Below are 141,469 nucleotides of genomic sequence, written 5' to 3'. Positions count from 1 at the left end.
TGCATGTATGTTTTTACTAAATCTATGCATTCTACCCAGGGCCTTCCCGTTTCTGCCATACATTTCCTTAGTCTGTTTTTTACTGTGCCATTCGTTCTTTCAACGAGTCCTACGCTCTTGCGGATGATAAGAACAGTGATTTTTTTAGCTGTACCCCTAGGTTTTACGACTAAGCAATACTTATAGGTCTTACTCACTATCCCCCCCTGTTGATACATGTGTAAAAGCATGTATCAATATGGCTGCTGTTTTAAATACTGACCTAGGAAGTTGTTCCACTTCAATTTTGCTTGCTGCTGCATCTCATGGAGCACTTCGGGTCACAAGCGTTCCACAATTGTCGTGTAATTGCGGCCAGCTTTGCTGCTTTGTCAGCATAGCTGTTTCCCAATACTATCAAGTCTGTGCCTGTTTTGTGTGCCGCGCATTTACAAATGGCCAGGGCTGATGGTAGTTTTATGGCTGCTAATAGGTTTTTTTAACAGTTCAGCATGTTTCACTGGCTTTCCTGTAGAGGTCAGCATTCCCCTTCTCGCCCACTGCGCTGCAAACAAATGTAGGGCAGAAAAGGCATACTGGCTGTCGGTGTAAATCGTGACTGCTTTACCTGCATAATGCTTGCATGCTTCGGTTAATGCGATTAACTCGGCTGCTTGAGCAGAGAGGTGTGAGGGCAGTTTCTCTGCTTTGATTATGGTGGTATTGGTGACTATAGCATAGCCCGTTTCTGTTTTGCTTTATCATTTTTCCCGCTTGAGCCATCCACAAACACAACGTGGCCTTTCGCCAGTGGTTCATCTTGCAAGTCTAAGCTGGGCTTGCTGTTTTGTTCCGTCAGCACTTTGCAGTCATGAGGGTCGCCGTCATGTGGCGTTGGTAGCAGAGTGGCTGGGTTTAGAGTGGTGCAGCGCTCTATAGTTATGTGTGGTTGCGATAACAGGAGCGCTATGCAGCTGCGGTGTCTGGCTGGAGATAAGAATGTCATTTTACTCTGTACGAGCAGCACCTCAAGTGTAAGTGAGTGGAAAAGCACCAGTTCTCTGGAGGCCTACATAGCGAGTGCTGCTGCACATACTGCTTGCACGCAAAGGGATCCATGCTCTGCAATAATTACACAGGCCTAAAAAGGCCATCATTTGCTTCTTCGTTTGTGGTTCAGGTGGTTGTGCTAGTGCTGTGTGTGTGTTAGATGCCAGTAATGAGTGGGTGGTGTGTGTGTGTGTGTGTGTGTGTCAAGTCAAGTCAAGTCAAGTTTATTTATAAAGCACATTTAAAACAACGACGTTGACCAAAGTGCTGTACAAGATCTGTAACCCCAAGGACTATACTAAATAAAAATAAAAATATATAAATAAATAAATAAAATAATAAAATAAAAATAAATAAATAAAAATAAATAAAAACATTAAGAACAATAAATAACATAAGAAAATTAAAAATTAAAACGTTTAAAACAAGTACCATAAAATACCATAAAACAATCATCTAAAAGGAGGTAGCACTGCAGCCAAATGCCAAGGAAAAGAAATGTGTTTTTAATAGAGATTTAAATGTGTGTATCGTCTGAGCTGTGCGGATATGGAGAGGTAGATCGTTCCATAGCTTTGGTGCTGCTGCTGCAAAAGCTCGATCACCTCTCTGTTTTAGTCTAGTTTTAGGCCTCTGTAAGAGCAGCTGGTCCGATGACCTCAGAGCTCTTACAGGGGTGTGACAGTGAAGCAGCTCAGACAGATACAAAGGTGCCAGTCCGTTTAAGGCTTTAAAAGTAAGCAATAAAATCTTAAAATCGATTCTAAAACGGACAGGGAGCCAGTGAAGGGATGACAGGACTGGGGTAATGTGTTCATGCTTTTTTAAACCGGTTAAAAGACGAGCTGCCGCATTCTGGACTACCTGCAGGCGGCGCACAGATGATTGATCTATGCCAAAGTACAGAGAATTACAGTAGTCCAGGCGGGAAGTAATAAAAGCATGAATAACTTTTTCCAGGTCCTGCTGTGGGAGATAAGGTTTTACCTTGGCAATGACTCTGAGTTGGTAAAAACTGATTTTGGTAACAGCACTTACTTGCTTCTCCATTTTAAAACTACTATCTAAAATGACACCCAGATTTTTCACAGCATCACGACAGTGAGGAGCCAAATGACTCGGAGTGCCAGAGGAGTAGCTTGAGGGGTCAAATTTACCAAAGCATATGACCTCGGTTTTGCTTTCATTAAGATTTAGGAAATTGTTTCTCATCCAGGACTTGATGTCACTTAGACAGTTCAGCAGGGGTTCCCATGGATCTCTGCTGTTCAGTTTGATGGGCATATACACCTGGATGTCGTCGGCAAAACAGTGGAAACAAATATTATGTTTCCTAAAAATCGACCCTAGAGGCAACATATACAATGAGAAAAGAATTGGGCCCAGAATGGACCCCTGAGGCACTCCACAAGAAAGCTTTGCTGTGGTAGAAAAACAGTCTCCTAGATGGACAGAGAAACTTCTATCAGTAAGATAAGATCTGAACCAAGTCAGAACCGTGCCTTTAATGCCAATTTCATGTTCTAGGCGGGATAGAAGGATCTCGTGGTCCACAGTGTCAAAGGCAGCTGACAGATCTAGAAGTACTAAAACTGCAGGACTACCAGAGTCCACAGTTAAAAGCAGATCGTTAAAAACTCTTAAAAGAGCCGTCTCTGTGCTGTGACGCATTCTAAAACCTGACTGAAACTTTTCCCACATTCCATGTTCACTTAAAAATGCTTGAAGTTGCTTAAAAACAACTTTTTCAAGAACCTTGTGTAGCAAGTTAATTTAGATGAACGTTCTCAAAACTCCACAGTGAAAGTCAGTTCATGTTTATATATATATATATATGTTTTTTTAAGTAAATATATTTCTTTGTATCAAGCCGTTAATGTTGTCTTGGCTTTTTACTATGGTTCCTTATTGTGGTTCCTTATCGCCACCTGTTGCTTGGGGACATTAAATGGCGTGACACACCCCAGCTACATGTGTCACAGCTGCCCTGTCTCGCTCAGAGGAGACAAGCAGCTCGTGATGGTAAGATGTGTTCCTCCACTCACTGCTGGTAAACTAAGCTAGCAGCTGAAAAGACTGTGTTAATAGACTTTGAAAATATGTAATTACTGCAATAAGCATTATAAAGATGATGTTAATAGGGTTGTATCTGTTTCCAGCCTGTGAAATAATAGATTTTAAATCATCTGTGTTTCTTTCATCCACGTCTTACAGAGAGTGTAGCCTGGCTGTGTACACCAAACTAATGCCCCTCGTTCCCCATTTTAAAGGTGCGTTTTGATTATCTGTTTAATTCATTTTATTTTTGTAACATATTTGGTCACTCAGTAATTTTGTGTTGTCAATTCTCTTTGAATGTATATATTTTTATTGGACTACCCATGTTTTGTTTTTCTATGTACACTGTTGGCTGCTGCGTTTCTCGCGCAGAGGAGACAAGCAGCTCGTGATGAGAGTGTAGCCTGGCTGTGTACACCAAACTAATGCCCCTCGTTCCCCATTTTAAAGGGGGGATTCAAATAAAAGCTGTGGTGACCAGAGCAAGTGTCCTCGTCTCATTAGCGACCGATTCAGAGCTGCTACATAAAACTGGTGCCGTGACCCGGATATCCAGATCAGCCGCCGCCGATCGCCGAGGTTCTGCTGTGTGCTTGTGACACCCGGAGTTCAAGTTGGTGGACAAATGGATCCTGTTAGCCTCTGAGTTGGCTGCAAATTGTCATTAATGAGCATAGGACTGTGTATATAACTTTCAATTTGTGATCTGTTTTTTTGTTCATATATTTCTTGATTGATGTAATTTCCTAAAACCATGGCAGACAAAACGTTTAATGTGTTTTCTCCTACTGGTAGAGGGAGGGGCTTATTTAAATTTGTGAGTGACACCCCAGGGCCTATCCCTGAAAAATTGTTTGGGTTAGATGATGTTAATCACAATCCTGAGCACAACCCACCCTGCTCTACACCTACAAATACCCATGAGAATAGCACAGGGCAGTTACGGGAACTTATTGGCGAATTAGGAAGCCAAATTGGTGAGTCCATAGCTGGCCGCCTTTTGGCCTCCCAACCATTTCTCACTGCACAACCCTCTCTTGCTAACCCAACTGCAGCTGAGACATTAAACACAGTTGCTGACCTGTCCAAGGTGAGTTTGATAGTCAGACCTGACATCAAAGATCCACCCATGTACCGTGGTGATGGAGCAGACAAGTACTCCATTCAGGAGTGGATTGACATTATGGACGTGTATTTGAACAAAAGAGGGCTGTCGATTACTGATCAAGTGGAGGAAATCCTGAGTCATCTGCTTGGCAGAGCAAAAAATATTGTCAGAGTGGGACTTAAGAGTAGCTCTTCAGCCAACACTGCTGTAACCCCAGAGACAATTTACCGCATCTTGAGACGCTACTTTAGTGAGACACCTAGCTCTTGCTTACCATTGGCCGATTTCTATGCCACACAGCCAGTAGTTGGGGAAACATCAGTAGACTACTGGGTCAGACTAAACACAGCTGCTGAAGTAGCTGACAGACATTTAAAGCGCCAAGGTGGTAAAATGGACAATATGGACTCAGAGATTGCCATGATGTTCATTAGGAACTGTTCAGATCCCAACCTTAGCTGTGTTTTTAAATGTAAACCCATCAGCAAATGGTCACTAGCTGACGTGCAGGAAGTTATTGATGAGCACCAGAGGGAGCACCAAGCTAAAAAGTCAGCTGCCAACATGACCAAAGCACATCCCCTTCGTGTTGCCACTGCTGCAGCAGTTAGCGAACCCCAACAGTGTGACGCAGAGTACACAAATGTTAACACAGCCGAGCTAACTAATCCTGCTAAGCCAGGTGAGGCAGCAGCTGCTGAATCTAATGCACTGGAGAGAGTGCTTAGCATGTTGGAGAGAGTGCTAGAGCGTACAAACCAGCCTACATTTGCTACCAGTAGACCACAACCCTCATCATTCAGTCGTCAGTCACCGTGCCGAGTCTGTGGACATAGTTCACACTCAACACGAACACACTGTATGAGAGAGAAAAGATGTTTGGACTGTTTGGAGATTGGGCACCAACGAAAGGACTGTCCTAAGCCTCCCACTACTCAGTCAGACAGCACTCCACTGCGTCAGGGAAACTAATGTACTCACACGTGGGAGGGGGCCGTGTGAGTGATAGAGACGAAACCCTCAAAGCCGATGATGATGCACAGTCTGTATACACAGAATACATTAAATCCTCTCCACCTAATGTTGTTGTACTGTTCCAGAACATTGCTAGGCTTGATAAAGCTGACAGCCTATTCTATACTAATGCACAAGTGGAGGATCAGGTCTCGTTACAAGCTTTACTTGATTCTGGCTCAATGGCATGTACAATCAGTGAAGAAGCTGAGCAGATGTTAACCAACATGCACTCGGTACCTATGCCCCATGATACTTGTCCTGACATTGTACTTGTTGGCTGTGGGGGAGTCAAAGTTAGGCCCAAGTGTATCTATGACTTGAAAATGGAAGTCTATGGTCACACATTCAGGGTCCCTGCTTTAGTAGTTCCTGGACAAAGAGACCAGATGATCCTAGGGACTAACGTCATCAAACACCTCCTTAAACAGTTCAAACAGTCCACACAGTTTTGGCAAGTTCTGAGTAAACCTGAGTCGACTGACGCACCTGAGATAGTGCAATTTCTCAACATGTTGTCCGGCATTAACAGGTGGAGGGGTGACAGCATCCCTGATGTCATTGGGGTGGCTAAGTTGACCCAGGCTGTGACCCTCTTGCCAGAACAGGAGCACTTGGTGTGGTGCAAGTTGCCCGCAGCCTCAGCTCTTTCAGAAGGCAGTGCTGTCCTAGTTGAGCCAGCAAAGGTCCTTGCCCACAAAAAGGACGTAATTGTTTGCAGATCTGTGGCAAACATGAATGGTGATAGGTGGATCCCAGTTAGAGTGCTAAACACTTCCAACAAACCTGTCACCTTACGGCGCAACACAAAAATTGCGGAAGTGTCAGCTTGCATTGCTGTTGAGGACCTGGACGAGGTCCCTGAGTTAGGAGTAATTGACTCGGTTGAAATAACCAACCAGACGATGTGCAGCGAACCAGCCAACCAGTCTCAAAACCCTCTCGAGCCCAATCACAAAGACACTTTAACCAAGCTTGGACTTGAAAGTCTAGACATTGATGCTTGCGAAGTATCACATTATTGGAAGGGCCAGCTTCTGCAGCTTATCCAAAAGTACGAGGATGTCTTTTCAAGGACGAAGCTCGACTGCGGGTCAGCGAAAGATTTTGTTCATCGGATCCATCTGTCTGACACGCGGCCCTTCAGACTCCCATACCGCCGCGTTCCACCAGGCCAGTACCACAAACTCAGACAAGTACTTTCAGAAATGGAAGAACTTGAGATCATCCGCAAGTCAAATAGTGAGTGGGCGTCACCACTAGTTCTGGTGTGGAAAAAGAATGGAGACTTGAGAATCTGCGTGGATTACCGCTGGTTAAATGCTCGCACAATCAAAGATGCTCATCCGCTGCCACACCAAGCAGATTGCCTCGCAGCTCTGGGAAAAAGTGCCATATTCAGCGCAATGGATCTCACTTCTGGCTTTTACAATGTTGCTGTGGCAGAAGAGGACAAGAGGTTGACAGCCTTTACAACACCTATGGGACTCTACGAGTTCAATCGACTTCCGCAGGGGCTGTGTAATAGCCCAGCCAGTTTCATGCGACTCATGATGAGCATATTCGGCGACCAGAACTTCTTAACTCTCCTCTGCTACTTGGATGATGTTCTGGTCTATGCACCTGATGAGGCTGAAGCTCTGAAAAGACTAGAAATGGTTTTCAGCAGGCTGAGAGTCCATGGATTGAAATTATCCCCTAAAAAATGTCAGCTACTCAGGAGGAGCGTAAAGTTTCTAGGACATGTTGTGGACAGTAGCGGAGTTTCAACTGACCCTGACAAGATCAAAGCCATTGCATCAATGACTGAGACAGATCTTATGATGGAGGATGCCATGACTCCTTCTCAAAAGAAAATCAAGTCATTCTTAGGCATGGTCATGTACTATCAGCAGTTCATCCAAGATTGCTCCAGAATAGCCAAACCCCTCTTTGCACTCACAGCTGCCCCTAAGGGGAGAAAGGGTAATATCCGTGGCGTTGCCGCATTCAAAAAATTACATCCAAGTGACTGGAAACAAGAGCACCGTGACTCATTCAAACAGCTGAAACTTGCCCTTTTGGAGTCTGTTGTCCTGGCGCACCCAAACTTCAGTCGCCCGTTCGTCCTCTCAACAGATGCCTCGACAGATGGACTCGGTGCTGTGTTATCCCAGGTCCAGGAAGGTGAAACCAAAGCACGCCCAGTCGCCTTTGCCAGTAAGGCACTCACTCGTGCTCAGAGCAAATATCCAGCCCATCGTTTAGAGTTTTTGGCACTTAAATGGTCAGTTTGTGACAAGTTCAGCCACTGGCTAAAGGGACACGCATTCACTGTATGGACGGATAACAATCCCCTGACCTACATCCTCACGAAACCCAAACTCGACGCATGTGAGCAAAGGTGGGTGGCAAAGTTGTCCCCATACAATTTTGACATTAAATACATACCTGGCAGTAAGAATGTAGTTGCTGACGCCCTCAGCCGACAGCCATTCATCAAGAGCTGTGTTTTCCAAAGGCTGGTAACAGAGCCCTATGAAAGCTTGCTAAAAGAATCACAACAACTAAGGGAAGATACAGTCCAAGAAGTCTTTAGAGTCAGTGCCAATCATCAGACAGTTGAACAGCTCCAAGCCACACAGGGCTTAGAACACCAGTCATTCAGTGGTGAGGAAGTGTCTGCAGTTCTATCAGGACATCTTGAGTGGGAGTATAGCTCCGAACAGAGAGTAATGGCATGGTTGGCTCATGACCTGGAGGGGCTGGTACAGGCTGGCCAAGTCACCCTACCTTCGTTTTCCATCCAAGAGCTTCAGGAGGCATAGCAAAATGACGCCACAATATCTCAAGCCATTCCATTTATCACACGTGGTAGGCGACCATCAAGGAGGGAGAAATCCAACTTGCCCCCAAGAGTCTTGAAACTCCTGAAGCAGTGGGGGAAACTGAAAATGCTCGATGGCATCCTGTACAGGGTGTGTAGAGACCTCACCACTGGCAAGAAACGATACCAGTATGTAACACCCCTGTCCCTTGTTGGTCAAGTACTCCGTGGAGTACATGATGATGCTGGGCATCAAGGTCAGAGCCGGACACTACATCTCGCACGACAGCGATTTTTCTGGCTCAATATGGAGCACAGTGTCCGTGAATATGTCAAATGCTGCAAACGCTGTGTTGTGAGTAAAACCCCCGAGCCAGAGGGTAGGGCTCCCCTTGAGAGTATTAAGACCACAAGTCCCCTGGAGCTAGTGTGTCTTGACTTCTGGTCCGCAGAAGGCTCTAAGGGTCGAAGCATAGATGTACTAGTAGTGACTGATCATTTCACCAAAATGGCCCATGCTTTCCAGTGCCCAGATCAATCAGCTAAACAAGTAGCCCGCCAGTTGTGGGACAGGTATTTTTGTGTCTATGGCTTCCCACAAAGAATTCACGCAGACCAAGGCGCAAACTTTGAGAGTGAGTTGCTTCAACAATTACTGCAAGTGTCAGGTGTAAAAAAGTCAAGGACTACGCCCTACCACCCCATGGGCAACGGCCAAACTGAAAGGTTTAACAGAACCTTAGGAAACATGATCAGAGCCTTACCACCCCGTGATAAGACTAAGTGGGCCCAAATGCTACAGACACTGACCTTTGCTTACAACTGCACGGTCCATGAATCAACCGGCTATGCACCCTTCTACCTGATGTTCGGTAGAATTCCTAGGCTTCCGGTAGATGTCTTGTTTCACAATGTAGAGAGAGATAATGAAATCACTGACTACAATGATTATGTCAGAAAGGTGAGGGATAACCTCAAGGAGGTCCTTGCTGCTGCTCAGGCCAATGCCAACGCCAGCCAACAGCGTCAGGCCCGCTTGTACAATTTAAAGACCAAAGGCACGGATATTGATGAAGGCGACCAGGTTCTCTTGGCAAATAAGGGCGAACGTGGACGCAGGAAACTTGCAGATAAATGGTGCTCCACCATCTACATGGTTGTATCCAAAGACCCTAAATGTCATACTTACCGCATCAGAAACACGACCAATGGACAGGAGAGAGTCGTCCACCGAAACCTGCTCCTGCCAGCGAACTTCCTGCCGCTCGAGTTGGATCGAGAACAAGGGTCTGTGTCCTCTTTTGATACCAGCCCTGATCCGAGTAGTGTACCCGGTGTTGAGCAGGACCTTTCTGTTGCAGATCCAGAACATGATGTGGTGGATCGTACAGCTGAGTGGGTAGCTAGTACAGTGTCTTCAGGAGAACCCATTTCCCATCCACCATCCTGTCAGGTGACCTGTGACCCAGCCATTGAATCCCATTCTGATTCTGACCTTGAAGCTTCTAATGAGGTTGAGGGCTGTGAAGAGGGTCACAGAGTAGAATTAGGCAGTGTTGGGAGTCTCGTGAAGAACGACAGACACTGTCAAAGGCCCAACCCCAAGTCTCAGTCGTTTTCGTGACCAGCCCATTATCGATGATGTGGCAGCAGCCACGGGGCCTGATGAGCTGCCACCTCACACAGCAAGTGTTGTCAGGACTAGGGCAGGGAGGATAGTGAGACCAGTCAACAGACTGATACATAACATGACACAAAAGAATAGGCAGCTACGCTGTATGGTAACTGATCTCACCAGGAGTTTACTTTTGTAGATAGGAGATTTTAGTCCCTGTGACTGTTTGAGTTTTGACGACTCACTGTAAATTCTGTATGTTGCCAATCGGCACGAGGTTATTGGAGGGAAACAGCCACTGACTTACCTGTGTGAGGTTGTATTTACGGCACTATCTTGTTGCAAGCAAACATTGTCGAGTCTGGCCAACTTTACAGTGTTGCTTTTCCTTTTGTAGAGGAAAACAGTGATGTTGCAATCAATTGAAGGTCATTGTTTGTGGTTAGTGGTGATAATGTTTCTCTAGGTCCAATTTTGATGTGCATTGGTACAGTTTTGAGAAGTTCAGGGGGAAGCATGTAGCAAGTTAATTTAGATGAACGTTCTCAAAACTCCACAGTGAAAGTCAGTTCATGTTTATATATATATATATATGTTTTTTTAAGTAAATATATTTCTTTGTATCAAGCCGTTAATGTTGTCTTGGCTTTTTACTGTGGTTCCTTATTGTGGTTCCTTATCGCCACCTGTTGCTTGGGGACATTAAATGGCGTGACACACCCCAGCTACATGTGTCACAGCTGCCCTGTCTCGCTCAGAGGAGACAAGCAGCTCGTGATGGTAAGATGTGTTCCTCCACTCACTGCTGGTAAACTAAGCTAGCAGCTGAAAAGACTGTGTTAATAGACTTTGAAAATATGTAATTACTGCAATAAGCATTATAAAGATGATGTTAATAGGGTTGTATCTGTTTCCAGCCTGTGAAATAATAGATTTTAAATCATCTGTGTTTCTTTCATCCACGTCTTACAGAGAGTGTAGCCTGGCTGTGTACACCAAACTAATGCCCCTCGTTCCCCATTTTAAAGGTGCGTTTTGATTATCTGTTTAATTCATTTTATTTTTGTAACATATTTGGTCACTCAGTAATTTTGTGTTGTCAATTCTCTTTGAATGTATATATTTTTATTTTACTACCCATGTTTTGTTTTTTTATTTACACTGTTGGCTGCTGCGTTTCTCGCGCAGAGGAGACAAGCAGCTCGTGATGAGAGTGTAGCCTGGCTGTGTACACCAAACTAATGCCCCTCGTTCCCCATTTTAAAGGGGGGATTCAAATAAAAGCTGTGGTGACCAGAGCAAGTGTCCTCGTCTCATTAGCGACCGATTCAGAGCTGCTACACTTGGATAAAAATGGTAATTTAGAAATTGGTCTGTAATTTGAAAGAACATCAGGGTCAAGGTTCTTCTTCTTGATTAGAGGCTGTACAACTGCATGTTTAAAGGCAGCTGGAACACAACCAGATGCAAGCGCACTGTTAATCAGAGCGAGGATAGTTGGTCCCACTGAATCAAAAGCCTCTTTAAAAAGGCGAGACGGAACACAGTCTGTGGGAGAGTTTACAGGTCTCATATTTTGAATCACCTCCTTTAGTGTGGAGAGTGTGACAGGCTCAAACTGCTCAAAGACAGCTCTGCTGGGAGGAGGTGCAGATGAGTCTGTTTCAGGCTGAGGTGATGAAGGCCTGAGGGCAGAAATTTTTTCCACAAAAAATTTCTTAAAGTTTTCGCACAGTGCAGGACAGACCTTGGCTTGGTTCACATTACAGCGAGGATCAGCGAGTGAATTAAAAACACTAAAAAGAAAATGAGGCCTGTGACTGTTACTTGAAACAATGTTAGAGAAATAAGCAGACTTTGCATATTTTACTGCTTTCTGGTATTTCAATAAACAGTTACGCAGGATCTCTAAGGAGACATGGAGCTTATCCTTTTTCCACCTTCTCTCAGCGCGTCTGCACTCACGTCTGAGAGCGCGGGTTGTCTCATCCAGCCAGGGCTGGGAGGAAGGTTTGGTGCGTTTGGTTGTAGAAGGGGCAATACAGTCCAGTACAGCAGTGCAAGCAGATATAAAAGAGTTAGTGAAGTCCTCGGTATTCAGGCTCAAGCAAAAATCCAAATTGCTTAAGTCAGAGTTTTTAAAAGCAGCTGCAAAATCAGCAGCGCATGAAGAGTTAACCAAGCGCACACGACGTGTAGAGGATACTCTATTTATCCCAGAGCTGGGGAGCGCTGCTGTAAATAAAACAGGAAAATGGTCCGATATACCACAGTCACGTATCCCTGTGATGCAGACTCTAAGTCCGTAAGACAGCACCAGATCCAGTGTGTGACCTTTTACATGAGTGGGACCACACACGAGTTGTGTTAAGTTAAAAGAGTCAATAAGCGAGGCAAATTCTTTAACCAGTGGACCACTCTCACAACACACATGAATATTAAAGTCACCAACAATTAAAATACGGTCATATTTTAGTATGAGACCCGTCAGCAAGTCAGCAAAGTCACCGATGAAGTCCTTCGTGCACTTCGGTGGTCGGTAAATCACCGCGCAGAGCACCGAGGGGGAAGAGTTTATCTCCAACAGCTGCAGTTCAAAGCTGGCGTACAGGTCTGCCGAGACCTGACGACAGCGAAAACTGCATTTAAATATTGAAGCAAGTCCTCCACCTTTTCCAGAGATCCGCGGGGAGCTGAAGAAAGAACAGCCGGGAGGTAAAAGTTCGGAAAAAGGTGCAGACTCACCAGCATGAAGCCACGTCTCAGTCACAAACATAAAATCCAACTGCTGTGCGATGAAAAAGTAATTGAGAAGGAAAGTTTTGTTGGCTAACGATCTAGCATTTAGTAGGGCCATTCGGATGTCCAGATCCTTGTTAGCTGAGGCCGGGGCCCGCTTCAACAGGCGAAGGTTAGCATGGTTTACGCCGCCTCCACGATCCCGCATCCTGCGCCAGGACGAGGGACGCCGAGTCTCCAGGATGACAGGTGGGACAATCGGCCTGATCCAGCGATGCCTGAAATCCACAGGCAGCCCAACAGCCTTGAGGCGGCAAAGACCACCATCCAGGGGGTAATGAACAGACAAACCTAGGAGTCTCAGGTAAGTTTTGACCTGCACCGCGATACCTCCCCGCTTTCCGCGTCTCCTCTGGCGTTTGTTGGGGACCGGAGCACTGGGCAGCCGGCGCAAATTCTCAGGTACATCCGATAGGTGTGGAGGAAAAATCGTTGAGTTTTTCTTTACAGTATATGCTGGTACCAAAACAAACTGGAGGTTTAGAAGTGTCTGCCGATCGTAGGTCATCAAAGCGGAGACATCTGGGCAGATGACTACCAGGAACAGAGCGACAGCAAACAATACACAGAACAGCTGACGGCAGGCCGTACACAGTGGCGCCATCTTGGAACTGCTCAGGAAGACTCAGCAAGAGAGCAGTGCACTGTGTGGGTGTTATCTGACTTCCCTTCTCTGCTGATCAAGCAACTTGCCCTCATCTGACTTGTCCGAAGTCCTCCTCTCCGATCAGTGTGACACAGTCTGGTTAGTCCACGTTCCATTCACCAGTTGTGGACATTCAGTTCACCGGTGACCCGTCAGGCTGCAGTTATAACATCTGTCATCTCGATGCACCGACGATCATTCTGGTCCGGACGATGTCTGATCGGAGGGCAGGAGTCCAGATCTGGGTCAGAGATTTTCAGCGCTTATAAATTTGCCTGAAAAAAGGGCATAGAGAGATGAGGTATCACAAGTAACAACAAATGGAGGTGGCCCCAAAACCGCCACTCCATTAATTAGGGCATCAGCTGTTCTGCCGCTCAAAACTCCGCTAAGATCGCGCTCTACGCAGAGTTCTTTAACTATTAATTTTCTACTCCTGCGTTCCCATCTCCATTTTTTTCCAGTGAGACGTCTCTCACAGGTAAGAAAACAGAAAAAAGGACACGTTCAAGGAGGCCTAATCACCTTAGGTTAAACAACACAGTTTGTCTTTAACCTCTTTTACACGCGACCCAGTCTGCGTGCCACCCATTCGCCGATGGGTGTTACCCTTTTAAGCAGACTCCCAATGTCTATTCAGCTCTGACAGTGACAGATGCACTTTTTGATTTAGCTTTTAAATCAAACTTTTTCCCATTTTAAATTATTTGGAATCTTTCTCACTCGATATGTGTTATGGCCGTGCCTCTAAGGCAGGGTCCTTGAATCCAGGCAGCTGTCCAGCAAAGGGTGAAAATTCGAGTTCCTCCGTAATTTGCAAATGCAGGAGGACTGAAGCATTTTTTTTCCTTCAGCTTGGCCAGAGACTCCTCACTTCTTTGTGGAAGAACTTACTGGATCCTACCAACAATCACCAAAATTGTCATGGAAATTTATCAAATGAGAGAGACAAGATTCCTGTCACCCCATCCTTCCTGCTGTTTAACTCCCCCTCCTCCTCAACCTGTGAACCACCAACTGCCTCCTGTAGCTGCGGGGGAGGTGGTTGAGCTGGAAAAGGTGGTTGAGGTGGGGGTTGCTTGGTTCTGCACTTTCAGGAATGCCGCTGTGGGCTTTAAACACTGCTTCCAGGCGACCTTGGTACTCGTACACATCTTCGCCCTTTTTTTTGTCTGCATTGGCTAATTTTGTCATAATTTAGGGGTGGCACTAGGGTCTGTTTTGTTCTCCAAATTACTCCTTCCATCCCTTGCCGTAAGATTTCTGAATTATGCCTTAAAATGTTGCCGCCCTCATCTCTTCCTGTGAAGGTGTCCCTTACTCTTCCCCACTCGTGTTTGAAATGGTTGCGGAACACACCAAACATTTCATCCCCATTCAGGTTAAACGAGGTTTGTAATCCCCTTATATCTGTCGCCCATTGTTCTATGTCAATTTTGTGTGGGGTTAAGCCTCTAACGGCCTCTTGCATTTCAGTTTCAGTCCAAGGTCGGTAAACCAAAATAGTGGGAGGTTGAGGGGCGCTTGCTGTCCCTGTGTTTGGGTTCGGGACTTGGAGCATGGGGAAGATTTGTGCCACTGGTTCCAGTGGAGGTGGGGGCCCTCCACAATTGAAACAATCCCTTTCATGCCCGTACTCTGATAAAACGGGATAACCTGCTGGCTTAGGTGTGGCATGCACATCTATGTGCGCCAGTGTTTTAAGTTCCCCATTTCTGGTGCGGCTCGCAATGGGAGAAAAAGCTGCGGGAGAAACAGCTGTTAAGCCTTCCCTTGCTTGGGTCTCATGTTGTTTTGTCCCACTAGCTCCTCCCCCCTCTAAACATGGCGCGGCTTGTTTTACGCCGTTAGCTCCTCCCCCCTCTAAACATGGCGCGGCTTGTTTTACGCCGTTAGCTCCTCCTCCCTCTAAACATGGCGCGGCTTGTTTTACCCTGTTAGCTCCTCCCCCCTCTAAACATGGCGCGGCTTGTTTTACGCCGTTAGCTCCTCCCCCCTCTAAACATGGTGCGGTTTGTTTTACGCTGTTAGCTCCTCCCCCCTCTAAATATGGTGCGGTTTGTTTTACGCCGTTAGCTCCTCCCGCCTCTAAACATGGCGCGGCTTGTTTTACGCCGTTAGCTCCTCCCCCCTCTAAACATGGCGCAGCTCCGGGTGCCGCAGGGTCAGGCCCACTACGGTCTTGCTGGGATCTACATACAATGTGAGTTTTCTCATCTGCCTTTATTACAGCTGCATGCACGTGTGTGGGTGGTTTTGCTGCTGTGGCTTTTGCCTTCCGCTGTTCCTGTCGGCGTTTAGCCTGTAACAGCCAAAACTTTGCACACTGCAGTTCCAACTGCGCCTTCTTGCAAAATGCTGCTTTTTGTTGCAGCTGTGTTACTAAGTTTTCACATTCTGTCACTACCAACTTTCCCTTAAACCCATATTTTTTCTTCCATTTATTTATATATTGAGTTGAGCCTTGTTTATGCCATTCCATAAATTTTACATCGCCCTCTAATACGGCGGCCTCGCATTTCGAGAGGACTTACCCATTGTTCCCTACGTACAATCGGCCTTTGCTTTGTCTCGTACAGACCACGTGTCTTTATTGAGACCTAAACCCAAATCCGCCCTTCACTGTGTACTTCAACAGACCATGAAGTTGAAAACCGTTAGATTTTCTTCATGCTGCTGCTTCCACTTCAATGGCGGCTTTCACGCTCTCAGTCACTCACTTTCACACACACATGGCACCTATTTTAAATCTTTGTTTAAGGTGAGAACACCAAAATTCCAAATTAAGGCCAAATTAAAATTCCTCCGTTGGGCGGGAGTTACCAATTTACTTTCTCCTGTCGGCGAGAACACCTACAGTACCGTTTTATATTTTATTTGCTTTTCCCTGAAAAGCTAACTTTCCCTGAAAGTTACTTCGGCCGGTGCCCCTCGTGAACCCTGTTCTGAGGGCGCTTTTCCCTGAAAAGCGAACTTTCCCTGAAAGTTACAACGGCCAGTTACCTCACGAACCCGGTTTGGAGGACGTATACTACAGTTTTCCCTGAAAAGCCAACTTTCCCTGAAAGTTATCCTGGCAATCGGACCCGGTCCGACTCAGTAGTGTACGATTTGTTTGTGCTTTTCCCTGAAAAGCTCTGGCCGGTTACCTCACGAACCCGGTTCGGAGGACGTAGACTACAGTTTTCCCTGAAAAGCCAACTTTCCCTTAAAGTTATTGTTATGAGGGCTGTTTAATCTCCTGGTAAGGATTGGGTAGAAGCCACTGTGGGGCATTCGATTAGAAAGGCTCGAGAGGATGTACAGTCCAATAGGGGTTTATTTGGTATAGCACATGATGATACAGGTGTGAGCATAGGGTGTAGGTGTGTGTGTGGTTCTGAAAGATAAACAAATACAAAAGAATTTCAATATACCTACTAACAGTATTTACACTAGTACATAACTACAAAGGACTACAACTACTACAACATTCACAGTTATTAATACAAGGCGATCAGCAACTGGTCCTGTGGTTAGCAGGAGGAAGTGCATTAACATGCACGGCATATGACACAGTAACAGCCATTAGATCATACACACAGTGCATTTCCTATCACCTCAGTACAAATAACCTCTCGCCCTGTCGATACTACTGTACTGATTACAATGCTCACACAGCCTACATAATACAACTAGCAGACATTATATTGCATAGGATATGCAGCCATGTTCCTACCGCGGCCGCTCAGCTGCACCGTTTCTCGATATGCGCACAGGAATATAATGGCCGCTCTTAACATTAACAGATCACTTAACCGCAACTAATAATCATAACAGTCACAGGCAACAACAATATACTCACGGGTATCTGAACGCACACATAATCCCGAAGGCTAACACATAACACCGCTCACGTCTCCCATACACATCCCACTTCTGCTCGCTATTCTGCTCTTCTGGCCACATGCCGCTCACAGTGACAGCATCCCCAGGCTCGCCCTCTGATTATCTGCACGAGTGAACCATCAGGGGTGCACACACTGAGTGCATGATCCAGTGACCACAAGAGGGCTCCTATTCACAGTTTCAATCAACAGTTATAATGGCAATCGGACCCGGTCCGACTCAGTAGTCCACGTTTTGTCCTACCTGGTTTCTGTCGTCTTCACTTGGTGGATCGGGTCTCGAGCAAAGCGTTCCCAGCGACCGCGGAGAAACCTATGAAGCCGGGCCTGGCGACAAACGTCATGCCCCAGGTCTTTTGTGCAGCGCCTCTATTGCAGCTGGCTGTCCGGACAGTCTGCTGGTGTCCCTCCGTAGTCGTTGGGAAAAACCTCCTCACTGCCCGCCCGGCTCTCGAAGGACCAAAAAATGTTAGGTTCGGACCACCGTTAAATAAAGAAAGACACAGAAACCCGTAGTTGATTTTTTACCTGCAGGGAGAGTCTCAGTCAGCTAACACTCACGTGCCTCTGAAAGAGAGTCTGACTTCCTTCTTTCTGCTGGCGCTTTTATTTTAGCATCACGTGGGTGCGTGGGGGGTGTGTGTATGTGTGTGTGACGTCAGGAAACAGGCATTACCTGCTTTCCTCACCTGGAGGGTCCAGGTGTATGAGAGTATGTTTTGTGCTTATAGTCTGATGGTCATGTGCATGTTTATGATGAACACATTGTGATACATAGAAAAACAGTTACATGTTTATCTATTCTAACATCCATGCTCCAAGCTGGGCAGTGGGAGAGGCAAGTGTGTCAAGATGAAGGACATGTTCCTTGCAATTTGCCGGTGTAATCATCCGTACTTTGGGCAGCACTGTGAGAATGACATAAATGACTATGGGGCAGTATTAGAGGAAGAAGCAGGGACACACCAAGAACAGCCACAGTATAACAGGAACAGAGTACAAATACTAAAAGAGAAGAGAACACAGACCTCATGAAGTGATGTGAGCTTCTTCTCTAAAGTGACTCTGAAACATTCAGTAAATCCTCTTTTTCTTCTTTTTCTTCATCTTTTCCTGTGTTTGCACCAATGATTGTCTCCATGTTGCAGCACGATGCTGGAAACCTCCAACAGCCCAAACCAGTGTCAGAGTTCACGTTAGCTTCATTTTGAGCTGTTCATGTTTCTGAGAGCAGCAGCTGATGATGTGTGAACCTCTGAGTAACAGGGAAATATTTCTCTGAGTCCAAATCAGGATCGTTTCTAAATTCACCGGCTGAACGATAAACTCACAGGAATGAAGTCGTTTTTCTCCGCCAAACTAAACGGGAGCAGAACGATGTCACAGCGATCTGAGAAATACTGAATTAGACATTAAAGACATTTAGAAAGAGTCTGCATGGCAGAGAGATGCTGCTCAGCTCTGTGCACTGATGTATCAACATCTGCACAGTGAAGAAGAGGAGGAGTTTCAGGAGCTCAGATCAGTGCAAAGAGCTGAGCACAGTCTCTCACGTGGACACGCCTCCAATAAAAGCTTCATTCACGTTCCTTATAACCAGTGCACACAGTGTGGTATCATCTGCATACAGCTGCACCACGAAACCAGCCAGGAATAACACTGGTTCACACATCATCAGTTGCTAGGCAGATCTAAGCTGAAACGCAAGAAAAGACAGCCTCTTCCCGCAGACAGGAGGGAATCAATTTCTTTAACAACGTCACATAAAAACTTCATTTTTGTGTTAAAATGTCGAAAATAAAGAAAATGATGCTGTGAGTCAAACAGAAACCACTGCAATAATGTGGAGAATGATGTGATTGTGATTAAAGTCACGTTATCCCCTTGATTGGGAAACATCAGCACCATGTGATCACCTGCTGCCTGTCCATGTGATCTGATTGGAAAGAGTTGAAACCAATGAAATGCTTCTGCTCTGAATAAAGCTTCTGTTTCACTGTCACTTGTGTGTCTCTGATCTCAATACTCACCTTACATCCTGTTAGCATGAAGGCTAGCTCGTGCTAGTACCAGAGGTGGCAAAAGTACAGGTATTCTGTACTTAAGAAGAAGTACAGATACTCCAGTAAAAAAAAGAAACTCTGGTAAAAGTTGAAGTACTAGTTAAACTTCTTTACTCAAGTAAAAGTAAAAATGTACAGGCTCTCAAATGTACTCAAAGTAAGGAAGTAAAAGTAGGTCTTTGGAGGACGTTTTGACCAGCTATTTCTTCCTACAGTTAACTGAACCTCATGCTACGTTAATGCAATGATAAAATAATATTATATGAGAATATAAACTTTATTTCAATCTAAATTCTAATTGTAATGAATGCCCTCAGCTTGAACACTGTTATGTAGAACATAAGCAGAGAGAACAGAACAGAATTTTTAGAAAGCTCTATTTGCTGTTCCTTACATTGTAGAGGGTGACGCTGCCTCACCTGAACAGGAAAATGAGAACAGTCAGGGGTTACAGTGGGATTCAGCAGGTGGGAAAACCCTAAGATGGGTTGTAAGGGCTCAGCGTGGGGAAAAGAATGACACACAGTAATTTTCTTTGTGTCAGGCTGTGATCAGCTGCTGCTCTGAGGTTTACTGCTCTGTGTTGATTTACACAACTGAATTCAACAAGATGTAACCAAGTATTTCATGGGCTGTCTTGGCTGATTTCATCCCCTACACCAGGGCTCATCAACTACATTCATCCAGGGGCTGGAATTTTTCTCTGCAGACAGTGTGAGGGCCAGGTTCTCTAATAAAATAAAATATTAATACTGTATCCTAAGTAATAGTCATTTGATATATCAATCCTTTCAAATTTACACTATTTTTAATGATGTGATGTACAAAGTCTTGTATTTACATGTTCTTCTCTTACGTTGAAGGTTGTCATGGAGACACCACAATTTTGTGCAGTTGTTTTCATTATAGCTGTGATGAGCAAGGGAAACAATAAAATGTTACATAAGAGCAACGAGTTTCTCTCTGCATACTTTTCAGAAGTGTTTTTGTTGTTGACTTTTTAAAATGAATGTAGAAATATGAAGAGTTCAGATGCAAAACCTTCTAAATCTGTCTTGATACTTTTCTTTTAAAAGAGCTTTTTTTTAATCTGGATTTTCAGTAATTTCATTTTACAGTCAGTGGTGAGGTGCTTTATTAAAAAAGAAAACGCAAAACATAATAATATTGTGTTTTGTGGTAAAACTAGCAAATTCCTGTCTTTTTTCAAGGTTGTAGATGAAATAAAAGGAAGGTTGCAAGGAAAGTTTTAGTCTCAGGAATGTCTACATAAAAGAGCAGGCCATCCTTGAGAGAGAGAGATGGTGATAGAGACCTCACTTGGTTCTGAAAGAGTGGTTCAGGGAGGAGTCAGAGGTCCAGATTAATTGCAGTCCCTTGAGCTTGAAAGATGTGCTGGTGGAGGATGAGCAGGCAGTCCACTTCTTTGCAGCAGATTGAAGAATGCAGTCTAAGAGGACAAAAAGCACACAAATATAGATTGCATTAGAGGCATGCAGAGCTGAACCTAATTAACACTCTAAGGAAGCAGATAATCTGGCAGAAACTGGATGGTGAAGCTGGTCCTGAAATACCACAGATGATGAGGCTTGATATGGTACAGGTGCTCAGCTGGGTGGAAGAATCCAGGCTCCACCTGGAAGGGTGGAGATCCACTCAACCTCCTGATCCCAGGTGACAGGGAGGCTAGCAACTAACAGACCATGACAGTTTGGAGCTGCGTTTTTTGAAGACATTGAACCAAGACACCATCTCAGTCCCCAGACCTGAATATTATTGAACATCTGTGGTGTGATTTAAAGCAGGCTGTCCATGCTCAGAAATCATCAAACCTGACTGAACTGGAGATGTTTTATAAAGAAGAACGGTCCAAAATACCTTCAACCAGAATCCAGACTCTCACTGGAAGCTACAGGAAGCATTTATTTCTGCAAAAGGAGGATCTACTAAATATTGATGTCATTTTTCTGTTGGGGGGCCCAAACTTATGCACCTGCCTAATTTTTTTAAAATAATTATTGCACACTTTCTGTAAATCCTATAAACTTCATTTTACTTCTCAAATATCACTGTGTTCGTCTGCTATATGATAGATTTAACTGAAACTGCTGATCCGAACAACCAATGATTTATAAAGGAAAATCAGGAAAATTATCAGGGGTGATCAAACTTTTGCATACCACTGTAATAAATGCATGAATTAGTTTTTCAGAATCAGTCTGAGAAAGGATGTTTCTAATTTTAGAAATATTGCACAAATGCAAAAAAGCAGTTCAAACTGTAGAGCAAATTCAGAATAATGTTCCTCACTGTGAATATCTCATCATCTACAGTAACAATATCATCAAAAGACTCTGGAGAACTCTCTGTGTGCAGGGACAAGGCTGGAAACCCATCATCTTCAAGCAGCTCTGCATTTAGAAATATTGCACAAATACAAAAAAGCGGTCCTACATATTTGTTTAATATGTGCATTGAAGGACATATCCTGGTCAAAAATGACTCCAAGATTTCTCACAGTGTTACTGGAGGCCAAAGTAATGCCATCCAGAGTAAGTATCTGGTTAGACACCATGTTTCTAAGATTTGTGGGGCCGAGAACAAGAATTTCAGTTTTATCTGAATTTAGAAGCAGGAAATTAGAGGTCATCCAGGCCTTAATGTCTTTAAGACATTCCTGCAGTTTAATTAATTGATGTGTGTCATCTGGCTTCATTGATAGGTAAAGCTGAGTATCATCTGCATAACAATGAAAATTGATGCAGTGCTTTCTAATAATACTGCCTAAGGGAAGCATGTATAATGTAAATAAAATTGGTCCTAGCACAGAACCCTGTGGAACTCCATAATTAACCTTAGTGTGTGAAGAAGACTCCCCATTTACATGAACAAATTGGAGTCTATGAGATAAATATGATTCGTCTGTGTAGATTCTCAGTCATCCAGGTCATAGTAGTCTCTGGAGCTTGAAAAAGGCGACTGGACTTCTTTTTGTTTCTTGAAGACGTTTCACCTCTCATCCGAAAGGCTTCTTCAGTTCTCAACCAAATGGTGGAGAGACCCAGGTATTTAAACCCCTGTGGGCGTAGTCCCCTGGAGGTGGTTATGACCCTCTATAAATACATACGTTTTACCAGGGAGGACAACAGAGATAACAAGTTACCATTCCTGGACCATTCCTGGACTGTGCGGTGCTTATCGAGGAAGATGGAAGCCTCAACATTGAAGTTTACCAGAAGCCCACACACACAGACCTCTTTGACTCCCACCACCCTCTGGAACACAAACTTGGGGTGATCAGGACCCTACAACACTGTGCGGAAAGTGTTCCCTCTAAGACAGAAGGGAAGCATAAGGAACACACACACATTGAGAAAGCCCTCAAAACATGCGGTTACCCCAACTGGGCCTTCATCAAATCAGCTAAGATGCACAGGAATGAAGGCCAAACACAAACTACAGAGAATAGGAAGGACAAGAGGAACAACATTGTCATCCCATATGTGTCGGGCTTGTCAGAGAAACTCAGAAGAATTTTCTCCAAGCATGACATCCCAGTATACTTCAAACCAAGTCACACCCTAAGACAAAAACTGGTTCATCCCAAGGACAAACCCGCCAAACACAAGATCAGCGATGTAGTGTATGCTGTTCAGTGCAGTGAAGAGTGCTCGGACCTCTACATTGGTGAAACCAAACAGCCTCTTCACAAACGAATGGCACAACATAGAAGAGCCACCTCGACAGGACAAGATTCAGCAGTACATCTGCATCTGAAGGAAAAAGGGCACTCTTTTGAGGATGCCAATGTTCACACTTTGGACAGGGAAAACAGATGGTTTGAAAGAGGAGTGAAAGAAGCCATCTATGTCCACTGTGAACAACCATCATTGAACAGAGGAGGTGGATTACGTCACCAACTTTCCCCCGCTTACAGTGCTGTCCTGAGCTCCCTTCCCAGACGTCTCAACCCCCATTCACACCTTTGTTCCAGTGACCTCAATAGGCCACAGGAAACAATGGAGCGGAGTCCTAAATTGGTTTCAACTGAAACCACTGATTAAATATGACCCACGCCCCCTTCACACCTGGGCACATGTGTTCACGCACATGATCAATAGAGGGTCATAACCACCTCCAGGGGACTACGCCCACAGGGGTTTAAATACCTGGGTCTCTCCACCATTTGGTTGAGAACTGAAGAAGCCTTTCGGATGAGAGGTGAAACGTCTTCAAGAAACAAAAAGAAGTCCAGTCGCCTTTTTCAAGCTCCAGAGAATAAATATGATTCAAACCACTGCAGTGCAGTACCTTTAATACCTATAGTATGCTCTAATCTCTGTAATAAAATGTTATGATCAACAGTATCAAAGCTGCACTGAGGTCCAACAGGACAAGAACAGAGATGAGTCCACTGTCAGAGGCTGTAAGAAGATCATTGGTAACCTTCACTAATGCTGTTTCTGTACTGTGATGAATTCTGAAACCTGACTGAAACTCTTCAAATAAACCGTTCCTCTGCAGATGATCAGTGAGCTGTATTACAACTACTCTTTCAAGAGACTTTGAGAGAAAAGGAAGGTTGGAGATTGGCCTATAATTAGCTAAGACAGCTGGGTCAAGTGATGGCTTTTTAAGTAGAGGTTTAATTACAGCCACCTTGAAGGTCTGTGGTACACAGCCAACTAATAAAGACTGATTGATCATTTTTAAGATTGAAGCATCAATAATTGGAAAGACTTCTTTGAACAGTCTAGTAGGAATGGGATCTAATAAACATGTTGCTGGTTTGGAGGAACTATTGAAGTTAACTCTGAAAGATCAACTGGAGCAAAAGAGTCTAAACAAATACCAGCAGTGCTGAAAGCAGCCGAACATGAAGAATAATCTTTGAGATGGTTATGAATAATTTTTTCTCTAATGTTTAAAATTTTATTTGTAAAGAAATCCATGAAGTCACTACTAGTTAACGTGAAAGGAATACTCGGCTCTACAGAGCTCTGACTCTTTGTCAGCCTGGCTACAGTGCTGAAAACAAACCTGGGGTTGTTCTTATTTTCTTCAATTAATGATGAATAGTAAGATGTCCTAGCTTTACGGAGGGCTTTTTTATAGAGCAACAAACTCTTTTTCCAGGCTAAATGAGCATCTTCTAATTTAGTGAGACGCCATTCCCTCTCCAGCTTTCGGGTTATCTGCTTTAAGCTGTGTGTTTGTGAATTATACCACGGAGTCAGGCACTTCTGATTTGAAGCTTTCCTTTTCAGAGGAGCCAGTAACCAGGTTTCTGTAAGGCAGAATAAATCAATATGTTGATCAATTATTAAGTCATTTACTAATAGGGACTTGGAAGAGAGAGACCTAATGTTTAACAATCCACATTTAATTGTTTTATTCTTTGGTGCAGTTGATGAAGCTATATTATTTATTGTTTTTGAATTTTTATGCTTAAATAGCTTTTTGCTGATTTTAGCTTTGGTTTTTGGTGGTCTGGGAGCAGGCACCGACTCTATGGGGATGGGGTTTTGGGGGGATGGCAGGAGGAGAGAAGCTGCAGAGAGGCGTGTAAGACTGCAACTCTGCTTCCTGGTCTCAACCCTGGGTAGTCAGTTTTTAGGAGGGTTAATAAATTTGGCCAGATTTCTAGAAATGAGAGCCGCTCCATCCAAAGTGGGATGGATGCTGTCTCTCCTAACAAGACCAGGTTTTCCCCAGAAACTTTGCCAATCATTTTTCATCTGACATAAGGTCAATTCTCACACAACCATTCTTTAATGCACAGAAGCTTGCCTCTCCTTTTTAATTGCACTATAGTCATTATAACACATGCACACATACTACTCGATACACATAGGACCTTTGGGGCAGGCATGTTACCCAGAGGTTGATGAGATGGGGCTACTTAGGTGGCCCCATTCAGATCCTCATTACTGTCTGTCCCCAAATTTTATTTGCACTTTAGACATGGAGGGTTTTGGGGGGGCAGTGTGGGCGAGCACTGACGTCCAACAGTTGGTGCTTGTGGCACAACTGCCCCCTCAATTTTAACTGCACCCTATACACCTCATTCATTCACAAACATAAACACACTCACTTACAAGTTGGGCGGGGAGAGGGGGGGTGGGCCATCTCACACCCCGATTTCTTACACCTCGCCCGGGGTGGGGGTTGGGTGGTTCCTTGGGGTCTGGGCTGGTGGCGTCTTGGGGTCACTGTTGGCCCTGGGGTGGTTTCCACTCACCCCATCTTCAGAGGGTGGGTAGCTATGAATGAATGTGTGTCTTTGTATTTGTCATAGTCTTCGTGAGTATGGGTGGGTGAGTGGATGTATATGTATGGTGTATCTATGTTTATATATGTATGAGTGAGTGTGTATGTGCATGTATATGTATTTGTGCTTAAATGTGTACATGGGTGTGCTTGCGGGTGTGCGTGGGGTTGTATGTTTGGCTGGACCTGGGTCTGGGCCTGTGCCTTGCCTCCTGGCTGCTCCTTGCTGGTTGCCTCTTCCCCCCTGCCCCCCTGGGGTGTGGGTACCTCCGGGTTCCTGGGTGGGGCTGGATGTTCTGGCGTGGGTGGTGACCTGCTCCCCTGGGGGCTGCGGCGCGGGGCTGCATTGGCCTCTTCGGTGTGTGTGTGTGTGTGTGTGTGTGTGGGGGGGGGGGGGGGGGGGGGGGGGCTCTGTGGGGGCTCGGGCGGTCCTCGGGTGCCGGGGCCCTGGGGCCCTGCTGCCGGCCCGTGCGGGGGGCTGGCCGCTAGGTGGGGCTGGGTTCTCATTTCCTCGGATTCTCTGGTGCCCTTGCTCCTTGACTGGGGGGGCTCCGTCTGAGACCTCCCTCCCCTGTCTGCTGGGGTGGGTGTACAGTTGTCTTTGGAATGAGTGGCCGCGGGTCTTCGTAGGTCTTGGTGGGCTGCTGGTGGCCTGGGCTTCCTGGGGCTCTCTTTGCCTGCCTCTAGCTTCTGATGGGCGGAGCTGCGGCGTTCTGCCCTCATTGGTAAACACAAATACTCACGTAATCATAATACAAAAGGGTTGGTCTGTGTAATCAAGCATTTTTTGTTTTCCCCACACAATTTTTAATTTTGCAAGTATTGTCAGTATCTTTTATGTTTAACAAGTGACTAATTATTTGGTTTATTCATCCTATTTTTTTCTCTCTATTCTCTTCTTTCCCTTCTCTCTTACTCTCTCTCTTTCTCTCTCCCTTTTTCTTTTCTTCTTTTCTTTTTCCTAAGCCTGTCAGCTCTGGCAAAATTCATCACACAGTATGCTAAAAATAACTCAAATAAAATAAAGGGTCACACACTAACAAGGGAAGCCTACAGAGAACCTATAGAGCTCACCTTGAAATAGCAACAACAACGCTTTCAGATCACAGTTCTGTTTGCAAGATCTGCCAGACATGACAGGCTAAAAAAAAAAAAGAATGATTTCTGTATGAAATTTTCATTCAGCCACTCACACACACTCCATGGTTTTAATAAATAAATTTTCCTTACAACAGCTTGATACTGAGGTGCAGATTTACATTTCAGGTATGTCCTTATCTAGACTTCCTTATATCTTTAATTAATAGTAGTCTCAACGTCCTTTTACTCTTCAGCTCACTCTATGACTCGGGTCCCTCGGTACCCTCTCCCCTTATGCTAAACGTTTAACCTTCTTCTGATGCTTCAATATTGAATATTGATCCTCTAAAATGTATTCTGTCGTAACCTTACCCCCTCCTCACTCATGAAATTTGTTAACACTCAATTCAGTTATTTAAACAACAGGTTTCTGCTTGCTTTATTTATTGTGAGTGTTTGAGGAGTTAAAGTCTCGAGGTGAGTCATGGAGAAAATATTCCCCTTCGTCCTCTCATGCCAATCATTCTCCTTTCCCAAATCACCATCTGTTTAGTGGTGTTGTTTTTTTGTGAAGGAAGACATTTAAATCAGTTTACTTTAAAATTAAAACATTTAAAGTATTAAAGAATCAGAAGATATCACATGTAGATGGGCACTCTCCTTTCAGGAAATCACAGGCCATAAAAACAGCTGGCTGAGACTCCTCTCCTGAGAAGGGCAGCAATCCCAGGCTAAACATCACACTGTATACTCCCACCATCAACACAGCTGGAGTGAGCCGTGGTTCCGCCTTCTCTGACTGGTCCGTCCTGTAGCTGGTTCTGGCCTCATGGTACAGCTTCTTCCAATCAGCAATAAGAGCTCTGTAAAAGAAGCACACACCTTCCTGCCCTCACATGTCCCTAATCATGACAAGGCAGTTTTATTCTACCTAGCAACAGAACGCAGTTACCTGTACTCACCCTCATTAGACACATGTTTTTGCAACACCTTCAAGGATAAGATAAACATGCTTCCCAGAGACCAGGAAGTTAGTCTGGCGACTATTGATTCACTATCTGTCTGTTCTCTCTCTCTAATTTAATTATTTATTTAATTATCTATTATTTGCTTCAGCCAGTACTTATTAATTAATGTCCTGCAATCTATACTTCAGCATTATTATTTTGTTCATAGAGTAAAAACTAAAACCCAGCAGCAGAAACATAATTCAGTGACACACCGTCCACATATTTGATTTAAAGCTGTAAAGTGAAGTATGGCAGTGATGTCACTCAGCATCGTTACTGCTGAACATAATCATTCATTCTCGTTATCACACGTTTCTCTGTCTGTCAGTGTCACACATCGTTAAGTTACATAAAAAAATCATTCAGCTACTTATGTGTGTGATCATGTTGTTGATCTTAGTGTAGTTTGGATGGACTGGTATGAGCTCAGGCCTCAGAGGAGGAGGAGGAGGGAGGTGCTTCAGCCTCCCTGAACCCGTGTGGAAGTTTCTCTGAGCATCACAGCAGAAAGCAGGAAGAGAGGAGAGAGCCGAGCTTCAGGCTGCGAGGTGTTTGAATGCGTTTGGTTTTACCAGTTCTGGTAAATGTGGTTTGAAATGTGCTGAGTTTGGTTTCATTTATACAATTTTCCCTGAATAAATAATTCCTAAACTTTGATTGTGGGGGAAGCTGTTTGGTCTGCTTAAAGGAGTTGGTGCACATGCTTGATTTAATAGTTTAATCCATGCATCCATTTATTTCCACTTAATCCTGTTCAGGGTTGTGGGGGGTGGAGCCTATCCCAGCTGTCATAGAGTGAGTGGCAGGGTACACCTGTACAGGTCAGCAGCCTGTCACAGAGAGACAGCCACTGGAATAAATAGATTCATGATTGATTTCTTTAAAAACTGTATGGATAAAATCAGAGATGTTAAACCTGTTTAAATATTATTTAAATGTATGAAAACATTTTTGAGCTTCTGGTGATGAAACTGCTTTATGTGGTTTATCAGGACAGAATTTGTGTTTCCCTCATTTAATTGTTGAATGCATGTTTGGAACGAGTAAAGAGAGCATAACGAGGAGGCCAGCGTCCTGTGTGGAGTCCGAGCTGGAAACAGGAAACACTGTTTTTCCCTCCCTGTGAGACGCAGTAGCCACACCCACAGCTCACACACACACACATTTGGTGACCCAGTGCACACAAACAGTTTGTGTGTTTGCTGATATTTGTTGAGCTGATAGAAAACTTTGAAATGACCTGCCACTTAAAAAGAAAGCATTACTCTCTTCATGTTCACAGTCGCTTCTCCTCTGCAGCACCAGCTACCTGCTGAAGTACCACACCTGCAGCTTTACATCAGCACCATGAATGCATCACAGGGATGTGATGAGGCAGACTGTCAGTATCTGTGCCATCACTGGAAGCACCACTAGGCTGCAGCACATAAAACAGATTCACTCAACAGTGTGCAGCATCCTCTGCTTTAACATCAGTCTGTAAACATCTGGAACTGAGGAGAGCAGCTGCTGGACTTTGGGAATGTTGACTTTGGGATTCCAGCTGCTCAGCAGTCCTGGGGCTGCTTTGTCCTGTTTTGGGGTTCCTGATGCTCCAGATGTTCTCAGCTGGTCAAAGGTCAGGACTGCAGGCCGGTCCAGCACCCGGACTCTTCTTCTATGAAGCCGTGCTGCTGAAACAGCTGCAGGATGCAGTTCAGCATCGTCCTGCTGAAATATGAAGGCCTTCCTGAAGGAGAGTCTCTGGATGGGAGCACATGCTGCTCTGAAACCTGGAGGGAATCGTTCTGTATTGCTTGACCTCAGTTCTGCATTTGATACCACTGATTAAATATTTTACTTAATAGGCTTTAGTTTTTATCTGCTGTTTGTGGCTCAGTGTTTTCCTCCTCTTTATCTAAAGAATATTCAGTGTTAGTGCGGGCACGTTCTCCCAGGTTAGAGACCAGCTCTCCAATAACTGTTAAACCGAGGCCTGATTAAAGCTCCTCCTGATCTACATTCAGGAATCAGTCAGGTGAGTGCTTCCTTTAGCTCACCTGTGACGTCCAGTGTTTGTAGTGTTGGATTCCTCTTTGGGCTCTGATTACATATAAACTCTATCACATGTTCCTGTTCCTTTCATTTAAGGAACATTTGTAATTTATGAGCTGTAGTCTCCTCTGATCTGGAGAACATTGTTCATGCATTTGTGTCATCGCCTGCATTATTGTAAAGTCCTTTTCACTGGCTTAGACCACTGGGGCCCCCTGGTGGGCCGCGAAGGTACTGCAGGGGGCCACAGTAATAGCAGAAATTCAGTTTGAAATTATTCACAAGTATGCATAGTTACATATTTATACACATGTGTTTATTTATATAAAAAGTGAATTAAATCTTCTAATAGCAGGTGGCTAGTTTGTGACATTACTCATTACTCCGATCTAAATCTAGTGCTCTGGTACTGAAGTTTGTGTCCCAGTGGGTCACAGATTAGCATTAGCACTTTATATATGACTGAGTAGTATTAGCAATTTGTAGCCAACAGCCTGATTTTGTTCAGAGTACTAAACACACAGCTGCTCACTGTCTTCGTTCACAAGCTCAAAATCTTTTAGTTGTCTCCTCGTACAGTTTATCTATTTTAGCTGTCCTTTAAAAACAGTTACAAACTTTTCTGTTTAATCAGGACTTCTCTTGACTTTTTAAAAAAATATATCTATATATATATATATATATATATATGGTAATTCTTGTTGTAACATTGTTCTTTTGATATTCTCTTTTAATTGTTTTAAAGCACTTTGTGACTTTTTGTCTGAAAAGTGCTTTATAAATAAACTTTACCTACTTTTCAAATAAGTAAATAATTTTACTTTGTGACTCTGCCTCTCACAGATGCTGTTTTTAGACCTGTCCCCGTGGGAGACCGAGCGGGAGGCTGGTAAAGTTGAAGACCTGCTTATCGCAGTATGGTGCAGCGACTGTAAGAAGTTTGTTCTGGTGCTCTCGAGAACCTGTCTACACCTGGTTGGTGCCTGTAGCCGGCTCAGAGGATCTGTTGCAGTGGTCGCGGCCTCACCATTTTTCCTTGTGTCGCTCCAAGCAGCAGGGAGTGGATTTGAGGAATCTCCGGGCTCTCCGTCGGGATGTTTGCAGCACTAGCGACCCAGCCCCGCCGGTTCCTGTTAGGATTGGCTTGGTAAATGCTAGATCCCTTTCAAATAAAACTTTTATCCTTCAAATGGATTGGATTTCCTTTGTGTGACGGAGACCTGGGTGAGTGTTGGTGACTTCAGCGTTTTCTCAGAACTGTTACCGTCTGAGTGTGATTATTTAAACTGTCCTCGGACATCAGGCCGTGGAGGAGGGATAGCGACTCTTTTCCGAAACGTGTATAAATGTAAGTCGTTGTCTCCATCGCTTTCTTCCTCCAGCTTTGAACTGAGTCTCTTTGAGCTGGGTCGCTGTCACCCTGTGTTGTGTGCTGTTATTTACAGGCCACCCAGATACAATAAGGACTTTTTAAATGACTTTTCTGAACTGTTGGCAGATATTATGCCCAAATATGATCAAGTCCTTATTGTTGGAGATTTTAACATACATGTGTGCTGTCCTGACAAACCAGTGGTTGCGGACTTTTTAAATTTGATTGATTCTTTTAATTTTACGCAGTGGGTGTCTGGGCCCACACAGGAACGTGGTCATACACTTGACCTCGTTTTATCATATGGGTTGTCTATTTCCAACTTAGTGATTTGTGATGCTGTATTTTCAGATCATAAGCCTGTGCTATTTGACATTGTTCTGCCCTGTAACTTTGCTAAACCTCGTGCTTCTGCACGGCGCTGTCGGATCGTAAACCAGCTCACTGCTACTGGCTTTTCTGCAGTTCTTGATCAGAACGTTCCTGAGTCTGTATCTCTGATACAGAGATGCTCACTTCTTGGTTTTATTCTGTTTGCCAGTCCGTTTTAGATGAAGTGGCCCCACTAAAAACCAGGAAACCTAAGATTAAATTAGAACCCTGGTTAAATGATACGACTCGTGCTGCTCAACGTGAATGCCGAACGAAAGTGGAAAAAAGACAAGTTACAAGTGTCGTTCCAAATATTAAAGGACTGTTGGCATCACTACCAGCTAGTGGTGAAAGATGCCAAACGGGAGCACTTGTCTAGCATCATTCTGCGTAACTGTCACAAGCCTCGTGTATTATTTAATATTATTGATAATGTTTTAAACACCCGTCAGTGTACTGGCATTGAGCCTTCACCGGAGACTTTTTTTGCAGTTTAATTTGTGGATAAAGTGAACAGTGTTAGGGCTCATATATTATCCCCAGCTTTTGACCCCTCAGTCTCTATTCATCACTCTACTGCTCTGTACCAGTCTGAGCCTCTCACTCTGTCCTCCTTATGTGAGACTGTTGGTCACCTGAAGCCCTCAGAGGCTCTCCGACTGACACTATCCCACCTCGACTTTTTAAGGAGGTTATTTCTGTCTGAGGCCCACTGGTCCTGGCTCTCATTAATAGTAGCCTGTCTACTGGTGTGGTTCCTAAATGTGCAACAATTCAATGACTGATCAAAAAACCTGGTCTTGATCCCTTTGTGTTATCCAATTATAGGCCCATTTCTAATTGAAAGCCTTCCTAGATGAAAATAAAATCCTTGAGGTCTTTCAGTCTGGCTTTAAACCTCTTCATAGTACTGAATCTGCATTGCTGAGGGTTTTTAATGATATTCTTTTAGCTACAGATGCAGGAGACTACGTGGTTTTACTTCTCTTAGATTTGACAGCCGCCTTCGACACTGTGGATCATAGTATTTTAATTTCTCGTTTAAAGCAGTATGTGGGTTTCCAAGGCACTGTCTTAGAGTGGCTTAGGTCATATTTGGCTGATAGATCTTTTTATGTTAACCTAGGCGATTTTAGATCATCCCCTGCTCCTTTGTCGTGTGGGGTACCACAGGGTTCGATACTTGGACCTCTGTTGTTTTCTTTATATCTACTCCCCCTCGGCTCCATCCTTAGAAAGCATAAAATTGCTTTCCATTGCTATGCGGATGATACACAGATTTATATGCCCCTAAATCGTAAGGAAGCCAACTCTGTACAGATTTTAATTAAGTGTCTTGATGAAATTAAATCTTGGATGGCTCTAAACTTTCTGAATTTTAATGAAAAACAGACAGAGGTGATTGTTTTTGCCCCTAGTGCCACTGGTGGATTTCCTCCGTGGACCTGGGTCCATTATCTGTCACAAATTTGGGTTTTTTATGATGGATGAGAGTTTTAAGTTGGAGGGTCAGATCAGTGCAGATCTAGTTTCTTTTATTTGAGGCAGCTGGTGAAGATAAAAAATATTTTATCAAAAAAACACTTTGCAGTAGTGATTGATGCCTTTATCACAGCTAGGCTGGATTACTGCAACGCTTTGTCTTCCCTATCTCGTCTACAGCTGGTTCAAAACGCTGCTGCGCGGCTCCTGACGGGATCACGGCAGAGGGAGCGTATTATTCCTGTTTTATCCTCACTGCACTGGCTGCACGTCCATTTTAGAGTCCTTTTTAAAGTTCTTTTATTTGTTTTTAAGTCATTACATGGCCTTGCTCCACCTTATCTTTCCAAGTTGCTGCACTTGCATACTCCTTCCAGGTCACTCAGATCAGCTGAACAATTGTACCTTGATGTGCCGAGGACACAGTGGAGGCTCAGAGCAGACCGAGCCTTTGCTGTGGCAGCTCCTAAACTCTGGAATTCACTGCCATTGAGCATCAAACAGGCCTCCTCATTGGCCAGTTTTAAATCTGCTCTTAAGACATATCTTTTTCATTTGGCCTTTGACTAGTATGAGCTGCTTTTTTATTTTTTTATTTTACTTACTTTTTTTCTTTTTTTTAGGATAAACTGTGTATTTTATTGTTTTTATTTATTAATTTTATTCTATTTATGTATGTATTTATTTATTTAGTTATTTTTAATTACCTTTTTAAATTTTATCTTCCCTTGTCCTGATATGTTTTATGTACAGCACTTTGGTTACTGTTTTTAAAGTGCTTTATAAATAAACTTGGCTTGGCTTATCAGGTCACTGACCTGCTGCTAAATAACCTGATCAGCTGATAAATGTTCCTCCAGCTGTTTCTCTTTAGCACCACTTACTTTTCCAGCTTTTTGTTGACATGTGATGAGCTCAGATTTTTCTTAAAAATTCCTCAGTTTAAACATTTGATGTGTTTTATGTTCTGTTGTGAATAAAATGTGTGTTTATGAGATTTGGAAATCATTGCACTCAGATTGTTTCTTGGTGTGTTGTGTAGGACTATATTTTAATAACATATTAAACAGAGAATTTGTTGCATTTCTCTTTTAAATTTAAAAAACATTAGACTAATTTTCTCTTTTTTAAATCTGAAACTATTTTTCTATTAATAACATGGGAAATACAAAATCTACATAAAAAGAAAAATAAATGAAATAAACAACAGTAAATCTTTTCAGATATTTATTAAACATTTGTTCTTTTAAATTAGATTTTTTTTAAATTTATAATAACATAATAAAACAAATAATAACGACCAAAATGTAGACATTAAAATATCTTTATTTTAAAAAACAAAGACCTCTGCCTACAAATCCCACAATGCCCCTGTGCGGAGAGGAGTGGCGGCTCCACGTGCGCGGAGATTTAAACGAGCGTCTGCGGCACAGGGGGCGGGAAAGTGTGTCACTGGGGCACGAGGCTCTCCCCGCGGTCACATGGTCCCGTTTTCTGCCGCGTGCGGGCACGGCGGCCCCCGCACCTTCATCATTATCACCATCATCAGCGCACCGCTGCGCGCGCGCTGTTTCCCTACTCTTACAGACAGAGGTGCGCGTGCAGCAAGTCGGACTGTTGGGCTCCGCGTGCAGCAGGAATTCTTCTTCTTTGGTGTCCCCTTCTCCCACTGGTGCCTGTGATGCGTGCGCAGCCGCAGGTTTCTGGGACTTTTAAACCAGGCTCGTGTGTGTGACTGTTTTGGATGTAACACAGACCACCGCTGCCATGGACACAAACAACAACAACAACAACAACGCAGGTAAACACCGCAGTCCACCTTTTCTGTTTCATTATAGCTCATTAAACTGACGCTGCGCGCGTGCGATGCCTTTACTTTGATTTTTAAAGCGCCGATTTGTGCGCGTGTGCGTGACGCTGTCCGCGGAGTCCAGCTGGAGCGTGTCCGCTCCCCTGCGGCTGTTTCAGGGCTCCGGGTTTTGAAAACGGTCGGATTTTACATGGAGTTTGGTCAAAGCGCACCTGCGGCTTTTCATTTTAGGACGGACTGAGCGCTAAACAGCGGGCTGTCGCGCGAGGCTGGAGGAGAAAATCAGATCATTGATGAGTAAACTGCCAATCAAAACAAAGTATCGGAAGTCGATGAGAGATCGAACTTATAGAGGAGCGGCGGCTCGCTGCAGGCGCACCTGCGGTCGTCTGAAGCTCCTCCGACGGCGCGCACGGAGCTTGTGTCCGGGAGTTCCTGGCTGCGCTTCATGCTCACTCCGTGTGTCTGCTGTGAGTCACCTGGGCTCAGGACCGAGTTCTGGAACCCGCACTGCCCTCATTAAGCGGCTGCCCTCGGAGACCGTGGCCGTAACCAGGTGACCGCGGCTGGGATCCGCGTTGTTTTGGGAGCTGGAACGGGTGCGGCTGCCGTTCCGGGCACATGTCCGGCGGTCGTCACGGGGACCGTCTGCGTGAATCCGCCTCTGTTTCTGGGAACTGGGTCACGATGACCGCGGTCAGGTCGTGGACCCGCAGGAATGTGTGCGTACGTGCGCGGGCGGCCGTCGCCGGTTCACATGGACCGGCAAACCGAGCCATGTGCGCTTTGTTTTCACGGAGCTCCGCGCGCTGTGATTGGCTGCCGGTGCGCCTGAGCTCATTGCATAATTCCGCCGCTCCTCCTCTTCCTCCTCCTCCGCCTCCTCGTGTGTTCCCAAATATGATCACATTTAAAGATTTGTGCGCATCGTCACGTGCTTTCATGTTTCATCATTTCTGTGTTTGTGGCCCTGCTGATGTCAGGAGCTCTGCTCGTCTTCTGCGGCACACTTAAAGTTTGTATTTGGATGTGATCAGGTTATTGATTATGACCGATTTTGATCGATCAGCTCCGTGTCTGAATCTGCACATCCCACAAACCAATGTCTCAGTAATGAAAACACTCCGGTTCTTACCTGCGCAGGTTTCTTCTGTTTGGTTAAAGCTGCAGTTTGGCTGTTTTTGTCTCCCCCTGCTGGCCATGGCAGGAACAACAGAGACTGAGTTTAATCTACTTCACCCGCTGCAGGCGTTATTTCCACAGACAGTCAAATATAAAATATACATTTAGAAAAAGATTCAGATGCTGCAGAAACTGCACAATGTGACTCTGAGCTGTACACGAATCAAAAGACAGAAACCGCACCGAACACCTCGATGACACCAGGTTTACCTGCAGTGACAGGAAGCTGCTGACCTGAAAACACAGACTGTTAATCTCTGTAAAAATGATTATTGAGACACTTTGGAACTCTGCAGTTTATTCTTACTCAGTAATAATTTTTGAAATGTTGTAATAATATTTCTCAGAACTCAAACACAAAGCCTCACACACTGTTTAAACCAACAAATTAAACATAAAACCTGAACACAGGAAGAACAGGTGAGGTGAAAGATTAACCTGAGCCAGATGATTTACAGGTCGGGGACAAAAGCACACAGGAGCCGACATAAACGACAGCAGATGTTACTCAGGACCATAGACTGTAAGCAAAAGATGGAGGTCTTATGATGCCTTGAGGTTGTTTTTGCTTTTTGAAACCAGATGTCATGAATCTGAGTGAGAAACTGTGCGACACGCCATCAGCCGCAAATCAGCCTGAGCTCCTCCCCTCCTTCCTTAATTTTAGATTCAACTTAATAAAGTTTAATCTAGTCTAATCTAATCTATTGAGCATGAAGGTTTACCCATGATGCACTTTGTGAAGTTTCCTCCAGTGAATGATCACAAACAGATCAAACATCCAGGGTACCAACACTGGTTTCGGGGCCTCCTCCCAGTAAGACATGCTCAGAACACCTGACCCACGAGGTGCACTCACCTGGCTCCTCTCAATGTGGAGGAGCAGCGCCCCGACTCTGAGCCCCTCCCGGATGGGTGCGCTCCTCACCCTATCTCTAAGGGAGAGGCCAGCCACCCTTCAGAGGAAGCTCATTTCTTGTATTCATGAGCTCGTTCTTTCGATCACTACCCAAAGCTCGTGACCATCGGTGAGGGCAGGGACGTAGATCAAACGGTAAAGCAACAGCTTCACTTTCACGCTCAGCTCCCTCTTTACTGCGGGAGAACGGTGCAGCCCCGATCCATCTTCTCCCGTCACTCGTAAACAAGACCCCGAGAAACCCTTCCACCTGGGGAGGAATATCATGAAGAAAAGGAACTTTATTATTCTGATGTGTTTCCAGGTCACTGTTACCTGAACAATGGTTAAATATTGAAAGCCTTCTGATCAAAATCAGCACTTTTTAACTTGTTGGTATCTCGAGGTGGAACTGTAGAAGCCAAGGTTCAGTGAACTGAATCCTGATTGGATCACAGGTTATTGTAGCAAAAATAAACAAAAAATAGATCTAAATACATTTGAGTTAAATTTGAGGTTTTACCCTCTGTAGCCCACAGTGGCTGGCATGTTTCTGCTGTTTGTGTATTATTAAAAACCAACACTATATTTTGACATTTTAATAATAAATATTTATCAATAACTAGTGTTTATGAGAGGAAAGTGTGGTTTTTAGGACACTCAGCCTCACGTTAGCTGGCCTGATGTTAGCTTATAATCAGCTGTTGTTGGTTAGCTGGCTCCTGACAGCTGTGCAGTCACAGGTTTGATATGCAGAAAATCAGGAAGTGCCACAATATTAGGAATAAATAAGCATGAGGTGATCTGTAGATAGTGATAGTGATCTGTTAATGTTCTCGTGAACCTCATTAGAAAAGGATCATTGTGTCTGCTTTATTTTCTGAGGAATATTGTGCAGAGTTTTAGCAGTGAAATATTGTCACACCTGTCAGGTGATCAGCTGATCATCAGTTATTTTTTTGTCTTTTGTGTTCACTCACAGTTGTCTGATGTTTGTGATGAATGAAGCAGTTCTGATTCGTTGGTTTCGGTCACATAAATCATCGTTTGATCCAGAAATAACTGAATGAACTGAACCGTGGCTTCTGCAACGCATGAACACATGAATATTAATCATTTCTATTTTGAAGGCTTATCCTGCTCATGTCCATCTGGCTTCTTATTCTCAGACTCTGAGCAGCTTTGCATGATTCACGGCTCATAATAATCCTTGTGTTTCTGACACTGGGCCTCGGTGCAGCCTCTCAGTTCATCCTCTGTCTGAAACCTTCTTCTAATTGGCTGCTCGTCCCAATTGGAAGGTTTACCCTCTCTGTGACATCATACAGGTCCAAGAGTATGAAAAGCTGTGATAAACTGAGTGTTTGGGGCAGTCTCACAGAGATGTCCTTACACTGAGCTCAGTGTTTTGTTTAATCATCACCATAGGAACAGCAGATATACGACAGGAAGTGAGGAGGAGAATCGGTCACGTTTAGGCTGAAACTGATTTTACTGCAGCAGGAAACGCTGCAGATGTGAACACGCTCTGTGTGTGTGTGTGGGTGTGTGTGTGTGTGTGTGTGTGTGAGATGAATGGCGGGAACGTGAGAGCGTGTGTAGAGGGAGGGAAGGTGTGTGTGTGGGCGGGCCGCTGTCGGTCCAGTCCCGTTGCAGAGCCGTCTGAGTGGAGGAGGCACGTGGCTCGGGGGCGTGATCACAGAGAGCACACGAGCCTCCCGCCAAGGCCGCATGAGGGAGAGGAGGGGGAGGAGGAAGAGTAACGGGGGAGGAGGCTGAACACGGTCTGAGTGTGGAGGGAATCACAGCAGCTCCCTGTAATCAAACCTCTCAGGGTCCATCTGCAGCTTTCATACACGTCACATGATCTTCATCCACACACCTTTGCATTCTTTTCCTCATTTCCTCCACTTTTTTGTCTCCTTGTAGCCTTTTCTCATCTCTTTGTGTGTCTGTGTGGTGGTTTGTGCTCGTTGTCTGCTAATTTTGTGTCTCTTTGCAGTTGTTGAGTCAGTTTGTCTCTCTTTGGAGTTGTAGTCTGAGGTCGTTGAGTTTCATGTGTGAGTCTCTGCAGGGGTTTGTGTCTCAGTGCGCTCCTGTCGGCCTGTTTCTGTCTCGGTGACCCAGTTTGTGAGCTGCCAGCGGGCCTTACAGTGTGTTACGTAACTCAGTCGTCCACAGGTTTACGCCTGTGTGAGAGTATCGGGCCTCAGGCTCACCAGCAGAGCTCCTCAGGACTTCCTGATGAAGGCGACTGAGTTCGGTCTGCAGACAGAATCAGGTTTCACGCTCACCGACCAGCGTGATGAATAAAACGTGAATGATGCTGAGGTTATCAGGCACACTGAGTCACAGTGTGTGTGTGTGTGTGCATGTGTGGAAATGTGTGTCACTCGCACAGGACGAGGCGTCACGTGCAGCTCTGACATGTGCAGACAAACAGCTGCTGCAGCGGCACGAGCGCTCCGCCCCGTAATCCTGCTCTTACAATAAAAACAGGTTCTGTTTTATTCTGTTTCCTCCTCTTTGTGTTGTGGGTCCTCGGTGTGTCACTAATTAATGCTAATGTTTTGTCAGTCGCTGGTGTGTTTGTGGTGGTGTTGGTGAGACGTCCCGTTTTCTCTCAAACCTCCCAGTTATCCTAAACTCAAAGTGCAGAAAATAAACCCTGACAGACTTTTATTTTGTAGGAGGCTGAGACTGTGATCTGTAGAAACTGAAATAAATATTTTTGGGGTGATTAAAGTTAGAAGCTTTACCCCTCACAGCTGTGAATAACCTCTGACCTCCCCTCTGCTCTCCTGTAGGAGGTGTGATCTCCTACGTGGGCTCCTGTGGAGGCTCTCCGACCCGGACCAGCCCCGTCTCCATGTACAGTGAGAACTCCAACTCCCAGCCCTTCTTCACCTCCTCCTCCTCTTTGACCCCCACCTTCCTCAGCAGCAGCTCCAGTTCGGGCTCCGCGGGAGACGACGGCTCCTCCTCGGCCTCCTCCTCATCGGGAGGCTCGCCTCGAGGCCGCGATGACGGCGGCTCTCTGAGGTCATCGCCCAGCAAGTCTGTGGCCAGTCTGACCAGTAAGAGCCCAGTTTGTTTTGGGTGTTTGTGTCTCGTGTTAAACTGGAGCTATGATGTCACTTCCTGCTGTGCGGCTGTGTTTCAGAGCTGAACGGCATGGTGCTGCTCTGTAAGGTCTGCGGTGACGTGGCCTCAGGTTTCCATTACGGAGTTCACGCCTGCGAAGGCTGCAAGGTGAGGTCACACCGTTTGATTTCCTGTGTCCACTTACTTTTGTCCCTGCGGTCTCTGAAAGCTAATCCGCTCAGGCGCTAACGTACCTGAAAAATATGGAGGACCGAACCCACCAAAATCAAAAAAGAAATTTCTGATTCAACAAATAAATGAAAGAATTAAAAATATTTACTATATGTGTGTTACTGTCCACAAACATCTGGTCCAGACTTGAAACACACACAGGAAGGGGATGTAGGCGATGACGTAGGTGATGGGGATGATGTGTTTCATCCTGCAGGGCTTCTTCCGCCGCAGCATCCAGCAGAACATCCAGTACAAGAAGTGCGTGAAGAACGAGAGCTGCACCATCGTGAGGATCAACAGGAACCGCTGCCAGCAGTGTCGCTTCAAGAAGTGTCTCTCTGTGGGCATGAGCCGCGACGGTGAGCGCCCGCACCTGCCCGCTCACCTGCACAGCTACGCGCTCTGAATCCGGCCTAACTCCTCCTCTTCCTCTTCTGTCCACAGCGGTGCGTTTCGGGCGGATCCCGAAGCGCGAGAAACAGAGGATGTTAGCCGAGATGCAGAGCGCCATGAACAACATGATGAACGACCAGCTGCAGAGCGACTTCCAGCTCGCCAGCCTGTCCTCCTCCTCCTCCTCCTCCTCCTCCTCTTCCTCCACCTCCTCCTCGCCGAGCCCGGGGGTGACCATTGCCCCCCAGCCTCAACCCTCAGCCCTGCCTCCAGCCCCCTCCTCGCCTTCCCCACCTGCCTCGGCCTCCTCTTCTTCCCCTCCACCACCGCCTCCCGTCCGACAGAGCACCTCTCCCACGTGCTCCCCACCCCCCAGCCCCGGGATGGACTCCACCATCAGCGCCATTGCCCGCGCTCACCGCGAGACCTTCCTGTACGCTCACGACAAGCTGGCCAATAACCACACCCACCACAATGGAGAGGCAGAGCTCTGGGGTCCCAACCGCTGCCCCAACGGTTATCATGCCAATGGCCTCAACACCATCTACCGCCACAATAACAACCTGGCCACAGAGTGCTACCTGCCAGAGAACGGCCACAGGCATCAGTACCACAGCAACGGGAGGCAGAGCCAGCATAGCGGTAACCCCATCAGAGGTCCTGCTGATCATGTGACTCAGGAGCAGAACTGTCCAATGAAGAAGTGCACAGGGATCGTGCTGGTAAGAGCTCATCCACTGAGGTGGAGGGGGGGATGTTCATCAAGCTCTCACCTGATTGGCTCATGATGCTTTCCTCTCTCTGCAGGCTTGTCCGATGAATATGCAGCCTCACGCCGACCCCTCAAAGACCCCCCAGCAGATCTGGGAGGACTTCTCGCTGTCCTTCACCCCCGCCGTCAGGGAGGTGGTGGAGTTCGCCAGACATATCCCAGGATTCAGCAGTCTGTCCCAAAACGACCAGGTGACCCTGCTGAAGGCTGGCACCTTTGAGGTGAGCCTGCGATGTCACTCGTTTACTGAACAAGGTTCGTGTTGATTGGTTGATTGGTTGATTGGGATTCTTTGGTTGCAGTACCATGAGTGACCACTAAGACAAACTAGGGTGCCACATCCCCTCTGTTGATACTCACCATCGCCTCCATCGGCCGATTACATCACTTTTATCCAATCAGAGCTTTGGACAGGATTTTAATGAAATGACCTTTGACCTTAAAAAAATCAGTCTATCGGAAGAAATTCTCAGCCGGCGTTCCTGAGATATTAAAATAAAAAACGAACTTTAATTGACTAAACCTCAGGTTGCTGTGTTTAGTTGCATTTTTTTAATGCAGACATAGTGATTGTGGTAGTTGCTTGTTGTAACATTTGGTTTAGTTGATGAGTTGCCATGTTTAGTTGCAGTTGTTGCTGTAGTTGCAGCATTTTGTTTAATTGCAAGAATCACTGTCTTTAGTTGCATAAGATGTTGAACTTTTGTTGCTCTAGATGTACTGATTGGTGTAATTACATAATTGCTGTATTTAGTTGCAGTAGTTGTAGGTATAGCAGTTGTAATTGATACAACATTTGGTTTAGTTGGACGAGTGGCAGATGTTGCTGTAGAAATTGCTATATTTAGTTGAAGTGGTTGGTCTTTGCAGATGTAATAGTTTTTATTTTTGCTTGTTGCAGCATTTAGTTAGTTGGAGGATTCGGATGTTTATTTGCAATGGTTGCTATAGTTGCAGGGTTTGGTTTAGCTGTAGGAGTTCACGTGTTTACTTGCCGGTGTTGCTGTAGATGTACGACGTGATGCATTGGCTGAAACTGTTTATTTTAGGTGCAAGAGTTCCTGTGTTTAGTTGTAGGAGATTTAGATGTGGTTGTAAGTTTAATTGCAGAAAATGTTGATTCATTTGTAGGTGTTGCAGGTATGATAATCATTGTAGTTGCAGAAATCTGTTTAGTTGCAGTTGTTTCCTGAATGAGGTGCTTTCAGGTTGCCAGTTGGACCTCAGGCCAGCAGCAGCAGCCTCCTGATTGGCTGATTGAACTCTTGTCAGGTTCAGAATGAATGAATAAAGAAAAAAAATGGCGTAGACGTAAACGTGTCGGCAGCCATCGCTGATCTGCAGCCCAGCAGTGACATCATCAGACACGTTGCATTAATGTTTTACTGATTGCCCGTCCTTGGTCCCTGTCGCAGGTGCTGATGGTGCGATTCGCGTCGCTGTTCAACGTGAAAGAACAGACGGTGACGTTTGTCTCCGGCACCACCTACAGCCTGGAGGAGCTGCGGGCGATGGGGATGACTGGCCTGCTGGGAGCCATGTTTGATTTCAGCCATAAATTGGCGGCGCTGGAGCTGAACAGCGAGGAGCTGGGACTGTTCACCGCCGTGGTGCTCGTATCAGCAGGTGAGCAAAGGTCATCGTAGATCAGCCTGAATTTATCGTAATTATTAAAGCAATGTGTTCATGATGTAAGAAGGAAGTAAAGAAAAGGAGCTTCCTCTTTGTAACTATGCCGCTAATCAGCAAGCAACCTGAAGAAACTTATCACAACTCTGTGTTTACAACAACTACAGCGAGTTCAGGTGTAGGTTTGTTTGGTTTAGTTGCTGAAGCTACTGTTGCAGGTGTTGATGTAGAGGTTGCGGTTTACTTGCATTTAGAAGAAGAAGAAAGGAAGAGCTTTATTTGTCACATACATATACATGCAGTGAAATTCATTCTCTGCATTTAACCCATCACACACATGGAGTATGTAGTACACACAGCACAGCATGGAGCAGGGGGCAGCCAAAGGGCGCCCGGGGAGCAACCTGGGGGGGTGGGCTTGCTCAGGGACCCACAGTGATGCCAGCCCGAGGATTTGAACCAGGGTCCTCTCAGTGATGAACCCTCTTCTTCTCCCCTAGGCCACCACTCCAGTTTCTTTTTTTTTTTTTTTAAGAAAGAGCATTTAGTTGAAGGTCCTGTAAGGTTTGCTGTAGTTGCATCCCTGAAGCTGCAAAAGCTGTGATGTTTGGTTAGGATAGATGCAGTTGTTGGTTTTGTTGCAAGAGACATCTTGTTGCAGCTGTAGCTGTAGATATAGTTGTTGTGGTTGCAGTGATTTATGCAGCAGATTCGTAGATGCTGCTGTATTTGATCCCGTTGGTTGCAAGAGTTCCATATTGAATGCTAGCTGTTGTTGCATCAGTGTGTTTCGTTGCAGACGATTTCTTTACACACTGATTTCTTTGTTGAACTGGTCATAGATGTAGTGTCCTTCAGCTGGACAAGCTTTATCTTAGTGGTTTCTGTTGCTGCTGTAGTTCCTGTAACCTATTTTTAGTTGCAGTTATTGCTGTGGTTGCAGTAGTTAATATTTCTGCTATAGTTGCAGTTGTTACCCGGTTGACCTCAGGCTGTTGCTGTAGATGAAGTGGGTGGGGTAGTTGCAGAGTTTGGTTTAGTTGTTTGTTGCCTGACATCAGGCTTCCAGCAGTCAGGAGTTGTAGCTGATGTTACTGCGCTTACAGGTTTGGTTTAGTTGCAGGAGAAGCAGTTGTTGCAGTTGTAGATGTAGTAGTTGCCTGTCGGTCATTGACTCACCCTCTCCATGTGGTTTCAGACCGCTCCGGCATCGAAGACGTGGCGTCGGTGGAGCAGCTGCAGGAGAATCTGATCCGAGCTCTTCGCTCGTTGGTCAACAACAATGCCCCTGAGAGCAACCAGCACAACGTGGACTCGCCGCGCTTCACCAAACTGCTGCTGAAGTTGCCCGACCTGCGGACACTGAACAACATGCACTCTGAGAAGCTGCTGTCCTTCCGCATCGACGCCTGATGACCTCAATATGATGTCACCGTGACATCGCCACGCTCTCCAACATCAAACGTCATCCAGACCGCATCGTACAGACTGACATGACGATGATGTCATCAGCAGAACTTTTCAGCTCATGTGGCGCCCCGCCAAAATGAAAGTCTGCTCACACAGTCAGTGCTTGAGAACCAGGCCTCCATTTTTACACTGTTTTACCCCAAACTCTTAGCTTAGCTTAGCTCAGCTCATGGACTGGAAGCAGGGGAAACTGTTAGCCTAGCCTAGCCAACCCAAGTCTTTGACCTTACTCCAGTGACCCCAGCAGGAAGTGTGAAATATGAAAGTCAAGAAACGTAACATGAGGACAGCAGTCAAAATATAACGCATTTTAGCAAAGCTAATACTGAGTATGCTAACTAAAGTGCCCTTTAACTGCAGTTTACTTTGAAACTGAGAATTAAGATGTGCTTGTTCATTTTCACTTCCACTTCCTGTTGATGATCTCTGTGATAAACATCCAGGATTAAACTCGAGGAACCACCTGAGAAACCAGAGAAAGCCCCATTAATTCAGCTTCTTTCACTGAGATTTGTCTCAACAAAGAGAGTTTGGCTGCTTTTAATTTGAAAGTTTTACTGAATGGATGCAAATACAGGCTGAAGGTGCCCCTTTAAAAGCTCCTCACCTTTAAACCCTGTTAATGTAGAAGGATCCAGAAGGTTTTTAGAAACTTTGGGATCAGCTTCTTCGGATTTTAGCGGCTGTTACTCTGAAATCTGTCGCTCTGGGGCTGCAGCGGCCTCTCCTTCGACTCTTCCGGTACGAACTAATTCATCCTGAACTTCCAAATGAGCAAACTGTGGAGCGACTGGAAAGGTGACTCCACCCACTGATAAGATGGAGGAGGCGGAGCGTGACGTGGCGCCGCCCCACACAAACCTTATGCAGCTGATGTTCTGTAAAAACAAACTGTAAATAGCCACAAACACAAAGATCCAGTTATACTTGAACTGTTTGCTCTGAGATCTGTTATACACCTATTTTTTGTTAATATGAATATATACCTGTGCAGATATGATGTACGACAGCGTGGAAATGCACCTGATGGAGAGGAGATCTCTGATTTTAATCTGTGGTTTATGTTGTAAAGACAGTATATATAAATATATGCACACATGAATCCTGTTTGTCTGTTTATTCACTCGTTCTGAAGCAGATGAGTCTTAATAAAGTTACTGTAGCTGCAGGGATCAAACAGCTTCCATAAATCCAGCATGGATAATGAGTCTGAGCTGAAAGAAAACCACTTCAGTTTGTCTGTGACGCTGATTTACCCCATAAAACACTAGCATGTGGCTAACGTGTGCTGATTGGTCGGTTCAGGATTCAGGATGGCCTCGATGTCTCCGGGCGATGACTACAGCAGAAACTTCCATGAGTGTAGAAGAAGCTGCAGGCTGTGGTGAAGCTGATGCTAACAGGAGGCAGCTGCTCGCTTCACGCCCCAAATCAAAATGGAGGATGCTGTAAAGCAGCTTGTGGTGCTGTGACGCCCTGAATACTCATGTATTTTACTACAATAGAAAACTGTAAAAAATCTAAAAATGGACTTCTATTGCCTCTACTCCTTGATGCATGTAAAGGTATTTTACTACAATAGAAAACTGTAAAAAATCTAAAAATGGACTTCTATTGCCTCTACTCCTTCTATCAAACACATGATGACACAGGTACCTGCTAATTAGCCTGATTAACTGCACAGCAGTGATATGATTGGTCAGATAATTACATTAAAAAGGCTCCAACAGCACAAACACGTCCAGAGGTCCAGTTCAGGGACTCCAGTTAGCTGAGGTGAAGCCTAGCAGACAGCTAGCAGCTACAGCCGCCTGTGTCGCCATCCACCTGTCAGTCACAGAGGCCACGCCCCTAATAATACAAACTTTATTTAAGCAGGCGAGTTACAGAAACATTCTCCCCCATGCAGCTGTTATGAAGGGGGAAATTATCTTCAGAAACCAAAGCAGTTTCTGTATCAGGCTGTAAACATGGTTATTTAAATGGGACTCTATGGGAGTGACTCACTGCTGCCTCTGCTGGACACTAGAGGAACTGCAGGTTTTGGTGCTTTAGTGTTGACTTCATTTTAGCCCACAAAGCTTCGTCTGTGTTTGTTTGGCTCACCTTGATCAGTGGCACAGAACCTAGTTTACAGTCACACAGCTCGCTGAGCTCAGCAGCACAGACTGCCCTCTGGTGGCGGTTTTATGCTTTGCACTGCAGTCTATTACAAAGGGTTCAGTGAGCAGCTTCTAGTTCTGTGGAGGACAAAATACAAAAACACGCACATACATAAATGTTAGAGTTCGTGTCTTCAGTCTGTTCTTCAGTGTCACATGAACTTCTACTGATTCTATTTTTGCATGTATTTATTTCTGCTTCTATGTGTCTACAACAGGAAAAGGAAACATATTTACTTTCACATTAAATGTGAAATATTTCCTATGAAAAGGAAGACAACATGTCCACAGAACTGAACCAGAACCATTTCTACAGGGGCAGGAACAAGGATGCTCTGTGGCACCTCGTCAGAATAAATCTAAATAGATCACAGTGTGTTTGTAAGTGAAATACAGATTATTATGAGAGCAGTGTTAGCAGCAGAGCGATGAGTTTTCCACAGGTTTCACAGCCTCAGACGTTCAGGTGCTCCTGAGCAGGTGTGAGGATGAAGGCTGCCTGTGATTGGTCTGTTTTAGTGCTTCGTTTCCTGATGGTTTGGAGCGTTCAGCAGTCAGTGGAACAGCAGCAGGAGAAGAAGAAGAAGAAAGTGAGTCACTCTGAGGGGGAAGTAGGTCAAACTGCAGCCTCATAACCAAATTTCCACTTTCTGCGTTCTGATTGGCCGGCTGCGTCTAACCCTCAGCATCCCTGTCTCCCAATGAGAAGGCGGCAGGCAGAGACGAGCGCTGTGTCCCAGTTTCAGGTGGACTCAAACAGCACTCCCTGTTAGAGCTCTGGTTTCTTATATAAGCCGGAGACCTCACCCCAAACTGCCCCCACATGTTTGTGTTTATGGCTGTGCTCATGTTCGTCACCCAAACCTCAAAGCTGCATATTTACCCTGTGATTCTGTCTGGGGCAGTTTTTCCACGAGCCTCCAGTCAAAAATGCTTTTTATATTCTTATCTTTTTTAGTTTTCATTCCTTTATTGACTCCTAAATTCAGCCTGGAGCGCAGATGCAGTTTCTCCTCCGCCTGTTTCAAACCCGCTCACACGCGTGTTTATTTCACGGGTATTATTAGCTGCTGTTATTTAAAGCGCTCCGTTTATCTGAGAGATTAACGATCAGTGATGTTTGGAAGCGGGCAGTCCTCAGACCCAACCCCGCTCAGGTTTTAGTGTCTCAGTTTGGCGGTGATGACCCAGCAGCAGACACGTGGGTGTTCACTCTCGTGGGTCTCTGCAGATTCACTCATGAACCAGCTGAAAGCTGCAGTTTATGATGTGCCGTGTCCTCTCCCCACACTCGTTGATTTTTAACTCGTGGCTGTGACCAAAGTTGCAGATGTTCCTCTGGTTCTACATCAGGTTTGAGTCCCAAACGTCCTCAGAGCGCTTCTCATGCTTTATTTTGAACTGCAGTCATTTTTAATGATTTCCTGCTTCCACACATTTACACCAAACTGCCGTTTTAACCCCGCAGGTTCTGCAAACACGCGCCACGTGACCACAGTGTGTTTCCTGCTCTAACCTTCAGGCTGTGCCACCTTTCCCCTCAGGAAGCCTCTCGGTCTGGTTTCTGACGGCGTGACGTGTTCCTGACAGGTTATCCAATCACATGGACGTGTGTGTGTGTATTATGTCACAGTGTACAGTAGGAGTGCAGCAGTGCATGCTGGGAGGCAGTAGACTACAGCACATAAGGAAACAGCGACTCCTGGTGGCAGCTTTACAAAATAAAAGTCTCAACTAAAGAAGTGCATAAAGCAGTGATGTATTTATGAACAGACCTTTGTTTAATGTTACATGTTTGTTATCCAGGACTTCAGAGGGCAGTTATGGAGGTTTCATTAGTCTGAACCAGGGTTATAATAGTTTTACATTATAGTTTAGTTTGAGTTCAGAGTGATTATTGTTATAAAAACTCGACAAAAGATCCAGTTTAAAGAAATATATTCAACAACCAACAGTTCCAGAGACAGCAGCACTACCTGCATAATGTGTAATATTAAGGACACACATGCACATCAACAGGGAGAAACAGAAAAATATGAACTCCAAAACTCAATAAACTCTACAATAAAGTTCAGCATCAGTGCAGCAGATTAACAACAGCTACATGTGGTGTTTGACAAAAACTCTTTTGAAGAGTCAAAGGTCAAATCCAGCTGCATCCTGATGTTGGAGCTGCTTCTGTTTTGGAGCTAGCTTGGTTAGCTGCTCTAATTAGCCTTCAGGGTCTTTGTACACAACCTACGAAGTGTCCGACCTCATGTTGCATTTCTGCTTGTGTAGCTGGATTGTGTGTGTTATTACCTTGTGGTCGTGCTGGTGTTTTATATGTGGTGCCTGCTGGGACTTCTTTTGGTCCTCGCTCTTTGTGCTCAGTTTTTTGGCTGCAAACATATTTGTCCCTGTTTTTACACTTTCTTCATTCCTTCACGTCCATCCTGACAGTTTCAGCAGGAATTTGCTGACAGTGAGTCCTTATATTGATGATTTGATTATTATTACTGATTGTTATTGTCACAAGGACTAAGCAGGTTAATCACAGCTCTGCAGCTGCCCGACGGCTCTCCCAGCTTAAACTCTGAGAGCGGAAAAATGATTTCATATCAATCCACAAGGATTTTAAATCAAATGACAAACATGAAAACGAAGGTTGGTTTATCTATAATTTCAGTTTTAGTTAGTTATCGTTTTCCTTTTAATTATAGTTTTTATTTATTGCAGGTAATGAAAATGTTTTTCAGTTTTGGTTATTTCGTTAGTTTTCATTAACTATAATAACCCTGATATGAACTGAACGCACAGCACGCTGCAGAAAGTGAAGGTTCAGAAACTGCTGCTTTTAGCAATTCAGAACTTCTTTATCAGAGATTTCATGTTTCACACACTCAGTTTATTTTCATGTGATCACAAACAAACAGAGAAACGAACAGAACAGAACACAAACGTGCCGGAGAGAGAGGACGTCTGTCAGAGGAGAGGACTGCTGCAGAGGAGAACCAGCCACTCGGTCAGACGCAGGTCAGCTTTAGGAGGCTGAAACACACACACACACACACACACACACACACACACACACACACACACACACACACACACACACACACACACACACACACACTTTATAAGTCTGAGACCTCCAAGTACTACGAGCTGATCACAGGCTGATCATGTGACTATACAGTAACTATTTAATGAGAATAAAGTGAACAATAATAAACTAACAATTAAAAATGAGGGGAGGAGGCCCCGTGGTAGACCCAGGACACGCTGGAGGGATTATATCTCTGGGCTGGCCTGGGAACACCTTGGGGTCCCTCCGGATGAGCTGGAGGAGGTGGCTGGGGAGAGGGAAGCCTGGGCTTCTTTGCTTAGGCTCCTGCCCCCGCGACCCGGCCCCGGATAAGTGGGAGAGAATGGATGGATGGATTAAAAATGACTCGAATCAATCAACAGTCTTTGGGTTTCAGGACAACGCTTTCAGAAACGTCTCCTCTTGTCTCACATTTGTGAGCTGGAGCCAATCAAATGTGGGACACATTGCGACTCCCCCCCATGCTGTGCAACCCCCCCCGGGTATACGTGGGGACTGAGAGAACACCATCACTGAAGACTGATGCTCTAGCACACAATCCCCACGCTCTTATTTTGAAGGTTCGGCCCCTGCTAACCAGCTGGTCCTTCCTGTCTCCTGCAGCTGCTGATGGAAGTCCTGTCGACTCCAACCTGAACCTGCGGCGGGTTCGTGAGCAGAACCAGGAGCAGCAGAACATTTACTGTCACGCATTATTATGTTGGGGGTGCACTCACAGCCCCGAGCCTCCACCCATCAATCTGCCCCCTCCTCTTAAAGAAACACCTGTGCTGTTTGTTTAGAGTCAGGACAGCGCTCACCTGACACACCTGTGGAGTGCGAGCGCTTCACCTCAAAAATAAAAAGCTTCCTGTTACCTTCAGCCCAGATGTGTCCACATGTTGTCCGTCCCTCCGTACAGACAGCAGCCGAGCCCGCCCCCCGCTCGGGTAACCCTCCTCCACCTCCAGATGACACACCAGCGACGCCGTCTTCAGGTAGATGAGCAGGCGCTGAGCGGGACGCCAGTCGATGGCAAAGCTGGAAACACAAACGGCGATTTAAGCGTCGCGCCGTGTGAACGACGTCTGCAGATGTTTAGATCACTGACTGGACAGCAGACCTCACCTGGACCTCAGGCTCTGGATCTCAGACAGCAGCTCCGCCTGGCCCACGTAACCCTGCATCACCTCCAGCAGGGCGGCGCTCAGCTCTGCCCGCCGGCCCGTCAGACTGTCCTCCACGAGGCCGGCCATCCCCTCACTCACCTGCAGCAGACATGTCAATCACCTTCAGCTCTTCATCGTGCTCCTCACACGGTTCCTCAGCACTGAGACTCTTCAGTCATCTGACTCAGCCTGCAGCCTGCAGCCTGACATCACACACACACCTGTGTCCTTACCTGCAGTCTGAAGCGGTCATCGTGGCTCCAGGTGACTGACAGCCTCAGCGGCTCCAGCTCACCGGATGACAGGTTAGAGGAGGGGTGTGGCCTGAGCTCCACACATAGTTCTGATTGGCTGAAGGTAATCAGGGTGACCTGCATGACATCCTGTGTGGCAGAGACTTGTGCCTGCAGCCTGACAGGTGAACAGGAGGTTGAGTTAGTGACCAATCAGAACATCTGACAGAGGGGTCATGTGACTCTGTGGCACTCACTCGTCTCTGAGTCGCTGCCAGCTGATCAGGCGCCCCAGTGCCACCTCTGACTCCGCCCTCAGCTTGGCCAGCTGATGGTCACATGACTGCAGTGCATTCTGGGCCTTCAGCAGAGACTCTTCCAGCTGTTCACGCTGCTGCTTCTGCAGGAGATGAGGGGATGAGGAAAGGAGACAAGGAGAGAAGGAGAAGAAAGGTTTCCTCACATGACACCTCAACTTTCAGAGTTCAGACTTTATGTTTACAGAGGGATTCAGAGGTGGTGGGCGTGGTCAAGATGACACAGCATCACTCTGTGTGTGTGTGTGTCCATCACCTTGGTGTGCAGCTGTTGAACCAGCTGTGTGAGTGTGTGCCGTCTGTTGTGGATCTGTTGGACTCTGTCCTGCAAAGACCTGAGCAGCACCTCTGTCTCCTCCACCCCTGACCTGCTCCCCGCCTTCAGAGCCTTCCACCTGCCCCGAGCCCCGCCCTCTGACACACACACACACACACACACACACTGTAAGGATACGTGCAGCGTGTCATCAGTCCAGTTTAGTGTTAGCAAAGATGAGCTGATTTTAAAGACTCATATCTCCTGATGGAGCCCCAAGTCAGACTTTTAAAGATGGATTTAAAAGTTTAATTGATTTAAATTATTAATTAATGAATTAATTAAATCTTAGAGTGCAGGTGAATCTCCTAAAACTTCTTTGGAGGCCAAAAAATTTTCTGTGCAGGAAAAACCTGAAGTGTGGATGGAGAGGCAGGTGAAAACTTTACAGGTGAGACAACACCTCAGTGTGAGGGTGTACCTGGCTGTAGGGGGCAGGGCTGGATCATCAGTTGCTGGGCAGACTCCAGACCTTCCAGTAGTGACATCATGGAGTCCAGTACAAACAGCTGACGCCACAAAACCTTCTGCATGCGGCGGCTTTCCTGAACAAACAAGAGGATGGTTTTAATCCATCAGCTGCTTTCAAGCTTCAGCACAGAACTAAAGGAGTTAATCCGTCCATTCTCTGCTGCTCGTCAGGCTGCTCGTCAGGCAGGGTACACCTGGACAGGTGGCCAGGGCTGTCACAGGGCTAACACAGAGAGACAGACTCACACTTGCAGGCAGTTTAGAGTCACCAAGTAACCTAACCCTACTAACTGCATGTCTTTGGACTGCGGGACACACACACACACACACACACACACACACACACACCACCCATCCACTCTCTCCCACTTATCCGGGGCCAGGTCACGGGGGCAGGAGCCTAAGCAAAGAAGCCCAGACCTCCCTCTCCCCAGCCACCTCCTCCAGCTCATCCGGAGGGACCCCAAGGCGTTCCCAGGCCAGCCGAGATACATAATCCCTCCAGCATGTCCTGGGTCTACCACGGGGCCTCCTCCCGGTGGGTCACGCCCGGAACACCTCACCCAAGAGGAACACACACACACACACACACACACACACACACACACACACACACACACACACACACACACACACACACACACACACACACGGGGAAAACATGCCATGTGCAAAGCTTTTGTTTTACTGGATCAAATGTGAGTCTACTCAAACTTTTAAATAAATGTATTTTATTTAAAAATATGTTATTTTCTGTCTGTTTGACTGTGCCCCTGGGGTCAGGGTCGGGGTCAGGGGTTACGTGGAGCACTCTGAGCTGTTGTGCGGACTGAGGCGGACTATTTTCTGTCACTGACCGTGAGGAACAGCACCATCCGGGCCGCCTCGTCGCCGTCCGGCTCCGGGTCTCCGTGCGGGTCCAGCAGGACGGGATCACAGCGCTGCAGCGCGCTGCAACAAACACACAAACAAACGTCACTTACATGCGCCTCGGATACAGTTAGCTTCAGCTGCTAACAGCCGTTCATTCTCCTGGTTTAGATGTTTCACTTCCGCAAACCGCAGCGTGACGTACGGCCCGCGTGTGAGGACTTTTCCGGTGTTGGGAACAAACATTTATTGATAAAATTCATCAGAAAAAGGTGAAATTTTCACACTTACGCTCGAACCTCCGCCATCTCTGCTTTCAAATATCTACCCGGCAGCTGATTGGCTCTCTAACAGTGACGTTATAGGCTTTTAAGCCAATCATTGTCATTGTGTGAGGACATAGCGACACCCAGCGGTAAACACTGAAAACACAAATACATTAAAAACGTTTAACTTTAAAAAAAACTTTAATTTCATTTTTAATTTCATCAAGACATTTTTTGACTTATTTGTAACCGAAATAATCAAAATAAAACAGGAGTCCAAACAACTCTGTCTGTAAATTATTAGTAGGGGAAAATTTATTTAAAAATATGTAGGTTCATTATTTAAGAAGTGACATGTTACCTTATTAATGAAACTAATCATAGCGAAAATATTTTTGATTATTATCATCATGTCATAATTTTTAAAAGAAGAAGAGGCTTTTGGTGATTCAGGGGTTTTAACTGAAATAATCAATAAAATGAAATAAAGGTTTTAGTTTATGAATAAAATAATGTTTTTGAGCTTTTTAAAAAAAATGTGCTTAGTGTAAATTTTTTATTTTATAGCTAAAGAGCAGGGGGAGCATCCAGCTGTTCTCAGCTCAGTCCAAAGCTTGCATCTCTGATGGTATGGGGGGTGTATCAGAGGAACTGGCAGCTGGCACATCTGGAGTTGCTCCATCAGAGCTGAAAGGTTTCAGAGCAGCATGTGCTCCCATCCAGAGACTCTCCTTCAGGAAGGCCTTCATATTTCAGCAGGACGATGCTGAACTGCATCCTGCAGCTATTCCAGCAGCACGGCTTCATCGGAGAAGAGTCCAGGTGCTGAACTGGCCTGCAGTCCTGACCTTTGACCAGCTGAGAACATCTGGAGCATCAGGAACCCCAAAACAGGACTAAGCAGCCCCAGGACTGCTGAGCAGCTGGAATCCTCTATCAGACAGAACGGCACAACATTCCCAAAGTCCAGCAGCTGCTCTCCTCAGGTCCAGATGTTTACAGACTGATGTTAAAGGAGAGGGGATGCTGCACAGCTGGAAACACAGACCTGTGACAGCTGTAGAGACGTGATGATGCCATCAAACTCAACATGAGCTCAGACTTTTATTAAAATGGAGCTTTTCCTCAGTTTAAATATTTGACTTTTCTGTGTTATTGTGAATCAGATCTGGGTTCATGGTTTGCAGATCACTGCATTCAGTTTGAATTTACATTCACTCAGAGATCCGACTTCTCTGGATCTGGAGTTTTCCCGTCATCACTGTCACTCCACTGATCAGCCAGTCATTCAAGGATTTACCCTCATGTGAGATGAAACCCACATTTGAAGAGCAATGAATGCCTAAACCCCCAAATGATGTTCCCCATCCATAACAACTCCGTAATTCATGGAGGACGTTTTCTCATTGGAAAAACCACTCGAGCCAAATGTGAGGATTGAAAGAGAAAACACAGCTGTGTGATCGATACTTTTATTACACCAAATAAAGGTTATACAAAAGAAAATCATGAGCATGAAGAAGAATCAAAATGAGAGCAAACCAACAGCGGTACCAACGGGCCAATGAACAGACAGAATTCCTTGCTCTGTTTCCACAGGTACTTTAGAAGGAGCATGATGATGAAAGCATCACATGCTTCTGCTGCAGAGGGAAAACAATCTCCTGCTCCCTGTTTCCTGTCTCATCGTCTGCAGCAGAGTTCGGATGATGATAGAAAATGATTTTAAAATGTTTTTTCTTTCATTTTTCTTAGATATGGATTCAATTCAGGGTTGCACGAGGGCGGAGCCTATCCCAGCTGAAAGAAGCACCCCTGTAACATTCACACCTACAGCTGATTCAGGATCAAAGTCTTTAGACTGTGGGAGGAAGCCGGACACAACAGGGAGAATGGAAAGTTGTTCAGATTCATGTTTTCCTCCTGAACACCTGGAAAATCTACACTGCACAAATTTCTGTCAGAAGATCTACAGAAACCCACGATTTACAACAATTCTGTGAGCAGATAACAGGAAACATGGTTTTAAGAACCTTGTGAAATGATAACTTCTTGTTGTGTGCAGCTCTAACAAATGCAGGAAGTCTAATCAAACACAGCTTTAAAAGAGCTGTGCACTCTTTGGTTCTTTGGTTTCAACATGTCCCTGGAAGATGTCATTGAAGTGTTGTCGATGGTGCAGGCATACTGCTCCTTCAGGGCATCTTCATCAAGTTTCATTTTTTCATTACATTTGCCGAGACAGGCAGTGAGATGGAGGGTGGCTTCAAACCTGGAGAAAAAGAGCACCACAGACAGAGCCGAGGTTACAACAAAGAAGGGGACTCTGTCTTTGCTCTTTCCTGGGAGGATGAACGGGATGACGATGTGGTTTCTTCCAGGTTTACCGTGCTCATTCTCTAGAATCTCAATTCTTTTCCATGCACCATCTTTGGGTGGTTGTAGAGGACTCAGCATGATGCTGGGAATCTTTCACTGCCCAGCCTTCTTCATGGAATTCCACTCATTTGGAAGTTTGGTGGGTCGATGCATTGCATCAGGAATTTTGCAGCCTTTTTCTTTTCTACAGTAAAAAGCTCTGTGCTGAGTCTCCATGCATCCTGTAGCGATACCATACGCTGCATGTGCACTAAGATAACAGTTCCAGGGAGAATACAGGAGCACATCACTGAGGGTGGGCAGTGGCAGCAGGCAGTTGGCTGGGATCGTGGAGCCGTCAATCGCTCCATGTGCTACAAAGGTGATGTCAACAGTGTTGCAGTGGTTCTTCTTTTCTTCCTCCCAAATCTTTTCTTTCAGGAAATAAAACATATCCAAGAGTTTGAAGAAGGCCTCAGACTGTGAGTTTTCTCTCAGCCACTGCAGGACGGCTTCATCTTCACATCGTTTGATCACAAAGTCTATTAATGTTTTCCTGTCAACTCTGCTCCTCTGGCTGTTTTTTATGCAGTCTTCAACTTTGGCTAACACCCTAAACACTTTCCTGAAAGGTAAAATAAAAATTTTAGGCATGAAATTTGCATCTTCAGATTAGGTGTTCTGCTAAATCTACTTTGTCTCAAAATAAAGGCACAAAACCTCCCATCAGAACTCAGCTGAATCATTTTATTTCTAGAATTACACTTTATTTTGATCCTCACCAAATTTCCTCAAGTCCTCTGTCCATCTCCTCAGAGGAAGTCTGTATGGTTCGAGCGTTCTCTCTCAGGCACTTACTGCTTTCTGTCTCAGACTTTGCCAGCTTTATAGAATCGATAATCAGCTCAGGAACTGAGATTACAAGTCCAACTGCTCCTCCCGCGATCTGGTCATCAAAAACATACATCATTAATAACATCTCTGTCATGGTCCCAGCAGGCCCTGTTTTTCTTTCTCTTTAGCTCCTGCTCTCTGTCTCTCAGGTGGAGGATGGGTAGAGCCCTGGGTTTACACCCGTCCTCGTCTTTCTGCACACCTGCTTTCCATTTACATCTCACTTCTGTGGGATAAAAGGCCAGCTGAAACTTCAGTTGAAGCCAGCCGAAGCTTCTGCTCTTCTTCAGATTGTTGTCAATCTTTTGGTGTAATAAGACTCTCAAATTTCTGACTTGTTTCATGAGTGTTTCCTAGTTATCTGATCCTGTTCTTATACCCCTGTTCCTAGTTCTTCCTGGTGTGCACCTTGGCTGGATTCTGGTCACCTGCAACCTGAACAAATCCCTCATTGTCTTCCTACCCTATGAAGGACTTCCCTGCAACCTATAGCTGGCAATCCTTCACCCAAAGTCACCTTGGAAAACTCGCCTGACTCTCCACTGCTTCTGTTCTCTTGAACCACTTGAACCTTATCCTCAAGTGCTTTTGTGTAGCTGAATTTTTGTAGCTGGACTGATTATAAATCTCTAGATAACAACATATTTCAGTGTAATGTTCATGTGCTTTATCCAAAGCACACTGCTGAATCACCTTTAAATTATATGCACATTATTCACGTGTTTTTAGAAATTTGGGTGACTGTGAGGAGGAAGCCCCGGTACCCCACCAACCTGTTCACATCTCTACCCGTTTCTCTCCACTCGGCGACACACCCGCCGAGTGCCTGAAGCTGATTATAAGCTCTGAGGTAACCCAAGGTTTCCCCCACATATTCTCATGAAAGGGGCGGAGCTGGCAGTGTGCAACCTATTGAAAAGGAGCATTTCAAGGGTCATGATTTTTCTTCCATAGGAAATGATCCCTATGAGTGCCACCTACTCCAGAGATGTTATCAAATAAAAATCTATAAAGAACATAAAAATATAACAGCAAAATGCAACACTATTGTACACATTCTGTGTCTGAGTCGTGCTGCTGCTTATTTCTAAGCTGACTCTGAGACTTTAAGCACAGTGAAGCTTCCTGTGCCACAGCATGATGAAGGAGGTCAGCGTGAGATCAATGTGACTGACTGAACAGGTATGAACAGGTGTTCTTGGTGTGTGTCTGTGCTTCCACGGGTTAGTTTTCATCCTCTCAGCTGCAGACAAACACAGGCTCAGTCTGGGCACAGATCTGAGGTCAGCAGGTACAGTGTAGGGATCTTGATCATATTTTAATGTTTATGGAACAATAAAACTGTAGTAAAATTGTTTGCTGCCAACAGAAAAAGATCAAATCAAGGAATAACGTTGCATCTATGAGTCTACGACTCTTCCTGGTGTTCATCACCTGGTGCCCCTCCCACAGAGGTCCGAGTGTTCTGGTGAACTGATTGGTCAGTGGGCGGGGATTTCATACCTGTTGAACTCTTGTTTCCGACACCATGTCAATTTGATCCCTTTCCCTACCTATCCAGAGTGGGCTCTCATTAGATTTGTACTAATAGTACAGTTTGATATCTTTGGGAGTGCACTACATCTGTGATACTTACACGTCCAACTGCTTTTGCAGCTGCTTTTGGTCCCACAGAAGTTGCCATTTTAACTGCAAATCTGGAAAGTCCCACTGTGGACCTCAGCAGAAGAGAGAAACTGGTGTCTATGCCAGAAATCCTGTTTTTGGACAAAGCAGGGGTCATGTTGCACAAGCTGATGCTGTCATGTAAATGCAGTCCCTCTCTCTTGGCCATCGCTCTCAGGATTCGCTCCATAACATAATCATCTTCAGAAACATCTGCACAGGAACGAGCCTGCTGTTCTCTCCTCTGTCCTTCTTCTTTCAGTGCCTTCATGAGTTCCTCGATTCTGTTTTCAACCTTCTGAATCTCCTCTGCGATCTCTTCTGCTTCTTTCATGGTTTGATTTGAGATGACGGCAATAACGACCTCTGAACCCACATTGTTAGCTAAACTAAGTACAGATGCCACTGCTCCTCCTATAGCCAGTATAGGTATTGCGAGTCCACCTGTAAAGACTGATATGATGCCTGCTGCTGTGAGGGCATCTGCCCCACCTACAGACACTGAGCTCCCAACAACCTGACTGTTGTTCACAAGAAGAACGTGAACAACAGTCAGGTTGTTCACGTTCACAAGAAGAACGTGAACAACCTGACTGATGTTCACATTCTTCTTGTGTTTCTCCAGCTCAGCAGCCAGTGAGTTCAGCTTCTCTGCAGATCGTTTCTGGAGCTTCACCCAGAACTCGATTTTATCAAAGAGCACGTCGGCAACGCCCATGATGGGATCACAGTGAGGTCAGCAGCTCTGCGACAGACAGAGGGACATGGGAGGAAAAATACACAACGATGAAAATTTCACATTTAAAGATAAAACATCTCATGAGTTTAAATGCCTTTGTATAAACACATACTTTATTTTAATAAAAAACAAACTTGTTAGAATATGTGAGTGATAATAATGATAAAATAATAATAAATAATAATAATAATGAAATTAAATAATAAATGATCATCATACTCACATTGGACCTTCAGTTGAAGTTTGCTGTGTCTAAAGTCTCATCTGAGGGTTTACAGTAGTTACCTGAATGAAGGTGGAAATAAAACACACCTCTTTCTCTTTTTCTATTGGCTGCTTCAGAATCAGGTGTTACATACAACACCTACTGTACAAGTGAAAGAGAAAGCATTCTGTTTATGCTGGACAGTGATTGAACCTGAAGCTGCCCATCATAAAGTGCTGTCACAGATAACAGTAATTTAAGTTATCTGTCTGGGACTGAACCTGAACACGAGCACTCTGCATAAATAAAAAATAACAGTCCAAACTCACACTCACCATATTGCCATTATATTGTTATGGCTACCTACCCCATAGTTTTACCATGAGCTGATGCTGATTTGCAATTTGTTCTGTTCTTCAGGTAGAAATGAGATCTGCTTACCTGGTGAGGGCAGACTGGTTTAACACCTGGCACATTGTTGGCAGATATGAAATGTGAAGTTATCCGTAATATTGAAACTGAAACATTTTAAAAGAAGCTTTCATATCTAAACTTTGCATGGTATCAGATTTGTTTACCAGTCAGTGGCAAAAATTTAAAGACTTTGGACCATCATAAAGGAGTTTTGGATTCCTGTAAACCACCTGATTTACCAAGTCTAGTAAGAAACGAAGCTGAAGTTGGTTTCTGATTGCAGCTTCTGATTCGGGAAATGGCTAAAGGGCCATTCCACTTAATTTTTCGCTACCTTCAGCATCTTTAATCTGCTCTAGTTAAAAATATACAACACCTACACACTTCAAACCTGGATTAGATTATTGCAGATGCACTAATAGCAGAGTATTTAAAACCAAGTGTGTGATTTGTGAAACCTTTATCTGATTTGTGAAACTTCAACAAAAGGCGATTTCAGCACCTTTTTTGCATCTGGATCACATTAGAACTGCCCCAGCTCCAAAACTACAATACCTACACATTTCAAACCTGGATTATATTATTCTCAACTAATAGTAGAGTATTTAAAACCAAGTGTGTGATTTGTGAAACTTCAATAAAGGCACATTTCAGCACTTTTTTCCCATCTGGATCACACTAGAACTGCTCCAGCTCCAAAACTACAACGCCTAGGTAGAAATAGGTGAGGTGAAGCAGGGTCTAGGACCAATTCTATTTACATTATACATGCTTCCCTTAGGCAGTATTATTAGAAAGCATTGCATCAATTTTCATTGTTATGCAGATGATACTCAGCTTTATTTATCAATGAAGCCAGATGACGCACACCAATGAGTTAAACTGCAGGAATGTCTTAAAGACATTAAGGCCTGGATGACCTCTAATTTCCTGCTTCTAAATTCAGATCAAACTGAAGTTCTTGTACTCGGCCCCAAAAATCTTAGAAACATGGTGTCTAACCAGATACTTACTCTGGATGGCATTACTTTGGCCTCCAGTAACACTGTGAGAAATCTTGGAGTCATGAACAAAGGGGAAAAAGTTAGTTTAAACAAAATTCTGTTTGTTATGAAGCTGTTTTCTCAGCTCTTACATTTCTGTTGGCCATACTTCTGCCTCTCTTTCCTGAAAATTTCATTCAAATATTGATATAAAGTCAGAGAAAAAAACTTTTCTGCGTGTAATGCACTTTAAGATCACAGTTTTCCATTGATTATATGGTAAAACAGTACATGCTAACTGAGTGGTTAACTTCATTATTATTTGTGCCATTAGTGTGATTATGATATCAAAATGTAATTTTTTCCATTCTTTCTATCTGCACAGGTTTCAGATGTAACTGGAAAGAATGAAATTTTTTGTAACATACCTATTTTATATTCTCAAACTTGCGTTTGTGTGAAAGACTGTGTTTCAGCAACAACATTAGTGCTGGTAGTGCTAATGCTGTGCTTAACAATAATAATCTACAGATTAGATTATATATAATCTACATATTTACAGATTACTACTTCATTACTTAATTATTATTACTTCATTAATTCTGTTTTTGTATTAAGAGTGCTTGTTATTTTGTGCAGTGAGCATGCGCAAGTGCAGCAACAGGTCACGTGCTTCGTGGAGGAAAAATAAAGAAGTGTGTGCAGCGCGAAGGCTATCGGCTAACAGCGGAGCTAACGGTCCTCGCAGCGGAGCCCCGGGGAGTGAGAAAGCAGCCCGCAGCCAGAGAGCAGAATGAGCCAGACCACCGGGCGGCGGTGACGCTCACAGGTACAATTTATTCATCTCACCTGTCCGTGTGTGCACATAGCTAATGCTACAGCTAACCCTAACACTGAGCTAGCAGCCCGAGCTAGCGATGGCGCTAGCTCCGCATTCTAATCGGCAACCGAGCGGGGGGTTTGAGGTCCGACTGCAGACAGATGTTGGTCACAGCTGCAGACAGCTGGAGGAGAGCGCGGTGAGGAGGCTCCGCGTCCTGCGGAGAGCCAGGCCAAGGTAAGCGCGGAGCTACGTGCCGAGAAACGGCCCTAACCCCCGTTACCCCCAACAAATGGCCGGAGAGCCGAGCTGAGGCTCCGAGTCAGGCCCGCTCTGATGACCTGTGACAGCGGGGCCGAACCGGGCCGCCGGGATCTCTGCGGACCGGGCTGTATGCAGTAGGGTTATCCGGACATTCTGATGCGGTCCAGCTGTGGAGCTGCTCCTGCTTTCAGGTCTTACAGACTGGACAGGTTTACAGAGTCAGCAGGTGCATCCAGACTGCACCACCCCCCTGCCATCACAGGGCTCAAGCCTCCATCATAGGAGCAGCACTTCACACTGTGACACTGTGGCCCTCAGAAGCTGGTCTCAGATCTGTGAAACGTCGTGTTTCATATTGATGACCAAATCAATCGATCAGGGAAACAATGAAACGATTATTGAGTGATGAAAATAATGGTTGGTTTGTGTGTTTGTGTTTCAGGGTGATCAGGTGTGTGTTCTATCATCTGCAGGATGCCCATCCCTCCCCCACCTCCTCCTCCACCTGGGGGACCCCCTCCTCCCCCCACCTTCAGCCAGGTGAGGCTCCTCTCCCTCACAGTCTCATGGATGGATGTATGAGGGTCCTGTGTTTGTGTTTTTAAAGGACTCACATGTCTCATTAGAAACACAAAAACAAGCACAGAGAGACACAAAACAACAGTTTCAGTCTCTCCGGGCTGAGAGCTTCCTGCTCCTTCCTTTAATTATTTTAATGACAAAATAAAATATCTGTTAATTACAGTGTTCATTAAAAATGTAAATGTTAAATTTGCAGCTTTCAGACTGGACAGTATTAGTTCAGCTCTGATGGAGCTCCACCTTTGAATGGGGGGGGTCTCACAGCTGGGAGTTATAACACTCGGGACATAACTGATCATCTCAACATTGTTTGGGCTTATTTTTCATTTGAGGTTTTAAAGGCACAGAGGTGGTGGAGGTGGAGGACCCCTGACCCGTTCATTCCTCCCTCCACCTCCACCTGTCTGCCTCTGTGGTTCAAACACTGCAGGTTGTCCCTGTGCAGAGGTGTGTTACTGCAGCAGTTTGAGCTCTGAGAACACTTTGGATGTAAGTTAATCTCATTATTTCACCTCCACCCCCACCCCCCAGGCCAACACCAACCCCCCGAAGCTGAACAAGGAGGAGGCCAAAGGTCGCGGCGCTCTGCTGTCGGACATCTGTAAAGGCACCAAGCTGAGGAAGGTGGCGGTGGTAAACGACCGCAGCGCCCCGCTGCTCGACAGTAAGACTCAAACACCAAAGAGCCAAACACCCCCCACAGAGCACCCATACATTCGCTTATACCAATACCTACACCAGCAGCAGAGCCTGCCTAAACAGCAGGGGGTGCCGTCTGAGGAGCAGAAGACGACGGTCGGAGATAAGAGCCCCACTCTGTCGCTGGAGAGTAAGAACACCATCTTCTCTGGTACTAGAGCCTGCGTGCAGGAGGCTGAGCTCAGCGTTAAACAGCCGCCATGTTTCCTGCCCACAGAGGGAGGGGGGTAAACGGGGTCACACCCTCTGAGGTCAGCTGACCTGACAGCCACAGAGCAGCGGGGCTGAAACTGAGCATCAGCAGATCAGCTGCTGGTTTCACCCCACGATTGGGTCCTGTTGGTGTGAACCTCAGATTCATCAGCTGATTGCTTATGCACCATGTGACCAGCAGTCTGAACCCGGCGTGAGAGGGAGCACACACTCAGACCTGTGCAGATGATCATACCTGATTAATATCTAAAGCTATGGGGGACAAATGGTGGCTCGTGGTCCAAATGTGGCCCCCCCAGCAGAGTAATGTGGTCCCTGTCACAAGCTCATGTTCCACCTTCTCTTGAACAGCTGACATAAGTAAACATTTACATGCACACATTCTGCTGCGTGACTTTGATGTTTTGACACGAGTCCACAGTAAAACCAGGGTTTCTATTCTGGGCTCTGTTTGTCACACTTTGATTTTCCAACATTAAAGAAACAAAGCTGAGCTCCATCAGCACACAGTCTGATCTCAGTATCAGCTCATCGCTGAAGAGGAGCAGGAGGGTTAAAACAGCAAAGTCACAGCAGAGCCGACTCCTCTGTGAGGACACGTCCAGCTTCGGTCAGTTTGTGGCTTTAACTCGGCATTCGATGACCTCCTCTGTGCCCTTAATGACGAGTTTGGCACCGTATCAATGAAGACGCGGTTTATGGACCGTTAGAATAGCTACCCTGTCTGCGTCATCCACACTAACTTCTGATGCACTCCAGGGTTTTTGCTGTGGAAGCAGTGAATCAGATCAGGAAAGAAAAACAAGTGTTAGTCTGAGGGGACAGCGATTTACCTGCTTCAGTTACCTTTAGAGAGGAACTGTGTAGAAACTCAGACTTTTAGAGTTTCTAGTGCTGTTAACGATTTTCAGAGGAAAATATCAAAGCAAAGACAGGGTTTCCGCGGGGTAGTAAAAGGTAGTAAAAGGTAGTAAATTAAATGAGGTCAAATTAAGGCTAGTAAATGGTAGTAAAAGGTAGTAAACAAAATTTGCCTTGGTAGTAAATTTTTCATCACCCCTTCAATATATTTTGACTTTTCCATTGATGCAGACTTTTTGTTTTAAGTTCGTTTAACTATAAGATCTGTATAGAAATATAACTACTCAGCAGAACCTGAGCTGACGTTGATAGACGAGCGGTTCCACTGTCCGATCTGCTGTGCGCATGCGCGGAGTCATTTTGCGCCTCGTCATGGGAAAATGTAGTTTTCACAACTTTGGCTCGATGACTGGCTCAACCCTCCGGAGTGCACGGACGTGCTGGCGTGTCAAAATGACATCGCCGATTTTAGATGACGTAGCATCGGGACGCTGCTGCCATGAACCTTCAAACTATGTACCAGTTTTTAAATTACGTTGATAGGCCAAATAAAACCAGAGTTATGCCCAATAATTTACGCCATGCTTTTTTCTGTATATCGTCCTCACCTACGATGCGCGTTTTGTGCAGAAATAAACGGCGAAAATGTGAGTTTCGCTAACAGGAAGTGCTTGCTAATAAAAACAAAACAAAAAAAATTCCCGACAACCCCTTTCCTATTGGTGGAAAAATCAACCAATCAGAAAATTATGTGGTAACACGATGCATTTGGGTGCATTTGGCTGCTGCGGAGCAGGTGAAAAATTGGTAAAAGAGACATTACTGGCAAGTTTTGCCTGTGATGGGCCCCTCAGTCTTGTGGAGGACAGAAAATGTTTTTTGAGGTGGCAAAAATAATTTGTGTAGCATCTTAATGTGAGTCCTGATTGCTCTGCAAATAGTTGTTCACAAAAACACCTGAGGCCTTTCCTGCATTTTAATGTGAATAGTTGTATTTAACTTTATTTACTATATTTTTACACAAGTTTTGCAAATTTACAACTTATATTTGCATTTTAATTGTAAAAATAATTGAGCATGTTTCTGATTTTTACAGTAAAAAAACTTTTTTTCTACTCTGATTTTATGTTTTTATGTGATTGTAAGTCCAATGTCTTAATACAGTATGTCAAAATGAAAGAAGGTAAGGTAAAGAAGGCAAGGTAAACAGTTTCTAAGGTCAACTATGAAGCTAAAAACAAAAATAGTCAAAAATGGCCAAATATACCCCGGACCCCAGAGGTTAAGCCGGTCGTGGGGAATGATCAAGAGGCGTTTTGGAAGGTGTGCAGAAAAAATATAAATTTGACCTGAAACGGTGTGATGCCGATCAAATCACACCGAGCATCCACCGTTCACCAGCAGTGGATTCGTGCGCGTATTGAGCAGATCCGTATTTTGTCTTTTGGTGCTACACAAAGTGCTGCGACTGCAACCTCAAGGTCAGCTACGAGCACAAGTATCACTGTCACATCTCAGCAGCAAACCAGTATTCCAATATTCTATTGGAAAATAAATAATCGGCTTGTGAAACTTGAATTTCATTGCATTTTGTTTATATTCTTAAAAAAACAAATTTAGATAGATTCAACTCATTGTCGTTGTGCGAAATGATCCAGAGACGAGCATCTGCGGTCATGCTGCCAGAGACCGGCACTGCTGTTAAGCAATGTGGTTTAAGTGTCTTGCCCAAGGACACAACGCAGCACAGGGACTCAAACCGGCAACCCACCGGCTGCAAGACAGGTGCCTACCCACTGCGCCACTTTTCGAAATGTGTTTGGAATATTAATGTGTATGAGGTCTTAGTCAAGACAAGGTCAGAGTTACACCTTCAAGTAAGTGGGATAAAGTTTTGTCTTTGGTGAGAGATGGGCGATCATCTTACATGGCTTAGTGCTGTGAATCCACCGCTGCCCCAAAAAAGGCTGCTGCTCGATTTCGTCCTGGTAGTAAAAATATTTTAGAGGTAGTAAAAAAAGGTAGTAAAAGGTAGTAATTTAACTCTAGGATTCCTGTATAAACCCTGAAAGAGTTCCTGTTTAAATGGAGCAGTGAGTGACGGTCATTGTTGAACGTGTCATGTGGCAGCCTCCGCCCGTCATCCGTCATCACACTGAGGCTCAGCTTTTACATCCACACACATGATGTCCCGTCAGGACTTCCTGTTTGTTCCTGTTCTCCCTTTTCCTGTTCCTCCTCATCCGATCCGCCCGTTCTGTTTGTGTCGGCTCTGAGCCTCCTTCATGTTTCTGCTTTAACTTCTCTTCCTTTCTCCGCTGAGTTCAGACTAACTTCAGGTCAAAGTCGCACAGCGGCGGCGGCGTGTGGGCTCGGGGGCAGGTGACGGAGCGGCTGTTCAAACAGATGCTGCAGCTTCCTGCACAGCTGCTCGTGAACCGATGATGCTTTCTGCTTCTGCTGCTGTCTGTGTTCCTGCTGTTTAAATGTCTGCCGTCCACACTGCTCACAGTTTCATCTCAAACCCCCCCGTCGTGTGAAAGCACGGCTGTGCGTTCCTTTGGGGAACACGCCTCCACACTTTATTGATCTGTTGGTTTGCAGAACAGGAGAGAAAACAGAGATTATTAAAAGTGCGACTGACACCAAATATTTACAGCCAGGTGTAACTCAGCGCCTCCCTCGGTGATCCCCCCAGGGTACATGAACACCCCCACACTATATTTGGTGATTCAGTTCTGGCAGTCATCCCTCTCAGGCAACAGTTTACCCATGTACAGTCCCTCTGCTCTTATTTTGAAGGCCTCAGTCCTTCCTGTCATTTCCTTCCAGGCTGGCTTGCTGGTGTTGGTCATTCAGAAACCTTCATGCGGATTATTTAACACGGTTATTCATGAGCTGAACAAACGTCAGCGCACACTGAACTTGTAACTTTTTGGTCTTTTACTCTGAAATTTAAATAAAACTCAAACTGAATAAAAATGAATAAATGATGGAGGGGGGGGTCAGGTTTCTCTAAATGTGGGAAACATTTGAGTTACTGGAATGAAAATAAAAGCTGTGGTGGGGCGTCCATTCGCTCATCACGTTTTAGTTGACAGCGCGTCACTAATGGCCCGTCCAAGTTGCCGTTGCCTAGGTAACCCTCTAACGTTTTTACCACCCTGTCACGTGTCAATCAGTGGATGGAGCACGGTGGTGTTTGCAGCAGGCGGATGTTTCCGGTTGAAGTGCAGGTGGGTGCGGCAGGATCTGTTAGCCTGTTAGCTCGTATGCAAACACACCTGCTGATGCGCAGCTTTCAGGCACTTCCTGCTTACCTGCAGTGGGCGGCAGACATCTTTGATCTGACTGTATGGCATGAAGCCTGCTGAGGGCTGCACAGCTCTGCTGCTTTCACTGCTGACGGGTCGTTCTGCTTCCTTGATCTGTGAGTTTGTGCTCAGGCCGGCTGCACCGTCACATGGGTTAGCATTTCCACTTCCTGTTCCCTCGCCTTGAAGGCAGCGGGTTTTTGTTTCCGTGTCTGAAGATAAGCTTTGCAGTTAACACCAGTGAAGTAGCACAGAGTTTATTTCAGCTGTAAACCCGGGAGTCTCTGGGGATGGACGCACTGTAGCGCCTCTGCTGGACGGCAGAGGAACTGCAGGTGTCGCGGGTCAACGAGGTTAATGAATAATCGCTCTGACATCACTGAAGTCAGCTCGTTAACTCACTGGCTGTGAGAGGAGGGAAGCGGGGCGGTGCTAACTCTGGGAGCAGAATGATCCTTCAGGTAAAGGTGAAATATAACAGATGTTTTATCTCACAGGTGGGCGGGGCCAGATGGAAAATAATTCTGCCTGACTGTGGGTGTTTCACAACTACTTCCTGTAGCGAATCAGACAGCCCTGATTATGGGACGTTTTCAGTCATCATGAAGTCATGTGACTCTGGCTCCTCATCTTCTTCCTCTCCTGCCCTACCTGACAGATAAAATGTCTCCGGTTTGAATTCCTGACTGATGCAGCCCTGATGATGTCACCTGTGATGTCATAAGTTATAATCAGTGTGTTTTCGACTGTTTGTTATGCTGGCGATGATGTCATCGGAGCTGCGTGGGAGCGTAAACACTTGAACTTAAAATCTCACTTCATCTCACCTCATCTCACCTGTCGTGGTCACCTGGCCTCACCTGCATCCCACCTTACACACTAATTCATCCTGTGATGTCAGTGATGTCACCGTAGTGTCTTAGCTGTGGTGTCGGTGTAGAGCAGTGATGTCACACACTCAGGAGGCAGAGCCCTCACTCACCTGCCCAATGGTTGTGGTTTTCAGAGCCGAAAGGAGGCGGAGCAGCAACTGCAGGAGCCAATGGGAGTGGAGCTGGAAGTCCATCTGGTTCTGCTCCACCAATCGGAGGCCTGTTCATCGGCGGAGTTCCCAAACTGAGACCAGTCGGAGGTGAGGTTATTTTCTACCTATAACAATTTTATTTTTTTCATATTTTCAAATTGGTTTTATTTATTTTCAGATTTTTTTTTCCTCAGCTGTTTAAAATGTCTGAAATTTATTTTAAATTGTTTTTGTTTATTTTTAAAAGTGTAAACGGGTATTTCGTTGCTTAGATGTTTGTAAACACTGTGATGTTATTTATCGTAGATGGCGCCGCTGGTCGCTCTCCCTCCACTCGGGCCGCTGCGCCCCGCCCTCCCAGCCAACGCCACGATGATGCAGAGAGCCCCTCCCCTAAGGCGTCGTCACCCATGGAGACGTCTCGCACGCCACGTCCTTCACTCCCCAACCTGTTGTCTTCTCCCTCCCCCTCCTCCCCCTCCTCCGCAGCCTCTTCCCCCTCCACCGGCATGAAGCACTCTTCTTCTGCCCCTCCTCCACCTCCTCCTCTGTGTCGCCGAGGTAACGCCCCCTCCCCCCCCATCTCCTCTTACAACAGAGAGAAGCCCCTCCCCCCAACCCCTAACAACACCCCTCCGCTACCCTCCAAACCTCCACCATCTCCTGGCAACAGCAGGCGCCCTCCCACCTCAGGAGGAAACCCTGTCACCTCCTCCACTTCTCTGGCTCCGCCCCCTCCACCATATCGTATTAGTAACGGCCCAACAGGTGGCGGCGGAGAGGCGCCCGAGCTGCCGCAGCGCCACAACTCACTCAGCAATAAGAGGCCCGCCCCCTCACCAGGAGGCCACACCCCTTCCCGAGGCCCTGCCCCTCCACCTCCTCCAGCATCACCTACCCCCTCCCAACAAGGCACCAGCAGGCCACCGCCCCCTGTTAGAGAGCCGCCGGGTCGAGGAGCAGGTGAGCGTTCAGCACGCAGGTGATGTCATCAAGTTGCACAGTAAATAAGGCTCCAGGTTTTCATTTCACCTGTACTGATCACCTGTATCCATGTCTCCTCAGCTCCTCCCGTTCCTGTCCAGACGTCGTTAAGGGCGGGCGGCAGAGAAGCGCCGCCTCCCCCGCCTTACAGGACACATGGTAGCCCCTCCCTTTCTTCTGATCCCCCCACCCGAGGCAAACCTCCTCCCCCGCCCTCCCGCACCCCGGCCGCTCCTCCCCCGCCTCCCCCCCCTCTCCGCAACGGACACTCCTCCTCCTCCATCCCTCGCTCGTTTGTGGGTGAGTCTGAGTCTCCGTCAGACAGCAGCAGGTGAAGCAGGCGGTGCTTCTCCTGCTGCTGTTACTGTTTCATCTTCATCATTCTGCTCCTCCTCTTCCTCCTCTCTTCCTGTGAGATTTTCATGAATTATAAAATTAAAAGTCTGTTTGTAATCAGTGAGGTGTGAGCGGAGCACCTGCAGCACAGAGCGGCTGACTCTCTCTCTCCTCCTGCAGATGATTTTGAGTCCAAGTATTCGTTTCATCCTCTGGACGACTTCCCTCCCCCGGACGAGTACAGACACTTCACCAAGATCTACCCGAGCAAGGCCAACCGAGGTACGAGTACGACTCCGTGAACCAGGATCACGGAGTCAGTTAGGATGACACTGAAAGAACCGGAGAACCTCCGTCCTTTCTGATGGACGCGAGGTTCCCCGCAGAACGTCTTCACTTCTAACATTTTTATTTTATCCATTATTTTATTTTAGTTTGTTTGTTTGTTTCAGTGATGAGAGGAGCTCCGCCCCTTCCTCCAGTCGGGAGGTGAACCAGGAACACCCCACAGAGCTGGAACCGACACACACACAGAACACACACACAAAACGCATACTCTAACATAACACTCATTCACACACACACAGAACACACACACTCACACACAGAGAACACACAAAACGCACACACACAAAACACACACACAGAACACACACACAAAACGCATACTCTAACATAACACTCATTCACACACACACAGAGAACACACAAAACACACACACACAAAACACACACACAGAACACACACACAGAACAAGCACACTCAAAACACGCACGCACACACACACAGAACACACACACAGACAGAGAACACGCACACTCACACACACACACAAAACGCACACTCTAAAATAACACTAACCCACACACAGAGAACACACACACACTCACATACACACACACACACAGAACACACTCAAAACACACACACACAGAACACACTCAAAACACACACACACACAGAAAACGCACTCTAAAATAACACTAACACACACACACACAGAGAACACACACTCTATATAATAACACTAACCCACACAGAGAGAACACACACACACTCACATACACACACACACACAGAACACACTCAAAACACACACACACACACAGAACACACTCAAAACACACACACACACACACAGAACACACTCAAAACACACACACACAGAACACACTCAAAACACACACACACACAGAAAACGCACACTCTAAAATAACACTAACACACACACATCCACCATCCTGTTCGAGTGTCCGGCTTCGTCATCCTCGCCTTCTCCATCGCTGCCTCATCTACGCTCACAGCTGATTGGCTGAGAGAAGTTTGACAGAGGGACAGACTGACCAATCGGAGAGCCCGGCAGGAAGACCCTCTGAAGGACCAGATTTAAAGGGCCAGTCTTCAGAGAGAAACGTGAAGCAGGAGGCGCTGAGCCTCCTCCTCCTCCTCTCTGCACTGTTAACTCTGATCGATTTTTATTTTTGCACCGGCACTTTGTGTTTCTGCAGACTTCTGCACGGACATGTGACCCCTCAGTACCTGAGGAGGTGTGTGGTGAGGCTCAGGCTGGATTATGAACATTCACTTCCAGAGTAGGTCAGCATTTTTGGGGAAACTTTTTATGAGGAATTGATTAACAGAAGATTAATCATTAGCTGTTCTAATCCTTGATGAGACGAAGAGTAAAAAGATGAAGTCAGATTCACTGAAATGTTGAACTGCTCCTTTAATGCTCAGCAGCCTGAATAAGACTGAAACGCAGTGACGTTTCCTTTAGGAAGCTGGACCTGAAATCACTTCCTGTGAAGTTGGACTGTTGTGACGATGAAGGATGAAGACGTTCTAATTACTCACCTGCTTCATCATCATCACCTGTCGGGTGATGTCATTGACCTCTGTCCGGGACTGGAGCCAGTCTGTGGTCTTTAAGTGCCAAGTTTGACCGAACTAAACCTGATGAACTCCCCTGGGGTCAGCTGACTTCTCCTGCTGCAGGTCATCAGCGGATCATACCATATTGGTGGACTGTGAGGGGGGTGATGGGGCAAACCATCACAGCTAGACTGGAAGTCTCCCACCTGCAGCAAGGACTTCCTTCCTTCCTTTTTTCCTTCCTTTCTTCCTTCCTCTCTAACTGCAAACTGAACTTGGTGCATGTCGTCTTTATCTAATCTGTGTGTGTGTGTGTGTGTGTGTGTGTGTGTGTGTGTGTGTGTATGTGCGTGTGTATGTGTGCGTTGCATGATGGCATCATTTCATTTTTTTCTCTTGAACATGCAGTGTTAAATAATTACCCATGATGCAGAGCGGGTGGGCGTGGAGCCGGCATCTCGTCCTGATTTCAGGAAGTTCATTATCTTTCTTTCAGATTAAAATCAGGAAGTTGCGGCTGAAAACCTTAATTAAAAACTGATTATAAAATAATCATTCAGGATGATTTTACATCAGAAATTGTTAGAAAAAAGTTTCAGTAAAAATGAAAAAAGTTTATTTTAAAAGTCGAGATTTTCAGAATAAACGTTTAAAAAGTTCTGAAAATATTTGGATTTAATTTGTGGAAACTTTGATTTATGGAAAATTCTTCAAATGAAAAGTGAGAACGTTAAAATCTCGGCTGTTTCCTGTTTTTGTGCAGACGCTGAAAATCTTTGTTAAATGAATTTTTGGAGTCCCTGATGATCTTCTTCATCATCAGCAGCACTTTATTTTGTACCGTTTGTGTTTCTAACATGTTCTCGTGTTTAATAACTGCAGCTTTGCTCTGGTGACGGTTTTTTTTCGTCTCTGTTTATCAAATGATGATTTATTTCCATCATGTGACATCATGAAGACTTTTTCTTGTCTAACATTTGAATTTTTCCCCCTCGTGAAGCTTTTTTCCCATCGTGTCAGACTCGTGTGGTCAGACTTCCTGCCGCTCAGTCATGTGACCTGTTTGTAGTTTGAGATAAAGGCTGGCGGGGCGCCGCTGCTCGCCCTCTCTGCATGTGTGCCGTGTTTGTGAGTGAGCTGGATGTGACGGGATTCTTCCTGTTGTTCACTGATGATTGTGTTCCCGTGTGTCAAAGGTGCAAACACAGATAAATCTCCGAGCTTTGTTCAACTTCCGTGTTTTACCCTGTTCACGTCCCGTCAGTGCCTCCACTGTGCAGGCAGGATAAATCTGTCTTTGTTGATGCATCTTTAACTGCAGCAGAAACCCCCCCCCCCCCCCATGCCTCGTCTGTTTTGCCTTATAAACTGTTGGACTCTGTAAAAAGCTACTAAACGCTCGTTAGCTGTAATAAGGTGACCTGTGTGCTGCAGGACAGCCGTAGTGATGCTAACCACAGTGATGATAGTTGGCCTGTCCTGCAGCTTCTCTGAGACTCAGTCTGTCTCAGTCTCAGTTTAACAGCATGTTCCTCTGCTCAATAAACTCCTCAGTGACTCTGTGTCATGTTTCAGGAAACCATGACTATCACTGCATTACAATATACACACATCTAATGTAAATCATAGATCAAACAATGCTTTACAGAACAAAGTCAAATGTACAGTAATAAGCTCTGATCAGTGGATTTACAGGAAAAGTTATAAAAAAAAAAGTCTTCCAGCTGCTCCCTGCAGGGGGTGCCCCCCCCATCCCAGCATCTCCTCAGTCACTCCAACCCTCTGCACGTCCTCCTTCACTGCATCCATGAACCTCCTCTGAGGTGTTCCTCTCCTCCTGCCTGCAGCTCCAGTATCTCCACCCTCCATCCTCTGGACGTGTCCAAACCCTCTCAGCCTCTCTGACTCTGGGCCGTCCCTCTGACTCATTTCCACTCCTGCTCACTGTCTCTGTGTCAGAGCCACCGTCTCCAAACCATCACAGCAGGTCTCACCGTCCCTTTCGCTCTGGCTGCTTTCCTCCCGTCACAGATCACCCCGACACTTGTCTCCACCCTGCTGCACCCTCTGCTTCACCTCTCTCCACTGTAGAGCCACAGAAACTCTTAAATGCTCAACATGAAGAAACTGTTCAGGTCTCCTCTTCCTGCTTGTAGCTGCAGCGTGTTGATGACATCAGTCAGACAGAGCAGGACATGTTAACCCTCCTACATGAGTTTAAATAAAGATTAGATTCAACTTTGTTAACCCCCTTTGGGAGGGTTCTGTCAGGGAAATTAAAGGAGACTAGCTCAAATAAAATGTGTTACAGAGTAATAATAATAATGTACATTTACAGACTGATGAAATTTCCTCACGTCAGTTTGTAAAATGTAGAAAAACAATAATGACGGACTTCAGTATTTTATTACTTCAGTGAATTAAATGATCTAAAAATTAAAAATGAACTTTTATTTTTGCCACGTCTGTCTTCTGACACTAGGGGGCGGGCTTTATTTTTCCGGGTTCAGAGGTCCTCTTACCGGAAGCACGTGATCGCACAGGGAGTAAAAAACACAAGTCTCCACATGTGCAGCGTAAGGTCCAGTAAAAGTGTAAGGTCAAAGTTTAGAGGTTAAATTCGCTGTGTTCTGGGTGGACTTTGGTGCAGCGGACAGAACAAACATGGAGGACACGAGCTTCATCAAGCTGCCCGCCACCGAGGGCCCAGAACCGGACAAGAAGAAGCCGAAAACCCCGCAGTCCAGCCCGCGGGAGGAGGGCACGAAGCGGCAGAGGAACGTGAAGAGGCTGGCGGTGCTGGGGCAGGAGGACAGCTCGGTGAAGCTGCTGGAGGAGCTGGTGTTCGGGGCCGAGGAGGAGCTGCTGGAGAGGCTCGTAGAGGTGACGTTCATTTAAACGTCTGTGACCGTAACGGGACACATCTGCTTCAGAGCGGATCGGTACGGCCTGAGTCCGGATATCTCAGACTTGGTTATTCAGAGTGATCAGGAGACTTTCTGGATTTTGACTCCATTTAAAAAAATGATTTTTCTTTCTTAGAATAAAACGGGCTTTATTTTCAGTCTGGTTAAAGGTTTTAGCTGCTCCATGTAACACATTAATATATGTGTCTCAGCAGTAGAAGTTAGAATAGGACCCCCCCCCCCCCTTAGAGTTGGTCTCTGTGCGCATTATCAGACTCTGCTGGGAAAAGGATGATTTTATGATGAGTGCAGTCAGATGGAGATGAGTTTTTATGTTTGTCTCGTGTTTCGAATGATCCTGAAAGCTTTTAAACTTTAAAAGCTTTTAAACTTTGAAAGCTTTTTAAAGTCGTGTCATTTCTGAGTCCGGTCTGCAGAGCTTTATCCTGCTGGTTCAGGTCAGGTTTTTAACCAACGCTTCCTGTCCCCGAGCAGGACGATGAGGAGCAGGCTGGACCCCTGCTGCTGGAAGACAAAGATGAAGAGGAGGGGGAGGAGTCTGAGGATGAGGGCGGAGCACGCCAGCAGCTGCAGGCCAAAAGGAAAGCGGCATGGGTGGATGAAGATGACGAGCTGGAGGAAGAGTGAGTTTTTCACAGTAAAATGAATGTTTTAGTTTGAAAGCAGGAGGTTAAAGAAGATGATGATGATGATGGTGAGTGGATGTGTTTCAGGGTGGACATGAAGCATCGTTTCCGTAGAAACCTGATGAAAGGCGAGGCTGAGTCCACCATGACCAAACAGAAACTGCAGCAGAGGATGAGGGAGCAGTGAGTACACACACCTGTTCACACACACACATACACACACCTGGACAGGTAAATACACACCTGGACCTGCTGCGTGTGTTACAGGTTCCAGAAGTCGATGGGAGGAACTCCATCGTGGGCGGAGAGCAGCGCCCAGAAGAAGAAGAAGAAGAAGAATAAAGGTAGAGTTTGAAACGTCTTCGGGTTTTCGTGTTTGCACTCGGTCAGACTCACACTTTGTGTCTTTGTGTTGTGAAGATGAGGAGGAAGAGGAGGACGAAGACGACCTGCTGAGGAGGACGGGGAACTTTGTGGGGTTGTCTGACAGCCTGCCCAGCGGCATCCTGAGGGTCAGTGAGTCGGCCAATCGGCATCAGGCTGCCACTTTCTAATGGTCACATGACCTGATGAAATGCTAGAAAACCTTGCTGTTTACTCTGCAGTAGAAGCAGGCTTTATTAGAACAGAACAGAATTAGAGCTGCTCTAAAAGTCGAGGGGCCTGTTAAAGTCGAGGTGTCGGTGCAAAACCGTGACTGCAGAGGAAGCCTGAAGGTTCCTCCACCAGACTTCATTTATAATAATTTTACCCTCTGAGAACAAAGTGACTGAAATGAGTCTCGGACCGTGTCCGATGGTCACAGTCCTCCTTCGATCTCCAGAAACGCGACAGGCACCATCAGACGGGCGTTTCCTGAAGCGTCACTTTGTCGCAGACGAGCACTCGTTAAAGCTTCGGGTCTGACCTCCTCCCGTCTCTGCCTTCGTCCTCAGATGAAAAAGTGTCTTCACGCCAACGGTGCCCGGCCGTCCGAGGACAGACTGACCACCGTCCAGTTCCACCCCAGCGCCCAGGTCGTCATGACGGCCGGCCTCGACCGGTCCGTCTCCTTGTTTCAGGTACGGTCCGGCCGCTCTCCTCAGCTGTGAGGTTCAGGTGGGATCAATCGTGTGACGTTGACCTCGTTCCTCTTCAGGTGGATGGAAAGACGAACCCGAAGATCCAGAGCATCCACCTGGAGCGCTTCCCCGTCCACAAAGCTCAGTTCAGCGTGGACGGGGAGACGGTGATCGCCACCAGCCTCAAGAACAAGATGTTCTACCTGTATGACATGATGGAGGGCCGCGTCTCACCTGTGCACACCATCAGAGGTGAGGTGGGGGGGGGGTCAGAGGTCAGGAGGAAGAGGAGGGGAAGAGGAGCTTTTCAGGATTTCACAATAAGAGCTTGTTTTTGTTTGTCTGCAGGTCTGAATGAAGCCAGAGTGAAGGAGTTCTCTGTGTGTCCTGAAGGAGGCGCTCTGCTGCTCACAGGCACCAACGGATACCTGCACCTCCTCACGCTCAAGGTAGCTCCTCCTCCCCTTCCTCTTCCTCTTCCTCCGTTTCTGAGTTTTGTCTGCAGGTTCAACATGTCCAGGATTGATCTTAATTATCAGGCCGTGTGTGTGTGTGTGTGTGTGTGTGTGTGTGTGTGTGTGTGTGTGTTCAGACTAAGGAGGTGGTGCACAGCATGAAGATTAATGGTGACGTCTGCGGTGTCGCCTTCTCCCACGATGGCAGCAAAGTCTTTGCAAACTCAGGTGAGTCCACAACCCCCTGAAAATGAATGAGGTCATGTGAGCTTCCTGTAAGTCATATGTATGTGTGTGTGTGTGTGTGTTTGTGTGTGTATGTGTGTGTGTGTGTGTGTGCGCGCGCGCGCATGCAGAGGAGGGGGAGGTGTATGTGTGGGACATGCGCAGCAGTCGGTGTGTGCACAGGTTTACAGACGACGGTTGTGTGAAGGGAACGTCCATCGCCACCTCACGAAACGGCCAATACCTGGCCTGTGGGTAAGATACGCCCACATAACCTCTCTGCTCTGTGATTGGTTGAGAGCTGTCTGTTAGTTATATTTGAATAAAAAATGAGATGTTAAGGCTCTCAGCTGGAAACAGTTGGTTTCTCCCTCTGGTTTCGTCAGTGCTGATCTCTCGTTTTCAGCTCTCAGTCGGGTGTGGTCAATGTGTACTCCCAGGAGGCGTGTCTAAATTCAGCCAATCCAAAGCCTCTGAAAGCGGTGATGAACCTGCTGACGTCAGCGACCGCCCTCGCCTTTAACCCCACCTCAGAGATCCTGGCCATTGCGTCCCGGGCCGAGGACGAGGCTGTGCGGCTGGTAAGAGGACGCAGTAATGATGTTGATGCTGATGATGAGGAGCATTAACCTTTTACCTGTCTCCTCAGGTGCACCTGCCCACCCTCACCGTCTTCTCCAACTTCCCCGTTGCAAAGAGGAAGGTCGTTTATCGAGCCAGCTGCCTCGATTTCTCCCCACACAGCGGCTTCTTCTCACTGGCAAACAACAAAGGCCACGCCCCCCTTTTCAGGTGAGACACTCCCACAGCGCCCCCCTGGAGGCTTTAATGTTTAAAAACAGCATCATGAAAGTATTTGACCCAACGTCAGCTGTTAATAAGACCGATCACACTAAAACAGCAAAAACTGGAAACAAACACACAATATGACAACATGTAGGACTCAAAACATCAGTTTTAACGATGTTGTAGAAGACGCACGTCAAAGACACAACATGGTCCTTTGGAGGCGGAGCTTTGAGACTCTTACATCAGAACCTTCATGACCACAGCTCTGACAGGTGAGCACAGGTACAGCTGCTGTCTTAATCAGCTTTTGCAGTCATGTGACCTCAGTCACAGAGGCCTGGAGACGAGTCTGCGAGCTCCTGTGATTGGAGGACAGGTCTGCACTCAGTAACTGCTGGCTGAGAGGAAGTGGAGACCATTTGCCTTTATTTTGAAGGAGTTGACCGTTTGCGTCACTTTTACCACGGCTCAGCGAGCAGTTGGCGACTGTTTTCGTCTTCCACGCAGACTTCAGGCCCCTGCGACAGGCTGCGAGCGACCAGAGGAAATCCCAGTGTGCAGATCACACAGACCAGTTTAAAAAAGCAGGCGAAGCCTCGCACGTGAATCTGAAATGAGTGGCTCTGCTGTACTCGCATTTATTTCAGCTCTAAGCTGCAGAGCGCCGTCAGTGCATACACCACCAGACACACTGGAAGCTGCAAACAAAGAGCAGATAACATTTAAAAACAGCTAAATTAAGGAAACATAAATGAAGGTGATAAAACAGAAATCCAGCTACTTATAGAAACGTCTCAGAGGATTAAACTCTGACCTGTCCTCCTGTTTGTGTTCAGGCTGCTGCATTACAGAGACTTCTGAGGAGGAGCCGACGCTCGCTCGGACGTTTGGATGTCGGACAGTTTCCTGTGAATATCGGAGAGCTGCGGAGGACCCGGACGGTTAAAGACGCTCGTCTTTTTCGTGTGACGTGATTTCATGAAAAGGACTGAACCTGAATCGCGGCTTTGTCTTTGTTTCAGGTTTTAGGAGAAACTTCACTGTGTAACTCCCACTCAGCTTCACTCGTTTCAGATTTTAGTGCCGAACTCGGCCAAAATCCAAAAATCTGACTTCACTTAATAAGAAAAACAGTCGATATCATTTCTACTCTTAAAGGATGATTTGTGTGTTTTAATAATAAATAGTGTATTTTTGAAGCTCAGTTTGAGAGTCTGTGTCTGAATTCAGTGTGAAACTTTACACTCAGGATCTCACACTGTGATCCTCCATCGTTCAATAACATCACTGATCTCAAGCAGCAACTTTAAAAATTTTAATGTTTCTGTAACTGAACTTTGTCAGAAATCACAGCCTCGTTTTAAATTTATACAAAGAAACTTTTAAGTTTCATTTTTAACATTTTATTCTTTTAGAGTTTTTATGTTTTAAAGGCCTCGTTTCTAGAATTTCATGTTTTTCACGTTATAATTTTGTATCAAACAGAATAATTTTGTCCTGTTAATCATGACGATCGCTGGGATTCTCGGCTGTTTGGTAACACTGAGCTGTTTCCTGACTGACACTGCAGAACTGACCAATCACAGGCCAGGAAGAACAACCCACACACACACACACAGACGCTGCAGCAGGAATGCCGGCAGTCCGGTCCGTCCGCCTCCTTCAGGTCACAGCAGGAAAAACGTGTCACTCCCAAAAACTCACCAGTTTCAGCTGTCACCCCGGAACTGCTGACATCACAGACCCAAAGGTCAAAGGTCAAATGTTTAAAAATAAAGTTTCTGAAAGTTTGTTTTTGTATTTTATTTCATTCAGTGTTTTATTTCATTATATAATGTTTTATTTTAATAATATATTAAAATATTTTTTATTTACACTTAAATACACAAAATAAATCTAAAGATGTTTTACTTTTATTGAACAGTTATTTATATATTTGTTTCATCAGTTATTTCTCTAGATTTGTATTTTTTAATTTTAATGTAATTTATATTCAGATTACTCATTTAATCATATTCTGATTTTTTTCTTATTGCCTGATTATATATAAAATACTGAAAGTGGTATTTCATCTTTAAATCATTTTGAAAGATTAAAATATTTTTAAAACCTGTTTTTCGAGGGAAGGTTTGAATCAGAATGAAACAAAAAGGAAACATTTTGTTAAATTATTTTATTTATTGATGAAATCCAGTTAAAGGTGTTCGCAGTGATCGATCCCGGTTACAGAAACAATCACAGCTGCATGAACAAACATCTCCACCCACCAAACTCACCTGACTGCTTTCTGCACCCGTGGCCCCGCCCACACCTGTCAGAGGGCCACTAACCTGAGTTTCAGGATCCAGAAACGGCTGGACCGGCAGAGAGGAAGGTAAGAACCTGCTGCAGGTGTTTGGTGGTCAAAGCTGTTACAGAGATTCAGAAATCAGGACGATTTTTGAATCACGGGAACAAATCAGAAGTTTGTTCAGCAGCTAAGAGCCACACCTGTCAGCTGTTCGTTGTGTTTGTGAAGTTTCAGAGCTGCTGTTTTCTCACCTGTGCAGGTGTTCCTGAATCAGATCTGAAGCCCGCAGCTCGATGGCTGCTTTAAAATCTTAACTGATATGTGAAAATGTGTTTTTAATCTGAGCTCTGAGACTCGGCTGCTGCTTCCTGCCTGTTTCAATCATGGGTAACTCGGTCCACCTGTGACAGACGGCCCTGATTGGACAGTCTGCACCTGCGAGTCTGAGCTGCAGCTTCAGGACTGAAAGTCTCTGAAAGCAGTTTGAAGCTTTGGAGAGAAACGGTCACAGAGAGGATCTGAGTGGCTGTGTTGATAAGCACGGGTGTATCTTCATGTTTCCTTAAAGCAGATAAAATCAGACTGGTTGTGTAAATGTGTGATCTGATCTGAGAGCAGCTGGTTATCCTCCTGATGGACCATCGTTACTCTCAGGGCGTCTGTTTCATGTGTGTTTGATGGGAGTGTGAGGCGCTGCAGGCTTCAGTAACGCTGAGCTGCCGCCGCCGGGCCGGGTCCTGGCTGTGAAGGCCTCCAGCAGCCTGTGACGGGATGAGGCGTGCTGGAGTTTGATGGACGGGATTTAAAGGCTGTTGGATCTTTAACATCCATCCCCCGTTATTCTCTAACGGTGCGTGCAGCACCATCGACCTGCTGATGGCAAAAGGCCACCTTATTAAAGCTGAACCCACAAACAGACACTTAGTGTAACTGCAGCGACGCTTCACTGAGCCAGAAACATGTTGGAGTAATAAAGTCCATAAAAGCCTTATTCTCGCTCTGCTTCCCTAAAATCTGACTGTGAAACAGCCGCGAGCTCATCGGCAGTTTGCAGAGGAACCTCAGAGGGTACGCCTGGAGACCCCGAGTCTCTCCATCTGAAGAGCTTCTGAATTTCCTTCTAAAAACCTCCAAAATCCTGCTTTCACTTTTGTCAAACGGACGAGGAAAACCTGAAGTTTGACTTCACACGTCTCAGCTTTCATAACGTTCACACAGAAACTCTGTTTTAGAAGCTTTTAAAATTTACTTTATTCATAACTGCAGCTTCAACCTTCTGATGTTTTAAATGATCTGGGATGTGCTCGTTTAAAATAACTGACCTGATGAGTTTGTTGCTGATCTCAGACATGCTGAACATCACAGGGGGTCTTTAATAAAAACTGCATTTTGCTGGAAATGTTTAAATTTGTAGAAACGATGTGCCTGCGGCGGCTCTGAGGGGTCATCCTGAACTCTCAGGTGTTTGCAGAGCGCGGAGTTCCCCTCAGCTCTTTGGTCCTTTCCTGGGAAATAAGGGAGGAAAAGCAGGAAGCTTAAGTTTCCCACAGGAATGAGCGAAAACCTCGATTTAAAAATCAGATCATTAGAGAAGTTTAATTTGGTCACAATAATACATAAATAAGACGGTTTGAGGCCTCACTGTGGTACAAAGCTCTGTGATTGGTTGGTGACCTGCGCAGGTGTTCCTGCCTCTCGTCCTGTGGCAGCAAACAGATGAATTTAGCACAGACGGACTCATGCGGCTGCTGATCCCTGTTTATGGAAGCAGGAGGTCAGAAAACCACAGGACCTGCTTTGGTTTTTCCTTCTGTACTCATCGCTGCGAGCTGAGCTTCACCCTCCTCCACCTGAGACCCTCAGCAGCAGCCCAGCTGCTTTTCCCTCAGCTGCAAACCGCCCCTGTGAGCTGGAGGTCCCTCATGATGCCAGCAGGATCCCCAGTAGCAGAGGTCAGTCTGTGGGCTCATGTATCTTGCTTTGTCCTGTAAAGGCAGGACTTATGGGGCCTTTTGTGTGGTCCTCAGGTCCCCTCCTCTTTTCCGTGAGCCTGAAGCAGCTCCTCTGGCCTGCTCTCAGCACTGTGGAGGCTTTAGTTGGACCGGGGTGTTGGCCTTTGATGATCTTCGATCACACAGCTGTAACCACGCCCTGACGAGAGCATGAAACGATGTTGAGAAGCAAAACGACTTGTCGGCCTGCGTGATGTTGGACCCCGGGGTCCATGCATTGTGTTGTCCTGCTCACCATCAGAGCGTGGCTCCGTTATTAATGCTGAAAACTGAAGGCAGGTCATCTTTCTATCAGCTGCAGGTAGATTCAGGTGAACGAGCATCTGATGGTTTGGTCAAGCTCCTTTCAGATATTCAGAAACTCAGGTGCTCCGAGAAGGCCGACCATTTGGCTTGTGGTGATCACCTGAGTGCCGTGTGAACCCCCCATCTCCTTAAAATCCCATTCCCAGACTTCTCATTGTGATGGACATTCATTTTTCCATCTGTTGATGTTCAGTTGGATTCCTCTGAAAGTTCTCCACGGATCTGCTTCAGATGTTCCACAGTTTGGGCTCGGTCCATTTTAGAGTTGATCTGGATCCAAAGCTCCCGGGGGGTCTGATCCCATCCAAACAGGTCTCCGTGCCCCCTCAGCTCAGTTCCACTGACACACTTTTATTACCATCAGTTAAACTAAATCATACAGTTTGGTAATGAAAAGGTTAAACTGCAGCAACGCCCAGGCTCATGTTGCTGCTGCAGCTGATGGCAGCTCAGAGCTCCTGCAGCCATCCAGGTGACGAGCCTGGAGGAAGAGGACGGCCTGTGCCCGTCGGATACCCTCACAGAGGTCTTCATCAGCTCATTTTAAAACATGGAAACATGCCAGCTGTGCGCTGATTCGCTTCTTTCAGGAAACGTCTCTGCTGCTGTGTATGCCATGCAGTCCAGTTACACTGGTGTGTGTGTGTGTGTGTGTGTGTGTGTAATTATACAGCTGACCCACAGTCGTTCTCGGGTTTTTGCACATTGAGGCGACTCTTCTATAAATGAACTGCAGTTTAGTATAAATGAGGCTCTCAAACGGGCATAAATGATATAAATCTTTCTGAGTACTCTGCAGTGAGCTCTGCATCAATATTGGGTCCTTTTAACTTTGCATTCATGAAATGATGAAATTTGAATAGTTTCAGAGTTTTTGCTGTTAACCAACAAACTGGAAGAATTCCCTTAAAGTTTGGGGTCATCCAGCAACAGGGACCAACTGGAAATGGGAAAAATCCTCGTGTGACCCCAGAGCTGCAGGTCTGACCTCAGAAATCTGAACGTGAAAGATACAGACTTCATACTCGGGCAGGATTTTTCTGTTGAGCTGTTAATAATCAGCTGACACTGATTAAAACCAACAGAAATAACTGATGATTGTGCCACTCAGCTGAGTTTGAGGTGATGAAGGGGAGGCCTCATCCTCAGAGGAACTGTGGCTGGTTTCATTAATAAGGAGAGAGCTGCTCTCCTCACGATGACTCTGCAGCTCAGACTCGCGCTGTTATCGGCACATTGATCAGAACCGGCTCCTCCAGCAGGGACGGAGCCGCGTGGTTGGTGATGCTGGACAAACCTGTTACTGTGGCCACACCCACAGCTGCTGCAACCAAACTGCACACTCACTCACACACACACACACACACACACACACACACAGGATTACTGTGTGTCTCTAATTGAGCCTTTGATGACGCTCCCTTCATCCCATCAGGATCCAGAGATTCTGGTACACTCTGCGTTGGATGAAGGTCAAAGTGCAGCATGCTGATGTCCAGGCTGCACGCCACTCACAGTCTGACCCACTGCAGACGTGCCCGAGCGTCTCTGAACTTTACCTCTGACCTCTGTGTCTGTGTTTACATAAAGATTTTTGCACACATTCAAATAGATTAGGTGGCCCCGCCCCCTCTTCACCTGTCCAGGCCTGAGCAGGTGTTGTGTGCCCGCCTGTCTGTGACTCAGCTGCTGGTATTTCTGACTCTGTGTCAGAGTTCAGCCGGTTTGAAGCAGGAATGTGGTTTGGAGATCCGAGGAGCTTTCTGAGCGGCCGATGATGAGCTCATAGGACGGCTGCAGGTCTGACCCTGAAACCAAATAACTGCTCTGTCACGCTGACCTTTCACCTCTCTGTGCCCCCTCCAGGAGCAGGACGATGGCAGAGTCAGTGGAGCTGTTCACAGAGCAGGAGCTCACCTGCTCCATCTGCCTCGACCTGTTCACAGATCCCGTCTCAACTCCCTGTGGACACAACTTCTGCCAGGTGAGTTCCACCTGCACTTATTATTATTATTATTATTATTATTATTGCTGTCTGATCTTATTATTGAGTCTTAATGGCCTGACCATTAAGACTCAATGGTCCTCTAGCCTGCGGTTAGAGGTCCTGTGCACGCTGCATTGGTTTGTCATGTTAATGTGGATCATCCCTGTTGTATGAATAAAACGGTACCTGGGCCTCAGCCGAGGGTGCGTTCAGGTGCGGTCGGTTCACCCGCATGCCCGTCTGTGTCTGCGCAGGCGTGTATCGGCGGTTACTGGGCGTCCAGCGTGGTCTCCACCTGTCCTCTGTGCAAACACCAGTTTGAAGGGCGTCCTCAGCTCAGCATCAACAAAGTCTTCGCTCAGATCGCAGAAAAGTACAAACAGACTCATTACGCAGCGTTACCGACGCCCCTCGGGAACGGGACGCCCGGCGCCATGACGGCGATGGAGGGCGCCAGAAGCACCAACCCCTTCCTGTCGCCGGCGACGTCGGTGGCTCCGGCGAGCGGGGACGTGGTGTGGTGCGACGTTTGCACGGGACTCAAACAGCCCGCCGTCAGCTCCTGTCTCACCTGCACCGCCTCGTACTGCAGCGAGCACGTGCAGCCACATCGCACCACGCCGTTCTACGCCAAACACCCGCTGATGGACCCGCAGGAGGCCCTGAGGGGCCGCACGTGCGCCCTGCACCGCCGCCTGATGGAGGTGAGGACAAACGGCAGGTTCAGGGTTCCCTCTGATCACCGCTGGCTTTGATTATTTTAATCATTTTAATATGTCGGGTTCTTCTGGGTCTTTAAATACGAAATCATGTATTTTTAATATCATATTTTAGCATGTGGAATAACAGTTTATTTTAAAATGTTATGTTTTTAGGTCCCTTTAATAATTATTTTTATGTATTTCATATGTTTTTAAAATAATTTTCAAATTTTTACTTCATATTTTCATAGCTGATGTGTTTTATCTGAGACTGACTGCTGATTTTAAGCTAATGAGCTGCTCACCTGTGCAGGTGTACTGCAGGACGTGTGAGAGCTGCATCTGTGCCATCTGCGTGCTCGACCAACATCGGATGCATAAAACGGTCTCGGTGCAAACGGAGCGACTCAGCAAACAGGTGACAGATCCATCTGCTGACGTTAGAGCACTGACTGAAGATCACAGTTCATTTTATTTACAAAACTCATTTAATTCTATTATTTTAATTTGTTTAATTTAATTGTTTTCATATTGCCTTTAAACTCAGTCAGTGGGTTAGCTGCAGAAGAGAATGAATGAATTTATTTTTTAATCTGAAGTTTCTCTTGGTTACGTTTGTCCTGCTCACAGCAGCTTGTGTTGTTGCCGTGGTGCAGCTCGTTAACTCGGCCGTGTTCACCTGCGTGTTCAGAAACAGGTTTCCAGGACGGAGCAGGAGATCCTGAACCGGATCAAAGAGAAGGAGATCCGTGTGACAGAGCTGAAGAAGAAACTAGAGAGCCTCCAGGTGGGACATCCTGCCTTCATCTAAACATGGTGCTGTTCTTCAGCCCAGGGCGGGGCGGGCGGGGCAGGTGGAGGACGATGGTGTTCAGGGCTCTCAGAAACATTAAACCTGCTGTGTTTCAGAGCTACGCCAACAGAGAGCGAGGGGAGGTCGAACACGTGCTGGACGAAGTGTCCGGCTCGTTGGACCAGATCAGGTCTCAGGTGGTGGGCGGGATCGAGAGCCAGCTAGATGCTGTGATGTCAAAGGGGGAGGGGATGGTGAACCGCCTGGAGGAGGAGCTTAGACAGCTGATGGAAAGGAGGGTCACACTAGAGGCGCAGGCCACCAGCCAGGATCACATCGCCTTCCTGAAGGTAGGAATACCTGCATGAATGATAACGGAAAGATGACCTGCTTCATCCCTCCTCTTCCTCCTCCTCCCCCCTCAGAGTTACGAGGTGGCCACGGCACCTCTGGCCGAGGATCGGCAGGAAGAAGTGGATGATAACTCGGAGCTGTCGCTCCACTTCCAGCTGGGGGAGGTGAAGATGCGGCTGTCCGAGGTGAGGGAGAAGATGGACGAGATCCGGACGGGGGAGATCCGCTCACAAGGATCCCGAGGCTCCAGAGGGGGCTCCTGTGAGTTCCAGATGTTACAGCAGTCTGCAGATGCTGGAATCCAGATGTTTCCTCAGAGAGTGACTCGTGTTTGTCACCTTTCAATTTCAGTTTCGTCCAATGACATGATGGCAGCAGAGAGCATGCTCAGTCTGAGAGCAAGCACAACCAGTCTGAGGAAGAGCCAGTGGTCTCTGAGAGGTGAGAGGTCAGAGGTCAGCTGGTGTGTCTGACTCCCGTGTGGCATTTTGTGTTTCTGTGGTTTTTGTTTTTCGGGCTGATAATTTATTGACGAATCACGAGCTCCCAACTGACAGAGGATCTACTGCACGACCCCATGACCTCCATGACCCCCAGTCACTCATTTCCACCATGTGATGAAAGCATAAACATGATGACATTAACCCTGCATATGAAGTGAGATTAATGGGACTGACTGAACAGGTATGAACAGGTGTTCCTGGTGTGACTTCATGCAGTGGTGTGAGTCGGCTGCAGCTCCGCCTGCATAAATCTCAAAGCTGATGCTGACCTGAAGCATCAGCTGCTGCTCGCAGGTCAGTCTGCACCCGCTCAGCTGCTGTTTCAGAGTAAAGATTAAACACAGAATTCAAACAGAGGCTCAGTCTGCATGCAGATCTGATCTGAGGTCAGCAGGTACGGTGCAGGGGTCCTGTTTGAGGCTCAGACATGAAATAAAACTCTTACCTGTTGATCTGTGATCCATGGTGATTTAGCCTGGTAAGAGGTGAGCCATCTTTGTAGTTCCAGAAACTCTGAGTTAGCCTGAAGGTACCTGGATGAGCCAAAATCCTGCTCCTGTGAGGCTTTTACTCTGAAAGAATAACTCAGTGCTTTCCTGTCTTCTTTCAGATCCAAAGAAGATCAAACAGGTGACAGGTACGTACCTGTGTGCAGTAAAAATACTAATGCATGAATGTCATTGGCTCTGATTCAGATACCTGTATGGTACCTGCAGCAGTCACATGCTTTCAGCTGGTCTGTTCATTTGTTGTTGCAGGACTCAAGAAGGCGCGGCCGTACACAGGTGAGCTTCATGCTGTGACTCTCCGATCGTGTCAGGTTGGCGGTTATGTTCTCTCGAGCTGATCAGACGTACGGGAGCATCACTCCCACACAGACCTGAGGAGAAGCAGAAAGTCCACCTTTGCTCCTCCTGTGAGGAGGTGCCCTGTATTTTTTGGTGATTATTTCAGCCTCCAGGGGGCGTTGCTGTTGTTTTACCTGTGCGTGCTGCTTCCAGAGGACGTGACGCTGAACCCGGTGACGGCGTATCCCTTCCTGATCCTGTCTGAGGACCGGAAGCAGGTGAAGAGAGGAGAGAAGCTGCAGTTCTACAGAAACAGCCCGCACAGGTTTGACGTCTGGTCCTGCGTCCTCGCCAAGGAGGGATTCAGCTCCGGACGCCATTACTGGGAGGTCAGGACCCAGCCCGGCCTCGGGACCAGGTTGAGGGCGCTGAGCAGGATCAGAGTCTGATCTCGGGTCTGTTTTTCAGGTGTGCGTGGGGGAGAATAAGGACTGGAAGCTGGGCGTGGTCAGCGAGTCCGCTCAGAGGAAAGGGCTGTTCGACATGTGCCCGGCTAACGGCTACTACGCCATCTGGTGGAGCAGCAGCCAGCTGAGGGCGCTCACCGCACCGCCGCTCACCAAGGTCCGCATGAGCACTCAGCAGCATCACATGACCGGCACCTCCACACAGGCCCACTCGTTAAATAACTTCTTATATTTCATAGTTGTTAGTCTAAAACCAAACTTTTTTGACATTTGGCCTTCCCCTCCAATTAAGAGGGTTAAGCGAAATGTCAAAAAAGTAACTTAAAGAGCCAAATTGTATGTTATTTTTGACATCAATGTGCGGACCGGAAGTGGGCGGGGCCGGAAGCAGCCCGTGGGCCACAAGTTTGGACACCCCTGGTCTAAAACATCGTTTCTGTTGTCGTTAATAACTTAGGTCTTTCAGTTTGTCATAATTTAATAATTCAAACATTTGAATTATATTTCAAATTTTTTTTAACTTAAAAAACATGTATTTATATACTTTATATAGTTTAATTTACTTTTTGATGGGTAAACTTTAAGCAGTCAGAAAAATAATAAAGAATATAAAAAAGCCTCCATCTTTGCAGTCCTGAATTTAAAATTTAAATTAAATGATTTAAAACAGTCACCACAAAAATATATTTTAAAAGTTGGTGTTTTTCTGTTTAACTTTGAAAAATTATTAAAAAAGAAACTTTTTAGGTCAGGAATTAAATTTTTTTTTTTTTTTTTCCTGGCACATCTGGGCCTCCATAACTCGACACTTCTGGTCAGTTTTTCTTTCACCTGATTTCCTGCAAACGTCTGCAGCCTCTGTGTTAATCATTGTGTGTCCTGCAGGTCAAAGGTCACCACCCAAAGCTGCGACAGGTGGGCGTGTTTGTGGACGTGGAGGAGGGTCAGGTGTCTTTTTACAATGTCAAGTCAGGCTCAGAGATCTACAGCTTCCACGCGCCCTCCGAGTTCACCGAGAGGATGTTTCCTCTGCTGGGAACTGGAGACAAAGAGGTCCCCCTGATCCTCCTCACCACACAGCAGCACATGGGCTGAGGGGCCAAGGGCGGGCGCCACGGGGCCATCGCTGAGCAAAGGAAGAGCAGGGCTGGAGATGAGGAACTGCTGGAGGCTGATGCTGAGATCAAAGAGCCGCCTGTTCCCGACTCCATCATCTCCACATGAATCTCCACCCTCTGCTTCCACCTGCTGCAGCTGATGATGACCCTCAGTGTGGATTCGTCCTTTAAGACGCTGAAAACGATGAAGATTCAGGTTTTTGTTTTGTCCATAAACGTCCCAAAAACCTCTCAGATGATGAGAAACAGCTTTTTTTGTAATATTTGTCACTGAAATCAAACGACTGACGTGTGAAACAAAGCTTCCTGTTAGATACCTGTAAATATGCTCAGAATTACAAAAATACTGGGGAAAGGCTTTTTTTTAAAGATTAAAATGATTAAAAACAAAAGTTTTCATTAACAAAGACTCAATAAAACTGCCTTTTTAAATGGAAATTAATTATAGCTTAGATCAGATTATGGGGTTTGATCTGTGAAATTATAACAAAGATGATTCAAATATTACGACAGTGAATCAGGACATCAAACGTTTGATGTCAGAAATATGAGCACATATTAAAATACTGTCTCATAGTTTTGATTTTCTTCAACAGAATTCATTTTAATTCCTAAAATCTGTGTTTATACATTTAAAATAATAATTTTTCGTATTTTTTTCTAAGTAAACGTCTGACCTCAAACTGTGGGCTGCTTGTTAAAGAATATTTTTGTCATTCAGGTGTTTTTAAATGTAAACTCAGATTAATACTGGAAATAAAAGTGAAGTTGTTGAATAAAGAAAAACAGAACTGAAGCTGGTTTATGAGAGGGGAGCGTTACTCACATTCTTATTGAAGAAGCTTGTGTGTGAGGTAAACGCTGCTGAAGAAGAAATTATTTATTATCCTACAAGGAGAAAACTTCTGTTTGAGCACTAAAAATAAACAATGAGGAGCTGAGGTCTAAAATGAAGGCAGGGGCTGTGGTGAATTATCCACATCCAGTCACCACAGCACCTCTGTCAGCTGATGGAGGAATCCAGACACTGTTGTAGGACTCTCAGTGAGTAAAGCTTTGAAGATGCTCAGCATTTTTGGCGTCATTACAGCTCGTGCACCTCAGTTTTTGTAGTCTGACACCGCCGGGTCGTAGACACGAGTGCCAGTCTCAGCCTCCGCCTCTGTGACGGATCGTTGCAGGAGCTTGGAGATTCCCAGGTTACAGAGCGGTGCTGCAACAGCTGTTTCCACAGCTTCTGTACCAGCTCTGATGTGGAGGAGGTGATGGGACGGTGGTGATGTCACAGCGTAGTGACCATAAACTAGTCTTCATACAGATGCGCTCCAACAACGAGTAGGTCGGTGCTGAGCCTCCACCTGTGTGTCACTGCTGCAGGCCTAAAATAGAAAAAGACTTAGGTCAACCGGCACCTTCTCAACCCTCTAAATAAAACGTGCTCCTGCTGGCCCGCAGCCGCCACCACAACAACCTGCTACTGATAACGAGAAGTTTTTTGATAGCTGTACTTTCAAAACCAATAAATCAATGGAATAGATTTTTCCAGAACAACACCCCTAGTTAACCCATCTTGCTGGTAAAGAGCGTACCGGGACAAATGCAGATCAGGATAGACGGATTTGCGCAGCCAGGTTTCTGAGACAAAAACAAATTCAGGTCTAGAGCATTCAACCCACACCTTGAACTGGTCCATTGTAGGAAATAGACTTCTTGCATTAATATGCATGAAACCCATACTATTACGAAAGCAGAAGTCATAATGAAGGTCCATTGGTGGCAAAGAATTATTTGCAATGCCCAAGTTTCTACATGGACCTGGGTGAACATGGACACTTCCTGAGATCAATAAAAGTAATAGAATAAGCGCACAACTAAAAATAAAAAAAAATCTCAGAGCATTTAAGTTCCTTAAAAAGAACATGTTATTAAAGGTATGGTAATAAGGATACTCTAAAAACATCATTCATAGAGTGATTATATAGTACAGAACTGTTAAGAACATTAAAGGTCATTTGGGCTCCCACAGCACGGGCAATCCATAAATAAACCTGAGCCCTTTCAGGTAGACCAAAACAGTCAGTTTCAGGGTTTGGTAAAATCATATGCTGACGAACAACAATCCAAGGCCAGCTAGAAAACAATGAAGCCAACAAAATACAAAACAACAAGCTGCTATGCCAAGGAATGTCATGATAATGACAACTGCCAGCTAAAGAGTAGCCAATGACAAACATTGAAAGAAAAAGAATAAAAATAAAGTCAGAAACCAGAAAGCCTGGTTAAACAGAAAAGTTTTCAGCTGTTTTTTAAATGACGCCACAGAGTCAGCTAAATGGAGCTGGAGTGGTAAACAGTTCCAGAGCTTTGGTGCCACTGCCTGAAAAGCTCTGTCCACCCTGGTCCTTAGTCTTGTATGTGGGACAACTAAAAGACTTTGATTTTGTTGTGTGAGAGACTGTTGACTCCTTTTTTTTTTTTATGTTTTTAAATGCCTGGATCAATTTTAAATATTGGATTTATATCGGTATCGGCCGATATCCAAATGTAAAATATCGGTATTGGTATTGGACATAAAAAAGTGGTATCGTGCCATCCCTAGTTTATTTTTCTGACATGTATCTGTATTGTTCCAAATGGGTGTCAGTTTACATGGGATAAGTGAAGACTTGGTTATCTTTAAAATTCCCACCAAGCTGTTAAAGAGGTGTTTATGTTAAGACTTTTAAAGCAGTTATGATGCTTTAATATTGGAGCTAATGAAAGGTAAGTTAGAGATTTTTAATTCTCCACAGAGTGTTTGTTCTAAATCCAGCCACAGGCTGTCTAAAGAGCTTAATTTGATCCACCTTGAAACATACTGCAATCTATTGGCTAAGAAGTAGTGATAAAAGTTTGGCAGTCCAAGACCACCATTTTTTTTTGGGTTTCAGCATTTTAATGGTGGCAGCTCTCCCCATGAGTGATATAGGTAAACTATTGCAATGTGTAAGATCATCCTCTATTGTTTTTAGTAGAGGAATATGATTCAAGTGTACCAGGTCTGATAGCCTGGGGGGAAAATTTATACCTAAATATCTAATGTTGCCTGACTGTAGTGGGCTGGGGTGGAGGGGTGTTCTACAATTCAGAGGCAAGATTGTTGATTTACTCCAGCTGATGGAGTAATGTGATATAGATGAGAATTTATCTATTCGTGTGAGTTCCCAAGGAAACGTAATACATCATCAGCATAAAGGCCCCAGATAGACTCCGCCCCCGATCCACCCTGGATGTGCCACTGATTCCGTAATGGACCCGCAAAACCGGTCTGGATTGGAATCCACTTTCACACCACGGGATTTATGACTTATCATTACCAACAAACTCCTCAAAATGTAGACTGGCATGGGTTGTCAGTTAAAAAACTTTCTCCACGAGATCATTCAAATCTTTTTTCTTCTGTAAGCTTTATTCATGCTGGACATTCCTATTTGGCTCATTAGCACTACTGGTGTTTTGGGATGGAATCCCCAGCCTGGATCGCTCTCTGTGGCTTGTCGTCAGCTGTTCGGACAGCTGTCAACAACAGCTGGTTATAAGCTAACATTATGCCAGCTAGGGTTTAATATTTTTCCCGAAAATGACATGAATCAAATCCCGGGAAATGACGAGCCATTTCCCGGGAATCCCGGGAAAAAGTTTATTTATTTTTTTATTTTAATTAGGCCTTCTGTAGCCTGTGTCGGCCTTAACCTATTCTGATATTGTAGAGGTAGCTTTCCAGCTATGTCCTGTTATGCCCAGTAGGGGGCAACGTCAGCTTGATTAACGCAATAAAACCTACATCTCGACATTCGAGTGCTCGAGCTATGCGGTGTTGTATCGTTCCTCAACACTCCCTTAACAAATATAATTCGAATATTCCTCCATTGTACATGGAATTATACCAAGATATTTTACAACTGCTGGTGCAAAACAATACGGTTCATCTCCACAGCATTGATAAAGGCTCAGCCACGCTGTCGTGGCGACATCTGTTGCGCTATATCTCCACCAGTGGAACGCTGTAATAGTCATTGAAAAGTTAACTACCGTACTTCACTATAATATGGCATAACACAGGGCCTTGAGTAATGCACTATGACTTGGTCATTGCCATTCTGGCAACAGCAAATTTATAACACCGTGTCTGAGGGTTAAAGTAGGTTCGCTGTGAATCGTCTATTGAAAAACTGGCCAATCCTTATAGCCTAAAAAATATACATTTTACTCAACTCCATTTTAAAAGCGAAATATGTTAAAGCAATCTATTTCATGATAATTTCTTCACACATTAGGCCCGTATCCTAATTCATGATTGTTAGTAAGCGGCTGCAAACGAGGAAAAGAAACACTCGAAGTTAAACAGATATTTCTTTATTGTTCAGGGCAGGCATATTTTATAGGCTATATAATGCATCCATCCATCCATTCGCTTCCACACATCCTGTTAAGGGTCGCGGGGGGGCTGGAGCCTATCCCAGCTGTCATAGGGCGAGAGGCAGGGTACACCCTGAACAGGTCGCCAGCCTGTTGCAGGGCCAACACAGAGGGACAGACGACCTTTCACACTCACATTCACACCTATGGGCAATTTAGATTAGCCAATTAACCTAACCCCAGTAAGTGCATGTCTTTGGAATGTGGGAGGAAACCGGAGTACTCGGAGGAAACCCACGCAAGCACGGGGAGAACATGCAAACTCCACACAGAGAGAGGGAGAGACCTGGGCCAAGGTGGAATCGAACCCAGGCCCTCCAGATGGTATTCTATCTGTGAGGCAGCAGTGCTAACCACTACGCCACCGTGCTGCCCAGCTATATAATGCAATATAACAATATATAATAATATAAAATTATATAATACAAAATACCTTAGGGTAAACACATTGCCTACGATTTCAACAAATTAAAGAGGAAAAAAGTACAACTGTGTAATACCTCTATTAAAACGCTTGAGATGAAGGCTGAAGCCTTAAACGGAGGCTGAACGTGCCTGAAATGAAGAGTAATGCTTTTCGCATTAAACGAACCCTTCTCTCAATATTTCCTTAAATTTAACATTCTGAAGCTTTCTTTTCTTTCTGAAAGTCAAATTGACGCGCGCGACTTTTTTCCCGGTTTCCCGTCTAACGTTTCCCGGGAAACGGGAAATGGTTCTGATCGCATTTCCCGGGAATCCCGGATCCCGGGATTAAACCCTAATGCCAGCTAACTTTAGACTCGAGTGTCCTAAAATCCCACTTTCTCTGCGATCTTTCTGATCACATTATCACTTCCTATGAGTTTATGCTAAGTGTTGCAGGTCAGTGATGATGGATCCACTTCACAGACAGTGTCACTAACAGAGGCTAACAGCAGTATAAACACCAGGGCTCACTGACTGAGGTCAGGATGTCCTCAGCAGCTCACCTCAGTATCACTGACCCTGCTCAGCAGCTTCACTTACATTGAACTCCTTTAACAGTTTTCCAGCCTTCTCCAGAGTAACGTGGAAGTTTCTCACTGGCACACTGACAGCTGCAGAAACTCGGCCGTTTGTATTTAAAGTTAAAGAGTAAAAGTGGGCTTGTATTAATAAATTAATAACTCTGCTGTGGCTGTCAGAGAACCATCATCTATCAGTGAAGCTGATCTTAGATCAGATTATACATGTTTACATTAAAGCAAAGCTGATGTTTCTGTGTGGAAACCTTCTAAAACATTTTGTATCCAGTAAAGCAGAAATAATGAAATCCTCAATAAAAAGTGAGCTTGTTGCAGCCCATCAGTGTGATGTTCACTGAACAATATCGCAGGTCCTTCCTGCCTGCAGCAGTGAGACTTTTTAACCAGCACTGCTCCCAGACATAAGACTGTTTACTGTGGTGGAAAAAATAAGCTGAGCTCTGAAACCAAACTGATTTTCTGATGATTTATTGAAAGTAAAGAATTAACCTTTGCAAAGGGGTCAATACAGCACGAACAGCCTTCGCACCAGCATTGAACAAAGCACAGAATAACACCCATTCCTTTATACTATTGTGTTGATACAATCTTGTTCCACTATCCATGGGGAGTTCAGATTCCCACCACCAAGTAGCACCTGCATGATAACAAGTGCGCCATGGCCTTTCAACACAGCCTACAAGTTGTTTTTCCCAACTTCACACACTCGGTCTTTGTGCTAGAAAATTACAATTACAAGAAAAGTACACAGAGGTTATTCGAGTTCAGAAACAAATTTTCCATTACATTTACTATGTACATATCATCTACACTGCTGACATTTGATTGGTCAAACTGTCTATATTGTCTATACATAGTGTATACAGTTTTATTTGTATTTTTCTGTATTTTCTTATTTATTGTTATCTTTTCATACTTTCTTATTGTGTTTATAGTATCTTATTGTGTCTCTGTACAATAGCTTGCGGCTACTACATTGAAATTTCCCCATTATGGGACGAATGAATTCTGTTTGCATCTCTGGACTTAAATCTCTGCTTCATGTGTTAGTCCGGGTTTTAGGAAATGTCACAGTTTCACATGTCTAACAAAAACCTCTGGCTCCATAAAGTCCTCCATCCAGATCTGTCTGTTTCTGTGGAGCAGCAGTAGCATCATCTTCTTGCACAGGAACAGCAGCACACCTCCATCTGTCTGCTGCAGGCTGAAGGCTTTAGGATGTGTTCAGGGGCAGCCTGGGAAACACAACTCCATCTGTAATCACACAAGCAGCTGCACTTCAATGAACTTCCTTTGAACACATCAGTTTACAGTGTTAGTGTCAGCAGCAGCCTTAAAGCATGATGTCTGTCTGATGTAGGGCTGCAACTATCAGTTATTTTACTAGGAGGAATTGTTGCAGCCCTAGTCTAATTATAAGAATAGGTAGAAATGCCTAAAACCTTCCACCCATGCATCCAAATCCAAATTTATTTATAGAGCACATTTAAAATAACAGAGTTAACCAAAGTGCTGTACATAGGAAAAATAAAATAAATACACAAAACACACACACACACACACACACACACACACACACACACACACACACACACACACACACACACACACACACACACACACACACACACACACACATCTAAAATATAAAAAACAATACAACAGCTCAGAGAGATAGCTCTCACTCTGATTTAAAGGCCAAGGAATAAAAATAAGTTTTAAGACGCACTTTAAAAACATGCAGAGTAGAAGCTGACCTAACATAAGGGGGCAACTCGTTCCATAGTTTAGGGGCTATGGCTGAGAAAGCTCGGTCCCCCCTGCTCTTAAGCCTAGTTTTAGGAACACTGAGAAGTAGCTGGTCTGCAGTGACCTAGAGGGAACATAAGGTATTAGGAGTTCAGTGAGATATGATGGGGCCAGCCCATTTAGAGATTTAAAAACAAACAATAAGATCCTAAAATCAATCCTATAACGTACTGGAAGCCAGTGAAGGGAGGCCAGCACAGGGGAGATGTGCTCAGTTTTAGGAGTTCTAGTAAGAAGGCGAGCGGCTGCATTCTGGACCAACTGAAGGCGTGAAAGAGAGGACTGGTTTATACCAACGTACAGGGTTTTACAGAAGTCAAGCCGAGTAGAAATAAAAGCGTGTATAACTCTTTCAAAATTACTAAAAGATAAGAAGGGCTTGACCTTAGAAAGAAGCCTGAGTTGGTAAAAGCCTGATCTCAGCACAGAGTTTATCTGTTTCTCCATCATTAGGTCACAGTCTGTTTTCACACCAAGGTTATTTACCACAGGCCTCACATAAGGATCAAATGGGCCCAGGTCCAGTTTCGCAGTACTGCTCCAACTACTGGGTCTAAGTATGATGACCTCAGTCTTACTTTCGTTAAAATGTAAAAAATTTAAAGCCATCCAGGCTTTAATGTCATTCAGACATTCAGTTAATATTTTCAGAGAGCCGCCATCGTTTCCTCTCGGGGAAGATAGATTTGGGAATCGTCAGCGTAGAAGTGGAAAGAGATACCATATTTTTTCAAAATTGATCCTAGGGGAAGTAGATATAAAGAAAAAAAGATCGGCCCCAAAACAGAACCCTGTGGGACTCCACATAAAAGTGGGGCAGATGAAAAAGTTGAGCCTCCAAAACTGACTCTAAAACTTCTCTCAGACAGGTATGACTTAAACCACTTCAAAGCTATGCCTTTAACCCCCACACAGTGCTCCAGGAGAGAAATGAGAATACTGTGGTCAACAGTGTCAAAGGCAGCTGTGAGATCTAAAAGCATTAAAATAACAGAATCCCAAGAGTCTGTAGCCAATAAAATATCATTAAAAACTCTTAAAAGAGCTGATTCAGTGCTGTGAAATGCCTTAAAACCAGACTGAAACACCTCAAGGATTTTATTTGTATCTAAAAAAGGTTGGAACTGCAGAAGAACCACTTTCTCTAAAATCTTAGAAATAAATGGGAGCTTTGAAATGGATCTTGCGTTAACCAGACCAAACCAGACCAAAAGACTCACAGTAAAATGTGCTGACTGCTTTTTTATATATTTTAAAAAGCTTCTTTTGCTCAAGCATGAAATACATTTCTGTTTGTCAAATGGTCAGAAAGACACAAACAGACACAAGCGAAGTAACAGACTCACTGCCCTCACTACAGACAGCTCCTCCTTAAGATTAGTTAACACACGAGCAGCAGCACCTTTAAACAATAACAAGGATGATGATCTGTGGCTCACAGATGACCTGGTGTCAAAGCTCCTCCTTCTTTCTGGCTCCTCCTTCTTTCTGGCTCCTCCATGGTCACATCCACCTGCATGAGCAAATAACACCAGAAGAGACACCACAGCAGAGTGTTAGTGCTGTATAGTTAACCCATAAGTCATATTTTAGACGTGCATTAGTTGTTACACAGACCCTGTTCACACATCTGAACAAAGAGTCTCTGCAGTAAAGTTTAGATTGTAATGACCTTAATTAGGCAGCGTGCAGAGATGAGACCGCCTGAATAAGATCAACAGTGAGCTGCAGGCTGCAACACAACATAGAGATATAATATTAATAAAGATGATTCATCTGAAAGAAGCTGATGACATTTCTATGTCCTAGAGTCCCTTCAGATCAACATCCAGATTCTGAGCCATTGTTGTTCTTTAACTCTGGGAAATGACAGGATATACAGACCCATTCCAAAAAATGAGAATATCATGGAAAAGTTGATTAATTTACATAATTCCATTCAAAAAGTTAAACTTTCATAGATTATAGATTTAGGGCCCACAATTTAAACAATTTCAAGTATTTTTTTGTAGTTTGGGCTGATTTCTCCACAGTATTCTAATTTTTTAAAATCCTGTTTTCATGGGTTTTATGAGCTGGAAGCCCAAATTATGTAAAAATAAACAAATAAATACTTGAAATCTTTTAAATTGTGGACCCTGAATCTATAATATATGAAAGTTTAACTTTTTGAATGGAAGTATGGAAATTAATCAACTTTTCCATGATATTCTCATTTTTTGGAATGGGTCTGTATGTGTACAGACAGGATCATTCAGCAACAAGGAAGCAAAGGCTGGATCATGGATGAGCTCAAGGTCAGGAAATATGAGGAGCTGGTGAATTTTAATAAAATAAAAAAAAACATTTATGATCTTTTGCAGATCATACCTCAGTCTCAGCCTTCATCAAACATGTTTCAGTGTGATAAAGCATTCAGAAGATGACTTTTATGCCCCCCCCCCCCCACACACACACACACACACACACCACCACCACCTATCTATCTATATGACAGATGCTCCAAGATTTGAATTTAGAGGACAGAAGCTGGCTGTGCTAGCTTAACTTTACCCGCAGTCAGTTCTGGAAAGGGTGCGCTGGGAACGCCTGGCAGAAGCCCCAGTCCGGGAGATCTTCAACTCCCTCCTCCGGCAGAACTTCGACAGCATTCCGAGGGAGGCTGAGGACATTGAGTCCGAATGGACCATGTTCCGCACCTCCATTGTTGAGGCTGCTGCTCAGAGCTGTGGCTGCAAGGTGGTTGGTGCCTGTCGTGGTGGTAACCCCCGAACCAGATGGTGGTCACCGGAGGTGAAGGGAGCCATCAAGCTGAAGAAAGAGTCTTATCGGGCTTGGTTAGCCTGTGGGACTCCGGAGGCAGCTGACAGGTATCGACAGGCCAAGCAGAATGCAGCTCGGGTAGTGGCCAAAGCAAAAACTCGAGTGTGGGAGGAGTTCGGTGAGGCTATGGAAAAAGACTTTCGGACGGCATCGAAGCGATTCTGGCAAACCGTCAGGCGACTCAGGAGGGGAAAGCAGTGCTTCACTCACACTGTTTATAGTGCGGGGGGGGTGCTGCTGACTTTAACTGAGGCTATAGTCGGACGGTGGAAGGAATACTTCGAGGACCTTCTGAATCCCACTGACACGCCTTCTGTAGTGGAAGCAGAGTCTGGGGATGAGGGGGATGACTTGACCATCACTGGGGGTGAGGTCACTGAGGTAGTTAAACAACTCCTTGGTGGCAGAGCCCCTGGGGTGGACGAGATTCGCCCTGAGTTCCTGAAGGCTCTGGATGTTGTAGGACTGTCTTGGTTGACACGCCTCTGCAACATCGCGTGGAGATCTGGGGCAGTGCCATTGGATTGGCAGACCGGGGTGGTGGTCCCCATCTTTAAGAAGGGAGACCGGAGGGTGTGCTCCAACTTTCGGGGTATCACACTACTCAGCCTCCCCGGTAAGGTCTATGCCAGGGTGCTGGAAAGGAGGGTGCGTCCGTTAGTCGAACCTCGGATTCAGGAGGAACAATGCGGTTTTCGTCCTGGTCGTGGAACGCTGGACCAGCTCTTTATCCTCTCAAGGATATTCGAGTGTGCGTGGGAGTTTGCCCAACCAGTCTACATGTGCTTTGTGGACTTGGAGAAGGCATTCGACCGTGTTCCTCGGGGTGTTCTTTGGGAGGTTCTGCGGGAGTATGGGGTGTCTGGCCCATTGTTGCGGGCCATTCAGTCCTTGTACAACCACAGTGAGAGCTTGGTCCGTATAGCCGGTAATAAGTCGGATTTGTTTCCTGTGGGTGTTGGACTCCGTCAGGGCTGCCCTTTGTCACCGATTCTGTTCATAATTTTTATGGACAGAATTTCTAGGCGTAGCCAGGTGGCGGAAGGCTTCTTCCTTGGTGGCCTCAGAGTCTCATCTCTGCTTTTTGCAGATGATGCGGTTCTGTTGGCTTCATCAGGGGGGGGCCTCCAGCTCGCAGTGGAACAGTTCGCAGCCGAGTGTGAAGCGGCTGGCATGAGAATCAGCACCTCTAAGTCTGAGGCCATGGTCCTCAGCCGGAAAAGGGTGGAGTGCCATCTCCGGCTCAGGAACGAGTTCTTGCCTCAAGTGGAGGAGTTTAACCCCTTAACTGGCAAGGGCCCGGTGACGGGCCGTTTGTAGTCCCTTTTATATGGCAGGCTAGACCCTCCCATTTTTATTGACACGTCATTCGGCCAATCATGTAACTGGCTGCACCAAATCACCTGACAAAGCTATGTGACGCCCTCTGAGTATTATTGGCTCTGGGAAACCCATTTCTTAACATTATTGGCCGAATGAGGTGTCAGTCAAAATGGGCGGGTCTAGCCTGCCATATAAATGCACTTCATTCGGCCCGCGGACCAGACGCAGCCAGTTAATAGGCTATGAAATGGGTTTTTCAGAGCCAATAATAACCAGAAGGCGTTATGTAGTTTTTGTCAGGTGATTTTTTTGCTGCCAGTTAAGGGGTTAAGTATCTTGGGGTCTTGTTCACGAGTGATGGGAAAAGGGAACGGGAGATCGACAGGCGGATCGGGGCTGCTTCTGCAGTGATGCGGACGCTGCACCGGTCCGTCGTGGTGAAGAGGGAGCTTAGCGTAAAAGCGAGGCTCTCGATTTACCGGTCGATCTACGTTCCTACCCTCACCTATGGTCACGAGCTTTGGGTAGTGACCGAAAGAATAAGATCGCGAATACAAGCGGCAGAAATGAGTTTCCTTCGAAGGGTGGCTGGCCTTTCCCTTAGAGATAAGGTGAGGAGTGCGGCCATCCGGGAGGGGCTCAGAGTAGAGCCGCTGCTCCTCCACATCGAAAGGAGCCAGTTGAGGTGGCTCGGGCATCTGATTAGGATGCCTCCTGGCCGCCTCCTGGGTGAGGTGTTCCGGGCATGTCCCACCGGGAAGAGGCCCCGTGGTAGACCCAGGACACACTGGAGAGATTATGTATCTCGGCTGGCCTGGGAACGCCTTGGGGTCCCTCCGGATGAGCTGGAGGAGGTGGCTGGGGAGAGAGAAGCCTGGGCTTCTCTGCTTAGGCTTCTGCCCCCGCGACCCGGCCCCGGATAAGCGGAAGAAAATGGATGGATGGATGGATGGACAGTTCTGGAAAGGGTCAATAAAATCATTCATGTGCTCCACCCGGTATAAACTACCGAGACACCCACCTAAACTGCCCCAGTGAAATAAATCCCCAAGGGCTTTTTGAACTATTAAACTCAGAGCTTCCATCTATGTTAGCTAATATGACTGGGATGGGCATGTCTTCCCACCCCCCCCCACTTCCTGCATCCACCTGTGGTGGGGACTGGCCCCGGGTTGCCGCTAGCTCGAGGCTGGTACCTGCTGGTACCACACTTCACATGTGTGTGTGTATATGTGTGTGTGCGCGTCTGTGATTGGCATATAAGTGTACGCAGTTGTGTACTGGGTCTGAGGCATACTGAGCTTTGGCCCCTGTGGAAAATGGTTGCAGGGGATGGGATTTGCCACTGCTGCCTTCCCCTGGGATGGGGATGCCTGGGGGTCTCGGGGTGTGTGGCCAGATGTCTTGGCATGGCTGTTGGCCCACTCCCTTGGGGGATGTTGCCTGGGGGCTCGGGCATCTTCGGCATGGGGGCCCTGCTGGATGTTGGGCAGTTTTTGGGTGCCTGGGGCTCCGGGGCCACGCTCTCGGTTTGTGCTGGGGTGGCTGGCCTGGGTGGGGGGTGGGGGGGATTGCCTCTGGCTCTCTGGGGCTCCTGCCCTTTGGCTGTGGGAGCTCTATCCAGAGTATCTCTCCTTCCTCCTCTAGGGTGTGCACACAGTTATCATCGGGATGTGTGACTGGAGATCTTCCGAGCTCCTTGTGGGCTGCGGATGGTCCTGGTCCACCAGGTCTTTCCCTGTTTGTCTCTAGATCCCAGAGGCACGGTTGCAGTTTCTCACCCTTGTATTGAGTGAGTTTCATGACAGAAACATGCACACACATACATTGCAACATAACACAACAAGATTGTGTGTATGTATATATAGGTATGTATCTTTTACATACTTTTAAACCAGTCCATCTAGTTTGTTCTGCTTATCATGTGATTTTGTAATTGCAATAACTACAAGAACATATGGGGCAGTATTGCCTCCATTGTCTGCCAATAACAACAATACCAACAAAGAGGAACATAATTTTTTTAACAAGTTTATTTATCAATTTGTACAAACATTAAGGCATATGAAATGACATTGATAATTATCAGTGAAGAACATAATGACTAACTGTGGAGTATCTGATGGAGAAAATGAAAGAAAATGGAGACAGACTGTCAAAGGTGTGAAAACCAAAATAAAGCTGAATGCAGACTGTTCAGAGCAGAGCTTTCCCTCCACGGCAGCATCGCTGCAGTGCTGAGCGTTTAAACGCCGGCACCCTGGAGCTGTGACGTCAGCTCTGGATGGGTACGTTAGTGCGCCGCTGATACCTGTTAATGTTTGTACAGGAATGTTTCTGTTAGTCTAACTGTCAGAAACAAGCTCATGGATGATGTTTGCTGAGTGCCACCGTGTCAGTGATGTTAGCTAACGAGTGAAGGACGCATTAATATAGCATTAATATCAGAGTTCATTCTGAATAGTAAACCTCTGTATGAACTTTTCAGTTGTTCTGGACTGAAAATCTTTTTGATTAAATTTGAAGCCTTATTTGAACTTTTGGACAGAGGACATTTTTATTTATTTGCACATTATATTTTCATTTGAAAATAAAAATTGTTTTCACTTTAATATGCATTGTTTCTTTGATATTTATTGTGATGGTCACATTAATGTTAAAAATATATTTGATTAGTCTCAAACTTGTATTTTTATGGGTCATTATTTTAATTGTGATAAGAGAAAACAAGGTGATGTTAACAGGTGGGCAGACTGGAACAGGTGAGGGAAGATTGAAATAATCGTTGACTAATAAAATAGGTGACAGATTATTGAACTACCAAAATAATTTCTAGTTGCGTGCGTGTATATATATATATATATGTGTGTGTGTGTGTGTGTGTGTGTGTGTGTGTATGTATATGTGTGTGTGTGTGTATTTATATGTATGTGTGTATATGTATATGTATGTATGTATATGTGTGTGTGTGTATGTATATGTATGTGTGTACATATATGTGTGTTATATATATGTGTGTATGTGTGTATATAAATAAATAAAGATTCTTAAATGTGGTGCTTTAAGTGGGATGTCTGTCTCAGTGAAGCCTGAGACCCAGTGATGGCTCTCACATCGTCTGTGCTTATTCTATATCAACTGTGAGGGTGGGCTGGCAGGTGTCTGTCATGGTGGCCTTGATAGTCACAGTTTGGTTATCAGTGTAAGTTAGACAGTGGCCAGCTTTTCCTCTGGTAAACGCTCTCTCTCCCTCTCTGTACATGTTCTGAAAGAGGTTGTTATCACACTGCATTGTGCTGTCAAAGACGCCGACTGCGTACCAGTTGGAGTACAGGTTGTAGTCAAAAGGAACAGAGAACATGACGGCTACTTTCTTCTCTGCCTGGTTTGCTGGTTCGTTGTAGAGATTGTAGGTGAAGACGCCGACACTTCCTCGTGCTGTCGAAGCCGTCTTGGAGAACAGGACGCTGCTGGACTCTGAAGGACGGAGTGCTGCAGGCAGAGGAGTTTGGCAGCCGCCGCTCAGGAGATGCACACTGGTCAGAGGGAAATACATGGATAAATAAATATGGAAGAACAAACAGATGTGGAGCAGGTGTTTAAACTCCTCCCTCTATGGTTTGGATAGTCCAGCTGTAGCCAAAATCTTTAAAAATAAGTTTAAAAAATGTAACAGGAGGTATAAGGTACCACCTTCTGTCAAATGCATGTCAAGATCTTATCAGTAATAGATAAAGATCTATAGCATAGATAAGATAAGCAATTTTCATATAGATGACGTCATATTTTTAATTGAATGTAGATTATAAAAATAGATAATATTGTATAAGGGGTATATGGAAATGAATGTCAGGGTTGGTGTTTATGTGTCACTATAGGGGAGGTGGGTGAAAGTATATATATATATATATATATATATATATATATATATATATATATATATATATATATATATATATATATATATATATTTATGTATTTATTTTAATTGGGTATTTGTGTTGTATCTTTTCTCTTCTGTGTGTTGGGATGTCGCCTATAGACTGGCTGGAACCAGTTTCAGGTGACTCAGAGAGTCCCTGGTATGCATGTATTTCCTTATATGGTCAAAAAGAGAGTGGATTTTAAGGTAGAGGTCCTCAGCTAAGAAGGCCTCTGCTATATTGCATCTCTCTTACAGTGATAAATAAAACCACGTATAAAGTTTAAATACAGGCATATCAGATACTACAGTTACTGCTCTTTAGATTCTCTCTAGGCCACGCTCATCGTTTTCTTTATTATTTGCATTAATATCCATATTTTTGGAATGACAGGCTAGGAGGAGCAGATTACTCAAGGGAGAGGAGAAGGGAAAAGAAAGTAGGCAGAGAAAAGGAAATGAAAGAAAGGGCGGGTGTGTGTATAAATGACAGCACAAAAGCAGGAAGGAAGACCAAGTCCCCAGATGGACCCCCCCAACATGCACACAAAAGTTTACTGCAACTTATTTCAGCAAATGATAAACTGAACTCAGAGTTTTAGACCCATGTTTGAGCTGGCCCATCCTCTTCCCCTGTACAGGTTGCCAGCCTGTCACATGGATAATACAGAGAGACAGACAGCCATTCACCCCTTTGAGCGATTTAGAATCACCAATCAACCTAACCCCAGTGAGTGCATGTCTTTGAACTGTGGGAGGAAACCCAGGCAGACACGGGGAGAACATGCAAACTCCACACAGAGAGACCGAGGTGGAATCAAACCCAGGACCTTCTAGCTGTGAGGCAGCAGTGCTAACACCCACATCACCGTGTTGCCCGAATTCAAGCATAACAATGCAAATAAATAACTGTAACTTAACATTAGACATTTAAACAAAAATAATAATGCTTCACTGTTTTTGTAAAATGATCCTTTATTGATTCAATTCAATTCAATTCAATTTTATTTATATAGCACCAAATCACAACAAACTGTCGCCTCAAGGCGCTTTGTATTGTGGGTAAAGACCCTACAATAATACAGAGAAAACCCAACAGTCAAAACGACCCCCTATGAGCAGCACTTGGTGACAGTGGGAAGGAAAAACTCCCTTTTAACAGGAAGAAACCTCCATCAGAACCAGGCTCAGGGAGGGGGGGTCATCTGCCGCAACCGGTTGGGCTGAGGGGAGAGAAAGACATGCTGTGGAAGAGAGCCAGAGATTAATATCAATTAATGATTAAATACAGAGTGGAGTATAAACAAAGTAAATAAGGTGAATGAGAAACAGTGCATCTGCGGTCCTCATCCATCCTGCTGACTCAGTCTTTCTCTGGCATCTGTCAGTGTTCTGCTTCAGCCACTGAAGGGTCTTCATTAATCATGTGGTTCTTTTGCTTGCAGACATCATGGGTTCTGCTGAATCTCGCCAGTGCACCGTTTACATTACGAATAACAGCACGGACTACACCCTGCGGAGCCCCAGGTGACTTCATACTTTTATCTTTTAAATGCATGACTAATGCCTGAGTCCATTAAACTGTATGTGCAGGCTGCTAAGGTCCTGGCTGTCTCGCCCAGTACTTTGAGTTATTGTGTTGTAGTTTTGTGTTTGGAGCTGAGCGGTTCCATTGCCTGTGGTTCTCCTTGTTCCTCGTCATATGGTTCTCTGGGCGCTGGGTGCTTTCCCGTCTGCGTCCTGTTTTTGAGAAGTGTTCCAGTTTGTGCCTCTGGCCTCGTCCAGCTCAGTGAATCCTGTTCTCAGGAATAAAGATGACATTCAGCTCTTTGTGCTGCATCACGGCTCCGTCTCCTGCACACACACAGCTAGAAAGACAAAATTATGTATTGAAGCAGAACTAGTGAACTTAAAAAAATGTAATCTGAGTACCACCTTCTGTCAAATGCATGTCAAGATCTTATCAGTAATAGATAAAGATCTATAGCATAGATAAGATAAGCAATTTTCATTTAGATGACGTCATATTTTTAATTGAATGTAGATTATAAAAATAGATAATATTGTATAAGGGGTATATGGAAATGAATGTCAGGGTTGGTGTTTATGTGTCACTATAGGGGAGGTGGGTGAAAGTATACATATATATATATATATATATATATATATATATATATATATATATATATATATATATATATATATATATATATATATATATATATATATATATATTTATGTATTTATTTTAATTGGGTATTTTCTTTTTATTTTGTAAACATAAATAAATAAAAAGGCACAGGACTTGTCATTTCATTTTTGTGAGACATTACAGCTTGTATAGTTTGTTTTTTTCTTTTCATTTTCATTCAACTATGACCGAAACATTTTGCTGTGGACCACATTGGAAATCTTTACTTAATTTTATTTGTATATGTTTGATTCCTTCTAAAAAAATTAATGAAATCAAGATTCGTTTTACCCGATTTTCACAAAGAAGACAGCACCAGGACACCGTTAGTGAGCCTACTGAGACCTCTGAGTGCCACCGTGAATGTGATCAGAAATAGGTCAGACAGAAAGGTCAGTAAGCCTGAACTTTCGCCCCTCCTCCCTTCCTCTCTCCCCCCGCCTCTCTCTCCTCCTCCTGCTCCTCCTGCTCCTCCTCCTCCTCTGCAGTCCCGTCGCCAGATCTCAGTCTTAAGGGGGGCTTATGAAATCCAACAGGGGGGCACCACTATTATTAGCTTGATTAGTGATTTGGCTTGGGTGGGCGGGCGGGCCAGGGCGGGCCCAAGCGTATCAGTGGGCGGGCACGGCCCCCTAGGGCCCGCCCATAGCGACGGGTCTGCTCCTCTGCTAAACATCAGATTAGCCTCAGTCAGGGTTTTGTGTTTAATTCCTCTGAGAAAAAGAAAAATTAAAAAATAAAATTGTAAATTAAAAATAAAATTGAAAATAAAAGCAAATAAAATAAATAAAAAGAAGAAAAGCAAATGAAAAATATAACCAAAAAAAAAATAAAAGTAAATGAAAAAAACTCAAAAGTAAATGAAAAACAAAAAAAATGAAAGCAAATAAAATTGTAAATTAAAAAATTAAATTGAAAATTAAAAAATAAAATTGAAAATTAAAAAATGAAATTGTAAATTAAAAATAAAATGTAAAAACTAAAATGTAAAAAATACAAATGAAAAAATAAAAGTAAATGAAAAAACTAAAAAAAATGAAAGCAAATGAAATTGTAAATTAAAAATAAAATTGTAAATTTATAAATAAAATTGTAAATTAAAAAATAAAATTTAAAAAGTAAACTAAAAATTAAATTTAAAAAAAGTAAAATAAAAGTAAATTAGTGAAATCATCTGTTTTTTTTAAAAAAGTTTCTGTTTTCTAGTTCCACTGACCTGTAACAGAAAATAGATGCTAAAATCCCCCCTACCCCTCCCTCCTCCTCCCCCTATGTTGAGCCTCTTTGAGATCTTATCCACCCCTCTGTGTATTACAGATTATTACAGTATTTTAAAAAAAGAAAAACAATAATTTAGACTTCGTGGGCCCCACCTTTGCCCCCTATTCAGGGCCTCTCTTTTCACGGTACTTTAGGTAAGATACAGAAAAAATAACGGTCACCAGACCTTATTAGCTTGCTGGACACATTTGTTTTTGTAAGATAAGAACCCCACACCCCTTTTCCATAAAATTGTAAATAAAAAAATAAAATTGTAAATTAAAAAATAAAATAGAAAATTAAAAAATAAAATTTAAAATTTAAAAATAAATTTACAAAGTAAATAAAACTAAACTAAAAATTAAATTTTTAAAAAGTAAAATAAAAGTAAATTCATGAAATCCTCTTTTTAAAAAAAAGTTTCTGTTTTCTATTACCAATGATCTGTTATCAGAAATAAGCACTAAAAACCCCCTCCCTCCTCCTCCTCCTCCCTATGTTGAGCCTCTTTGAGATCCCACCCACCTTCTGTGTATTACAGTTTATTACAGTATTCAAAAAGAAAAACAATAATTTAGCCCTCGGGCCCCCACCTATGCCCCTTATTCAGGGCCTCTCTTTTACACCCAAATGGCCAAGCTAAAGAAGTCCAGTGATCGTTATTTTTTTCTGCATCTTACTAAAGCAAACAGAGGTGGTACTGCAAAAAGAGAGGCCCTGAATAAGGGGCATAGGTGGGGCCCGAGGGCTAAATCATTGTTTTTCTTTTTGAATACTGTAATAAACTGTAATACACAGAGGGTGGGTGGGATCTCAAAGAGGCTCAACATAGGGAGGAGGAGGAGGGGGGATGGGGGGGGGGGGGGGGGGGTTTAGTGCTTAATTCTGATAACAGATCATTGGTAATAGAAAACAGAAACTTTTTTTAAAAGAGGATTTCATGAATTTACTTTTATTTTACTTTTTAAAAATTTAATTTTTAGTTTAGTTTTATTTACTTTGTAAATTTATTTTTAAATTTTAAATTTTATTTTTTAATTTTCAATTTTATTTTTTAATTTTCAATTTTATTTTTTAATTTACAATTTTATTTGCTTTCATTTTTTTTGTTTTTCATTTACTTTTGAGTTTTTTTCATTTACTTTTATTTTTTTTTTGGTTATATTTTTCATTTGCTTTTCTTCTTTTTATTTATTTTATTTGCTTTTATTTTCAATTTTATTTTTTAATTTACAATTTTATTTTTTAATTTTTCTTTTTCTCAGAGGAATTAAACACAAAACCCTGACTGAGGCTAATCTGATGTTTAGCAGAGGAGCAGACCCGTCGCTATGGGCGGGCCCTAGGGGGCCGTGCCCGCCCACTGATACGCTTGGGCCCGCCCTGGCCCGCCCGCCCACCCAAGCCAAATCACTAATCAAGCTAATAATAGTGGTGCCCCCCTGTTGGATTTCATAAGCCCCCCTTAAGACTGAGATCTGGCGACGGGACTGCAGAGGAGGAGGAGGAGCAGGAGGAGCAGGAGGAGGAGAGAGAGGCGGGGGGAGAGAGGAAGGGAGGAGGGGCGAAAGTTCAGGCTTACTGACCTTTCTGTCTGACCTATTTCTGATCACATTCACGGTGGCACTCAGAGGTCTCAGTAGGCTCACTAACGGTGTCCTGGTGCTGTCTTCTTTGTGAAAATCGGGTAAAACGAATCTTGATTTCATTAATTTTTTTAGAAGGAATCAAACATATACAAATAAAATTAAGTAAAGATTTCCAATGTGGTCCACAGCAAAATGTTTCGGTCATAGTTGAATGAAAAATGAAAAGAAAAAAACAAACTATACAAGCTGTAATGTCTCACAAAAATGAAATGACAAGTCCTGTGCCTTTTTATTTATTTATGTTTACAAAATAAAAAGAAAATACCCAATTAAAATAAATACATAAATATATATATATATATATATATATATATATATATGTATACTTTCACCCACCTCCCCTATAGTGACACATAAACACCAACCCTGACATTCATTTCCATATACCCCTTATACAATATTATCTATTTTTATAATCTACATTCAATTAAAAATATGACGTCATCTAAATGAAAATTGCTTATCTTATCTATGCTATAGATCTTTATCTATTACTGATAAGATCTTGACATGCATTTGACAGAAGGTGGTACTCAGATTACATTTTTTAAGTTCACTAGTTCTGCTTCAATACATAATTTTGTCTTTCTAGCTGTGTGTGTGCAGGAGACGGAGCCGTGATGCAGCACAAAGAGCTGAATGTCATCTTTATTCCTGAGAACAGGATTCACTGAGCTGGACGAGGCCAGAGGCACAAACTGGAACACTTCTCAAAAACAGGACGCAGACGGGAAAGCACCCAGCGCCCAGAGAACCATATGACGAGGAACAAGGAGAACCACAGGCAATGGAACCGCTCAGCTCCAAACACAAAACTACAACACAATAACTCAAAGTACTGGGCGAGACAGCCAGGACCTTAGCAGCCTGCACATACAGTTTAATGGACTCAGGCATTAGTCATGCATTTAAAAGATAAAAGTATGAAGTCACCTGGGGCTCCGCAGGGTGTAGTCCGTGCTGTTATTCGTAATGTAAACGGTGCACTGGCGAGATTCAGCAGAACCCATGATGTCTGCAAGCAAAAGAACCACATGATTAATGAAGACCCTTCAGTGGCTGAAGCAGAACACTGACAGATGCCAGAGAAAGACTGAGTCAGCAGGATGGATGAGGACCGCAGATGCACTGTTTCTCATTCACCTTATTTACTTTGTTTATACTCCACTCTGTATTTAATCATTAATTGATATTAATCTCTGGCTCTCTTCCACAGCATGTCTTTCTCTCCCCTCAGCCCAACCGGTTGCGGCAGATGACCCCCCCTCCCTGAGCCTGGTTCTGATGGAGGTTTCTTCCTGTTAAAAGGGAGTTTTTCCTTCCCACTGTCACCAAGTGCTGCTCATAGGGGGTCGTTTTGACTGTTGGGTTTTCTCTGTATTATTGTAGGGTCTTTACCCACAATACAAAGCGCCTTGAGGCGACAGTTTGTTGTGATTTGGTGCTATATAAATAAAATTGAATTGAATTGAATTGAATCAATAAAGGATCATTTTACAAAAACAGTGAAGCATTATTATTTTTGTTTAAATGTCTAATGTTAAGTTACAGTTATTTATTTGCATTGTTATGCTTGAATTCGGGCAACACGGTGATGTGGGTGTTAGCACACTGCAAAAACTGACAGTCTATCTAAGTCTAATAATCTTACATTGAGCCAAAAAGTATTTTTGATCTTGTTTTGAGAGTGATATACTAAGCAGGAGCTGAATGTGTAAGATTATAAAACTTGTTTTTAGAATATATTACTTTTATTTCTTACTTAGTTACTAAATCCTTAAACTAGTTACTTTACATGCATTTTAGGCTAAATTATATCACTGAGACACTGTTTGAGGTCACATTGTATATTTCACAACCATTTTTAGATGCGAAAGCTTATTTTAAGGCCTCTCAGTAATAAGTCGCTTAGGCTTTTGTTGGCCCATCATTAACACATTTATTTACAATATTTACAAAGCTGCAGTGTAACATTTTATGTAGTATGAATCCACAGCCACAACATAGGCAATAAATCACAGCACATCTTCCCCTGTTTCATTTCAACTTTTAAGTGCAATGACATCATCAAGGTTATATTTTGTCAGAACATACATACTGCATTTGAAACTGACTGGATAATATGATGTAGGATCAACTAGCTTTTCAGCATCTATAAACTCTGTTGCTTGGGCGAGATTAGGAACTACAATTTTATATGCTAAAAAATCTGTATTAAAGCCCACAGTCTCATAAAGCTGGTATTCAAAACAGTATAATGAACTGTCTACCACAAAAATGTTTTTAATAAGTCCAAAAACAGGAACTGTGTCACTCACACTGGTGATTATTAGAGACTTTTCACTTATGTACTTGTTCCCATTGAGAATAAGCCATTTTACTTTGACTCCATGTTGTATGCCACCTATCCCCAAAAAATCTCTTATCTTTGCTGCAATATACTCAGGATTTTTCACTTCAGAGACAGGACCCAATTCCTTCTCATGTACAAATATTGGATGCTCAGTGCCCAATTCATTTTGACAGCATTCAGAAAGCTGATTATGGTTCACAAGTGACTTACAGACATTTCTGAAGTTCAATTTAGATGCCCATTGTTTAAAAAAACAGTGCTTTGATTCGAATCTCATACACATGTGCCTTATCACAGGCCCCAGATGAAGAATCTGAGCAGGGAGATGCAACAGGTAATGTTGCTTAGGTATTATATTATTCTCAGGAAAAAGTTTCTTAAACTGTTTCAAATGCTGTTCAATCATATTCTTCAGTCTGAACACACTTTGTACAGATAAAATAGGGGCAAAGAGTATCTGAACAATCTTAATTAAGTCCAAAACAAACTGAACATATTCATTTTTCTCTATACTGTTGAGCAGAAAAGGCATGATCTTCAACAGTATCAGCATTTGCCCCGAGGACTGTTTCAGTTTATTGTCATTAGATGCCAAGGTAGTGACACTGATAGGGCAGGGTTTGTCACGTATGTCTATTGGTGACAAAGGAAAACTCTGCATGGCAGAATTGAACACATCCAACTCCATCTGTCCAGAGAGAACAAGGTGTTTTAGCACACACTTAATTTCCATGGGTGCAACACCCTCAAGAATGATGTGCATTATATCCTGTGGTGTTTGTTGAATGAGGTCAAAGGCTGGGAAATCAATCAGCTTGCTTCTTCTGTTTATACCATAGGTGGTTTTGAGAGATGATTTCAAGAAGTCTGTGCAAGCCTTTTCTATTTCACAGCACTGCTTAATATGTTTTTTCATTGTCCTTTTAGTAAAACTTAGTTCATTAAAATTAATTTGCATTTCATCAAAGGTACATTCACAATGCCTACACTTACTATATGCAAAACCAACTCCTTCCTTGAAACCAGCAAGCTCATGTTGGGCAAGTGTGTCACCACAGACCGAAACTACAGCACCAAATAAATCCATGCTACCACGCTGTGTTTGGATTTTGACACCATTATAGAGCAACTTTAAGTCTTCATTAATCCTTTGTAATACAAAATCAACACCACATTTGTCAATATCATCAGCTTTTGCTATAGCAAGGAGTCTGATTGCAGCAAGCTTTGACCTAAACTTGGGGTCTATGTTTCCTAAAGTATAATAAAACATGAATAATTTATTTACTGAAGCATGTGACCCAAGAGGATTGCATATCTCTATTTCATCAGCATACAAAATTATCTGTAAAGCAGAAGGTTCTTTTGAAAACAGTGGATGGGATTTATAAATGCTCCCATCAATAATGTCATACAAAAACCCATCTTTGTGGCAACTCTGAGGTGCGGTGTTGATCATGGCAAAAATCCTGGAATTGGACAACAACTGTTCAAGGCTCCTAATAAGGGGTATATAGTAAAAACTTCTGTTTTTGATGGCAATTACTCTTGACTGTCCTTTGTTAACTCTGCAAACCTTTTGAGACATAACTACCTCCTCTGGTATGACTGGGTTAAAAAGCCTCTGGATTGTGCTGTCCTGAATGTATGTGGAAGCCATCATGGAGAAAGGATCTTGAAAATTTTCCAGTTCTGCCAATACTGCCTCTTGTAGCTGCTCCATATTGTCTGAATGTCTTTGAAAGAGCGACTTCATGGTGTCCTTCATGGTACTGAGAAGAGCAGTTTGATACTGCTGGACTCCAGAGACAATACTGTTGACACCCCTCTGAAACAAAAACAACAAAGAAATATGAGCTATATACAGTTTGTTCAATATGAGACTAGCATTACACTTCTTAAGAACATTCTGAATAGGATTTCATACCAAAATGATCTCTGTCCAGTTCTTGCTCAGAATTCAAAAGTCAGAATTACACTTCTCTGGTGTGCAGACTTTCTTTTTGCTCTCGTTCCTGCACCCTTTTGACCTCTTTTCACACGTGCGTGTTCTCATTACTTAAAAACAACACTGTTCCCACTAAATGCAAATCTAAGTATTAACACTGTAATGCTTTTTTATATGTTTATGTTAAATATGTATCCATCTGGTGCTGGCCCGGCCCGTCTGTCAAATTTCAAAAAGTCAATGTGGCCCCAGAGCCAAAAAGTTTGTGTGTATCCTTGTCACAAAATATGACACTGTTGTAGCTCTGACAGTGGAATTATAAAATGGTCCATAGAATTAGAATTGTAAGTTTACATGCTTTCAAGACCTTTTCCCAGTCTTATTCAAGCACTTTTCAAACTCTATCAAGGACCAATTTTCAAGTCTTTATAAGCAAATTATGACTGTGGTAAAACGCATACTTAAATGCAGACACACATACATATATTCAATATATATTTTATTTCCCTAACACTTAGGTTTGTGCAATACCTGGGATAGGTGACATCTTTCCCGGACACTGATGGTAAATGCAGCTGCACATCTGACGAGATTTTCACTTGCTGTAGCAGCTCCTTCCTGTAGATATGTTGTGTTAATATACATTAAAAAAATAATATAAACACCTGAATGTTAACTGTTAAACATTTTCATTAGCAAACATTGCATCTTACCTGATTATCAGTATTTGGAGTCTGGAAATCCTCAAGCTCCGGACTTGACATTTCATTTGGAATGACAGGTATGTTGACCTCACTGTCGGTCCTTTGCATTCCTTGTGTTTTAGTGGCACAGTCAGAAAAAACTGGTATGTCAAAATGTTCACCTGCAGCATGTGATAAGTCAGATGATGCTGCTGTCATCCACTGGGTAGGAGGGTTCCCAGTCGCAAGATACAGAGCATGAGTGCGTCTGATATGGTAGTAAAAAGAGTTAAAGACTCTGTATTCCTCTGTACAACCATCTATTCCGCATATGACTCGGAAGTTTGGACTGCGGCTATGTGTTTTGTTAATATGGCTCAAGAGAGACTTCAATGTTAAGGCAACAAAAACAAAGCAAATCATACACCTCCAACAGGCCATGTTAAACCGCCAAAAAGAAAAAACAGGGCAGCTAGCTGAATGCAGACAGTCTATTCTTAGCCTAATGAAAATCTTCACTCACGGCAAAATCAAGTCATGCTAGCACTACAACACACGTTCGTAAACCTCTATTAGAAATTTAAATGTAGCAGAAGAAAGTAGACAAAACGTTCAGTCTAAGAAGCAAGAGCAGAAACAAATACCTTACTGCTTCACATCACTTTTGAGCTGTTGTTGGCGGGCTCATACAGGCGCTGCAGGTCATTACCAAATATGGAGGGGGGTCGGTTACATCAAAACTCTCATTAAATCTAGTTTAAACTCTAGTTATTGTGATTCAGTAAGGGACCACAACAGGAGTAATAATTAAAATGTAATTTATAGTTATAATATCCCCCTATTATGACTGTTATTACTTTACAAGTTTTAGAAACATTATTATGGTCTGCACCTACTCCCCCCTGACTGCCCTCATGTGGTCACGTCTGTCCTGTAACCGTTTGAAGGGGAGCGAAGAAGCAGGCTTGGACTGGATTCTGCTGAGGTAAGGAGAACTTTTACAGCATTTGATTTAAAAATTTTGTACTACTGGGAAAACAGCAGCCTGGTCCAGCAATCAGTTTACCCATGGATGGACTATCAGTTCTCATAATACGTCCACAAGTTTTTTGCCACTGTAGCCTAAAAGCCAGCTAGCTAAGCTTGCTTAGCTAATATTAGCTAACAGGTTTGGTCCTGCAATTTACGTTACAATGCGATTTTTTTTTTTGTTTACCATGACTAACCAATGGTGTTAAAAGTTTGAATATAATTTTCCACATAAAATATGTACATGTTTGATGTAATTAGCAGGACATGCAGACAGACTTGGTACTAATGAACGTAGGAACAGCAGATGCAGATCAGAGGCAGGTGTGCATGTCTTAGCTGAGGGACCTATGCAGGCTGTGGAGGAAAATGCTGAGAGTTTAGTTTCTGCACTAGTTGAGGCTCCTGTCAATCACTCTGGGTCCACTGTATACAGAAGGAAAATACATGTGTTGTATTTGAAAAGTCCATAAGGTGTTGTACTGTTTGAATGGTCTGACATACTTCTGAGCATGATTTTTTGAGCCTTGGCTTAATGTCGTGTTTTTTTTCATGCCCTCAGATAAAGGCGCAGTTAAAAGGAAGACACACGGAAATCATGGATGGACTAGATGATGTTACAGTATCAGTTCTAAATGGTATGTCAAGTTTAAGTGTCTTTAATAAAATAAAGTTGTCCATGCTGACATTGGTTTCAAATTTGAATTTTAACTATTTATGTAATCTCAAAACACCCAAATGTCAAAATTTTATTCTATTTATATTTATTTGTAGCTGGGAGATAAAACAGTAAGAGGACAATTTGGATTTTATTTGCCCTGTCAAGTTGAATACCATTAAATTTATAAGGTCCAAGTTTTTCAACTCTAAAAGGTTTATTACTATTTGACCTCTCTTTACAGCTGCCAACATAGATGAGGTTTTAATCCACACCCTCAGTCGTGATGATTTAAGAGATCTTTTTCCTGGTCCAGAAAACTTTCTCAGGAGGAAACAGTTGTGGGCTCATCTTCACAAAGAGGCAAGTTTTTGCTGCCTTTGATCTAAAAACGTGTAGTGCAGTTTTGTTTGTAACACCTACAACAATTATATTTTGAATTATTTTCTTAGGAGGACTATTCCACCTTACCAGACAAAGCTGGCCCTGGTGAAGCAGGAACTAGGTCTTCACCTAAAGGAACACCTCCATCTCCCCAGACATCCACTCCTTTGGTAAAGAAAACCCCAGAGAAGACTCTACAGCTTCCCAGTCCTCCTGAATATGTGATCTATACAGATGGTGAGCTGGAACTAGCTCGGAAACACTATTTTGAGATGGCCTGCACTGGTAGAGAGGGAGAAGCTGCCATGTCCAAAGAGCTGAGATGCAGGCTGGTGAGAAACACTGTCACCAGCATGATTTCAATCTTGAGAGCAAGTCGACAAGGAGAGGAGTTACGATACCCGTCCAAGTACGATGTTACTGCCATGGCTAAGAAACTAGTGGAGTATTATCCCATGCTACAGGATAACGACTTACCTGCCAAATATGTATGTGATTAAATTTTTTTCACATTTATTTCAGACTTCTGAAATTATATACGTGATATTACGTTTCTTTTTTTCTTTCAACATCTTATTCACCATAGACGAGCATGTACAGTTATCTTCAGAAGAGGATCCTGAATATTAAGTCCCCTCGAAAGAGGCAGGGTCCCACACCAGAGAGGGGCCGTTCAAAAAAAAGGCGCCACATTGAGTTCTCACCAAGTGACCAGGGAGAAGATGATGATGCAGATTCAAGTGGCGGATCAACGATTCTTTTGCCACCAGTGAGCAGTTCTGATGGCGACAGTTCAGGTAATTGACAAATTCTAATTATGGCAATAATGATGGACGTGAAGGCTGGATGACTTTGATAGATTGGGATGTCTTGATATATTACACTTTAAATTTAAACTTGATTAGGTTTTGATCTGTTGTGACAGGATGTGATTTTTCAATATTCATGTATTTGACTTTCTGTAGAATAACCATCATAAATATATAACACACAATGTTAGGCTTGCTGGCTAAAACACATAGTATCATTTAGATTGATATGTTGGATCCAGTTACTGATTCTGTATTTTCCCCTTTAGTCAACATGGATAGTCTAGCAACACAGGCCAGGCATTACAAGACTCTGCAGGACCTGTATAAGAAGCCAAAACCCAACCGAGATGCTGTTTGCCAAATTCTTGACCTCGAGTTTCAATCAAGAAGAGCCTTCATTGACAGCGATGTTCTGAAAGAAGAAGATAGGCCAACAAAGATTCTAGAGGCATATCCAGGTTTCAAGGAGCTTCACAATGTAAGTGACTTACTTTTCATCGTGGCTTTCTTATAAAGCAAGCACTGGTGCAGGTTTTAACATTTACTTGCACTATAGGTGATGGATGAGCTACGGCGGATCCTGGATAAGAACAACAACAAATTCATAACTGAAGTAAAGGCAAGATGGGAGGACTTCTGCTCCATGGTTCAGTTTTATGGTCTTTGGAAGAAGGTGTTAAAGCCACCGATGAACCAAAATAGAGGTTAGTCATTGTGCTATCTTTAATACATCATGTAGCTGTTTTCAGAGACATAAATATGTATAGGATTGTGTATGATAGTGCTGATTAAATAAAACTGGAACAACAGTACTGTTCATGGTGACACCTAATTTTCTGTGGTATCAAGATTAAGTTGCCAATCAAATTTAGATCATTTAGGATTGAACTAAACATTGATTTATTTTGTTCCAGTGGAATGCAACATCGCCCTGTTTAGGGCACTCCCCACACTCTTCCCCTCACCAACTGCGCCACCCAAGAAGCTGGGACATGCCAGTGAGGCATTGCTTCATGTCCTTCAGGTCAGAGTTTGTTCATATTGTTATCAGTTAATATATAGATACTTTATTGATCCCGAAGGAAAGTAGGCAATGTATGTCTGCAAGGGCTTTCACTGTACATTTTGGCAATTTATTTGGTCCTTTTTAAGCATCTCTGCTCCTAAAAATAATAGAATTTACATTTGAAAATTGATACTGAAATTTCTGCAGCACTATGTTGGTCAGAGGACAGCATGGCCTGCCAAAATACAAATACAGACCAATGTCTACAGGAAACACTAATAAATTGATTAAAAATAACTAATTAAACTAAAATTCATTAAAATCATAAAAATTCACAAAACAAACTGGAAGTAATAACAGATTTAAAACATTACAGGTGCAGTATCTCTGTCATTTCCCAAAGTATGTGGAGAATGACTACTAACAGTGACTAAGACACAAGTTAATCTTGTCATAATTATTTCATTGGCAGGCATATTTGACATTTTCTGTAGGGCATTTTTCAAACTAAAGAAACAAAATGATATGAAGATGAGCTGTACCACCTGTATTCTATGATTGTGATCATTCATATATATATATATACATATATACATAATAGTGTCTCAGTAGTTTGACTGCTCAGCTAGTTTTTTAATGTCTCTCTTCTCTGTTTTGTCCTTTTTTCTTTAGCCAACAGAAGATCCAGCCATCTACCTTCAGAGGAGATCTCTCTTCAGCCCTGTTTTGCTCTTTGATGGGTCCCACTGTATTATGGCAATTGGAACCACACCCATCACCACATTTGCTGAAGAAGACCTCCGTCAAGGTTTGCTGTATCTGATGGCATACTACTACACCTTGCATCTCACATATCCAAAGTGTGTGGCAACCCTTCTGTCTGTCATTCAGACTGAAGTGTTAAAGGACAGTATCCATGAGCGAGACACCACAAGCTCATACAAAAAAGCCATGGCAGAGTGGAAGGCTTTTATTCAGGAGTAGAGTTGTACAGGTACACGACTTTCATGTCTGTGTTGGAAAGTTTTAACCTAACATAAGAGCTGTAAAAAGACATTTAAATTCTTCATTTTTGTTTATCTAATACAAACACATCTTCTGTTCTTCAAATGTTCTGCTTTATAATGTGAGTTTCAGTAGCTTTAAATGTTGATTAGAGTTAATTAACTTTACCAGTTTTTAGTTGTAATTGAAAGTTACTATTAGTTCAATGACACCATGTATAATGTATAGCATTACTTGCATTACAACCTCAACATTACCATTTCTGTGTGGGTTTGTTTTGCACATTCATGTGTGCACTGCTGTATACTATTGTTGCTATTTGGAGAAGCAATTTAAATAAAGGCTGTTGTATATTGTACTGTGTTTTTGGATTCATTTAGTGTAAATGCTTTCTTATTTTAAGACAGAATATGTAGAATTAGCAATTCTTGAATTCAGAAGAACAGCTGTTAGTTCCTCTTGTTTTAAGAGTTTTTCTCTCAAAGTGAGAAAGAAAAAAACACTGAAAGAAGCATTGGCAGGCTAGTTTTGAGTTTATTTGACTTGATAAAGCACTTGAAATGAGTGTTAAACAACTTGTTTTAAGTTATTTCTCACTTGTCTAAAGACTAGATATTTTGTCTTATTTCAAGAAATCTTATCAAGTGTAATTATCTCAATCCACTGGCAGAATATTTCACTTGATTATAGTCTGAATCTTTCCAAATTAAGTAGTTTTTTCCTTATATTTAGACAGGTAGTTTTTGCAGTGCACTGCTGCCTCACAGCTAGAAGGTCCTGGGTTTGATTCCACCTCGGTCTCTCTGTGTGGAGTTTGCATGTTCTCCCCGTGTCTGCCTGGGTTTCCTCCCACAGTTCAAAGACATGCACTCACTGGGGTTAGGTTGATTGGTGATTCTAAATCGCTCAAAGGGGTGAATGGCTGTCTGTCTCTCTGTATTATCCATGTGACAGGCTGGCAACCTGTACAGGGGAAGAGGATGGGCCAGCTCAAACATGGGTCTAAAACTCTGAGTTCAGTTTATCATTTGCTGAAATAAGTTGCAGTAAACTTTTGTGTGCATGTTGGGGGGGTCCATCTGGGGACTTGGTCTTCCTTCCTGCTTTTGTGCTGTCATTTATACACACACCCGCCCTTTCTTTCATTTCCTTTTCTCTGCCTACTTTCTTTTCCCTTCTCCTCTCCCTTGAGTAATCTGCTCCTCCTAGCCTGTCATTCCAAAAATATGGATATTAATGCAAATAATAAAGAAAACGATGAGCGTGGCCTAGAGAGAATCTAAAGAGCAGTAACTGTAGTATCTGATATGCCTGTATTTAAACTTTATACGTGGTTTTATTTATCACTGTAAGAGAGATGCAATATAGCAGAGGCCTTCTTAGCTGAGGACCTCTACCTTAAAATCCACTCTCTTTTTGACCATATAAGGAAATACATGCATACCAGGGACTCTCTGAGTCACCTGAAACTGGTTCCAGCCAGTCTATAGGCGACATCCCAACACACAGAAGAGAAAAGATACAACACAGCAGAGCCTCAGTTCATGCTTCTCCTTGGTGCAGCAGCAGGACAGGAGAAAAAGCTTATCCTGTTTTTATAGCAGGTAAGCAGAGTAAATAAGAGAGTCACAGAATCTGAAGCCCTCCATGTGAATGTTCAGTGAATCAGACCAAAGTATTTACATGTGACTTTGATAAACATTAAGAAGTGCCTTTTTCAAATAAACAATAATGTGACTCACCACGGCGATGCGATGAATTCGGGTAAAGCAGTGTGTCTGTGTAAGCGGTGCTCTCAGTGTAGCTGTGAGATCAGTCCTCTGTTTATACTGAGAAAGTGAAAGTAGAAAGTTAAAGTCTGTCCTTCTCCCTCTGGGATTGCTCCATTTAAACAGATTAAGAAAAAAAGTCCCGTTCATGAGCCAGGTCCTTGTCCTGCTTATCCTCATGCTAAACTACAGCTTATACACTACAGTCAGAACTGAACAGTTTTCACAGCACTGTGCAAAAGTCTTGAACCACCCCTCAGGAGCCAGACTTTGTTGAAATCTTTGAGGTGCTCTTGAGCAACAGTTCAGGCATTCTGAAGCTCTGATAATGTAATGTTATCTCTGCTCTATGAATGATGAAGACTTTTTCACAGTACAGTTTGCCTACACTGGCTGATAATGTTAAATTGATTCTACAGTACAGGAAATGAATGTCACTTTAACTGGCTGTGAAGTTTGAGCACTCCCCAAACAGCTTCCACATGTGACCTGGTTCTGCAGACAGAAATTTCCTGGCTGCTCTCCCTGTTTCCTCAGTGTATTATCCGTTTTCCTGTAAACCCACTGTTTCATGAGAAGACCTGAAGACGCCCAAATAATTATTCAATTATTAGATTAGATTATTAGAATAGAATAGAATAGAATAGAATAGAATAGAATGCCTTTATTGTCATTATACAGGATGTACAATGAAATTGGAGGGCCACTCCTGTTAATAGTAAGACCAATTAACTGCATCCCAGACACCACTGACTCAAAGTCTCAACTCTATGTGAACACCTGTTCCACTAACCTAAATGATTCTGATACATGCCAAAGAAAGAGTGCAGAAAGCCAGAGATGGCACCCACCAGTCGATTTGTCTCACCTCGGCGAGGATGAGCAAAGAATTGTACGAGACATGTTGTTTGAAGAGTCAGACGTTTTTGCTAAAAGTGACTCAGACATTGGCTGTATCCCCAGTTTGCAGCTACAAATCAATCTCACAGACAATGCACCAATTCAAACTTCCTACAACTCAATTCCTAAACCATTGTACAAAGAAGTGAAAGAACATATCCAGAAATTGCTTGACCATGGCTGGATTAGGAAGTCCATATCATCCTACTCTTCACCAGTGGTCTGTGTGAGGAAAAAAGCCATGCCTTTGCGTCTGTGTGTTGACTTTCAGGCGCTAAACCGCAAAACTATTCCTGACCGCCATCCACTCCCATGCATTCAGGACCTGCTGGATAACTTGGGGGGTTATCAATGGTTTTCAATACTCGACCAAGGCAGTGCTTACCACCAAGGGTTTGTGGAAGAGAGCTCTAGGCACTTGACTGCTTTTAGCACACCCTGGGGGCTGTACGAGTGGACACGCCTCCCATTCGGCCTTACCAATGCCCCAGCTGTTTTTCAAAGGTGCATGGAAGGAGTACCTGAAGGGTTAAGGGATGAGTGTTGTTCCCCCTACTTAGACGACATGCGCCTTGTTTGAGTTCTGAGTTAGGATTTTAGGTTACTATGATTTTCTGTTATAGTCTATCTGTTTTGTTCTCATGTCTTAGTCCTTTGTATCTTGTCGTGGGTTGTTTTGTTTTGTTATATTCTTGAGGTTGTGCGTCTTATAGTTCAGTTTCTCAGTTTGTTGTTGGGTGATCTATTTAGTTATTTATGTATTCAGGTTTCTCTATTTATCTTGTCTGTTTTGTTCCCATATCTTGGCCCTTCTGTGTTTAGTTTCCCTTCCCATTGTTTCCTTGTGTAATGTTGCATGTGTGTTAGGTTGGGTCACTTCCTGTTTTATTTTGGCAATCTTGAGTTCCTTGTGTTTTGTATCTAGGTTTACTTCCCCTTGAACTGTCAGTGTATTATGTTCAGCTGTGCTCTCACCTGTTGCCCATTCCCTCGATATCCCTTTGTGTATATATTGTCTGTGTTTTCACTCATTCCTTGTCGTGTCCTTGTCTCTGCATGGTCTGTGTTGTCTTCACTGCCCTGCTGTGTGCCTCATGTCTCATGCCATGTTCTTAGTTCTTGTTATGTCCATAGTTACGCTTATGCTTATGTTTATGTTCAAGTTTAGTAACACGTACTGCTGGCACCTGTCCAGTCTCACTTTTTGTTTGACCTTGTAAAATAAAGTCCAAACTAAATTATAGCTCTTGCCTCTGAGTCCTGCTTTGGGGTCCTCTGCTTTGCCTGCACCAGGAGAACGTGACAGTTAATGACCTTAGGCGTGTCCTACACAGACTCAGGGAGCATGGTGTTAAATTACATCCTAACAAGTGTGAACTGTTCAAACGCCAGATCAGGTATGTGGGTCGTATCGTCACTAGTGAGGGTGTTCAGATAGATCAAGAATCAAGAATCAAGAATCAAGAATCAAGAATGCCTTTATTAGTCCCACAAATGGGGAAATTGCAGTTAACAGAACATCCATCCAAAACAAGCATAAACATAACACAGACAGGGGGGACAGATGTCTGAGGTCATGCAACCGTTTCTCAACGGCGCTACCTTTAGCAGAGAGACAGAAAGAGATACACTGGGATAGTTAGGTTCAAAAAATCATCTCATACTGTGTTCATAAAGAACACCTTACGAGGTTCCAAAAAACACCTCAGCAAAAAGCATATTGCACATATAAAGCCAGGATAGCAGTATGGTGGGTAGGGTCAGGGTCAGGAGGGGATGCAGACGGAGACGAGAGGGTGGGGGCATTGTGGAGCCCAGATGCCAGCTCCCAGCCAAACAGTTCGCTGATAGTGATGGAAGTTCATCAGCGGCCTTGGTACACCAGATCCAGCTTCACAAATCACAGAGAGGGCTGAGGGGGAGGGCGGCCGTTACGCATAGCTCTGGAGAGATATGATTGCCAGCCAAGGCCGGCTAGGGAGCCGAATTCTGATAATGCAGATGTTGTTTTGGAACAGGCTGCTTGTTTTTTCAACAGCCTTCAGTCTCACTGGGAAACCATTCAATAAATCCAATAATCCAAATTCATTAGTTACCGTCCTCACTGAGCAGAACCGTACCTTATCTCCAGATCGAACCCCTCTCACCTGCTACTCCCCAAGTCTACGGCTCAGGTTCATCAGGCTTTGAGTCTGAGTCTGTACCATTCTGGTCAGACCATCCACCTGGTTCGGCAGCCTCTGCAGATGTCGAACTGCCGTCCAGGTTTTCTTGATTTCTCGGTAAATCAGGTATCCTCCGAGCCCAAACAGAAAAGATACCGCTACCAGATAGCCAAATATGTAAGCGTCTTCCATGTCTTCCACCTCGAGGGCCGAGAAGCACACAGGTCTCCACGAGCTCCAAGAGTCGATTACGTATCCAACCGGGTCTGTTCCACTCGGACACGCAGGCTCCCCTTTCCCAGATCTCATAGTGGAAAAAATTCGATCAATGGTCTTGAAGGCCCAGTTTGCCAAATCCATATTGCTCTCAATCTTATTCTTATTCGAACAGTGTGCAAGAGACGCTCTCACAGCAAGCAGCAAGCAGGAAAGATAGGGAGGGCAGGGAGAGAGATAGAATGCGACCGTCCCCGTCAGAGGCTGGAGCAAGATCCCAAAGACCTGGAAGCAGTTTACCAGCTAAGAGACAGAGAGCCAAAGAACGTGGGAGAAGTAAGAGCCCTCCTTGTTTTTTTTTTTAGGCTATTATCGTACATTCATTCAGGAATTTTCTCGATTATCAAGACCACTGTTCAAGTTAACTGAGGGCCCTAATGAAGCTAATCGTAAACCCCATCAAAGCCAAACTAACAAGGCTATCCAAAGAAGTAGCAATACAGGTCAACTTCCATCAAAGACACCAATCAAATGGACACAAGAACACAGTGCAGTAGTGTCACGATTTGTTGACATGCTCACTAGCCCACCTACTCTAGTGTACCCAGATTTTGACTTGCCTTTTGTCCTTCATATGAACGCATCAAATGAAGGCTTGGGGGCTGTTTTATACCAACAGCAAGAGAACCAGTTGCGTGTTATAGCATATGGTTCCAGGACCCTTACAGCTGCAGAAAAAACCTATTATCTGCATTCTGGCAAGCTTGAATTTCTTGCTCTCAAGTGGGCTATCTGTGATAAATTCAGGGATTACCTTTTGTTATGCTCCTTCCTTCACTGTATACACAGATAATAATCCCCTTACATATGTTTTGAGCACAGCCAAGTTAAATACAGCCGGGCATCGCTGGGTGGGTGAACTAGCAGATTTTCACTTTACAATCAAGTACGGCCCTGGCAAGTCAAACATTGATGCTGACACACTGTCTCGATATCCTGTCCAGCTGCAAGTTCACTTGTCTGAGTACACAGAGACAATGCCTCCAGAGGTTATTTCTGCCATTTGACAAGGGGCCAAAGCCATGAGAGACAGTGATGTACCTTGGATTGTTGCTTTACAGTTAAACTCTAATGTCAGTGACACACCCAAAGATGGGTCACCTGGAGTTCACCCTGAAGACATCAGAGCAGTTAAGAAAGAGGATGCTTCAATCTGGGAGGTGATACAACTAAAAAAGAAGGGATGGAATGCCAATGAAAAGGACAAGAGACAGATGACACGTGACACACGTAGACTGGTACATGAATGGAACAGGCTAAAATCGGACCGAGGACTGCTTTACAGGTGTACTGGGCAAAGAAAGCAGCTAATTCTCCCAAGCAAGCTAAGAAAGACTGTTCTGAAATATTTGCATGATGACATGGGACATGTAAGTGCCGACAAAGTAATTCACTTGGCAAGAGAACGCTTTTATTGGCCCTTCATGCAACGTAAAATTGAAGATTATGTCATATGTCAGTGTGCTTGTATCAAAAAAAATGCAGCCTTGTATTCCAGAGAAAGCACCAATGGGTTCAGTGACCACAAGTACACCGTTTGGACATTTATCAGTTGACTATCTCCATTTGGAACCAAGTAAAGGTGGTTACGAGTACATTTTATTCCTCGTAGATCATTTTACAGGTTTTGCACAAGCCTACCCAACTAGGAATAAGTCTGGCAAAACTGCAGCTGAGAAAATCTTTTATGATTTTATTCCACGATTTGGATACCCTGAAAAACTCCACCATGATCAGGGCAGGGAGTTCAAAAACAGCTTATTCCAAAGGCTGCAACAACTTGCTGGGATATCCCACTCTCGAACGACCCCATACCATCCTCAGGGGAATCCGGTTGAACGTCTAAACAGAACACTGCTACAGATGCTACGCACGCTGCAGGAAGAAAAGAAATCAGAATGGAAAGACCACCTACCACACATTGTCCATGCGTACAATTGTACCCAACATGAAGCTACGGGTTACTCACCATTTTTTCTTCTATATGGCAGAGCACCTAGATTACCCGTTGATTTACTTTTTGGCATGAAACCAGAGAGTGAGTGTAGAACAAAACAAGAGTATGCAGAAAAATGGGCTTCTCGTATGCAAGAGGCATACAAAATTGCCCCGCAAAACAGTCAGAAAAGCTCAGCAAAAGGTAAAAGGTATTACGACCAACATTCAAAAGGCATCTCTTTACAATCAGGAGACCGAGTGTTAGTCAGAAACCTCTCAGAACATGGAGGTCCGGGTAAGCTGAGAGCTTACTGGGAACAACGCGTTCACCGTGTTGTTGAAAGTATTGGAGATGGACCTGTATATCGTGTCCAAGCTGAGACAGGGGACCGTAGTCTTCAGGTCTTACACAGAAATCTGTTATTAGCAGTCAATGATTTGCCACTGGAGCGAGATTTAAGTTGCATTGTAAACAGGAACCAACAAAAACGGAGGAAAGACAAAAGACGATCCCAGGAAGCTGCTGAGAAAAAGTCAACAGTTTGATGAGGAAGAAGGGTATACATACTGCTGGCAGCACATACCTGCGTATGATTTGAGACCCAGACATAGGCCACAATCAGATCCTAAACTTAGGGCTGCAGCTCCTGAATTTCAACCAGTGAGACAGAGTTTTCAACTAGCCAATGAGCAGAAGCGCCCCATGCTGCAGGGTGAAGTACACCGACCGAGAGTAACAACTCCAGTTCTTGTACCCGATTCAGCACCACGACCAGCTCTGATGGTTACAGCACCTGTTGAGGAGATACCTGTGAATGAGCAAGTGACATTATGGATGATGTGAGTGGAACCATGCCAGGGGAGGAAATTGGTCACGGAACACCCACACCAGATGATCAAATGTGTGATAATGGGTCTAGCACAAACACATCAGAAGAGGGCACCCCAACAGTACGACGGTCTACTAGAATGGGTAGGCCACGGTAGATGTTCACTTACAACCAGCTGGGACAACCGTCCTACCAACCATGGACGCCAGGAGTGAACATGATGCTTGCCTGTGTTCCTTGTCCTGTACCTTGGTATCCAGCACAACTGGACATGTACTCTTATCCTACTTCAATAGGGCCATGCTGTAAAGGGCTCTAAGATGAAACACTGTGAGACTGCATACTTACCACTGCTGGTACGAGATGCCGGAGTCATCTCTTAAAGCAGGGGAGAGTGTAACGGATTGAAACAAATTTTGTGTTAAAACAGAGACCCCCCCTCTATTTTTTTTAATATACTATTGTGTATTTCTTCAAGTCAGAGGCACAAAATGTATGTCACCGATAGGGGGTGCTATTGCGTTACTAGAGGGCGGATGCGCAGCCGCAGCGTCAGAATTAAATGAGCTGGTGGCCTGTTATCATCGTCTCCTCTCCGTCTTTTCCACAGCCACTGCATTAATTCCCACCTTTGGGCAACACAGCCTGACCTCAGCTGTGTGCCGCTTGCTACCGCCCAGCTTCCCCTAGGGCTGGCACCGGTAACAATAACAATTAATGATTAAATGCAACAGAGTGGGGTAAAGATAGAGTAAAAAGAAGTGTGGCCCCTGGGTGGCTTAGTGTTGAAGCCGGCAACCACATACACATGGCGTGTTCCGGTGCAGGCGGCGCGGGTTCGAGTCCCGGCCCTGTATCTATCCCCCATTTCCTGTCTCTCTCTCCACTGCCCTTAAAAGCCGCTGTGGCCAAAAATGCAAAAAAAAAAAAAAAGTGAATGAAAAGAAGCAGTGCATCATGGGAACCCCCCAGCAGCCTAGGTCTATAGCAGCTGCAATGGTGTGACAGATAAAACATATCCTCATACAACTCAGTGCATTTATTCAAAGTAGCAAATCAGACAGAAAAGACACAAATGATCACAGTCCCGTGATGCATACCAACATCCTCCTACTGTTTTTTACATCTCACTTCCTATCAGCAGCTCCACCTAGTGGTGTGGAGTGGCATGACACTACATAACATTTCCTCCCTTCGTAAGGTTTAAATTTCCTCCAAAGAATACTAAAGACGCTAACCCATTAGGAGAATGCATTTGAAAATGATCTGCACATTTGTAGTAACAGCATTATAAATCAAAGGTGCTAATAACAATAAAATAATCCTGTAATTTTAACTAAATTTTCTCAGTTTTATTCCTGTAATGAACAAATTAACCCACGTTAATACTTAAAGAAGACTTTTGGTAACCAGGATCTGAAATAAAATTTCCAACCCTTCCATAACCTTAGGTTGCTTCTCCAAAACTTTTATGACATGACAAAATCTCTGTGCTAACTGGGGTTATATTTTGCACATGGGAGCTTCCCAAGAGGAAGTGAAACATGCTGGGCAGTTTCCAGTCCTGTAGTAGTAGGGTCCTGTCCAGTAACTAGAGCACAGCGCGCCAGGTGGGATGCGTTCCAATTCCTCCCATCATTCAAGAGTTGGTTTAATTGTTTAATAGTGAGCTGCTAACTATATGCAACATGACCAGTCACAGAGATTGTGTGTTATATTAGCTGATGCTGCAGTTTTGAAGCGCCTAGCAGATGAAATGTGTGCTGATTGTGAACGGTTCTTTTTTCCTCCCTCAAAATGAGTTATTACTGTCTTTACAACAATTTCAGAGTGTTTATCTGAAAGTTGGTCTTTGTCCTCCTTCACATGGTTCAAAGTATTAATGGTCTGTTTTCCTCTCCCCAAGTTTTCCCTTGTTGCTGACCATGTGAGAAAAGTCTTCACCTGTTCCATGCTGTTCCTTTGTAAGCGTCCCAGAGTCTGTACTGACCTCTCCGTGTGACCTCCATCTCCTTCCCCTATCTTTGCTGATTTAAAGTTAAATGCTGCTGCCCTGCAGAGAACTGCTATCAAATAAAGCATCTGTCAAATAGTAGCTTGTGTCAGGAAAATCTGAAATTATGATCAGACAGGTTGTCTTTGTGAGGCTTTAACTGACCTTTGCAAAGGGGTCAAACATAAAGAAGGATAATAACCACAGACTCATTTATATAAACAGGTTGTGTAGCCTCCATGGACACCATACATTCAGAATATCTGGGTGAAATTAACTTGGACAGTGGAATCTATCTTGTAATGAAGGATTGTATAAAGGTGAAACATGATGCTGTGGAGGCAAATCAGGGTTGCACACCTGAATTTAAATAAATTAAGACCAGTTTGTTTTTGTGAGTCCCTGCAAAAGTACCTGTACTATGTTTATATATTTGGCCTGCAAATATATAAACATAGTACATCGCTACATGTTTGACACACAGTCTCTGGGCTCATACTAAGCACACTGCCTTACAGTGAGTGGCCTGACCCCTTTACCTCTGCAGGACTGGCTCCTTTTAGGGGATACTCCCTCTTGTGGTGTAATGAAGGAATAGCCGCTCTTTGAGTACTCATTAAAGACTGGAGTACAGGCTGTTTTGTGACAACTAAAGAACATAACACGTTAACCATCTGAACATTATAACTGTTGGCATATATGTATAATATGCTTTCAATTGTAAAAAGGACAGCCTTTGACACTGTCTTTGACATGTGATGTTCATTGGTGGGCGTGAATAAAGGCATTTTAACTTTCTGATGTGTACGAGCAGGTTTTCCTGCTGATTATTTATTTGGTGAGTTTATTCTGTGCTTTATTTTTAAAGTTTCAGATGGGTATGAATTCATTTCCATTGTTTCTGTGAGCAGTGTGCACATCTTCAGCGGAGGCTGTGACACCCCTTTGCCATCAAGACTCCGCCCCCATGAATCTGGCAGCGCTCTGTTCTCCAAGACTGCTCACACAGCATGTGGATCTGTTGGCTTCTTCACCTACGACCTGCAGCATCAATCTACACACCAAGCTGAAGGAAAATGGCTGTCATGTTCTCTGTTCCTTATGACCACATCCTTTACTCCAGCTGGCACACAGTCAGAGTCTTTGACGATAAAACTGCCTGTGACGAAAGCCTGTACAATGAGATTGTGACGCAGAGATGACCATGAGTGGCACGGCTTTAATCACTGCAGGCAGAGACTTCACTTACTAAAGTCCACATTTGGTCATTTTATTTCTCAAGGCTCAATATACAACAATGAACTCAGCTGCAGGTAGTGACCCATTCCAGCAACCCAGACAAAGTAAAGTGGGAAAAGCAGCCAACTGGGTAATTAGCAGTAGTGATGTTAGGTCTGAACTGAGTCTGATCCACTGTTATAGCAGCATAATCATAAGCACCTGGATCCTGTACAAATGAGAACTTCAGTTTCTGCCCCCTCAGTCCTCTGTGAATGTGCTGTGGAAGTTACACCAAAAAGAAGGAATCACCTGAGCCCCAACACTGTCAATTTTTTATTCATGAATAAAAATTAATCAAGTACCCCACCTCCACCCAAGCACTTCCTGTAACTATGTTTATCCACAAACACACCATACACTGTCTCTATACAGTACTTTATTAATATACCACTTAGATATACCACGATCAGCAAAGATTTATTTAATCTGGTTTTACAATACCTCAAATGGAGATTTTGACATAATAATTGTATAATTATGTTAAAGATCCCCCAGTCAACATGTAACACAACAGCAGGAATACTTTACATCAAATGCCCAGACATGATCAGTGTTTTGATGGAAATGTGCTTTTTAGTTTGTGACGTCAACAAATATTCTATATTTAACCTGTTTTGCATGGAAAATTCACCAAATTCAAGGTCCCACCATTTTGCCAAATCTAGGGAACAGTAAATTTGAATTCTAATGTTATATTTGGTCAGTTATAGTTGTCATTTTACACTGTAAATATGACTGATCTGGCGGTATGGCCTTAAGTATTGTCGATGTGTGCATATAAAAAGATAGCAATACAAACTGCTAATGGGCCTTCAAGAGGATGTGGGGGGAATTTTTTTTTGCATTTCCTCCAAAAGCCAGTGTGCTAGCTAGCGGTCGATTGCCAGGTGCTGCACCTTGCTGAGGCGCCCTCGTGCAGGGCTGAGGATTTCACCACTTTACTTTTGGAGCTCTGCTGTCACTGCATTTAGCAAACAGGAGCGGACTCCGCCCGGGCTAGCTCGCTGCTATCATTGCCACTTGTGCCTGTATCATTTAAACAAAATTTGCAATCTACCACAGAGCACGGGCAGTAAATACCAACCTTCATGTACTTTGATACACAAATTGAATTTTAATGCAAAACTTAGGGCTGCAACGATTCCTGAAGTAACTCAAATAATTCTTAAAATCCTCGATACAAATTTGTTGCTTTGATGTTTCCTTTTAACTCTACAGCTCAGGTGTCGCCGTGTAAGTGCAGCATTTCACCCATATTAGTTTTTTCCATCCTTTGGAAAAAACGACCCTTTAACAGGAGTGGATCATGGCTGACAGGTTTTTTCACGCCCCCACTGCTCTGTGCTTTGAGTGTGCACACATGTTGTGCTTGCTGTGCAGAGAATGTTAGCTGTTGTTTTTTTTTTCAGCAGATATTTTATGTGCTGTCTGTCTGCACATGGGCAGACATTACTGAGACAGTGAGCTCGGGTGGAGTGAAAGGAAACGTTTTTCTAGTCCAAAGCAGCAGCGCTTGTTCCTGTAAACACTGTGAAAACATTTACAGAGACACAGCTGGAGGTCCTTCATCAACCATGTGATCGTGAAAGAACAGAGAACTCTGTAGCTGCTCCATCCACCCTGTTTGTTTCACACAGGGAAAAATCTGCAGTATGGAAGTGAAAATATGCAGATGAACTGTTAATACTAAAAATAATTTCTTATCCAATTATTTGATTAATGGATGGAGTAATCAATAAAATACTTGATTACAAAGATAATCAATAGTTGCAGCCTTACTTGTGTTCAGAAAGCTATAGTCAAACAATAGTTTTCAGCACCACTGTGAACCCAAAAGTTGTTCGTTACCTAGACAGAGCTGGGCATTTTGTGTGAGGTTGCCCACAAAACAAAAAGATTAACATTATTAATCCAACATAAATGCAGAATGTTTTCCAATATTTTACATAATTTACTTTAAGGTTTCAAGGTTTCTTTATTGTCATATATATGTAAACATATAATGAAATTTTGCGTTCCAGAACACTCATCCAAGAAATACAAAAAAACAAAAGCAAACAGGGGGGACAGGTGTCCTGAGGTCATGCAGCTGACTTGCAGCGCTACCTTTAGCAGGAAAACAGAAAGAGATACACTGGGATAGGTAGGTTCAAAAAAATCATCTGGTACTGTGTTCATTATGAACACCTTATGAGGTTCCAAAAACACCTCAGCAAAGCAGCAGCACATTTAAAGCCTGGAGAGCACTAGGGTGGGTAGGGGAGGGGCTGCCAGTGGAGACGAGCAGGATACTGTGATGGCCAATCAGCTTCCAGACCAGCAGTTCATGATAATGTTCATGATAAGATGGTACAGTCAGCCTTGGTTGCCAGGATACCAGTTCATACAGGTCACAACACAGGGCGGGGGGGAAGAGCATCTGTTTACAGACATCTCCAGGAGACGATTTAGACAGACAGCATCCAAGGCCGTCTGGGAGCCAAACTCCAAATACTGCAATTGTTTTGGTTCAGGCCGTCATAACTCTTTGCTGACAGACTTACAGTTTTCTGGTTACCGCTCAGAAATCCAATAATCCGAATTTGGTTCTACTCCACCACACAGAACAGAGACTCCAACACTCCTCCAGATGTAATCCATTTTGATTCAGCTCTACTGAGTCTGATTGAGTTCGTACAGTTTCTGCATCCCTCATAGGCAGCCTTACTAGGGCCTGAACAGCTGCCCAGAAACCAGGTATCCCCAGGTCCAATTCGGGAAAAGAAATCCTGGTATCAATATAAATGCCACGTCCACACAGTGCAGCCAGGAACGTTATCTTCCATCCCCACAGGAATCCATAACATAGCCAGCCAGTTGTGTAGTCAGACCAGAGGAAAGAGGGTTCCCCTTCTCCCAATCTCCTCGTGATGAGAATTTGATCATCAGTAGTGTTGAGAGACCAGCTGACCAGATCCATAATTTAATTTCCAGTTCGGGAATGTGTGAAGAGATGCTCTAAGCAGCGAAGCGGCAAAAAGCAGGGTTAGATAGGGAAGGCTGGGGAGAAGAGGAAAATGCGTCCGTCTCCACCGAGAGCAGGGAAAAAAAAAAAAAAAAAAAAATGGTTTATGGTTCCATTGTGGCTGTTGTCTGGTTCAGCAAATGCGAGGTAATGCTAAACCTTAGAGAGGGAATGCAAAAGAGAGAACAAAATCCCTCACATTCCCTCGTGCCTGTTTGGCTAGACCAGTAGCAAAGCTATGGTGTAAAAAGGGAAGTAGGTCCTGACGAGCTAGCTAGGACTGAGTTTATGGAGGTGCCGTTAGAGCCAGTGTTTTCAGAGTGATAGTGGAGATGATAAAGTGCTTCTTCAAAATATCTGTAACGTGTTGTCAAAGCTTGGATTGTGTCCCTTTGTGTTCCCAAGAAATGCTGGTGCAAGTGGAGCATCAGGCAGTCCAGAAATGGGTTCGGGTTCCAGTGACAGATGACTGCTATGATTACTTGAAATTCATGCAAGAGTGTAAGTTCAGTGCTAATTATGTTGGTGTGGCAGCTGCCATTAAATGAAGTAAGCTTAGTTTTTCTATCTCAAAGGTCTTTCCCCATCATAAATGTATTTTTTGGCCAACAATCTGCAGTTCAATCAGTAACAGTGCCGTGCCTTTGCCAAGAGTCTGGGACATAAACTCTGGGAAGTCATATAATGGAGTTGAAAAATGAACAACTCTTAACCAATTTCAAAATCTGTTGGTGGGTTCTGCTATGTGTAATTGCATGTTGGACCTAAGGGATAAAACATGGTCACTGTGTGAATAATTATTGGTTTAACTAAGTTTGGAGGATGGCGTGTCAAAAATAGGACAGGCATCATTTATGAAGGCGAGGATTTGTCCAACAACTCTTAATAGCAAGATTTAGGCCCATCTGTGTGTTCCTCATGTCCAGCCTGTTTATTAATTCCCCTCTCTTTATTGAAGTAATGGGCATTGTTGAAGTAATAATTCATTCATTATTGTTCATAAAAATGGTCATGTAAAATTTTGGTGAACTGGGTGCCAACAATAGAGGCAACACTTCTTGATAAAATTTACTATTTAAACCAGCAGCTCATTGTCTGAAAATGTTATTTGAAATATTTTCTAATTATAAATGCGATTGTCCCTTAACACTTCTAACCATGTGCTCTAAATTAGCAGGTTAAGATGAGTATTTTTGTTCCCTTCCAGTTCATGCTAAATTCAACTTGGCAAGTGGAGTCTCTGTAGACCTGAAGGACTCATCTGGAGTCGATGTGGATGCTGATATTTTTGATGAACTCCTGAGGTCTGCTACAGTATCTTTCAAAGTAGTCACTGAGCGCTTTGGTAAGACATAAAAGCATTAAAACAAGTGTTACTTCTAATGCATTTAAAAATATATATAAATCAAAAGTTATTTTGTTTACTAATGAAGCTTCTACATTTTATACAGTGGCCCCCGTTAAAGAGAGCGAGGTCACAAGACCAGAAGTCTCTCTGATCCAACAAGAAAGAAACTTGTCAATATTTTAGTGGCAGATATGATTGAAAGTCATGGATATGTAATCAATAAGCCTCAGCCGCCTGTATGGGGGGCAGAATTTAACCTTTATTTTTTTGACTGGTAGCACTGTAATTTCATCTTAGTTAAACACATATGTGATGTGGCAGAAGTGATTTTAATTTTCTGTGTGTTATTGGTTTATATATTTGCATGTTTTTAAATATATATATATATTGCATGCTTTTATTGTTGTGGGGTTTTTACTTCCTGCCACATCAATCAGCGCAATGGGCAACACCTGCTTGGTGACCTTTTTAAAGGGTGGACACAGTAGAGAAGGGGACTGGAAATGAAAGAGAAATGAAGCTGGAGGGGGAAGAACAAGAGAAAAAAATTAAAAAATTAAAAAATTAAAAAAAATAAATGGACTCAGGGATTTGGGCTGAGTCCGAGCGGAGGGAAACTTGAGCAGAGGTGACCCAGCAGACCAGACACACACACGGATGCCCAGAGGAGAGGCAGCGATGGACTCGTCTGTGGATTTTGGTGTTGGGGGAGTTGAAGTGAGTCATGGAGTTGGGTCCGGTGCAGGTGTGGCCTCCAGCGGGACACCTTGGGTGAGAGGACTGGTTGCTGCAGTGGGCCGAGAGAATTAGTGTGGGACTGGAATGAATGCATAATGTGTAACCGGACTGCAAGTTTACCTCCGTTTTTAGTTTGTGTTGCCTTTGCCCTCTGTTCATTTTTTTTATTGTAAATAAATTGCATGTTTTGACAGTTCATCGGTTCAGTGTACCCTTTGGCTACCACCTATTTTTGTGTTTTGTCTTTTTTTTAAAGCTGCTCTCCACCTGATTTAATTGAACTGCCCCCCTCTACCACATAACACATGTATGAAATCCACAGAAATGTTACAATTATTTGAAAAACTAAATTATTAACATGATTATTTAGATAGTTTGTAATTGCTGAGAAGGGGCTTAAGAGGTTTTAAGTTTACTTATTGAATAGGTGGAATATATAATTTCTATTCATAACCCTTTGCACAGTTGGTGTGTTTGTTTAACCCCGATGTGAAATGGCAATATTTTAGGAGAGTCCCTCCTGTCAGTGTCCGCATTACCTCTTTCCCAGTTTGAAAGATAATGGCTCACCGACTGGGTATGTGAGTATTAATTTGCAGGAACCCTGAATGTTCTCTTCTTGGGTTGTTTGGATTTTAATTAATTTTTTATGGGGACAATGTTGATTAACTGTTGCAACTGTTAGGGATTATTTTTTTACTCAATGAATAAAAGGACAAATGTTTAAAAGTAAACTCCAGTAAGTTAATAAACAGTGGATCAACCAAATAATAAACAATTAAATAATACATTAGACAGAGAGCAACAGATCAGAAAGTGCAGACTAACCTCAGTCTCAGTGCATCTCATCTTGGAAGTTCGGCCACAGTACGTACAATTAAATCATCACCAACATCACCGTGTTCTGTTATTAATCTGGACAAGATTTCTCTGTATGACAAATTAAAACATCAGGAAGAAGATGTGCTTTATGGCTCCATCGCTGATGAGAGAAATCTGGGTCATGAAAAACCAGCTTGAACAAGACTAAATGACGAAGGCCCCAGAATTTGTTTTAGATAATGGCAGTATAAAGATGTTATGGATAGACAGGAACATGGGCTCAGAGAGAGAGAGAGAGAGAGAGAGAGCACACACAGGCCTGTCTGTCTACTCTGAGTCCCCACATGCATGTGTGTATTTTTTTTTTCTGATTCTTTAATATATTAAATGTCTGACTTTTTTTTCATTGACGTGTTTCAGGTGTCTTCCTTCACAAACAAAGCTGTTTACCTGTCAGTTTGGTGACCCCGACGTGATAAGGACTGATAACAGGTAATGACAGGTGATTTGTGAAGGAGGATGATTGGCAAAAGAGGACGGAGGGGAATATTTTCTCCAGGACTCACCTTGAGACTTTAACTCCTCAAAACACTCACAGGAGGCCTCATGAAAAAGGTAAGCAGAAACCTGTTTTTAAATAACCGAATTCTGCAGAATTGGACGTTAAAAATTTTCTGTGAGTGAAGAGGAGGTAAGGTCTCGAGAATTTTAGAGAATCTGTTAAATAAACGATTTGAAATTTACACATATTGAAGCGACAGAAAAACAAAATGGGGTTGACATTAAGAATTAAAAATAGTGGGTAAAAGAAACAAAATGAGTGAAGTGATAAGAGTTGATATGAGTGAAAAAGGATTGAGAGATACTGGAACTGTAAAACTGCCCTATAGCATTAGGCTATTGATCAAATTTATTTATTGAAAAACCGTGGAGTGTATGTGTGGTTGGAAAATTGGACTAAAATAGACTAAAAATAACTCCTGATATCCACAGCATGAAGAACAGTGTGAGAATTGGCTTTATAGCATGAAAGACTGCAAAAAGTACTGAGTGTTGTCAATTTATCTGTTGGCTTACCAGAGGCTGATTTCTGGATAGATGCTTGCATTGGCCTACGGGCAGAGGCTCATACCTGCGTAAGACGGTTAAAATATTGACATTCTTGTAGCATAGACTAAGCTAGTTTCATTGAGAGAAAGTAAGGATTGAAAATCATTGATTGGATTAACTCTCGTGGTATACATTGGCAGAAAGTAAAAATCGTAACAAAAGTGTTGTATGAATAAAATGGAAACTAAGAACTTGGCATGAAATTGTTAGTAAAAGTTGTAACTAAAAATGTGAATGAGGAGGTGTGTGTGTGTGTGTGTGTGTCTGGCTCAGAGAGACAGAGAATAGGAGAAAAAGGAAAATGGTTGTAATGTTTAGCAACTGGAGTTTGTTTTGCTTTGTTTTTGTTTTTGGTATGAATGGTAGAGTTAGGGAGTGACGGTCAAGAGCTCTCGGGGTTAAGGTACCAGGGTTAAGGTTTACCCCTGATACACAGTGAGTATTGCCTACCATTGAAGGACATAAAACTGTAAAAATAAAAAAAAAAAAAAAAAAGGGGGGGGTGGGGGGGCAGTCAGGAGTTTGTTAACTGATTTTCATAAAACAAAGCCAATATAACAGACTAATGCCTTGAAAATCACAAATTGAGGTATTGCATGCAAATCATGTTAAATGGTGATTAAAAAAAAAAAGGTTTCTATGAGAAACTCAGTTTTAGTGAAACCTAAAAAAAAAAAAGGTTAGAGGAAAAAAATAAAACAGTGCATGTGAATATTTTGTGACACACAGCTTAACTGAAGACACAAGACAAAGCTACCAAACCTTGAGCCTCCGCTCTGCTAAAAAGCAAAACACTGAGAACTAAAAACTTGTTTATGAAAACGTATGATAAAATAAAGGTACCTGATTTACACTTTTGTGCATTTACATTTATTTATTTGGCAGATTTGTTTAAAACTAAGATTATATGAGAAGAGCAGAGATCATTCTGAATTTTGAATGTCTGAACAATTTGATATTAAATCAAGCATCCATCCATCCATCCTCTTCCTCTTATCCGGGGCCGGGTTGCGGGGGCAGCAGCCTAAGCAAAGAAGCCCAGGCTTCCCTCTCCCCAGCCACCTCCTCCAGCTCATCCGGAGGGACCCCAAGGTGTTCCCAGGCCAGCCGAGAGATATAATCCCTCCAGCGTGTCCTGGGTCTACCACGGGGCCTCCTCCCGGTGGGACATGCCCGGAACACCTCACCCAAGAGGCGGCCAGGAGGCATCCTAATCAGATGCCCGAGCCACCACCAAGCATTAAAGGAAAAATCCAAAAAGGTAACAATATAAAAAATCAGTATGCCCTTTAGATAAATAAGGTAAATTAAAGTTCCTGTGAACGGCTAATACCTGTACCTTCATTAGCCAGGGCCCAGAGGCTAGAAATAACAATAACTCCAATAACAGCCAACAAAGCCAATAGAGCAAAGTTAGTAAACAAGGCCAAAGGCTGAAAGCTATCGAGCAAGGCTGATGGTAGCTGCTGCTGAGCTAGTAATAGCTGCTGCAGAGCCAATGTTGTCGGTGACAATAGTCCGGTGGGTCCACATTTCTTCTGGCTTATCCCAGCTGTCATAGGGTGAGAGGTGCGGTACACCTGGAGAGGTCCCCAGCCAGTTGCAGGGCTAACACAGAGTGACAATCATTCACATCTATGGGCAATTTAGAACCACTAATTAACCACTAATTAACCTAACCCCACTGACCGCATGTCTTTGGACTGTGGGAAGAAACCGAAGAACCCACACAGACACGGGGAGAACATGCAAACTCCACACAGAAAGGCCTGATGGAGGACTCGGGCCTGGACCTTATTGCTGTGAGGCAACAGTGCTAACCAAGTTGATGCAATTTTATTTATTTTAAGGAAAAGTTTAGTTTTAGTCTTTATTAAAGACTAGGAGAGGGACGATCTGAATGCAATGCAATATTTATTAAAGGCTTGCAAGTCGGAGCAGTTACAGGTAAACACCATCAAGGTAGGAGAAGTGCTCAGTCACTGTCCATCTTTGATACACAAGAAAATGTCTGTGACAGTTCACAAGAACTCAAACAGACAAATGACTCAGGTGTTATCTATCATGAACGCTGGGTTAATGTTTTTTAATTTTAGACAATATTAAAACTCTACATCACATCTCTATGTATATCTGCTATGTTATATCAAAGCTAGATTATGCATATAGAAAACATGAAAGATTAATACTTATCTAAATTTTCCCAACATTTATATAGAACAAAATCACAACAGTTGCCTCATGTGTGTGTGTGTGTGTTAATGGTGCAGCTGGAGCTGCGGTCGGCCCCCAGTCTCATCTCCTCATCGCCGCCGCCACCGCTGGGAGCGCGGTCGGCCCCTGTTTTACAACTACTCTTTCAAGAATCTTTGAGAGAAAAGGAAGGTTGGAGATTGGCCTATAATTAGCTAAGACAGCTGGGTCAGTGATGGCTTTTTAAGTAGAGGTTTAATTACAGCCACCTTGAAGGTCTGTGGTACATAGCCAACTAATAAAGACTGATCATTTTTAAGATTTAAGCATCAATAATTGGAAAAAAAGCAGCCGAACATGAAGAATAATCTTTGAGATGGTTATGAGTAATTTTTTCTCTAATGTCTAAAATTTTATTTGTAAAGAAATCCATGAAGTCACTACTAGTTAACGTGAAAGGAATACTCGGCTCTACAGAGCTCTGACTCTTTGTCAGCCTGGCTACAGTGCTGAAAAGAAACCTGGGGTTGTTCTTATGTTCTTCAATTAATGATGAATAGTAAGATGTCCTAGCTTTACGGAGGGCTTTTTTATAGAGCAACAAACTCTTTTTCCAGGCTAAATGAGCATCTTCTAATTTAGTGAGACGCCATTCCCTCTCCAGCTTTCGGGTTATCTGCTTTAAGCTGTGCGTTTGTGAATTATACCACGGAGTCAGGCACTTCTGATTTGAGACTTTCCTTTTCAGAGGAGCCACATATTTTCATCATCCACATTAAGACACTCACGTCTATCTGTGCTATGTAGTCAAAGAAACTCCATATGGAATCTGCTGCTTTCTCAGCAGACTGCTGCCATTACTTTGAGGACCAGTGTAGTGAGAATACACACAGCTGTCCGATGGCACTCCCAGCTTAACCTTGGAGAGCGGAAAAATGATTTCATTTCAATCCCCAAGGCTTTTAAACAAAATGACAAACATGAAAGCAAAGATCAGTTTATCTGTAATTTCAGTTAGTTTTAGTTATTTTGTAAACTCTCAATACAGTTTTTTTCCTTTTAATTATACCGTATTTTTCGGACCATAAGGCGCACTATCAATGAACGGGTCTATTTTCACACATAAGGCGCACCGGGTTATAAGGCACAAGATAAAAACGTATGTAGAGCGACGCAAAAGCGTCAGGTAAGTCTAACTTTATTCAACTCATTCACAATTACTCAGAATATTGTTCAGTTGTAACAAATACAGAAAAATACCCTCACATTTTAAATTCCTCATCTTCAGTGTCTGAGTTGAACAGTTTGATGATTTTGGCATCAAGCATGCCGGGTTCCCTCTCGTCATTATCCGAGTCAGTCTCGTTGTTGTTACTGTTTTGTTTTGGTTGCAGCACACAGCAACCATTTAATTATTAATAAAAGGGCAACTTTTGAGACAGCTAACAGCGAGTTTTGTTGCACAAAAGTTGGCAACAGCATCGGCCGCTGATTGTTAGATTACGCACAAATATCCAGGGCAGCATAGATGAAAATAGGCCAGGAACATGTAGAATAAAATCCGTCATCGTTTTCTGCAGTTTACTGCGTACGGTTTCTATTTTTGGAACAATGCTTCCACTTTTTGAATTTATCTCAGCTTTGGCTGCTTTCCACACCTGCTGCGCCGCATTCACAGCTTGTTCCTGTCTAATATCGTCAGAGTCATTTTGTGAATCAATGATGAATTATTTTTAAAGAATTCAATGAGGCCTTTGAACTGATCTGCCAGACCAGAGGAAATATCGCTGCACACCACGCAATGGTGCAGTGGTGTGGATTCCTCGGCCATCGGCGGTCAGACTGGAACGCTCAACTATTTGACAAGCCTGAGCAGGATGCAAATTTCAAACGTAACGCTCTAACTGAGAAGCTTATCTTCACACCAAAAGGCCCATAAACAGCTATTGTAGCAGAGCTGAAACTGCTATTCAAATGTGAATCAGCATGATGCTATCACCAGCTCTGTGGAGGATTCACACTCTACCATTGCTCCACCTGCCCTGAGCAGATGTGTTGAGGTCTCTACTCTTTACCTGCTCGAGTGACAGTCTTTAATATCAGTCTGACTGGATTATGACATATGTGCCTTAGCATCTCAGCCAAGATTTTATTGACAAATTCT

At 44.1% G+C, this 141,469-nt stretch overlaps 7 protein-coding genes and 1 long non-coding RNA gene across 14 annotated transcripts; 5 read left to right on the top strand and 3 right to left on the bottom strand.

Moving 5' to 3' along the window:
• Positions 1-34,136: 34,136 nt before the first annotated feature.
• Positions 34,137-45,190, top strand: nr1d1 (nuclear receptor subfamily 1, group d, member 1). The gene is made up of 8 exons (XM_030736824.1): positions 34,137-34,446; positions 39,343-39,612; positions 39,699-39,787; positions 40,068-40,212; positions 40,298-40,968; positions 41,054-41,239; positions 42,434-42,644; positions 43,846-45,190. The coding sequence occupies exons 1-8, from the start codon at positions 34,413-34,415 to the stop codon at positions 44,058-44,060; spliced, it is 1,821 nt and encodes a 606-aa protein (XP_030592684.1). The 5' UTR covers positions 34,137-34,412; the 3' UTR covers positions 44,061-45,190.
• Positions 45,191-49,144: 3,954 nt separating this feature from the next.
• Positions 49,145-53,063, bottom strand: LOC115785117 (uncharacterized). 2 transcript variants are annotated; one of them, XM_030736590.1, is made up of 9 exons: positions 53,014-53,063; positions 52,710-52,803; positions 51,803-51,926; positions 51,322-51,479; positions 51,006-51,148; positions 50,749-50,926; positions 50,475-50,614; positions 50,225-50,387; positions 49,145-49,309 (listed from the first exon to the last, which is right to left on the bottom strand). In XM_030736590.1, the coding sequence occupies exons 1-9, from the start codon at positions 53,028-53,030 to the stop codon at positions 49,244-49,246; spliced, it is 1,083 nt and encodes a 360-aa protein (XP_030592450.1). In that variant the 5' UTR covers positions 53,031-53,063; the 3' UTR covers positions 49,145-49,243. The 2 variants fall into 2 exon arrangements, with proteins under 2 accessions (XP_030592450.1, XP_030592451.1); XM_030736591.1 differs by lacking the exons at positions 51,322-51,479; positions 51,803-51,926.
• A 7,871-nt stretch (positions 53,064-60,934) lies between these two features.
• On the top strand, positions 60,935-70,285 carry wipf2b (WAS/WASL interacting protein family, member 2b). Of its 4 annotated transcripts, XM_030736461.1 has the most exons (9): positions 60,935-61,075; positions 61,773-61,870; positions 62,444-62,741; positions 68,006-68,131; positions 68,330-68,986; positions 69,089-69,307; positions 69,524-69,625; positions 69,796-69,878; positions 70,241-70,285. In XM_030736461.1, the coding sequence occupies exons 2-8, from the start codon at positions 61,805-61,807 to the stop codon at positions 69,834-69,836; spliced, it is 1,509 nt and encodes a 502-aa protein (XP_030592321.1). In that variant the 5' UTR covers positions 60,935-61,075; positions 61,773-61,804; the 3' UTR covers positions 69,837-69,878; positions 70,241-70,285. The 4 variants fall into 4 exon arrangements, with proteins under 4 accessions (XP_030592321.1, XP_030592323.1, XP_030592322.1 ...); XM_030736463.1 differs by lacking the exon at positions 70,241-70,285 and having other exon boundaries at positions 62,444-62,576; positions 69,796-69,954; XM_030736462.1 differs by lacking the exon at positions 70,241-70,285 and having other exon boundaries at positions 69,089-69,166; positions 69,796-69,954.
• Positions 70,286-73,734: 3,449 nt separating this feature from the next.
• Positions 73,735-78,570, top strand: utp18 (UTP18 small subunit processome component). The gene is made up of 13 exons (XM_030735924.1): positions 73,735-74,099; positions 74,618-74,766; positions 74,857-74,952; positions 75,037-75,113; positions 75,190-75,281; positions 75,705-75,830; positions 75,908-76,082; positions 76,179-76,279; positions 76,423-76,513; positions 76,642-76,765; positions 76,917-77,091; positions 77,160-77,302; positions 78,136-78,570. The coding sequence occupies exons 1-13, from the start codon at positions 73,881-73,883 to the stop codon at positions 78,158-78,160; spliced, it is 1,593 nt and encodes a 530-aa protein (XP_030591784.1). The 5' UTR covers positions 73,735-73,880; the 3' UTR covers positions 78,161-78,570.
• Positions 78,571-79,594: 1,024 nt separating this feature from the next.
• Positions 79,595-89,358, top strand: btr30 (bloodthirsty-related gene family, member 30). The gene is made up of 13 exons (XM_030736263.1): positions 79,595-79,673; positions 83,774-83,891; positions 84,149-84,598; positions 84,909-85,013; positions 85,287-85,382; positions 85,505-85,738; positions 85,814-86,003; positions 86,094-86,183; positions 86,856-86,882; positions 87,004-87,030; positions 87,247-87,422; positions 87,502-87,657; positions 88,386-89,358. Exons 2-13 carry the CDS (start codon positions 83,784-83,786, stop codon positions 88,593-88,595), a joined length of 1,869 nt encoding a protein of 622 aa, XP_030592123.1. The 5' UTR covers positions 79,595-79,673; positions 83,774-83,783; the 3' UTR covers positions 88,596-89,358.
• Positions 89,359-94,617: 5,259 nt separating this feature from the next.
• On the bottom strand, positions 94,618-120,753 carry LOC115784940 (uncharacterized). Its single transcript, XR_004020303.1, has 5 exons — positions 120,681-120,753; positions 103,359-103,574; positions 97,565-97,624; positions 97,295-97,405; positions 94,618-95,337 (listed from the first exon to the last, which is right to left on the bottom strand). It is a non-coding gene; the product is annotated as an uncharacterized LOC115784940 (long non-coding RNA).
• LOC115784938 (uncharacterized) lies at positions 110,748-116,101 on the bottom strand. 3 transcript variants are annotated; one of them, XM_030736346.1, is made up of 4 exons: positions 114,937-116,101; positions 114,689-114,739; positions 113,893-113,979; positions 110,748-113,241 (listed from the first exon to the last, which is right to left on the bottom strand). In XM_030736346.1, exon 4 carries the CDS (start codon positions 113,179-113,181, stop codon positions 111,103-111,105), a length of 2,079 nt encoding a protein of 692 aa, XP_030592206.1. In that variant the 5' UTR covers positions 113,182-113,241; positions 113,893-113,979; positions 114,689-114,739; positions 114,937-116,101; the 3' UTR covers positions 110,748-111,102. The 3 variants fall into 3 exon arrangements, with proteins under 3 accessions (XP_030592206.1, XP_030592204.1, XP_030592205.1); XM_030736345.1 differs by lacking the exon at positions 114,937-116,101 and adding an exon at positions 114,075-114,175 and having other exon boundaries at positions 111,058-113,241; positions 114,689-114,827; XM_030736344.1 differs by lacking the exons at positions 114,689-114,739; positions 114,937-116,101 and adding an exon at positions 114,075-114,515 and having other exon boundaries at positions 111,056-113,241.
• On the top strand, positions 115,636-119,161 carry LOC115784939 (uncharacterized). The gene is made up of 8 exons (XM_030736347.1): positions 115,636-115,711; positions 115,976-116,094; positions 116,184-116,603; positions 116,702-116,912; positions 117,194-117,405; positions 117,484-117,631; positions 117,842-117,951; positions 118,606-119,161. The coding sequence occupies exons 1-8, from the start codon at positions 115,672-115,674 to the stop codon at positions 118,915-118,917; spliced, it is 1,572 nt and encodes a 523-aa protein (XP_030592207.1). The 5' UTR covers positions 115,636-115,671; the 3' UTR covers positions 118,918-119,161.
• Positions 120,754-141,469: the final 20,716 nt, after the last annotated feature.

Source organism: Archocentrus centrarchus, chromosome 8 (assembly GCF_007364275.1).
Source record: "Archocentrus centrarchus isolate MPI-CPG fArcCen1 chromosome 8, fArcCen1, whole genome shotgun sequence".
Lineage (NCBI taxonomy): Eukaryota > Metazoa > Chordata > Actinopteri > Cichliformes > Cichlidae > Archocentrus > Archocentrus centrarchus.
The sequence above is the reverse complement of the archived record's forward strand: the minus strand, read 5'-3'. Positions and strand labels throughout refer to the sequence as shown.

What these genes read in the sequence shown, in the direction of transcription:
- LOC115785117 (XM_030736590.1), bottom strand. An exon ending in TTCAACAGCTGCACACCAAG is followed by an intron (nt 51,149 to 51,321) that starts GTGATGGACACA and finishes CATCTCCTGCAG; the next exon opens with AAGCAGCAGCGTGAACAGCT. An exon ending in ATCCAGAGCCTGAGGTCCAG is followed by an intron (nt 50,388 to 50,474) that starts GTGAGGTCTGCT and finishes TTGTGTTTCCAG; the next exon opens with CTTTGCCATCGACTGGCGTC.
- utp18 (XM_030735924.1), top strand. Translation starts at nt 73,881, where the DNA reads ATGGAGGACACGAGCTTCATCAAGCTGCCCGCCACCGAGGGCCCAGAA. An exon ending in TGCTGGAGAGGCTCGTAGAG is followed by an intron (nt 74,100 to 74,617) that starts GTGACGTTCATT and finishes GTCCCCGAGCAG; the next exon opens with GACGATGAGGAGCAGGCTGG. An exon ending in TGCACCTCCTCACGCTCAAG is followed by an intron (nt 76,280 to 76,422) that starts GTAGCTCCTCCT and finishes GTGTGTGTTCAG; the next exon opens with ACTAAGGAGGTGGTGCACAG.
- LOC115784938 (XM_030736344.1), bottom strand. Translation starts at nt 114,485, where the DNA reads ATGGCCTGTTGGAGGTGTATGATTTGCTTTGTTTTTGTTGCCTTAACA. An exon ending in CTCCAAATACTGATAATCAG is followed by an intron (nt 113,980 to 114,074) that starts GTAAGATGCAAT and finishes ACATATCTACAG; the next exon opens with GAAGGAGCTGCTACAGCAAG. An exon ending in AAAGATGTCACCTATCCCAG is followed by an intron (nt 113,242 to 113,892) that starts GTATTGCACAAA and finishes TTTTTGTTTCAG; the next exon opens with AGGGGTGTCAACAGTATTGT.
- LOC115784939 (XM_030736347.1), top strand. Translation starts at nt 115,672, where the DNA reads ATGGATGGACTAGATGATGTTACAGTATCAGTTCTAAATG. An exon ending in TTCTGATGGCGACAGTTCAG is followed by an intron (nt 116,913 to 117,193) that starts GTAATTGACAAA and finishes TTTCCCCTTTAG; the next exon opens with TCAACATGGATAGTCTAGCA. An exon ending in ACCGATGAACCAAAATAGAG is followed by an intron (nt 117,632 to 117,841) that starts GTTAGTCATTGT and finishes ATTTTGTTCCAG; the next exon opens with TGGAATGCAACATCGCCCTG.
- wipf2b (XM_030736461.1), top strand. Translation starts at nt 61,805, where the DNA reads ATGCCCATCCCTCCCCCACCTCCTCCTCCACCTGGGGGACCCCCTCCT. An exon ending in CAAACTGAGACCAGTCGGAG is followed by an intron (nt 68,132 to 68,329) that starts GTGAGGTTATTT and finishes TATTTATCGTAG; the next exon opens with ATGGCGCCGCTGGTCGCTCT. An exon ending in CCCGAGCAAGGCCAACCGAG is followed by an intron (nt 69,626 to 69,795) that starts GTACGAGTACGA and finishes TGTTTGTTTCAG; the next exon opens with TGATGAGAGGAGCTCCGCCC.
- nr1d1 (XM_030736824.1), top strand. Translation starts at nt 34,413, where the DNA reads ATGGACACAAACAACAACAACAACAACAACGCAG. An exon ending in ACGCCTGCGAAGGCTGCAAG is followed by an intron (nt 39,788 to 40,067) that starts GTGAGGTCACAC and finishes TTCATCCTGCAG; the next exon opens with GGCTTCTTCCGCCGCAGCAT. An exon ending in TGTGGGCATGAGCCGCGACG is followed by an intron (nt 40,213 to 40,297) that starts GTGAGCGCCCGC and finishes TTCTGTCCACAG; the next exon opens with CGGTGCGTTTCGGGCGGATC.
- btr30 (XM_030736263.1), top strand. Translation starts at nt 83,784, where the DNA reads ATGGCAGAGTCAGTGGAGCTGTTCACAGAGCAGGAGCTCACCTGCTCC. An exon ending in AGAAACTAGAGAGCCTCCAG is followed by an intron (nt 85,383 to 85,504) that starts GTGGGACATCCT and finishes GCTGTGTTTCAG; the next exon opens with AGCTACGCCAACAGAGAGCG. An exon ending in GAAGGCGCGGCCGTACACAG is followed by an intron (nt 87,031 to 87,246) that starts GTGAGCTTCATG and finishes TGCTGCTTCCAG; the next exon opens with AGGACGTGACGCTGAACCCG.